This window comes from Trichosurus vulpecula, chromosome 7 (assembly GCF_011100635.1).
Source record: "Trichosurus vulpecula isolate mTriVul1 chromosome 7, mTriVul1.pri, whole genome shotgun sequence".
Classification (NCBI taxonomy): Eukaryota; Metazoa; Chordata; class Mammalia; order Diprotodontia; family Phalangeridae; genus Trichosurus; species Trichosurus vulpecula.
The window spans coordinates 30903778-31025673 of NC_050579.1; the positions used below are offsets into that span (position 1 = coordinate 30903778).

General features: G+C 43.8%; 3 protein-coding genes and 1 pseudogene across 3 annotated transcripts; 2 read left to right on the forward strand and 2 right to left on the reverse strand.

Moving 5' to 3' along the window:
- Window positions 1-20331: 20331 nt before the first annotated feature.
- On the reverse strand, window positions 20332-20987 carry LOC118857465 (annotated as a pseudogene).
- A 7304-nt stretch (window positions 20988-28291) lies between these two features.
- On the reverse strand, window positions 28292-80752 carry AKAP10 (A-kinase anchoring protein 10). The gene is made up of 15 exons (XM_036768741.1): window positions 80521-80752; window positions 69133-69180; window positions 62345-62527; window positions 60548-61102; window positions 55535-55633; window positions 53651-53735; window positions 52925-53048; window positions 51516-51652; window positions 45405-45549; window positions 45156-45314; window positions 40178-40287; window positions 38580-38662; window positions 34252-34304; window positions 33393-33488; window positions 28292-29793 (listed from the first exon to the last, which is right to left on the reverse strand). The coding sequence occupies exons 1-15, from the start codon at window positions 80606-80608 to the stop codon at window positions 29788-29790; spliced, it is 1971 nt and encodes a 656-aa protein (XP_036624636.1). The 5' UTR covers window positions 80609-80752; the 3' UTR covers window positions 28292-29787.
- Window positions 80753-85841: 5089 nt separating this feature from the next.
- EXO5 (exonuclease 5) lies at window positions 85842-106228 on the forward strand. The gene is made up of 6 exons (XM_036768540.1): window positions 85842-85933; window positions 91599-91867; window positions 94819-94923; window positions 97170-97342; window positions 102585-102875; window positions 105647-106228. The coding sequence occupies exons 1-6, from the start codon at window positions 85842-85844 to the stop codon at window positions 105827-105829; spliced, it is 1113 nt and encodes a 370-aa protein (XP_036624435.1). The 3' UTR covers window positions 105830-106228.
- A 2073-nt stretch (window positions 106229-108301) lies between these two features.
- On the forward strand, window positions 108302-118697 carry LOC118858555 (tapasin-related protein-like). The gene is made up of 8 exons (XM_036769119.1): window positions 108302-108403; window positions 110171-110383; window positions 111244-111483; window positions 111719-112063; window positions 113036-113368; window positions 117037-117129; window positions 118341-118357; window positions 118450-118697. Exons 1-8 carry the CDS (start codon window positions 108361-108363, stop codon window positions 118462-118464), a joined length of 1299 nt encoding a protein of 432 aa, XP_036625014.1. The 5' UTR covers window positions 108302-108360; the 3' UTR covers window positions 118465-118697.
- Window positions 118698-121896: the final 3199 nt, after the last annotated feature.

The following is a 121896-nucleotide window of genomic DNA, read 5'->3' on the forward strand; positions in this document are numbered from 1 at the left end:
TTTTTTTTCTATTTGTTTAAAGGTGGTATAATTGTTTTTAAACCCATCTTTCTATATGATATCACAGCTTCTGATTGGTTTTTAAGGCTTCCAAAGTCATGGTCCCCAGAGACCCCAACAAATTCCCTTCTCAGTAAAATTAGGAGATGGGACTAGATGGCCTCTGGTATCCTTTCCAGGCCCAATTTGGTGGCTTTTAATCCTTCACCAAGTCCAAGGGAACTCAGAGGTCAGAGGGGCAAAAAACTAGGTGGGAGGAAGTCCAATATACAATGTACCTGCCTGTAAGACCTTCAACTCTGAACTTGTTTCCCTATCTAATCAACAAGAGGATTGGCCAGATGACCTCTGGAGGCCCTCCTCACTCTAAATCTCTGTTCCTAGGATTCTATTTTAAAGTTTTAACTAAGGCTAGCCCTGGGCCCAGAAAACATCCTCTTCTTCTTCCTCCTTCCTCTTTCTTCCCCTCTTCTTTCTCCTCCCTGCTCTTTGAGAATTCTCTCGTTCACCATTCCCTGATTCTTCACCTTCACCCCTCTTCTGCCTCTTCCTTCCTTACGTGCCCCTGACTCCCTGAACTCTGAATTTTGGGTGGCACCATTCAGAACACTAGATCACAGGCAGCAAACAACTGCGGAGAACATCTGGTCTAGACCCCTCATCTGACAAATGATAAAACTGTCTTGGATAGGTTAAGGTCACAGTGACCTTACCCAATGAAGGGACCTGCCCAAGGTCACATAAGGAATAAACAATGGAGGTGGGATATGAACCCAAATCTTTAGCACTCTTCCCACTGGGCCACCCTCTATTCTAGGGTAAAGCTTGAGCTAAAGTCTTCCTTAGATGCTTCACTGTGGCATGGAGGTGGCCCTGGATTCTCTTGGGCTATCCCTAGACCACCAACTCCAGTAGGTCTGTATATTTGCCATGTGAGGACCAGCCCAACTAAGCTGATGGAGGATCAAGGAGGGAGGGATTCTTTCAACCACAGCAACCCACGAAGACTTTCCATGAAGGCGTGGAAACGTCACCATCTGTATCACCGGCAGCACCCAAAGGGATGAAATCACAGATCCTTGAATTACTGAAGTAAATATGGACTAAATAGGATTTGTGGGCAGACTTGGAAACCCAACTCCTTTTTAGAATAGGAAAATGCCTTCTATGTTTCAGAGAATAGACTCATGTGTACTTAAATTGAAGGCTGGACTACAGTAGATGGTGCTGAAGACCATTGGGTTTCCTTTTTACCACAATGGGGTTAGTTGACTTGGTTGGTCCCTGTGTCTCTTGACGCAACTTCCTGGTCACCTGAAGGGCACAAGAAGTTCCTCTCCCCCCAACCATGAGCAGGGGGAAAAGATGGATTTTTGAAGACTAGGCGAGTCACCATCTCTCTCACCATCTCCCCACTCTGCTGGCCAGTCCACCATTCAACTAGTGTTTGTTGCTGTGTTGTGTCCAACTCTTCGTGACTCCATTTGGGGTTTTCTTGGCCAAGATACTGGAATGGTTTGTCATTTCTTTCTCCAGCTCATTTTACAGATGAGTACTAAGGCTTGAATAGGTTAAGGTCACAGTGACCTTACCCAATGAAGTGACCTACCAAAGTCACACAAGGAATAAGCATTGAGGCAAACAAGTGGTCAAGTGACTATCCCAGGGTCATACAGCTAGTAAGTGTCTGAGGGCAGAATTGAACTCAGGAAGATGTCTTCCTGGTATCAGGCACAGCGCTCTGTGTACTATGGAGCCACCCAGCTGCCCCATGTATATTCGCTGTGCCACCTAGCTGCCCTCTTCAAGGCTGCCCCTGCACAATATCTGGCCCACCAAAGGATTCTGGGCAGCCCACAAAAAACATAATGGATGTTGTGCAGGACTTTCCTAAGCAATCAAGAGGATACTTTCTGACCTTTGCAGTGCTGGACAGGTTCATGAGTGCCAGCTGCCTAACTGGCATTTATTAAGTACCTACTATGTATCAGGCACTGTCCTAAACATAAAGAAACCAAAAGACAGTCCCTACTCTCAAGGAGTTCAAAGTCTAATGGGGAAGATACCATGCCAACAACCATGAACAAATAAAATACACATGAGATAATTTAGGGGTGGGGGGGTAGTCTCAAAGGGAAGACCCTAAGATTAAGGGGGGGCTGTGAAAGACTTCTTGCAGAGGTGGGACTTTAGCTGAAGCTTGAAGGAAGCCAGGAGAGTCAGGAGGTGGAGATGAGCAGGGAGAGAATTCCAAGCCTGGGGAGATGGCCAGTGGGAGTGTTCAAGGAACAGCAAGGAAGCCCATGTCACTGGGTGTCAGTGTAAGAAGGAGAGAAGGAAAACTGGAAAAAAGCACGAAGGAGCCAGGCTACAAAAGGCTTTAAAAGCCACTGCTGTCTATCTGTGCTGTGTTAGAGCAAAGCAAACCCATCTTTCATCCATTGTTTGATGGCCTCTTGTCCCAACATTGAATCTGAACAGGTGCCTGCCCCTAACCGATGGCCACTGAAGTTCCTTCTAGATTGAGCATCAGGCTGCGACTGGCCTGGCATCCAGGCACACCATGTAGAAGGTCTAGGAGAGGTGGTCAGGAGGATTGGAGTTTCCCCATAAGGGCTGATGCTATGCAGCTAGGCAGGACTCTAACGCCTTTGCCTATAGCTTCTACTCCTCCCAGGACAGATGAAGATAAACAGGAGCCAGGGAGAGAAAAACCAGGGGCAGCAGCTTGGAGGAGGCTGGGTTTGGAGCCAGGGAACCCAGGTTAGAATCCTGGAGCTGCTTACTACCTGCAGGGCATGAGGGAGTTGACTAGTCTCTCACAAAATGAGGGGGTTGAACTGGACAGACTTCAAAGGGTTCTGGGACTCCATAAATTGTCTGGTCTCCAGCCTCCTCTTTTCCTACTCTGTTTTTCCTGCTGCTCCAGGCACTGGCTTCCTCCATGGCCATCCTCCCCCCACCACAGGACAAGTGCAGAGATTGCATTCCCAGTTGGAGGTGGATTCACTGACCCCAATGTTTTTGCTCCTGCTGTATCTCTCCTTCTGGAATTCCTCCATGAGGAATTTCTAATAATAGCACATGGATGAATGAGGTATAGAGAAATCTATGTGGCCCTGGAGCCTCCTCCTGGCAGCTCGAGGTATGCTTCCTCTAGGGTTGGCCTTGAACCGAAGATACTTCACTTATTTTAGGGCACTGTGGGGGTCAAGAAAGTATGGAAGCGGGGCTGTGTCTAACAGCCTTGCTCAATCCCAACCCTGAATCCCAGAAACATAAGATCCTGTGCCCAGAACTGGAACGGACTCAGAGGCTCAGAGATGTAGAGCTGGAAGGGACCTTGGAAGTCAATGAGTCCCTTTTTACAAATGAGGAAACTGAGGCCCAAAGAAATCAAGTGACTTGCTCAAGGTCACACAGAGAGTAAGTTGAAAACAGGTCTCCTGGGACCAAATCTAGCAGGCTTTTCACTGCTACTTCCCCAAAGCTCTCCTTTTGTTTGTTTGTTTTTTCCCATATTTTAAAAAAATTAATTAATTAAATTTATTTTTTTTAGTTTACAACACTCAATTCCACAAGTTTTTGAATTCCAAATTTTTCTCCCTCTCCCTCTCCTCCCCCTCCCCCCAAGATGGCATATAATCCGATATAGGTTCTACATATACCTTCACATTAAACTTCTTTTCCCAATAATCAAGTTGTAAAAAATTATAACGAATGAAATGAACCATGAGAAAGATGGAACAAAGCCAAAAACAAAATTAAAAAAAGAGAGAGCAAATAGTTTGCTTCAATCTGCATTCAGATTCCATAATTCTTTCTCTGGGTGTGGATAGCCTTTTCCATCATGAGTCTTTTGGAGCTGTCTTAGAACCTTGCATTGTTTAGAGGAGCCGAGTCTAAGTTAGTCATCACAGAAGCAATGTGTCTGAGGTTATGTACAACGTTCTCCTGATTCTGCTCCCTTCATTCATCATCAGATCATATAAGACTCTCCAGGATCCTATGAAGTCCATCTCAAAGCTCTCCTTTTGTAGAGATGAGGGAACTGAGGATTGGGATGGTTCAAGAAACTTGCCCAAGGTCAAACACAAGTAAGCCTCAGAGGCAGGATCTGAATCCCAGAACTGCAAGAGACCCCCATCCCCACAGGAAATCCCACTACAGTACATCTCAACCCTCCCATCCCTCTGTCCCCAAAAGTCCATATTGCACCCCCCACCCTTAGCAGAATATAAGCTCTTGAGGGCAGGGACTGATTTTTATTTTTTGTCTTTGTATGCCCAGTGCATAGCTCAGTGACTTGTATATAGTTGGTGCTTAATAAATGCTTGTTGCTTTTTTTTGGTTGAACTGTGGTACCTACTTCACTAGGCTGTAATAAAGATAAATGAAATAATGTATAAAAAAGCCTTTGCTAAACAGTAGAACCCTTCGAAAAATGTTAATTATCATTATCATCATTATTATTCCCCCTTCCCCCCATCCCCTCTACCTCCTTGACCACCGACAGTGATCAGACTGGTCCTCTGGAAGTCTCATGCCTAGGCCCAGGTTTCTGCTGCCTTGGGCAGATGCCAGGTCCTCTAACCAGGGAGCAGAAAGCCCAGGTGCCTAAGGTGCTCCTGCGGGGAGAGTGGTGTGGTGGAACAGGGTTGGCCCGATGGGAGCATGGAGTTGGTACACAAGGGAACTCTAGACTTTTAGGACACAGAAGGAGGGGGATCCACACGAAACAATGGGGAAAAAACCCATAGACAATGCTTTTGATGATCAGTTTGAGTATTTATTAAGCACCTATTATATACCAGGCACGATGCTAAGCACTTGGGATAAAAAGGCAGAAATAAAAATACTTCCTGCCCTCAAGAAACTAACATGGGTGGGAGGGAGCAGCGGAGGAAAAACATGTATACAGGTAAGTAAATACCAAATAGTCAGTAAGTCCATAATCATCTATTAAATGCCTACTGTGTGCCAGCCAGGCACTGTGCTAATGGATGGGGATGCAAAGAAAGGTAACAGACAGTCCCTGCTTTCAAGCAGCTCATAGACTAACAGCGAGACAATCTGCAAACAACTATGTGTAAAAAAACTGTAGACAGAATAAATTTTAAATAATCAACGTAAAGAATATGCCAAATGATTGCACAGGTGAGAAAGGAGAAGCACAAACTTCTGGGAGGGGCAGGGAAGCAGGAAGGGCTCCATGTAACACTTGAATTAAGCCTTGAAGGTAGCTAGGGATTCCAAGAGATGGACTTGGAGTGTGGAGCCCTGGGTTCAAATTCTGAGCATGCCAACTGTGTAACCCTGAGCAAGGCCTGTCCCTCTTGGAGTCTCGGTTTTGACATCTATAAAGTGGGAATGATAACATTTCCTTTACCCACCTCCTTATCGGGAGTGGGGGGTGTGTGAGGGATGAGGAAGCAGTCGGTAAATCTTAAACCACTAGACAAATATTACTGCATATTACAGTTATTGTTATGAGGACACCTGGCCTCTGAGGCACCTGCTAATTTTACTGTACACAGAGTTTTCTGTTGTAAACCCCATTCCAGTGACAAGATTCTGGGAAAGTAATTTGGTACCAAGAGGGTGAGGGAGAGGGGAAGCATTTACAGGAATCCAAGACAACCTAGGGAAGAAGGTGGAGCTGGTAACCTGAGACAGCAAAGGTTGAGAAGAGAAAACTGCTATCCATCCACCAGAGACACCAGTCAGTCAATAAACATCTCAATGCCTCCTATGTGTCAGTCTCTGTGCTAAGCCCTGGGGATACAAAGAAAGGCAAAAGACAGGAGCTCACAGGAGTCTAATGGGGGAGGCAATATGCAAACGGTTTTATACAGATGAGACGCTGCTGGATAACGTGGAGATAATCAATAGAGAGAAAGCGCCAGAGCTGAGGGCATCGCCAGAAACAGTAGCAACAATGTAGGAAGAAGAGCTATGGAGACACCGAGAGAGTTCCAGGAGACAAAATTGAAGAAACGAGCTGGTGATGTTCTGGCCCCCCCCTCCCCCCGTTGAGACACAGATGAACTCAAAGTGTATGCAGGTCAAGAGAAAGCCCACTCAGAGCCAGGAAGGAGGCAGGCATGCCTGGCTCCGCAGGGGGTGGCACAGATACTTTGGGGACCCTTGCTGAAGGGCTTTTGTGACACAGAAACTAATTGGTCTCTCTGTGCCCAGTGTCTGTTGGAGACTTGGCTTCACAGCCAGAAGGAGCCAGATGTGGGCAGAATTTAAGAAGAAAAGATGGGTTTTCCTTCTTTCTCTCTTCTCTCTTCTCTTGTTGGCAATGGGAACAGGGGAAGGGCGATAGGATTTCTCTCTCTCCCCTGCCCTTCCTCTAGAAGCCATGGCAGTTGTGAGTCCAAGGCAGTGAGAAACATGTGCTGGCCTCTTGGGAACTTTTCTTTGTATCCTCAGCACTCAGGGCAGTGCCTGGCACATAGCAAACACGTACTAAATGTTTTGAGATTGATAGATGGCCTGGAAGAGGCTCAGGCTGGAATCTCAAGTCCCTGCAGAAGCTGCCCCTTGTGTTGGGTTTCTCTTCCCTTAGCACAGGTCAGGGAACAGAGAGCAGGGGAGTTCCTGGGTTCCTGAGTCAGTATTGGTTGCCCAGTGGGAGGTGCTTTCTGAATCTCTGCTGCTTCCTACGGGAGAAAACATACCTACCGCTACCTGGAGAAACCACCCGGAGGATTCTGCTGCCCAAAGGACTAAGAAAGCCCAAGCCATGCCACCCAGGTAGGGCAAACACCAACAGTGAGAAGAAAGCCAAGTGCCAAACTTGGTGCTGAGGGCTGGGGGCTCTGTGGAGTCTCCTTCCCAAGGCAAGAAGGGTGGCATGATCTGGGGAAGCCTGGGACTGTGGGGGCAGCAGCAGGAAAGCCACAACCAACTGGAGAAGCTGAGAACAATGTTTGCAGATGGGTTACAACGTTTTCTAAAGAAAAGGGGAGAGCTGCAGTCTCAGGTAACTCCTTCCCTACGAAGCCTGATGGAGGGGAGACCACTGGACTCAGTTAGGAAGACCCGAGTTGAAGTCCCACTTTCAGATATTTATTAGTTGTGTGACCTTGGCCAAGTCACTTATTTTTCTCCTGTGCAAAAGGAGGTGGCTGGACTCTATGGCCTGCCTCTAAGGGCACTTTCAGCTCTGGATCTATGAGTGCAAGGTCTTAGGCTCCTTCTCTGATTAACACCCGGGATGACTTCAATGATCTTTTCCTTCTAGGAATCATACTATCAGCCAATCACCTACTGGGTGCCAGTCACATCATCACATGAACACCAAACAATCTAGTGCCCAATTAATGTACTGGTCTAGCATCAGAGTTTGTTATTTCACACAGGCATAGCTTGTGTACCTCACTTGGATCAAAAGTGCCTGAAATCATTATTCAATTATAAAGTATTATTATTATACAACCATTATATAATTAAATATTATTAATTATCATATTAAGAAGAGAAAGGTCTATACCCTCAAATACTGAAGAGAAGTCAATAAAAGTTGATAATAATATTAATGACAACAATAATTAAAATAACTGATTTCTAAAATTCATTACAGTGTGCAGAATGCTTTCCTCACAACCCACAGGTAAGAGAAACACTGGGGAGTTTTATTACTAATTACTGATATTAATAATTAACAAATATTAATGGCCATCATTAATAATCAAACCCTTTTTCTTGTTCTGAATTTGACAAAAACATTTCTGTATATAAAGAAGAGACAAAGAGGATTATATGCAACCATGAGCCTCCATTACATAAATTTTGCTTTTTTAAAAAAGTATATGCTGAATTCATGCCATTAATTCCATCTCATTTGTCTGTTTCCCTCTGAATTTTCTTCTATTCTCTTTCATACTTTTTTTTTTAAATGCTTCACTGACACTCTGTATGTGGGGTTTTTTTGGCGTGGTCATCCTCAACCCCCAAATCGCCCCATCCCTCACAAAATTAAATAAAAAACCACCAAAACCCTCTCTTGTAACAGCATAGCCAAGCAAAAGAAATCCACACATTGACCACATCTGAAAAGGTCTATCCTATTCTTTACCTCTAGTCCACCACTTCTTTGTCAGATGGCATCCTTCATCATTGGCCTTGTGGAGTCTTGGGAAAGTCATCACGTTGATCAGAGTTAATAATAATAGCTAGCTTTTTAATGTTTACGAATTACATTCACTCATTTGATCCTCACAACCCCGGGAGGTGGGCGCTGTTGTTGTCTCTGTCTTATAGGTGAGGAATCTGAGGCAAATAGCAGTTAAGTGACTTTCCCAGGGTCATACAGCTAGTAAGTGTCTGAGAGGAAGGATTCAAACTCAAGGCTTTCTGACTCTCAGCCATTCATCCTGCAGGGCTGATAGAGCTGAGGCTTTGAGAGGGAATACAGTCAGTGGCCCTACAGCCTCCTTCCAAACACAAAACCCCCTTACTGAGAGCTGAACCACCCTCTACTCTTCCTTGGGCTCCTGCGGCTGATGGGAAGTGCTAGGTCACAGGAGGGTGTCCAGGTGGAGGTCGGGGCAGAAGCTGGCTGGCTGGCTGGCCATGTGGCCAGAGTATCCCGCCAGAGCTAGGTTTTCCCTTATGGCATTTCCCACATGTGCTCAGATTGAATTGAGGGGTGTGTGTGTGTGTGTGTGTGTGTGTGTGGGCGCGCGCCAACTAAATTGACCTTTTCTTTGTTCCGTACAAAGGACCCTCCATCTCTATCTCCAAGTCTGGAATGCATTCCCTCCTCATTTCCACCTCTTAGAATACCTCACTTTTTTAACGGTTAATGAAAATGCCACCTTCCACACAAGGCATTTCCGTATACCCCAGCAGCTAGTGCCCTCTGTGCCTGCCCATTTCTTGGTATAGAATTTGTATCTACTCACAGGTATATATCTGGTCTCCCTCGATGGACTGTAACCTACCAGGAGGAGAGGCTATTTAATTTTTGTCTTTGTATTCCCACCGCAGATCAGAGTGCCTAGTTCATAGTTGGTGCTTAATAACAATGGCTTGATAATAAATGCTTGTTGATTTCTTGGTGCAATGGAAAGCCGGCAGGATTTAGAGACTGAAGACCCGGGTTTGATTCCTGGTTCCTGTGTGACCTTAAGCAAGTCACTTAACCTCCGTGGGCCTCAGTTGCCTTTTCTGTAAAGTGAGGGGGCTGGGATCAGGCAGCCTCTGAGGTCCCTTCCACTTCTAAATCTGTGACCCTAAGAGCACAGAGAGATAAAGGGAGAGGATTTCTGCTGGCTCTTTTTCTTCTCCCTTGCAGAAGGCGCCGGCAGGCCAGTGTCCAGCCTGAGTCTGGACTTCTGCCAATCAACAATGCCCCTTGAGGATATCTGTGTGCAGGGCTGACCTACTGGTCTACATCAGGATTGCTGACTCCATGGCCCCACGAGAGAGGAAATGGGTGGTGGGACAGGAGGTTCACTTCCTGCTAACTTTGGGGAAGATATCAGTTCCTCTCTACAGCAAGAGACAATGGAAAAAGGAACACTGATTTCTCAGTGTGGGCAATTTACATAAATTCAGTCAAACCTCATCAATAAAGGCTTCACTAATGAGAAATTTATGTTTTTTGAGGGAAAAAACCCCTTAAAACACAAACTTTTTTAGAAGCTTAAAAACATGCCCTTAAAAAAAGACCAACTCAACTCAAACTTGTTCTGTTTGATTATTCTGATTTATCATAAAGACAGGCTTTTCTTTGGAGATGGTAATGAGGGAAAAAAAGGAAAACAGAAAAGAGCATCAGTGAAATATTTTAAAAATACACAGAGACGCAGACTAGCAGGGAAATGTCTGCCATGCTATATGCAACATATATTTAAAAACAATCTGTGTGTTTCATACAGAAGCCTCTTTTTTCTAGCTATATAAATAACTAGTATTTCCATAACACTTTAAGGTTTGTAGAGGGCTTTGCATAAGTTATCTCGTGTGAGCCTTACAACAACCCTAGGAGGCAGATGCTTTATGATTCATGTTTTGCAAAAAACTGAGGCTGAAAGAGTTTCAGTGATTTGCAGACAGCTAAGTATCTGAGGCAGGATTTGAACTCTGGCCCTCCTGACTCAAAGTCCCAAGTGCTACCTAGTTGTCTATATATGGAAATATTCATGTTTATGATTTTTTAGTTCATACCAAAACAAATTTTAAGAAATTAAAAGCTGTATATAAATGCAAGTCCAGTCAACAAGCAATTATCATGCCCCTACTGACGGCCAGGCAAAAAAAAAATCCTGTCAATCAGCAAGCATTTATTAGGCACTTAATGAGTGCAAGGTGTAAGAAACGGGGAGGGGTGGGGGGAAGGGAGTTTTGTTTCCACAGGATTGAAGGTGTAACTTTCCCCCTCCCCCACCCCAGCTTTAGCAGAAACCAGGCCTCACATTGGTCAGGTGAAAGGTCAGAGGCATGTACGCATGATTAAATGAGCCATTTGAGGAGGGCATGATGTAGGCAGTCGGGGGTTGTATATGGCCAATGAAGAGCCTGGTGGGAGATTTGAGGTGAGGGTCTATTAAAGGACTGGTGTCCATCTGAGTCCTTTGTACTTTCTCCTGTACTTTGTTCAGGGGAGGTACCCATTTATTCAGGGGGAATAAATGTAAATTATAATTAAAACGTTCCTGAATTCCCAAAGAGTCTTGCTTATTCCTAGACAATGTGAGTATGTTTCTAACAAAGGTATTTGTGCTAACTACTGTGGATACCAGGAAAGGTAAAAAACAAACCAACCCAGTTCATGTCAAGCAATAAGCATTTATTAAGTGCCTACTGTATTCCAGGCCCTGTGCTAGGCACAACAAAAATAAGACTGCTGTCCAGGAGTTTGCGGTCTCAATAAGGCTGCAAACCAGCTGGCTATGCAAATGAAGATCCGCAGGGGTGGGGGAGGGGCACTGGGCTGCTCCTTCTGAAGAGAACCAAATGGGGTTTATTAAGTCATTCAAACAGGCTCAGCAGGGCCCCTATTTGGAAATATGCACTAGAACTTAGTTGGCAATCACAGCTTGTACTAGGAGATCACAGACTGCCTTTCTTCAAAAATGTTCCTGGCCCTGGCTGGTTGGTAAGAAGCATGAGATTGGGTGGGGCATGTTGTACAAGGAGATGCAGATTTATCTGTGCCCAGCATTCCTGGACACTCCCACTGCCTCTGGAACTGGGATCTGAGCTTCCCTCCATCTCCCAAAGCCCCAGCCCAGCAGCAGACGGCAGAGCTCAAGTGCATTCCTCTGCTGGTCAGCTGGGGGAGGATCTGGTCGTCCCGTCCAAATCTGGGTGACCATGGAGTCAATGCTCAGGCTGCCCCTGGGACAGAAGAATCCTTCACCCTGGTGGTGGCAAAATGAGTAACCAGAAGGGGCGAGAGAAAGGGAGGTCAATGGGGACAACATCAGCCCCGCTCAGAGGGGCCCAAGCCTCAGAATATGTGGGCTTCTCTAAGGACCCTGAGTAGGCCAGCCATCCAGCCCAGAAGGGGCCGCCCTGAGCAGAAGGAAGGGAGATAGCCACAGAGGACAACCAAGGCTTGGTGATATAGAGAAACCTTGGAGCAGCCCACCTCCATGCCCCAGATACCAACCAGCTTCCTCCTGCCCCTGTGACATGACAACCCCAGAAATGACCCAGAAGAACTGCCTGAGACCAGTGGGCCAGCAGGATGAAGAAAGCCAAGAAGGAGGAAGAGAATGGAGGAGAGGGGCGGGAAGAGGCAGTGAAGCAGAGGATAACAACAACTAACACTTACGTGATGTTTACAGAGAAACCCTGTGAGCTAATAATGACTGTTATTGTCCACATGTTACAGATGAGGAAACTGAGTCGTAAAGCAGTGAAGCAATTGGCCCACAGTCACATAGTGTCAGATGTTGAACTCAGGTCCCTCCTTTGTCTAAGCCCAGTTCTTTTCATTACAACATGCCCACACAGGAGGTTATGACCCTTCGGTGAAGCCTGGAAGCAGTAGGTAAGGAATGGGTCCATGCCGGGATGGGGAAATTGGCAGGGTGAGTCAGTCGTGGATCGGGAGTCTGAGTGCCTGGGTTCAAATCCCTGCTTTTCGAATCTGGGTAATCTGGGGCAAGACCTCTGTCCTCAGCACCCACCTCTGAAAATAAGGGAGTTGGAGCAGATGGCCTCTAAAGTCCTTTTCCTGCTCTAAATCTGATGCTATGAATCCCCTCAGAGGGAGAAGGCTCCCATGGAAAGGTGGATCTCTCTTCTAAAATAAATCAGTCTAGCCAGATTCCCAAGTGGACCAGCTGACAGAGGCTTGTACAGATAGATCCAAGGCAGAGGATTGGACAGGATGACCAGGACAGACCAAGGGGGCCTCTGCAGGTGCTAATTTGCATCCTCAGCCCAAAGCGGCAGAGAGCCCTTGTTGGCAGAGCCTCCCACCTCTACCCCTAACCCTGTCTGCTGTTCTCTCCAAGCCTTCCAGCCCTTCCAGACTTCACCTTTGTTTGACTCTGCCGGGCTAAGCTCCCAAAGCACTAGCTGGAAGACAGGATCTTTCTTAACCATGTATCCAAGGAACGGGCCAGGAGCCACCAAGGGCAGAGGGGACTAGTGGGGAGAGACCAGTAGGGAGAGAGAGGCTGATGTCAAGCCGTTATCTGCCCCCAACCTGGCGTCCCAACATTCTCCTCCAGCCTCTGATGCTCCCTGGCTTCCATCAAGGCTCAGGTCTGGTGCCACCTCCTCCAGGAAGCCCTTTCTGGTCCTTCTAGTGAATAGGACTCTCTCTTTCCTCAGATACTTTCATGGGGGGGCACAGTGGAGTCACGTCTCTATGGAGGGGTTAGGTTCTAAAGTCAAGATAGAATAATTTTACCTGATGGAAGCTGGGAGTTTCCATGGGGAGCTGATGGACCAGAGCTGATTACTATGGAAACAACTGAATGTAAATTTTATTATTCAATACACAAAGCTCAACTGTAGGTGAGGAGGGTGGGAGTGGGAGAAAGAGAAAATAGATCTGTTCATTGCATTTTTTTTAAAGAAAGAAAAGAAAGATGGAAACCAAGATTTCAGATAGAAGAAAATAGAAACAAGTAAAGACTTAGCTGGCAGAAAAACTGATGATTACAGTTTAAAAAAAAACCAGCTCTTAAAAAGGCTTCACACATAAGCATGATTATATTAGAGGGATGATCTCACCACCACAGAACAGTTTCTTGCTTCAGCATGAGGCAAGAGAGGAGACAAAGAAGTCAAAGGGAACACAAGACAGCAGGGGCCTGTTGCGCAACTATCGATGTTAGGCAGGCCAACTAAAGGTCTCCCTCTCATTACTTCTACCAGCCTAAGCAAAAGAGGGTATGTTGTTGTTCAGTCGTGTCTGACCTTGTGACCCTAACTGGGGTTTAACAGGCAAAGATACTAGAATGGGATGCCATTTCCTTCTCCAGCTAATTTTACAGATGAGGAAACTGAGGCAAACAGGGTTAAGTGACTTGTCCAGGGTCATACGGCTAGTAAGTGCCTGAGGAATCAGGTCTTCCTCCTGACTCCAAGCCCAGGGCTCTATCAACTGCTCCACCTGGCTGTCCGTGTGAGTATGAGGAAGAGATTATATTTAGTGTGTTGGGATACCCACACTCTGGGAGGCACTAGGGACCTGAGTCCTTCCTGGCTGAGGAAATAACAGATTCCTACCTCCCATTTCATACCTAGCCTGGGGCAACCACTTAAGGAAATCAGCATGCTACCCAGGAGAGATCCCTGCCTCTGGACACAAAGGACCTGCATTCAAATCCCACCATGGATGCTTACTATCTTCTAGACCTTGGGTAGGTCAATGACTCTCCCTGGGTGTCAGTTTCCCTGCTGTCTTGTTGTTCCCTCAGTAAAATGAGAGGATTGGAAGAGATCAGTAGAGCGAAACTCAAGCAGAAATGAGGCCACTAAACTGCACATAAACTGGAAAAATTTTTATCTCTCAGATATATAGAAAACCAAGTTAAATTTATAAGAGTATGAGTCATTCCCCTGTTGACAAATGGTGAAAGGATATGAACAGGCAGTTTTCAGACAAAACAAATCAAAGCTATCTATAGTTGTATGAAAAAAATGCTCTAAATCACTATTGATTAGAGAAATGCAAATTACAACAACTTTGAGGTACCCCCCCCCACACACATCTATCAGATTGGTTAATATGACAGAAAAGGAAAACAATAAATGTTGGAGGGGATGTGGGAAAACGGGGATACTAATGCACTTATTGGTGGAGTTGTGAACTGATCCAGCCATGCTGGAGAGCCATTTGGAACTATGCTCAAAGGGCTATCAAACTGTGCATACCCTTTGACCCAGCAATATTACTACTAAGTCTGTATCCCAAAGACATTAAAAAAAAAAAAAAGGAAAGGGACCTATATGTCCAAAAGTATTTACAGCAGCTCTTTTTGTGGTGGCAAAGAACTGGAAATTGAGGGGATGCCCATCCATCGGGGAATGGCTGAACAAGCTGTGGTACATGATTGTAATGGAATACTATTGTGCTATAAGAAATGACAAGATGATCTTAGAACAACCTGGAAAGACTTACATGAACGGATGCGAAATGAAGTAAGCAGAAACAGAACACTGAATGAATGCAGACAACAATGTGGTATGATGACCAGCTGAGAATGACTTAGCTCTTCTCAGCAATACAATGATTTGAGACAATTCCAAAGGACTCATGAAAAATGCTGTCCACTCCCAGAAAAAGAACCAATGGAGTCTGAATGAGGATTGAAGCATACCGTTTTTTACTTTTATTTTTTCACGTGGGTTTTTTTGGGGGGGTGGGCGTTGTCTGTGTTTTCTTTCACAATATGACTAATATGGAAATATGTTTTGCATGGCTGCACATGTGGAACCTGGATCAAATTGCTTGCTGTCTTAGGGAATGGGGAGGAGTAGGAGAGAAGGAAAGAATTTGGAACTCAAAATTTTTAAAAAATGTTAAAAATGGTTTTTACATGTAATTAGAAAAAATATTATTTTAAACTACACATAACAATCATACTGACTTACAAAGCCACATATTGACATTATCTGTGTTCTATTGTATTTTTATTTATTTTGCTGAATACTTCTCAATTACATTTTAATCTGGTTTGTGCTAGGGAGTGTTGGAGGTGCTGGGCAGGTGTCTGATACCTCAAAACTAGCTGGCCTCTGAACTCCCTTCCAACGCTAGATCAGGGATCATAGATTTGGTGTCTGTGACGTTTTTGAAAAAAATATTTTGATAGCTGTTTTTCAATATAATAGCTAGGTGGATAGAACTCTGGGCCTGAAGTCAAGGAGGACCTGAGTTCGAATTCAGTCTCAGATGATTACTAGCTGTGTGATGCTGGACAAATCACTTAACTACTCTCTGCCTCAGTTTTATTCACTATAACATGGGTATAATAATGGCACCTGCCTCCCAGGGTTGTTGTGAGGGTCAAAGCAGATATCTGTAAAGTGCTTTGCAAACTTTGAAGCGCTCTATAAATATTAGTCATCATCATTATTGATTTTCTTTGTGATCCTATGTACTTAATTCTGTGCATTTACACACATGGTTCTGAGAAGAGGTTTCACCAGACTCAAAGAGGAAGAACCCCCCAGCTCTAGAGTCATGATCCCAAGGCATTTAACCTCCCTGCTCCTTCTGTGAGCCGGGCTGCTCGGTTCCTTCAACGGCCTCCACCCTTAACCTTGATCATCACCTCACGGCCCCATCCCCACCCTCGCTGACACCAATCTACCATGGCCTTAATACGAAGTCCATATTTTCTTCCATAGATTCTAGCCAATGGGGCTGATCTTAACCCATAACCTGCCTGTGCTCAAACTCTCCTTTCCTGCTCTTCCTGGCTACAGGAATCCTCTTTCCTACCCATCCTTCAAAGCCTAACTCAATTTGACTTAGTGGGAGCTCACTAAAAGCAGAAGCTGGGTCCATCACAGAAGTAGAAGAGATTCTGGCATAGAGTAGAAGGTTGGAGGTGACTTCTAACCCTTTCCTCACCTCTCTCCATGGTCCCCTAAGGAGTTTGGTTCATGAAAGTGGAGCCACAAAGCCATCTAGTCTACCCTCCTCATTTCCCAGATGAGGGAAGTGAAGCCCAGACAAAGTGATCTATTCAAGGTCTCTCTTGTTCTCACTCTCCTTCCTCAAATTACCTTGTGTTTACTTACTTGTGTACAATTCATAGCTTAGCACAGTGCCTGGCACATAATAGGTACTTAATAAATGTTGATTTATCATCTTTGATAAGTAGCTGATCACAGCCCAAGAATACTTACAAGAAGGTCAGCTCCTTGAGAGCAAGAACTAGTTTATGGGGTCTAGCACAGAGTCCTACATACAGTGAGTGTTTAATAAATGTTTGTGCAACTGTTGAATTGAGATTATGAAGTTGCACAGGACAGTGATGTATGAATTACTTGGTACAAAGTAAAATAACTAACCTTACTGACATACAATAAATCTTACTTTTTAAAAAAAAACACAATATGCCTAAGGGTCTCATTTTGCTGCAATAACTTCTTTTTTCAATTTTTAAAAATTAATTAATTTTTAGTTTTCAACATTCACTTTCATGATTTTTAATTTTCTCTGCCTCCCTCCCCTTCCCCCCTTCCCTAGATGGCATGCAATCTGATATAGGCTCCACTTATACATTCTTATTAAACATATTTTCACATTAGTCAAGTTGTAAAGAAGAATTAGAACAAATAGGAGGAACCACGAGAAAGAAGAAACAAAACAACAAAAAAAGGAGAAAGAAAATAGTGTGCTTTGATCTGCACTGAGACTCCATGGTTCTTTCTCTGGATGTGGATGGTATTTTCCATCATGAGTCTTTTGGAATTGTCTTAGATCCTTGCATTGCTGAGAAGAGCTAAGTCTATCAAAGTCAGTCATCACACAGTGTGGCTGTTAACTGTGTACAGTGTTCTCCTGGTTCTGCTCACTTCACTCAGCATCAGTTCATATATGTCTTTCCAGGTTTTTCTGAAATCTGCCTGCTCACCATTACTTATAGCACAATAGTATTCCATTACATTCATAACCACAATTTGTTCAGCCATTCCCCAATTGATGGGCATCCCCTTGATTTCCAATTCTTTGCCACCACAAAGAGAGCTGCTATAAATATTTTTGGACATGTGGGTCCTTTTCCCATTTGTGTGATCTCTTTGGGATATAGCCCTAGAAGTGGTATTGCTGGGTAAAAGGTATGCATATTTTTATAGCCCTTTGGGCAGAGTTCCAAATTGCTCTCCAGAATGGCTGGATCTGTTCACAACTCCACCAATTGCAATAGTTTGTTTTAGATGCTTTCGCATTGAGTTTCTAAGATTTTGACATGTATTCATCATGAAACCACACTTTCATCCCACTGGATATTAATTGTTCTTTTGATGAGCTGACCATTTTCCCAAATCTGGCCTTGATTATAGCCCATGGGCTTTCTTTTTTTTTGTTCTTGATTTTGGGTAACTTTATTGGCATTATGTGATATATATCATACAGAGGAGCTAGGTGATGCAATGGTTAGAGTGCCAGGCTTAGAGTTAGGAAGTCTTGAGCTCAAATCCAGACACAGACATTTATTAGCTGTGTGACCCTGGGCAAGTCACTTAACTGTTTGCCTCAGTTTCCTGATGTGTAAAATGGGGGTCGTAATAACGTCTACTGCCCAGGGTTGTTGTAAGGATCAAATAAGATAATTGAAAAGTACTTAGCACCAGACTTGGCACTTAGTGGCATACAAATGTTAGCTGGTAATATAATTATTATACACATGTTGCCAAAATTACTGTTGCTGGTCTTGCTTCTCATTTCCTCTTCGAAATGAGGCAATTTCAGTAGACTGAACTGGTTAGCATGCCACAGAAGAAAGAGTGCTTGATTTGGAGTTCAAATCCCACTCTGCCATCTTGGGCAAGCTAATTCTCCTCTCTAGGCCTCAGTTTCCTCATCCGTAGGATGAGGGGGAGGGGACTGACTAACATGACCTCTGTGAAGTCCCTTCAGCACTAAATCTGTGATTCTTTCAGCTACAGCTTTACCTCCTAAATCCTTCCTCCAATTGGCCTGGGTTAACCATGGTGGCATCTACCTTCTGCAATCAGGGGAGGGGCTGAGGTGGAGCCACAGCGGCCTCTGCTGGCCAAGAACTAGAAGGACACTGGTTAAAGGCAAAGACTATTTAGCGAGCTGCCCCTCCCACCAGCCCAGTGGAGATGCTCATTTAGAGGGGTCATATTCCCTTTCCCGTTCTCTCTACAACATACCTGACAAGACGTCATCCAGCCTCCTTTGGAAGACCACTGATGAAGCCAGGAACCCACTCCCTCCTGAGACAGCCCACTGCATTTGCAGTTTAATTGTTGGGAAGGTCTTCCTTACATCAAAGCAAAATATGCCTCTATAATTTCCACGCATTTCTGCAGGGCAGGGGTTCTTTCCCTTGTTTATGTTATGGACTCCTTCTCAGAAAAAGGTTCTTAAACGCATATAGAAAATACACAGGATTACAAAGTAAACCAATTATACTGAAATATAGTAATCACATAAGTTTAGTGACAGCAACATTGTGTGATCACAGACTTTGTTGGACTTAGCTCTTCTCAGCAATGCAATGATCTAAGACAATTCCACATCCAGAGAAAGAACTATGGAGTCTGAATGTAGGCTGAAGTGCACTATTTTCTTTGTTTGTTTTTTGCTTTTTCTTTCTCATGGTTTTCCCTTTCTGTTCTGGATTCTTCTTACACAACATGACTAATGTGGAAATATGTTCAATATGACTGTGCATATATGGATTACATCAGATTTCATGCCATCTTGGCGAGGGGGGGGAAATTTAGGATTCAAAATCTTTTAAAAGTGAAATTAATTAAAAAAATAAGTTTGCTGACTCCCCAGCTTAAGGACCGATGCTGAAAAGCCAAGCAGAGTCCTCCAGAAACTTGAAGCGAGCTACCATGTTCCCTGAATCTTCTCTTCTCCAATCTGAATAGTCCCCATAAAGCATTCCCTCCTATGCCCCTGAGCATCCTTGTCACCTTCATCTGGACCCTCACCAGCTTATCAACGTCTTTCCTAAAATATGGTGCCCAGAACTGAACCCATGAGGGTCCTGTGTGTTTGAGGACGGCAGAGAGATGGGAGACCTGGGTTAGAGACCCACCTCTTGGCAACCCTGGGTAAGTCAAAGACTAAGATGCAGAACAGGTGCTGACCTGCATTATTAGTAGAGGGGGTTTTCTCACTGGGAGGAAGGGAGTTTCCTACAGGACAGGTAAAAATAAATTACCTTTGTTCTATAAATAACATACTTATTTAACACAAACCAGACCAACTCCGTGGAGCCTCATAAAAGGTACAAGCGCTGCTCTTAGGGAATGTTGGATTTGCTCAAGAGGAGGCAGTGGCATGCATGGTCTGTGAAGTGGCAAGGACTACTATAAGGAATTTGTGGCTTAAACTTAATCACTTTCTGCAAGATGCACGCAACAATGGACACGGAATTCCAGGGCAGGAAGAGCCCACCAGAACCGGGCTGGAAGAGGGGAGGGCCTACAGTTGGCTCCTAAGTAGAGGCTTTTTGTTGATCAGGTCATCATTAAACTAGGGGTTCTTCATCTTTTTTTTCCCATGCTATGGACCCCTTTGGCAGCCTGGTGAAGCTTCTTAGAATCATGGCTTTTAAAAAATGCATAAGATTTCAAAGGAAACCAATTAAGCTGAAATAATTATCAAAATTTTTTTTAAAAAATTTATGGATCCCAGGTTATGTAACTCCTGGTTTGAGATGTATGAAACTACATTTTTTCCCATATCTCAATCTCCTTGTCAAGCCTTCCCTGACCACATCAGGTTGGAGTGACCTCTCTCCCTCTTCTCCACTTGATCCTACTGGATCAAAGTAGAGAACAAGCTAGCTTTAGCATAGGAGTCCCAGAATGTCTGAGCTGGAAGGGCCTTCAGGGCTCTAGTCATCCATCAGTTTACAGAGGAGGAAACTAGAGGCCAAGAGAGGTTAACTAATTCAGCCAAGTCCCCATAGGGAACCAAGTGGAGAAGCGAGGATTCTCAGGTCCTTAGACCAAGTCTAAAGCTCTCCTCAAAATTAGTCACTGCTGGACCTCTGGAGGATTAGAAGCCAGAAGAAAAAGTTTATTTAAAAAAAAAACCCAAACCTATTAAACTGCATTGTCTATTGTAGGCTTCCAATAAAATTATAAGTTCCCAATAAAATTTAAGCAGTTTAATAGGTTTTTTTGTTTTTAAACAGCTTATTAATACAGTATTTATTTGTCTTCCTTCTGTCAAACCCTGAGCCCATGGCTTTCCCCAGGGTAGCCTGGTAAAAAGGAGGGGGAGGTATACATAGGCTGGAAGAGACATGGAAGGACCAGGAGGACAAGGAGGAACATTCAGAAACGTTGGGGGATAGAAATGGCTCCATCACATGGCGAAGAGAATGAGAAAGGCCACCATCAGGCAAAAGAGCCCCATGGCCTCAGACAGGGCAAAGCCCAGGATGGTGTAGGAAAAGAGCTGCTGCTTCTGGGAGGGGTTCCTGGCATAACTAATGATGAGACTTCCAAACGCAGTCCCAATCCCTGCTCCAGAGCCAGCTACCCCCACAGTGGCAGCTCCAGCCCTAATGAACTTGGCTGCTGTGTCAATGTCCCTTGAGACAGCACTAGTTTGGAATCCACATCTGGGGACAAGTGAAGTCAAGGGACCTGATGCCGCCCAAACGCAGAGGTCCTCATCTGGCCGTTTAGCACCACTGCAGATATAGGTCTACTCAGCAGCTGCTCCTCACAAGGGCAGGGGTAGAGATGAACTTGGCGCAGGCATACGTTCTCAGGGGGTGAGGGGCAAAGCCGAAGAGCTGCCAGCAAAGCAGAGGAGACAGAGAGAGGGTTTTTTTTTTTTATTAAACTTTTTCTTCTGGCTTCTAATCTCCTCCCACCATCCCTGCAGAAGGTGGTTTCATTGGGTTTCCCTACCACAGAAAACATCCCACAATTTACCATGCATTCTTGCCATGCTTCCTCCAATGACATAACAGTGCTTTGGGGAAGGACAAGGCCTCAGAATGATATGTTCATCCAGGGCAGGGGCCTCTCTCTACCTGCAGTCATGACCCTGGTTCCGGCCTTCACCACCTCCTGCCAGGCCTCCTCTCATCGATCCTCCACACAGCTGCCAAAGTGACATGATGAGGCATGGGCCTCATCATCCCACGAGAAATCCTCACTGGTTCCCTGCCTCTAGGATAGTCCTCTATAATATGGCTTCAGCTCTCCTTTCCATGCTCATTTCATATAGTTCCCCCTTCACACACTTTCCACTCCACTGAAATGGAGCTGAACTAACTTTGAACCATTCTGGTTTTAACAGGACTGTACTTTGCTGAGAAAACAGAAAAAATAACAATATTTACCCACAAAAAAACTTTCCTATATTCCATAAAACATGTTTCTTAACTAAACTGCCTATATCATTTATACCTTAAATAAAGTCCAGTGGCTCCCCATCACCTCCAGGATCAAATATAAAATGCTGTTTGGCATTCAAAGCCCACCCCTCTCCTACCTTTCCAGTCTTCTCACGCCTCATCCCCCCCCCACCCCCACCAGGTACTCTTGGGTCCAGTGACACTGGCTAACTATCCCACTGTGCTGTGCACAGGTGTTTACAGATCTAGCTAGTGATTTAATTCAACAAGCATTTATTAGGCACTTACTGTTTTCAGGCACTGGAAGTAGATAAAATAAGAAAATGAGCATAGTTCCTCCCCTAAAAAGCTTACATTCTACATTATAAGATGCTCATCACATTAGAATCTTATAGGAAACCCACTGATTGAACTGAGCTAGGGTGGGATGTAGGACAACTTTACCATGTTAACTCTCATCTGGGAGAACACTGAAGTGTCCTTGAGGTGGGGGGTGGAGGGGTCATGCAGCTTTATCAATAGAAATACTAGTGAGAGAATGACACGTCCAGAGGGTGCTCAGAAACTGGCACCCACATGTTCAGGAGGAGCCCTCCAGATAACCTGGGTTGTGCTGGCCTCTTGGAGCATTTGTCCCAGAGTTTTCAGTGATCTGAATGAAGGGGTATCAGAGGTTCTGTCCACCTCATGCCTGAACCAGAATCTCCTCTAGGATAACACCAACTTCTGCCCAAAGCAGCCCATTTCACAGCTCTAATCATTGAGGACATTTTTTTTCCTTACACAAAGCCTAAACTGGCCTCTCATCAATGCTCTTAGTTCTGGGATCTTCCCCCTACTTTCTCTACTCCTATGTACCTACTTATTTATGTTGTTTCTTCTATTAGAACATGAGTTGCTTGAGGGCAGGGACTATTTTACCTTTCTTTGTAGTTCCAGCATTTACCACAGTGCCTGGCCCATGGTAGGTACATAGTCAATGCTTGCCGACTGCCTCAGACCCAGCAGAACAATGCTGATGCTTCCCTCCCGAATTATAATCCTTTGAATACTCAAAGATTCTTATCATGTCCTCAAGTTCTTTTTCTGCCTCTACTCCTTCACCCAGTCCTGCTACAACATCATCTAGTCCCTTCACAGTCTCCATTACCCAGCCCATGGCCCTTCCTAAATGCACGTCCTACACAGTACTTTGTTGAAACACGATTCACTCATGTAACAAAAGCCAAGCCAACTTCTATTAACAATGGGGCTGCTCCTTCTGGGGAGGAAGGTGGTGTTTCTGTGGAGGAGCAGTGGCACTAGGAATCATCTCTGGCCTACATGTGTGATCCTTGGGTTTATAAAACCAGCTGAGGTCAGACTTGGCTGAAAAGCTTAACAAACATTCTCAGTAAGAGATGCTGAACATCAGACACTCAATTTCAGTGCTGCTAAGCATGGAAGACTACACAGAGTAGCCTGGTGAGTCTTAGCTCACACTAGTGAGCACAGGGCCTTTATGAAACACGTCACAAAGGCTTATGAAATAAAGATACCTTCTGGAACTCCAGATATTCTACCTCTATGCACTGCCATGGCACTTGTCAAATGCTTAAGGTGAGGCAGGGAATCAATCTCTGTCTCCACAAGTTGTAAGCCCTGTAGGGCAGGGACTATGTCCAAACTCCACTGTATGTCTGGGGCAATACTTAATGCCTTATGCACATAATAGGCCTCATGGCAGTCCTGATCTGAATAGGACATCATATTTTACCCACAGATAGGGAATAGAATAATCTGTCTCTTTGAAGAACTAATTTTTCATTAATCAGAAAGTCTTTTCTCCAATTATAGGAAATTAGCATGGTTTAACTACATACATACATGCCTAACCAAATACAAAATGTCTTTATGACTGAACCTTGAGTGGATTCAGTTCTAACGACCAATTCTGCCACTTTTCACATACCCTAAGTCTAAACATCATAGACACAAAGGCATGCAGGTGCATCTTGCTTTGTTTTGTGAAAGACAGGTTCTTGAAAACTTGACTCTATCCTGTATCACTGAAGGAGCTGTGAATTACTTTGTAAGTAGCAGTAAGACCCACAAAGAAATCTAAGGTTTGCCAAGTCCTTAGCAGACAATCTTCTCCACTACCCTTGCAAGGAGTGACACTGATGACAGGTATTATCACAGTTTTACAGATGAGAAAGCCAAAGCAAAGGAAAGTGAAGTCTTTTACCACCAGGTGGTCACATAGCTCATGTCCTCTGACACCAAGCCCAACACTCTACCCCAAATATGATCCTGAAAACAAGAAAGTTGCTATAAAACAAAGTCACCTCCCACTTTATTTTGCAAACCAGATGAAAAACAAATGACAGGTTTTCCTTAAGTGTGGGTGTATGAGTACTTTTGGTTGGTTTGATTTCTTCTGCAGTTCTAAATTTACAGAAATATCTCCAGGAAATAACATTTGTGCCCAAACTGCCCCCTCTCTCCCCCAGACTATTCTATTACTTCATTGGTTTCTACATTAGTCAGTAGCTGCGGGCTTATGCTTTGGACATGAGACCTCCATCTGAATTAGTTCTGAAACGTTTCCTAAAGGTTGCAGTGAAGATGGTTTAGGGTGGGGGTAGAGTCATGGCATAAATGGAAATAATCATTTTCATATGCTGAAAGAAATAACTACCAATCTTACTTTACCTGTACTCTACCATCATGTTTTTAAGTGGGTCCTATAGCACCAGTTTAAGTTGTGTGGGAATCCTGACAGGAATTGTGAAGTTAATCTTTCCACTATCCTAAGGGGAGGTGTTGGGGAGGGGGTGCTTCCTTCCTTCATAACCTCGGTGTAGAAATTCATTAAGGCAATTTGGAATTCTGCTGGTGTGTGTGTGTGTGTGTGTACAAGACAGAGGTATAGAAGGAAGCAGTGTAGCTCAACCCTTATCCATAACACCTCCAAACAGATGTATAAAATGCACCAGACTAAATCCTGATGGAGAAGATGACACACTGCGTCTTTCGTCTGGCCTGAGTCAGCAGACCCAGGGGCGGGCAGGAGCATGGGGTGCTCCAGCACCCAAAGAGATGCTGCACCAGTACAAGAGGAGGTCCCAGACTCACACTGGAGCACCCCTAGACCCACACCAGGGCACTGCCATGGGCATAGGTGCCAACTTGCAGTTTCATCACCCATTACCCAATCCCGAGTCAAAGGTGCAGGGTAGTGTGAGAAGGGGATCTGCAGACAGGAGCCCTGGGTGATATCCTGCAAAAGGGAGAAGATCAGAAGCCAGAAGCAGCAGTGGCAGTGTGGCTCAGATCCCAAGCTCAGAGCAGTGGTCTCACTTCCAACATCTAGCTCAGCCTGGAGAGGAATAACCAAAGCAGGAAACACAGAGTGAAGGGAAGCTGACAATTCTGCCACTTTGAACCCAAAAGAGCCTTCTAACTGGCTAAGAGGGGTGGGAGTCTAGCACAACTCTACACTTTGTACAGACCCAAACCCGCAGAGCTCAGACCAGGGGGCCAGCAATCAGACTTTGCTTGGATCAGACCCTTTAGGGAGCACTGAAAGCTTGCAAGCATTCAGCCCATCCCTGAGATCCCTGAATAACACAACACTCAATACCCCAAGAAAGCAGGACCAGCCCAGGCTTTCCCTCCAGAAGTGCTGCAGGTCCTGACCCTAACACTGAATCTGAAGTCAGGAAGTATGATGGAAGAATGAGCAAAAAAAAAAAGGGGCGGGGGCAGGCCACACCATAATGAACTATCATAGTGGTAGGGATACACAAGAGACAAATTCAAAGGAAGAAAACGACTCCAAAACATCTACAAGCAAAGCCTTGGAGAAAACACAGTTTGGGCACAAACCCAATTAGAATTCCTGGAAGAAATGAAGAATTAAAAAATCTTTTTAGAAATGGAATGAGAGAGCTTGAAGAATAAACTGGAAAAGAAATGAGAGCTATGGCAGAAAGAACTAGAAAGGGAATTAACAGCTCATCATGGGATATTTAAAACTTTGCCCAAGCAACAAACTCCTTGACAATTCGAATGGACCTAACAGAAGTCAAAGACTTCATGAGGCAACAAGAAATATTAAAATTAAGTCAAAACGGTGGAAAAAAACCCAGAAGAAAATGTAAAGTCTCTCATAGCCAAACCAAGTGACTAGAAAAGAGATAATCTAAGAATCACTCAACTGCCTAAAAGCCATGACCAAAAAAAGAGCCTAGACATCCTATTTCAAGATCTTAAAAGAAAACTGCCAAGATCTTAGAACAAGAGGACAAAGTAGAAATAGAAAGAATCCACCATCCCCTCCTGAAAGTAACTCCAAAATGAAAACTCCTAGGAACACAGTAGCTACAATCCAGAGCTTCCAGGTCAAATCAAAAATAATGCAAGCAGCCAAAAAGAAAGAATTCAAGACCTCAGCAGCCACATTCTGCATCATCCATGATTCAGCAGCCATCACTATAAAGGGGCAGGGAACTTGGAATATGATATTTCAGAAGGCAAGACTTAGAGCCAAGAATAAGCAAATCTGAATGTAAGCCTATATAGGAGAAAAAATGGGCATTTAATGAAATGGAGGATTTCCAAGCATTCCTGATGAAAAAACCAGAGCTGCTTAGAACCTTAAAAGTTCAACACAGATGTGAAGAGAAGCATAAAAAATAAACATGAATGAACAATGATAAAAGGACCAAACAAGGATAAATTGCTTTCATTCCAACATGGGGAGATGACATGTGTTTCATCTCTGAATCCATCGTCATCAGGGTTCATAGAGGGGGTCCAATCAGATGACGCCTGAGAGTGGTTTTGTCATGTCTCAATGATCTTAAGAAAAGAATGGAAAGAAAGGGGAAGAGGAACATACTAAGAGGAAAGGGAAAATTGTCCCACAGAATCAGGGTGTAAAAGTAAACATTTATACTAATAACAAAAAGGGAGAGGGGGAAAGCAGCTAACACTTAAGCCTTACTCTCATCTAAACTGGTCAAAGACAGACACACAGGTAGGTAAAAAAAAAATCCATTTCACTCTACAGGAAAATAGGAGGGAGAAGGGGGAAAGAGAATTAAAGGGAAGGTAGATTAAGAGAGAGATGAATCCTAAGTAAAACATACTATTAGGATTTACAAAAATATTTATAGCTATTTTGAGATGGCAAAGGATCAGAATCTGAAGGAATATGCATAAACTGGGTAGTGGAGGAATAAGTGATGGTACATACATGTGATGGAATACCATTGTGCTGAATCCTTATCAGCAATGAAGAATGAGATAGATATTTTTTAGAACATGGCCAATGTAGAAAATTGCTTTGATTATATACATGTTTACAATAGGTTGGAGTTTTTTTCTTCTCATGTTCTTAACTGGGTGTAGGAGGATGAGGTGACTCTTGGCTGGTTAAAATAAATTTTAAAAAATAACTGTGAATGAAAAGAATTTCCCCTTGGAGAAAGTTTGCTTAAGCAAACCAACTTTTCAAAGCAAAACAGGGAAATGATCTGGATCATCAGGAAACAAGTGTTTTAATCTTGGTTTTTATAGAACAAGCTGTGTAGCCTTGGGTGAGCTGATGCCCCTTTTTGGGCCTCTATTCTTCCACTCTAAATGAAGGAAGTGCTCCAATCATTGCTCCAAGGTCCACTGGGCTAGGATTCTGTGACTCACTCAAGCAGGAAGATTTACATATAAATATACTAATTATAAATTATCTTTATTTCTTAAAGCGGGTCTGACAAAGCCCCAGGTGCATCACTGTTGACCACTGGTTTGCATTACTCTATGTATCTGAAAATAAGACAATGTATTTCTTTAAAGTGGACTATTCAAATTTCCCACTGATGTAGGTTCCTTCAATAATTAATCCAAATGAGTTTAATACCATAAGAGTGTCTATTATGAAAGATAAACAAGATCCTCCCACAAATCATCAACAACAAATCTTCTTCAATAACTTGATCTTTATTCATGAGATCTGAATTCCACGCTATTTCCAGAACTGGCCAGCCTAAACTGTTTACTACGCAGAAGGGCTGGCAGAGACTCTACAGTGAAGGGATTTGTCTAAAGTCCTGCAACCAGTTAGAGGCAGAGCCAAGATCCTAACCCTAACTTCCAAAGTCCCACTCTGGCACTCTTGCAACTAACTAGCCTTCTGTTGGATGGACATCTCTTGGTAGACATGAAGAAAAATGGACTCAACTTTTTTTTTTTGCAGGGGGGAAGGCAGGGCAATTGGGATTAAGTAACTTGCCCAAGGTCACACAGCTTGTAAATGTGCCAAGTGTCTGAGGCCACATTTGAACTCAGGTACTCCTGACTCCAAGGCCTGGTGCTTTATTCACTGTGCCACCTAGCTTCCTTGACTCAACTTTTAAAAAGTTGAAATAACCAGAATCTTCTCATGCGAGTAATCATTCCAAAATACGCAGGGGCATGAGGGTCACCCAAACCATATCTAATTCTATATTCTTTACATAGTTTTTCTACGAAGACTAAAGAAATCTCAAATGGGCTAAAAATAAAAAAGGCGACATCTACCAAACCAAAACAGCTTAAACTTGTACCTAGCAGCCAAGAGTGCCGTCAGAGTGGCCAAGAGTTCACACAACAGTCATGGTCAAGAATGACTCATATTCATACCTGTATCCTACTTCTATTGTCTGTTGTGGAAAATGAAAACATTCAGAAATTTAATCAGATAAACCGAAAAGGCCATAAAACCCCTCAAAGCAGAAAACAGACACATCTTTTAATATATTTTATAGATATTTATATATATTTTAAATCAAACACAATTAAATAGAATATGGTTTAGGTACATGAATACTTGGGCATCAGAGGAGTAATAGAGGTGGTACATAGTACCAAAAACCTATCCACAGCCTTTCTGTTTCTTCTTGTTGACAATACACAGTGTGCCTTTATACAATCAAATATTGCAATGGAATAACATTCTGTATTCATTCAGACTCTCAAGAACGGAGATGATTGATAATCTTTATAAAGTGATTTTTTTCCAAGTCCTTCAACAAAAAGCAGTAACAGGAAAAAAAAAACCCTCCCTACCCCATCAAAAGAGAAACATCTCACAAGAAAATATGGGCAAGAACATAATGGAGTGATACCCAAATGCTGAACTGCTTCCTGGGTCCGAGCAGAAACACGGCACAGTCTGCTTATTGTCTTAATGACAGTGAAAGGAACAAAGGTCACAAAAGGCAAAATCCAAACTACCAGCAGAAGCAGGAGATGGGGTAACTGCCAAACAGAATTGATTGATTTAAAAAAAAAAGGTCCTATCTGGGAACAGACATTCTAGTTCGAGGACAGCACAAGATGAAAAACTGGAGTGAATCATTATGATATAATCAATAAACCAATTGGTATTTTTAAATATGCTGCTTCTTCCAAATGTATTTTGGACAAGGAATAGTAACTGGAGAGCAGAGTCCAGGGAGAGCAGGGAGACTGATGCTCACACATGGCATTCTTAATTGCACCTTCGGCCTTGTGTTAGCAACACAGAGTTATACCAGTGAAACACTGGTTTTTAAATATTCTGCATCTCAGAAGCTAGTAAAACCACAAAATTATATACCTCTACCAAAGGCAAGGAGAGTGTAGTCACTTCACTCATGGCCTGTTACTTTCCTTCAAAAGTAATGCGTCTGCAAAGGAAGGAAATACATTTAGTCTGTAATTAATACTCACCTAGTTTTGATAAGGAAAGGAAACCAACAGAGCTCCTAGCCCGCATGCCTTCCCAAGGAATATTTTAAGGGTAGGGCAGAATCTTTTTAGACACTTGTTCTGCAGTCTTCAGAATGTGTGATTATTACTATAAGTAACATTAGCAACAGAACTAGTGCTAAGCTTTCTCTCACACCTCTTAGCGTGAGTGGCCCAAGAGTATTTCCGAGAGTTTAACAATCTCTCAAAAATGGCTTCTCGCTGTTGTGAAGTCCATCAATCACATTCTTCTGGCAACAACATACAGAGCCCCCTCTGTCTCTTAAAAATCTTCCCTTTGTGTGCTACACGTGCAGTGACAGGCAGATTTCTGTATGTGATTCTGCACTCGGTGTGGGAGGCCTTGGATGGCTGCCAATCCTTCCTTAGATGGCAATCTCAGTGATAAAAGTACAGTGCTTATTTTCATTGGCTGTGTTAAAGAAGAATCCAACCAAAGGAAAAAAGGTTCACTTATCTTCAAAAGCAGATTTCCTTGATCTCCTGTCTAAAATCATAGCTGAAAAAAGAACAGAAAGACTGAGTCAAACGTAGCCTGGCTGATGCTCATTCATTAATATTTATTGATCGTGTGGCTAGGTGAAATACCAAGCTCTGGTGGAGCTATGGCGGCCCCTGCTGTCGATGAGATAACATTCTGGCTGGGAGGAAGAGAAAGGAGAGTGAAGGAAGAACCCAGCACTGCTCTGCAACAGCCAGCCAGCCACGGTTTCATTGAAAGGGGCTGGACTTCCCAGAATCAAACCGTTCAAACTGCTTGTCCACTGAAGGAGAAACTTGCCCAAGGTCACAGAGCCAAGGCAAGACTCAGAAGTAACAAATTTTCCTGGTCCTCTGTCTAGGTCTCCTTTGCATCGCGCCGATGCTGGGCCCTGCAAGATAACTAGACACCTTGCCGAGCAAGCTAAAACAGAAGGCTGGGCTCTGAAGAGAGGGATACGAGGTGACAAGATATATGGGTATGTCCTAAAATAAAAGTATAAGACCATTTGGACATACTGAATGCAAATCTTCTTTTAAAAGGTCTGATCTCCAAATCTACCTTTTCTGTATGACCTTTACATTTCTCTCCATTAAATATATTATTGTCAGTATAATACAAGGCAGTCACCACAAAAAGTAGGCCTCTATTTTTATCTCATGACTATCTCACTTCCACACCGTGGCCTGAATAACTAGAGAAGCACAGATAAAAACCAACCCAACAAAGACTGCCCTCCGAGCAGAGAAGCCCATTCTGTACACAGAACAGAGGATGTTTCTGGTGGCAATACACCCCCACTGTCATTTAAAGATGCTCAGAAGCAGCTCCAAACAAAGGCTTGATGCAGAAAACCCCAAAGCTTAAAGCAGTGAGGCAGAAAGATGAGGCAGAGGCCAGATCTGGATCCCAAATCCCCAAACTCATTGGATAGATTCCTTTCTCTTTCTAGCTACTGCTTATGTGAAGCATCTGGGGGAACCAATTTATGTCCTTTCAAAGTATCTCAGCAGGGCCTATCTTGTCATAGCTAATTCCCAACTCTGAAATTTTGACTTCTGGGGGTGTCTGACATATTCACTGTTTTGGCCAGAATAATGCTCCTGTGTTGTGGGAGACTTGGCTTCAGGGTCAGCACACTATCCTCCGTTCAGAGAGTCCTTACTTATACTCTTTGCTTAGGTGGATGTCTAAGGTTGAATCTGGGTTTGAACTTTCCCAAATATCTCAGAGGACTTTATTTAGAAACAGATTTCAACAGAAAGCAGATTCTGTCCAGTCATGTGAAGTGGCTGAGGAGCAATGAAAGAGCATCAGGTGGGTGGCTGGGTGGCCACTTGTTCCCAAACTAAGCCAAACTAGCTAAGTTCCTTAGACGTGTCTGTGAATTCACTGTGCTGCTTTTGCCCCTCTTTATGCCTTCCTCTGTGTTATTTTTGTCCTTGTCTTTCAATAGATGCTCAACAAAGAGCCCCCACATTGGCAGCCTCCTCTGAAGTGGGGAGTCAATGGAGGGCTCCAGCTGCCTCCTGTTACCATCACTCTCACCACACAACTGGCCCACCTCATCCTGCAGTCAGAGATCCCTGATGTCTCTGATGCCACTTTGGCCCCATAAGGTGTTGCTGCAGACAGGCTAGGGCAGCTTATGCTCACTATGCATCTTTTCATTGCTCTCTGGGCCACTTCTGATGTCACAGTATTTCTTGATTTGCAGACACATTAAATAAAAATCAATAAACCAATTGGCATTTTTAAAGCCCCTACTATGTATAGGCACCGAGAATCACAAAGACAAAAATGAAATAGTCCTAAGGCACCTCTCTGGAGTATAAGAGAGATCTACTGATGGCCTAATTCAACAGACTACTCCTCAGGATGCGTGTCTGTGACTGGGCTGGATGTATTTTTCATGTGCTTCATTTTTGTAGTGTGGCTGGTTAGTCCAATCTCCATTCCAATACTATGGATTTTCAATGAAGCTCTGGTTTGGAAAGTAGTACAATTTAAATTGTTATCATCTATATATTATCTACCAATAAGAACATTTAAAGAATATCACCATCAACAAGTTAACTCTTTCGTTTGGACCCAGATCCCTAAACAAAATTATTTTTGGTCACCCCTCTTCCCTCCACCGCCCCACTGCTCTGTTTATTTTGCACATAACTCATAAATACTGATGTGTGAACATGCTGCCTCCCCCTGTAGGTGAAAACTCCATGTGGGCAAGGATTATTCTTTTATCTTTATATATCCAGCATTTAGAACAGGGTTTGCCACATAGCTGAAAAATAAATAAGTGAAAGCAAACATACATATGTTTGTGTCTGTATTCTTATTCTCTACAAATGTCCTTCAGCTATGGAAAGATCTGGCTGGTTGTACAAAGTCATCCTAGAATGCCTATCCTGTGTTTCTGCCTTGATGTATGCATGAATACTTGTCAAGATTTTACAGGCCTAACAAAGCAGGCCTCTTCTTCTCTGAAGGGCAGAAGGAACAGCTGTGCTCTTTTCCATCCTTTGTACAAGTACTACTTGCTAAACACAGTGTTGGGGGCAGTGATGTGAAAGATGACAACTGTGGCCGTCCCACTGGCATCACCAAAGATATCGGGTCACAAAGAAGCAAGTGCAGATGCTTCATTTCCTATTTAGTTGTTCTACTAGTTTCATCCACAAGTTTTCTTGGGAAGGTTTGGCTGAGTTTGATTTCACATGCAATCACCTGCTACTCTGTGGGGTGACAGAATCCACAGCTTTCACCCGCTTCCTCCATAATGTTTTGTAAATGTACTTGTTTTCTAAACCAGTAGAGCCCCGGCTGCTAAAGAAGCCCTCTTTGTTTGGCAAAAGGAGCCCAAATCTGCTGGCTAGGGTGGCTTCTATGACCATGCAATATTTTGCAATTTTAATTCTTTTAACTTTTATATTATATTTTCTTATTTGGGGCACTTAATTGAATTCATTATCTTTCAACTCAAACTCTTCCTAAATTCCCTGTTTTTGCCTACAGTACCATCTTTCCATTCACCCAAGTTTTACAATATCAGAATCATCCTCAATTCTTAGCTCTCCTTCATCCCCCCATCATATCCATCAGTTACTAAGTCCTATAGATTCTACGTCCACCTCTCTCTCCTCCATTCCCTTTCTGTCCACCCATCCACACTACCACTAACACTACCTTGGTCTATTGCAATTCAATATCATTTTAAAAAATGTATTAAGCAACTAGTATGTCTCTATTAGGGACTCTGAGAGGCAGAAGTGAGAAGGGAAAGTATTGAATAGCAGAAAGGGATAAGGGCCTGAAGAAGGATGGTAGCCAAGTGAGTGGAAAGAAGGCAATGGAAGGAGGCGTGACAGAAAAGCAAAACATGGCAAGTGACAGGGGGTGGTGGGAGTGGGAAGTGTTGCCTTATATCACTCATATTCAAATGGACACTACCTAAGGATGGAGACTGTTTCCTTCTTGGTATTGGTATCCACAATGCCTGGCACACAGTAGGAACTTAATAAATGCTGGTTGATTAATGGCCTGAACAAGATCTTCTTGTGGCAGGCTGAATGTGACCAGTTTTACACGAGTCTGGTTTGAATGTGAGTCTTTACCTTGGTTGACTTCTCTAACGGTGAGTCATCCTGTGCTTGCTGCATCACATCATTAACTATCATCTTCGCTATCTTCCAAGCCATCTCCTCCTGGGCCTAAAACAAAGCATTCAGCAACTGGCTCAAAGGCAATTAATACAAGACTCCAGTTACACATTTGCTGGTTCTCTAACAAAAGCCCACTTGGTGCAGATGGCCTCTATATAAACCAAGGGCCTCCGCTGCCTCCAGCTTTCAGTCTTAGAGGCCTTTTGCATATTTCATGGGATTCTCCCAGGCATCTTGTGACACAGGCAGTGGTACAAGGCTTCTAGCCCCTGGGTTACATGAGGAACCCAAAGTCCAGAGTTCAGTGCCTGATGACTGAACCCAAGTTCTCTGGCACATTGGCCTGTACACTTTCCATTAATCAGTTAGGCTGCTACTCTGGCCCTAGCAGGTTAAAATGCCACTTAGAAATAACTAATCAGCACTGAACATTAGGAACAATTTTGTGGTGCTTGGTCAAGACAAAAAAATGCTCCTTCTGAGCGCTTTTATTTACCAGATAGGCAAGACCATTTCTTACAGTTGTAGAATAAGATATATAGTAGGTGACAGAATATTAACACCTACCCTTTGGTCACCAAATCATCTTCAGCTAGACTAAATATAGCAATTAGAAAGGAGACCAGGGGGCCACAAAGGTTCTACTCTTCCTAACAGGGTCCTGGGCAAGGGGAGCTCTTTGATTTCACTGGATGGCTGAAATCCTGGTGGTCTCATTTAAAGGGAGCCACAGTAAGAGGGGAATGGCACCCTACTCAGAGGGAATGATATTTATAACCAGGTATCTATTCCTACGTGGAAAAAAAATTACCTCATCAGTGTTTCCCTGCACCCATTTCTTCATAGCTTGTGAGAACATGGATCCTATTTAAAAAAACAAACAACAAAAACCAAAAATTGATTATAACTTTCCAGGTCTGATTTCACATAGTCATGAAGTGCTTGAACCTCTCTTTAAATAAACCCCACATCCAGGATTAGGCACAATAGGGTGGTTTAATTTTTAACTTCTTCCTAAGACCAGAGAATCAGCACACGACCACCAATAAAATACTTTTCTTCAGGAAAATCTACATTTGTCTTGCAGAGACAGAAGACAGAACATAAAATTCATTGGCTGGGTCTTATGCAGAAGTGCTTTAGGCTTGGGGCCCTGCTCTTTTCCCTCTATATTCTTTCTTGCTAAGCATTTTATGACAAATATAGAAGGAAGCCCTAGCAAGTGGTCCCAGTAACCCTGAGTCCACTCTGCTCCTGGGGCACCCTCTCTTATTAGTAGAGAGATAAAAAGGCATCATCCCAAGTCATGACTAGACAGCAACAACAAAAGTAGTTGCTGCCTAAATTTGTGAGCTTCCTTTAGTCTGTGCCAGAAGTACTCAGCTAGATCCATGAAGCTAGTAGAGAAGCTCTCCAGAACTCCATGCAGCACTGTACCCAGCCCCCAAACCCAGCTGACTTCTCAGAGAGCAACCAGCTCCTTCAGAAAATTCAACCCTCTCCACCACCTCAATGAATTAGACAGGTAAGCCCCTGCTCACCATATCCCATTGTTACACCACTCCTCCAACTTCCCTACTGAGCCATCCTCAATGAAAAGCTGCAATCACTATTTAAAACCAAAACGAAACTGTACCAGCTGGATGTCTGTCTCTTGTACTGGAACAAATCTGAAGCCAAAGACAGTAAGTAACCTTATCAGCCGCCATGGTTTAACTATCATCTCCATAAAGATGACATCTATCTGTATATGGGTTATCTATAGTTACAGATAAAGATAGATCACTCTCCCCTCAACTTCCATTATGTACCACCAATGGCCTATTGGATGTTTTAATCCAGATGTCCCATGCATCATGTACAAAACCAAATCCGTCTCTCTTCCAAAATTCCTTAAGCCTGTCAAAAGCATAACCACCTTTCCTGGCTCCTAGGTTCCTACCCTTGGCATTACCCTCTCCTCCTCATTCTCCTCAGCCCGCACATCCACTGGTAGCCAAATCTTGCCCAACTTCACAACATCTCTCACCTTTGACCTTTCCACTCACACAGCTACCCCTTAGTTCACCTCAGCACCAGCTGCTTAACTGGCCTCCCAGGCTCAAGTCTCTCAACACTAGTCTATCCTACACACTACTGCCAAAGGAATTTTCCTTATGTGCAGACCTAACCACGTGACTCTCCTACTCAATCAACTTTAGGGATTCCCTATTGCCTCTTGGACCAAGTACAAACTATTCTGCTTAGATTTGGAAGACCTCTGCAATCTGGCCCCAGTCTACATTTCTGAGCTTCACTGGACAGCACTTCTTTTTGGTACTCTGAGATCTGGCTGAATTGCCCTTTCCTCTGCTCTTCACATTTCCTGCCTCCACGCCTTTGGCTTGGTTGCTAGACATGCCACCTCCCCTCACCGCCCCCCCACCAGAATCCTCCTTTTCCTTCAGGACTCAACTCGAGCCCCACCTTCTACAAGAAGGCTTTCCCAATCCTCCCCATTACCAGTGCTCTCCCTCCCACACCACACTATGCTGTACTTCATGCATTTGCACTGATTCAGTATACACAAGTATGCACTTGTCTCCCCCAAAAGAATGGAACCTTGTGAGCAGGGGCTGTTTCCTTCTTGGTATCTAGACCTCAAGTGCCTGGCTGGTGCTCCTCCTCTTAAACTATCTCGTATTATCTAGCTTCTGTACACCCACAGTTCTGTACGTATTATTTTATCTGTTGATGCACTTTGTATTTATATTCTATACACCGTTAAGTACACCTGTTATCTCCACCATTAGACTGAGTTCACTGCAAGTAGGAATTTCATCATTTTGTGTGCCTGTATCCCCAGTGCCTAGTACAGTACCAAGCATATAACAGGTGCTTAATAAATACTTTGTTGAGAGATTATTAATTTTAATAGGTTAAAGGCTATATGAAATCTTTAGCTTTTGCAAAAATGAACTTACTTGCCTTTATTCTTCAGTCCACATAAATTAATTTCTTTATCTAAAGCAATTCAGTCAATCAAGTTACAACTCAGAGTTTCTAATTATCCTCTTAATGGCTGCACACTGGCTTCTGAAATCTTTACTTATCAGTGGAAACCAAATACTGTGAAACTCAAGTCAGTTTCTAAGATGTGTAGGAAGCAAAAAGCACTCTACATTCAATTCTTGAATAAAATCAGAGTGATATTTACCCAACTCAGCTTTTATTGACTGAACAAAGTGAGGTCTGTTTCCACTTAACCGTCCTGACAGTTCCCATTTGTTCACTGAACGTTTTTATGTGATTGTGGTACAGCATCTCAAGACACCTCGTAAGTCCAACTTTGATTTAGAGCAGAGGTTCCCAAACTAACTTATTTGGCCTACTTCCCTCTTTAAAAAAAAAAGTTACTCAGCGCCTCCCCACCCCCCAATCTATTTTCTTTAACTCATCAGCAATTTTTTTTTGAAATTTGTGTCATTTCAAAACAACATAAATTGTTTTTTAAAAATGACATCTTAAGTTCAGTAATTTATTGCAAATTTGTGGGGTTTTTTTCTGCACTAAAATTTTAATGATGCAATATCATGTCATGCAACCAAATTCACATTGTAAACAAGTCGTTACACACACATATTCCTGACAATACATGCTGGACTTCCTGATAATGCTTGGCAAGCACCTGTCGGAGGACCTAACCACTGATCACTTATAGCTTGCATTTTGTGTGTTTATTTGGAAAATAATATAATCACCATGACTTTAACTGTTATACAACACATAAAACATGTACAAACAGTTTTTCAAAATTTTCTTATCTTGTCTTCTTTCCTTATGCTTCCAGTGCCCCCTTATTTTCACTCAATGCCCTCCAATTGCACCCGAGGCTACTATGGCCTCCCTGGATTGTTCCAGCGCCCCCCAGGGGGTGGTATCATCCAGTGTAGGAACCTCTGATTTAGAGTGCCATCCTGAAACAAAATATTACCATATCTCAAATATTTTTTAAGAGATTTCAATTAAATTTGGTTCATGGGCAGGAGTGACAAAGATGACTGCACTAAGTAAGTTTAGACTTCCTAGAACTAGTTTAACTTTCACGACCACCAGCATTTGCGTGATTTTTATTGGTAACCTCATTTTTACTTTCACGTTGGCATCTGTGCACATTTGCAACTACACAGAGTAGAGAAAGAAATGAGAGGTGCTATGTTCCAGTTTGCGGAGTAGCTGGTATCGGAGCTTCACTATTCTTGTTCACCCTACCTCTGTAAAGAGTAGCCCCACCCCTGACCCCCACCCTGTGCATTCATGACGTATTTTCATCATCTGCCCTTAAAAATCAACTTTTGTAGTGCAATTATGCCCTCAAAGTGTAGAGCAAGTCCTTTGGGCTCTAAGCCCAAGCATGCAAAGGCAGCGATGCAGCTTAGTGAGAAAATAAAAGTGTTAGATAAACTCCACGTGGGAATGTCTACTGCTGCCGGCTGCTTGGTGTTAATAAGTTGGTAATTTGTCATATACACAAAAGGAGGAACATATTTATAGTACTGTAGATTCCATGTGTTATGAAAAGTAAATATCACAAGAAATCAATGTTGTTGGGTTTTTTTTAATAGAGATGTTAGCACAAAAGGTCACAGAATTCTAGAGAATTATTAGTGAGAAAAAATGTTTTGCAAGTTACCAATTTTATTTTGTACTGCATTTTATGAGTAATTTCATAGTTACTGTTAGGAAAAGTACATATTATCAGAATTAATGTTTTATTGTAAAGAATTGTATGTAGAAAAGTATACTATTTCAGAAATCTCTAGTGAAAGGTTACAGTTTTTGGTGGGTGCAGGAATGTAACCCCCTATTTCCCACAGGTTCAATGTATCAACATTTTGCGTTTTTTTTACTTTTGTGCTTTTTTTTTAAAGGAATATTACCCTTAAAGAAGTTAAAGACTGACTGTACTGCTTTTAAGTATATAACTCAATGGCCTAGAAGCCAGTTTTGTAAAGTACATGCCAGGCACGAGATGAATAAGGAAATAAGAATTTACTTCATAAAATCTACTCGAGCCTTTGTACCTGAAGTTACCTTAATGACTGTCATTGTACCAATATAAAGGAAGACTCAGTCTTAAGGGTCAAGAATACCACAAACCTCTGGATTTCTTTACATCAGGCTCAGGCTCAGATTCCCGGATGAACTGCCCTAGGTCACTGACTCTTCCAAAGGTCATCTTCCTGAAAGGAAGGGAAAAAGGAAATGACAAACTGCCAGAGTCAGCGCTAATTTTTGTGGGGAAAACTTTATTATTTCTCATCTCTACCCAGCTGTCTAGAAAAATGGCACGTACTGTGTGGCTCACCTGGAGCACCCTGATTTCATTTAAAGTGGGCTTGTTTAACCAGAACACACATAAGAGAAGTTGGGAAGACTTGGACTAAGTTGGGATTCATAAACTGTGCAACCAATCAAAATTTCAAACAATGGAAATGATCTTTTCCACAGACTTTCAGGAGGGCATTAGAATCACTGAGTTGCAAAGCACTTTAGAAATCCCTGTATTTTGACCCCATTATTTTATATCTAAGGAACATCAAAACCTCCCTATGTCTAATCCTATATTTTATAAAACAAAATATGTGGACATGAAGCTTTAGGTGAGTGGATTTATTCCTAAAAAACCCAAGTCACATCTCTAGTGCAGTATTAATTCTTTTGGACCCCAGGGATATTATTTGCTAAATGACTAATACAAAAAACTAAAAAAGTACCTGAGAGCTTCTAAAAAATGGACAGACTCAAAGTTCCTAACTTCTTCCATTTGGCTCAATCCACCATGAATTCTTATTGCCCAAATGCTGTCCATTTAAAACCACAGAAAGGCCAGGTGTGGTGGTGCACACCTGTAAGCCCTTCTCTCATAGACAGCTAGTGGCTCACCTGGAGCTGCAGTGGGCTAAGGTGACTGAGTGTCAACACTGATGAGCCCCAAGAGCAGGGGGCCACCAGGTTACCTTGGGAGAAGTGGACCAGCCCAGGTCAGAGAGGGAGCAGATCAAATACAAATGCTGATGGGCAATGGGATTAGGTCCTTAAGTGGTCTCTGTACTTCCAGCTTGGGCTAGATAGGGTAACTTCCTATCAATCAAATCAGTAAAATGTTTTGTTCCAATCCGTTTAATTTTTAAGGATTTTCATTCTTCCAAATAATTGCACTCATCTGATAAAACTGAAACTAACCACAAAGGAATCTCTTTTTTAGGCTGTGTGGAATGCTGGCAAGTCAGAAGAGAGAATAACCTCCTCCTTAGAGGCTGCAGGCTACATTGGATTCATATAGTTATTTTGGGTGGGACATGATAGACCTGTGAATATTATTTCACAAAAGGAAAAAAATGAATGTCTAATATTTGGCCATATTACAGGGGGATTCTAGTGTTCAAATGACAGCTGTTTTTTAAGGATAAAATTATGCAACCAATTTCCTAAGCAGAGAAGAATGATGTGGCAAGTTTTAGTTCTTCAACTTATAATGCTGATACTAGCTTTCTGCCTTTTAAAAAATATATATATCTTATATATCTGGATCAATGATGATCAAAGACCTGCTCTAATACATGATTTTACTAAAAAGTAAAATCTGCTAAGCACTTCACGTATAGTTGGGATTTCTCAATCTAAGAAAATTGAATAGGTATAAAGTAGATGTAAACCCACAACAGTGGCAAAAATCTGCCACTAGCTCACTTTACCCTGCGTATGTCCGCTGATATAAAGATTCAGGATCCAGACTTGCAGCATCTACAATTATTGCTTCATCAAAATTTTTCAGGATTTTAACACTGGCCTTCTTCGCACTGAACTACAACAGAAATTCCACATGTTAGTGCCAAATGCAAGAAACAAATCCACCCAGGGTTTTCTGAGTCATTTAGGTTACAGTACTAATAACTGCTGCCTCTACTGTCAGAGCTATTAAGCTGAAATCACAGGGGTAAAGTTACACATCCGTGCAAGAAATGATCCACCGATAGTATCCCACGGCAACTTAATGTTTGCAAAGTATTACAAAGCAATAAACCCAAAATAAAAAGAATCCAAAAAGAAAAATGTAGGGCAACTTTTTTTTGGTCTAAGAACATTCTGACAAAAAATTGGATATCCAAAATCTACAACCTGATGCAAATTTGTAAGATCAAGATCCATGCCCAATGGCTAAGTGGTCAACACTGATACTCAATAACTGCTTGAAAAATCATTCACACTACCCAGTAATCTAGGAAATGAAAATTTGTTTAAAAAGTCAGACACATTATACCCATTATGTTGGCAAAGATAATTAAACAGTTAAAGCTCAGTGTTGCGTGGGCTATGGAAAAATAGGTCCATTCTACTGCTGGAGCTAGTTGAAAAATGGAACAATCTTTCTGGGAAAGCAATATGGCTATATGGAATAAGAACAATCAAACTCTTCACATTTTTGACCCGGTGGTCCCAAACTACTAGGATTACACACTAAAGATGCCACTATAAGAACAAAAAGACCTATTTGTACAAATATATTCCAACATTATTTGTAATAACAAAAAATAAAAACAAAACCTGCCCAGTGTATGTACATGAAGTAGTAATACTGTATCATAAGAAATGACAAATATAAAGCATACAAAGATACATGGTTAAGACTTATATTAAAAAATGTATTATGAAGATAGAATCTGAATATAAATTCTTATATGAAAATATAATTGCATCAAGAAAATAAAATACATTGAAATTAAAGACCAGAAAAGGGAAGCAAAAGGAAACAGGGCATGCCTTACTAGTCTGTTAAAGCTAAAATACACTTATTAATTATAAGTAATGGAGTGCATTGTTTTATGTATAATCCTTTTGTTTTTAGTGTTACCAACTTTAAATTAAAAAAAAAAAACACATCTTAAAACATACAACAACGGAAAGGCAGCATACAGATTCAAATATACAATACATAACACTAATATGCTAAAATAGTTTCAATTCTTTTAATACCCTGGTACATTAGCCAATAGGACAGATGTTATCTAGTTGTTCAGTCTTGTTGGACTCTCTGTGACCCCACGGCCATGTTTTCTTGGCAAAGATGTTAGAGTAGTTTGCTGTTTCCTTCTCCGATTCATTTTACAGATGAGGAACTGAGGCAAACAGGGGTTAAGTGACTTGCCCAGGGTCACACAACTAGTAAGTGTTTGAGGCTGGATTTGAACTCAGGTCTTCCTGATTCCAGGGCAGTGCAAATCAACTGCAGCGCCATCTAGCTGCCTCACAGGATGGATCACGTAATTCTAATTTCCTTTGAACCTACTCAAATAACTGCTTTAGCTTAATATCTGCAATCTCCTTGGTACTTATATGGAAGAACAGTTCTTTCCCCCTATTTTGGGGGTCTTTTAGCCAATAAATGTAGAAAACAATTCCTACTGGAAAAGACAATGTTGTGCACGCCTCAATCAGTCTTATCACTGTCTGCACACCCTTTTCCCAAATAATAAGTTTCCTCCAAAGCAATTCATTAAGACCCCAAATAAAAAGCTAAGATTTTTCTAATATGTAAAGCCTACAGAAGGATACAGAGAAGAAATGAATCTCACACTTCAGGCAATTTCAGCTTTATGCATGAGCACCAGCTTCAGAGCTCCTGCTGTTGCTACCTCCTCTGCTCAATTAACATCCAGGCTTGAAACAAGCCAGGGCTTCCAGCCTTACCCCACCAAGCCCTTCAGCCCCAGACTGGTTTGAATCCCACTTCTACTAAGTGTCAAAGCACTAAACCTCTGAGTCAATGGAGCAAGATTAAAAGATCTATTTTTTTTTTCTAGAGACCACAGTGACTTTTAAAAGCAGCCTTTTGCTTCAAAGAGATTCCACAAGGCACACAGTCTAGTATCTCTCAAGCTGGAAACAGCCTACTGAGATGAAATGCCCAAGAAATAAGTCCTGGAAACAAAGGAACATCAGTGCTGTACATTTACTTAGGAGATGGAAAAGAAGCCATCAGGGAAAAGAGGAAACTGATCCTAGGGTTGGTCCCACATAAAACTGAACTGTCTCCTGACTGAAATGGAAACACTGGCTCCGATGACCTCCTACAGCCAGAAGATAATGAGAGCAAATTTGACTTGAGCTGTGCTCTGTAATTCTTTCAAGATAATAGCTGGAAAGTACTCCAGGGAAAGATTATTCACTTTCACTGTTTAACCTCAAAGCCCAAGGCAGACAGCCATTTGCAATATTTGATAGCCCAGAAAGCTTTGGAGGACCCAAGTGCATCTAACAGGCCACACCAATATAAGCCCTGCTGACAGCACTTCTCATCTCTGCAGAGCTCGACTAAAAAGATCAGCTTGACAAGGTGAAGACTAAGAAATGAGAGTAACTCAGCCCAAAAGGTTAAAGCTGGGGACACTGGGTACATTCCTATTTTTTAAAAAAACAGCATCTTCTCCGGGTCTCTTTTATACTCAGAAAACAAAGTGCCCAGGTTCCAAAGTTCCAAGGGCTGGGCTGGAGCTCCTCAACTCAGCAGAGGTGGAGGGGGGCGGGGAGGGAAGGGGTGGACGACTGGCTTTGAAGTAGGAAGGTGCAGGAGGAGAGGGGAGGAGTCAGTTCTGTTACCTATTGGCTGGCTAACCTTGGACAAACCATTAACCTAAATGTGAGCTCACTATCCATCTTACCAACTGCATCCAGACCGTCACTACTCTCCCTATGCCATTTCCACTGGTCTGGCTGTCTTCAGATTCTCCCCTCCCTAATTCACCCTATGTTAGTATGATGGTATCTTTCTACATCACAAATCTAATCATATCACTTTGGGCTAAAAAACTCATGCTTCCATATCTCTCACTAAATAAAATCCAATTTCCTTCTCTTAGCTTAACAGACCTCCGGCCTTGGTCCCAGCCTTTGGCCTACCTTTCCAGCTTAATAGTCAACCACTGTCTACGGGCGGCCAGTGCTCCTGCCAACATGGCCTGGTCACTGGCCCCCGAGCAGTCTCTGTGCAGTCCCACCTTCCTGCCTTTATTCATGCTCTTTCATCCACCAAGAACTGCCTCCAGCCCCTAATTCCAACACCTACCATGCCTCCAGCCCAAGCTCAACTGCTACCCCCTTCCACATGTCTTCTCTGATCTGCACCTCACCCCCCCAGAAGCCATCTCTTCTTCTCCTCTTTGCCCTCCAATAGCAAAGTGCCCTCTTGTCATATTCTGCCTTGTGCTAAATTATTTAGGTATATGTCTCACCTCCCTCACTACAAGACAGATGCTTTTTATTCATCTCTATTCCCCTGCCCCAAAGAAAGCACTTAGTAGATGCTTGATAAACGCTTTCTGACTAGATAAATAACACATGTGAAAGCAGTTCTAAAACCACAAAGTACTCTCTCTATATAAAGTATTACTACAAGTCAAAATTATATAAAAGCTATAAAGTTTCTTGCGTAGCAAAATTAAAAATTAAAAAGACACAATGTTTCAGGTCACCACAGCATTTCTTTTCCTTTATTCTATAAAGAAAGCATCTTAACAATTATTGCATATGTGTAACCTATATCAGATTGCTTGCCGTCTTGAGAAGCGGGGAGGAGAGGGAGAAAAATTTGGAATTCAAAATCTTTCAAAAAATGAATGTTGAAAATTGTCTTTACTTACAATTGTCAAAAACAAAACTTTAAAAAAAATTTTAAAAATAGTCATTTAAGTGCCTATGTATAGCCTACATAAAACTGCTTGTCTTCTCAATGAGGGAGTAGGAAGAGAGGGAGAGAATTTGGAACTCAAAATTTTAAAAAATGAATGCTAAAAATTGTTTTTACATATAATTAGAAAAAAATGAAATATCATAAAAATAGTCATTTAAATTTTTAGATTACCCCAAGCAAAGCTACCTGTATCAAAACCTTCCACAAAACACAGCTATAGTGCCAGAGAACAATGGACTAGACCAGGGCTGTCCAAAATGCCGCCCGCAGTGAGATTTTATGCGGCCCACCTGTGGGTTTTAATTTTCACAAGCGAAAAAACAATAACTTGCATGGAATGCATATTAGATTTTTTAATTCCATCACTAATAAATAATCTCATTGATGTTAATTCTCTTTGCCGTTTGCAGTATTACAGACAGAACATATCACATGGAATTTTCAATCAATCTGTGGGATGTGTTCCACCTGTACGATGCAGACTAGTCAGTGTGCACCTACCTTTATACTGCTGTGTTGTCGCTTTGTTGTTTTGTGTTTGCTTTTGGGCTTCGCGCCTTCGCCTGTCTTATTGATGAGACACATGTTCCCCCACTTTCTATTAGCGTACTGTATTTTTTATTCTGGGTGCGGTCCTCGAATAATTATTTTATTTGAATGCAGCCCTAAGATAACCTAAGATTGGACAGCCCTGGACTAGACTGACCCCTGGTCTGACCCAACGTGGGATTCCTTATGATTTTAATGGTGTCACAAAAAAAGCTAAACATAAGAAATGAGAAAGACCCCTTCTGCAGTCACCAATGTGTCACTGTGCTGATACCCTTGAATACTCAGTTTAAAATATATGTAGACCATAAGGTGGATACATTTCATTTCCCTATTCACCTCTAACTCAAAGGTGAGCTCCTTAGCAGCCTCTGATCCAAAGGTCTGGGGATTTTTAATGTATAAACTCTTAGTTCCAGAAGATGATCAGTTTGTACCTGAGTGGAGCCATCAGAGCTACTCGAATGAGGGCCCCCAGAGCCAGCAATGGTCAGTGCCATATTTCCTCCTGGAAATTCGTCTCCTCGTACTGAATGGATAAGGTCATTCAAGTATTTGTAATAAAGACTGCTGGACAGGAAGCCAGGTAAAAAGACCTACAACAAAGCACAAGCATCCTTTTTTAATGAAGGATCAGAGGTGGGACAGCACTTGAGCTGGAGACCACTCCCGAGATCCTCGGTTACCTTCTCCATCGTTGTCCAGGCCTGACGCAACGGAGTGGTGAAACAGCTCGGGAGGGGCCCTCCTTCCCTGCAGATGTTGGATTCAATTTCTAATCTTACAAAGTCATCAAATCCAAGAGGATGGGTAGCTTGAAGGGAGAAGTACCTGCGGCAAGAAAAGAGAAAGGTTACAAAAGCACAAATAGACTCAATTCCAAACAAGGAACTGGCCAACGTCAGCCCGCAGGCCAGAAACGGCCAAACAACACCTCCCTTCTGCCCGGCAGAGATGCTGATGCTGACACCGCCACTCCCTCCCCACCGCCGTCTGATTACTCAGCTTTTAACAAACCCAGGTCCCCTGGTGCCGAGCATCTAACTGAGACTCGGGAAGGACACACATCGCTCATCCTGAGTCAGAAGTTCCGGCCTTGACAGGTAGGACCAAAGAAGTCATTCAGCTGCTCTGACCCTCAATCTCCTCCGCTGTACAAAATGGAAGATAACATGTGCACAAACCACAACCTCCGCTTGTGGTGAGGAAAATGCTTTATAAACCACGAAGCATTTCAAAAATCTAAGTTCTTCTCATCCTCATCAACACGATAACTTAGAATGAAGTCCTCCACACCAAAGAGAGGCATGCAGCCCCAAGTAGAATGAAGACATATCCCTTGGGCTTCTCAGATGAAGGCCTTGCTGCCGCTATATTCCCTGCATGCACTTATGGGGGGAAGAAAGGAATGATGAGGCAGGAGCGGCTGGCCAGGTCTATGGCCGATGAGTGCCTTCCAAAGAATCCTTCTAGAGTCTTCTGGAAGCTCCAAATGACTAATCTGGGAATCGATTCCCTATGGCAACTGTGTTTCAAGGACCCAATTAAGCTGGTGTGGGCACTTTCTCCACCAACAAAGACTAAAATTTCTCCCGCTTATCTCTTACCCAATAGACAATGAGAAACAATGGAAAGTTTCTCAATAAGGAAGTGATAAGATCAGACGAGTGCTTTGGAAATACCGTAGTGGAAGCTGAATTGGAAAGGGGAGCAACGACAAAGGCCGAACTAGGGCAGCAGTGGCTGGAGAAGGGATGTTTGCAAGAGAGGACATAGATGCAGAACCAACAAGCTGTAAGTGACTGGATATGGGAAGCAAGGGACCTGGGAGAGTCAAAGGCCATCTTGAAACGAAAAGCCTAGGTGACTGGGGATGTGGTGGCACAGAAAAAGAAGCTGTAAGAAGGGGCAGGTTACAGGAGAAAGATAGTGACTTGCACTTGGAATGTGGTAGGTTGAGATATTAATGAGACATACAGGAGGAGAGGCCTAACATGTAACTAGAGGTGGGCACACTGCCAGGCACATAACAGACATTTAAGAATGAATGCTGATCGACTGCTTCAGGAGACACATTAATAGTGGATTTACAAATCTGGGAGTCATCTGAATAGAAATGGTCATTGAATCAAAGAGATCCAAGATGGTGAGGGAAAACAGAGCCCCAGACAATATCCTAAAGCACTCAGGATACAAGCATACATCAAGGAGAATCAAAAGCATAGCATCATGAAAGCTAAAGAAGTCATCAACATCAAAGGCTTCAGTAAAATCAAGTGAGGAAAGAAAAATCACTGGATTTATCAACTAAGAGATCCCTAATAACTTTGAAGAGCACAGTGTCATCGAGTGAGAAGGCACGAACAAGGAAGGGGCAGCGAGGAAGTAAAGGCACTCCGTGCACACAACCATCTTCTAGGAATCTGGCAGCAAAAGGGAAGCAGGACTATTAACTAAATGGGAGGTCAAAGTCAAGTGACAGTTTTTAAAGAAAAGAGTTGAGCTGAGCATGTCTGTAAGTGGTAGGAAAGGCAAGCAATGGGAGCGAAGATGAGTAAGTGGGAATGATGGCTAATCAGGGGAGGAAGGAGAAGGTCCTGGAAGGTACAGTGAAGAGGACCTGGGAAGTGGAGGTTAGCCTTCCCAAGGAGAAGAGCTGCCTACTTCTCAAAGATGGGAATAAAGGAGGCCAGGAAGATGTGTTTAGGACATGAGAAATCATCACTGATTCTTAAGCAAAGTGACTGTCTTAGGAAGACTAATCCTGCAGACCTGTACAAAATATGTCCTAGAAGAGAATAAAGCAAGACCATCATATGCTCAGCCCTGTGATCTTGCAGCCTCTACAAAGTCAAAGTCAGAAACACAAAATGGCCAATGATTTATGAATACAATTTTCCAGATACAAAGAGCTGTCAAAAGCCAGATTCTATATATGAAATCACCTCTACTCCTTTGTTAAAATGAGAGATTTGTTTCAGCAGGGTGTCAGAAAGCATCAGCCTTTTGCATCTACCCAATTGTGCCCCGTCTGGACACCCCCAGGCCAGAGCACCATCTGCTCCTGCCGGCTATAAGGTGGGCTTCTGGAGCCTCGCACAGGATACATCATCCAGGCCTTGCACCATTGAACCTCCCATCTCCCTCAACAGACTTTGCTCCAATCACTAGCATTTTGCCTGGACTCATTCCTCAATAGTCAGCATCCTTCCACTCCCATCCACCCTCTGTCCCTGTGCTCCCTAACCCTCATCCTCTCTCAACCCCTGGCTGCCACTGTCCAAACTTGATTTGCTGCTGTCTGCTCCTCCATCACTCCTTTATTCCTATTCCCCTCAAACCTACCCCCTCCCAACAACGTCCCACATCAGACTTGCCAACCCCTTCTGTTATGCTCTCCAGAATGCTTTCTCCATAATTAGCAAACTCTGCTTTCATCTTAAAACTTTTCCTTTCTCATTCCCTCCATCGTCTGGCTCCTGCTATGGCCCGGTTCCCCGCTGCTGACACTGCCTCCTTGGCCTCACTCTCCAGACTGACCATTTCACAATAGCCCAAGCTGGAATACTCTGAGCTTCCCATTGTTCCTTCCAGACTCTCCCTTGACCATCATCACTCAGGAGCTTTCCTCATTTGAAGTTCATTCAATCCAAATCCATCACCCAGTCAAGATTCTGGTATTTGTTATTTACCCAGCCCTAGGACATTCTCCTTCAATGACTTCAGTGCTTGGCTCACTGGCTTTCTCTCCACCACTCCAACTTCTGCCCTCATCCTAGGGGACTCCAGCATACACACCGATGTTCCCTCAAATATATTAACTTTCCTGTTCCTCAGTCACCTCAATTTCCACAACTTGCTCCTCCACCAAACCTCAGCAACACAAAGAGATGACCATCCCTTGGCTCTTGCCATCAGCCACAACGTGTTCCACTCTGCTATTCAGGATCTTCTAAATTTCTGTATCTGATCACAAGTTGTGATCATTCTATGGTTCCCAATGCCTTCAGACGCCTCACTTTGTCCCTCACCCTCCCTGTCACCTCTAATCCTCGTGCCCCTCCATTCTTTCCCAGCCCATCTTCCCTGAGCTGGCTCCACTCTCCTCCCTTCCATGTCTTGCTCTCTTGGTCAATCAGTCCAATCCTCACTAGAAGCCCTAGTCCCATCTTCCAGAGCCGATCACACCTGGCCAGGCCCCACACTCATTTACTCCCACTATCCTTTGCCTCTCCTCCTAGTCACCTGCTACTGAGCACAGCTGGAGAAAATCACAAGCCAGTGCTGAGCATGCCACAAATGCATCACATGATCTCCCCCGGGCCTTCCCTGCAGCAAAGAAATGATGCCTCCCTAACTGATTCATTATCCTACTTAGCACAGCAGCTAGTCCAAACCTTTCCATCCCTCCTCTAGCCTTACATAGCAGCCCCCTCTCCCATCCGCTCGACCAGAACCTCACTGAAAAAGACAAGGTTTCACCTACCTTGTCTCCCCTCCTCTATTCATGTCTCACACAGATCAGGTCTCTGCCTTTTTATGTATCATCAGTACTTAGCACTGTGCTGGCATACAGTAAGTGCATAATAAATGTCTGCTGACAGGAAGAGGTGGCCATTCTCCTCGCTAAGGCAAACCCTATATATTCATCTCTAATCAAGCTCTATCTGTGCTGATCTTTCCTCTTTATTGTGGCTATCCTCCTTGAGAAAGCTGTTTCCACAGGTGCCTTCATTTGCTTTCTTCTCATCCTCTTCACTCTTTACAGTCTGGCTTCCCACCTCATCATTCAACCCAAACTGCTCTCTCCAAAGCTACCAGTAATTGCCCAGTCTAACAGCCTTGTCTCAGTTCTCATCCTTCTTGGCCTCTCTTCAGCCTCTGACGCTGTCAATAACTCTCTTCTCCTTTAAAAGGTTTTGGTGACACTGCTCTCTCCTGCTTTTCCTCTAAGTGTTCCCACTTAGGCTCCTTTGCTGTATCTTCAACAAGGCCATGGCCACTCCCCAAGATGCCATTTTGGGGCCCTCTTCTCTCTCTTGACTATCTTGCTCCCTTGGTTCTATCTTCTTATCTACACAAATGGTTCCCTGATGTATAGATCCAGCCCTAACCTTCTTCCTGGGTTCCAGTGCTCTTTGTATCACCAACTACCTCACAGACACCTCAAACTAGCTGTCCCACAGATATTCCAAACACAACACATCCAAAAGAAAACTTGTCCTCTGAAATTCTGCCCTCTTCCCAACTTTCCTATTATTACCAAAGGTACACCAGTCTCCCAGTCACCCAGGCTCACAATTCATTTCATTCTCAACTCCTCACAGTTCCAACTCACCCCAATATCCAAGGGGTTGCCAGGTCTCATCCTTTCTACCTTTGCAGTAGCTCTTATCTATATCCCCTTCTCTCCTCTGGCACTGCTACCACCCTGGTACAGTTCCTAGTCATCTCACACCTGGACTATTTCAATAGCCTGCTGTGGCTCTGCCTGCCTCACGTCCCCTTCTCCACTCCAATTCAACCTCCCAAGTTAAACATAAAACCCTTTGTTTGGCTTTTAAAGCCTTTCACAACCTGGCCCTTCCTGCCTCCTTTCTAATCTTATACTTGACTCCTCTGCCATGTACTCTAGAAGCCAGTGAGGCTTGTCTCCACTGGCTTCCTCTGTACCCTCTCTGCACTCCTGGCCTTTTCACTGGTTCTCCCTCCTGTGCCTCTGTCTCCCTGGCTCCCTCCAAGTCTCATCTCAAACACCCCCTTCAAAAAGATGTCTTTCTTGGTACCTCTGAAATTAGTGCTTTCCTTCCGAGATATTTTCCATTTACACTGTTCAAAAAGTTTATTTTTTCCAATTATGTGTAAAAACAAATTTTAACATTCACTTTTTAAAAATTCTGAGTCCCAAATTCTCTCCTTCCCTTTCTCCCCTCTCCACTCATTGAGAAGGCAAGCAACTTGCTACAGGTTACACATGATATGCAAAAGTTTTTGCGCATCCTCTCTCCATTAGAAGGTGAGCTCCTTGAGAGCAGAGAAAATGTTTATGCCTTTATTTGTATCCCCAGAGTTTAGTAGTACCTGGAACACAGAATGCACATAAACACTTGTTCAATGACTGAATGACTACCTTTTAAATAGTGACCCAGAGGGAAAATGAGGCATCTTACTGTGTGTTTGCCATGGAAGGAAACAGCTTGGATTCAGCAAGGCCCAAAGCCTCCAGCACTGCTGAAACCACTGTTTGGATCAGTCAGGTGGGAATGAAAGGGGGAAGACAGACCTCTAGCTCCTGCAGATAATTCAGAGGCACTGCATCCCTGAAGACAGCTGAAACAGGTGGATCTTGTTCTAATTCATCTACTAATTATGCTCTAATTTATCAATCCTGTGATGATGAATGTCTGCTATTTGCAGCATTTCTGCCTGAGATCTCCACATATTTCCAAAGGGTGCCATTCCACCACACACTAGCACTCTAAGGAATGCTGTCACAAGGTGGCGCTACATCCATACAATTTATTACAAAACTGGGAAAAAGTCCCAGAAGTAATAAAGGAAAACTGGGCAATTCTGCTGATAAGGGCAAGAGCACCCTGCATTCGGTGGGACTGGGCACGCCCTGAACATCTCCCTTACTAAAAGCTACCAACTCTTGACTCAAGACTTTTTCTGTGGGAATAAGCCTCCCAGTTGGATGGACACCAATGAAATCAGGCTTGGCTTCACTAGAAGTCCACTCTTCTCAACACATCTACCCATAAGGTCAGGCAGAATTGTGAAACGATCCAACTCACTTGTCATATAAGATCATGGCATCATTCTGCGCTTCCTGACCATCATACTGGCCTTTTTTGGCTGCAAGTTGGGACTGGAAGTTATCAGCTGCCAACCAAAACTGTAAAATATTCACTGCATCTTCCTTCTCCATGTACTGGAAAAGAAAAAGAAAAGAAAAGAAAGAAAGTTAAGGGGCAAAGGCCTCTCTGAGCACTGCTAGGCCCCCCACCCCCCGTACACATTCATTATATTACACGCTCTTGCAGTCAACAAACAAAATACATTCAGTGCAGTTATAGCCAGACAGCATCTCAGGCTGAAAATTATCATATTCTCATCACCAAGGATCTACACCCACTACACTAAAAGCAAGATTAAATCTGCTGGTTCTACTTTCATTACATTAACAAAATTAAACATTCCAATTCTTTACTAGCAAACACATAAAGAAGACGACAGAAAGAACTCTTTCACACACGACCATTTTCATTATCATACATTGCCATAAAAGTCTGAATAAACGCTCCAGGCTTAAACTTGCAGCAGGTGAAGTAATAAAGAAAACAGCCCGCTAGCCTAGCACCGCAGACAGTGTACATCACCAATGCAGCTGAAGACAGAACCAAAGTTTGGTCTCTGAAAGCCGCCGCTTTAGAAGATGCGCTATCTCAGTTTGCAGTACTTGTTAGACGTGGATGCCCAGTAAAAGCGCCCCAACAAGGTTCACTTACTCACTGCTTCAGAGGGCACTGAAATTGCTCAATAAGCTAAAATTAAAAGAATGGTAGCATGAAAGGGTATTTACTAACAAGCATCCTCCTCTGTTGTTTAGTCTGCATATACTATTTCATGAGACCTAGCGATGAGACAGCATGTTTACAAGGCACCTCTAAAACAACAATCATAACCAAACGTGTTCCATCATTTTACTGATGGGGAAGAAGACTCAGCCACGCCCATGGGTCACCCAACTCTTAGTAGAGCTGGGCCTCTGTCTCCAAATGAATAGCAACACAATCAGGTTTGATGAGGAAGCTAAAAATTTGGTTCAGAATATCCCCCGATATTCTACAATGGTCATTTTAATTAATTTACATTTAACTTTTTGTTTTATCTTTCATTTAGCCATGAAACCAGGCCTGGACAATATTCCACCTGCCAAAGAAGGCGGTATATTGTGCAGGCCTGTTTTACATCCTCTACATTTTTCAAGAGCCACAAGAGGTGTGCAGCCCAAATGTTGTGCAGGCCTGCATTAAATTATTCGAATATTCACGCCATTAAGTAGAATGTATATCTGGAAGAGAAAATATTTTCACTTAATTGATGCTACCTTTCAAATTCTCTTCTGTAGGGAATACTTTAATATTTATGGACTTAGGGGCACAAATGCTATTACAGGATAGAAGGAAATGGAGATTTTTACCTCTGAGAAATAAAACAGGGCTGATTCACAGAAGAGAATGTCAGCCAGGTAAACAGTTCCACTGGTCAGCACTTCAATCTGGTATTTACAAAAATGGTGACTTCGCAAAAACTCACTAAAGTGCCTGCACACAGACAAAATGGGAAAGATCTGAAGGAACCACAACCAAGTACAGTTTAAGCAGGAATAGCCTATACTCTCTCCATCACTGATCATGGTGCATGCAGGCTCTGTCAGTCTAAGAACTCCAACTCAGTAGACAATTCTCCCAAAACTGTGGGGTTTGTCTGTTGTTGTCTTAAACAACATGATAGACACTAAGAAGGAGATTAGATAAGCACAGACTAAACGATAATGGAAAACTGAGGAATCTATTCTTAGACTTTTATCATTCAATGAAGAAGCCAGTGACTATTCTAGTCACATACTCACCTGAGCCTTTAGAATTGAAAATTAGTATTTTAAACTCAGATAGAAAAAAAGATATCAAGCAAATTGTAACTTAAAAATGACCATTCAAATGCTATTTAATAAATATTTACATGTTTCTCTTTTACAGGAACCAAAAGCAAGAGTCATTCTCAAGCTACATGGACCTACAACTGGTTTTCTTGTAGGACTTCTGCATCAGCATCATCTATTGCAAGCACTACCCTTAGCAACAACACATAATGAGGAACCAACCCCCAAGTATCCCAAATGTGGAAAAGCTTCAAGTCAACTTACTCTTGTTCCATTGCGTTGAATACTATGGACTGTGCCATAATAAAGCAGTTGGGATCCACCTGGCCGTCCTCCCCGCAAATCTTTGCTGTACAAGAGATAGTAAACAAGTGAACTTCAGGGAAGCCCAGGCTATACATAAGCACAGTGCCTGGCACACAGGGGGCACTTGATAAATGCTTATTGTTTGACTCAGTCATCTTAAATGAAAAAGTGCAACTAAGGTATAAAATTAGATGGTTCCTTTTTAACGACCCTTTTTCCAATACCATACCACTATATAAACTGCTCATATGAGCCAACACCTATTAATTGGTAAATTCTAATCTGCTAGGATGATGACATCTGGTGTGGCTGGGTGGGGCTCAAGCTATCGCTCTAGGGGGCCAGAAGGTTCTGGGCCATCTCCTGTGACCAAGGTCACTATCTAAGGCAAGAGGAGCAACCCCCAGCCCCATCCTGTACAGTTCAAGTTCGCTTCTTAGAAGAGAGGCATCCATTACAACAGCTTCTATTTTTTGAAGCAGGCATCAACTTTTCCTATTTTTAGCAGCTGGGCTGAATATATTCTCTCTCCTTAAGATCCAATCCTGACTTGAAGATCAAGGGAGTAAAAGGGAGGAGGAGAAAACCTTGGCTACCAAATCGTTAGAGGAAGAAGAAAGTTCAAAATAAAGTTTTTAAAATGAGAAGTACTCCATGGAGGAAACACAAGCCCTGATATAGTGTCCAATGCTTGAGCTGATGGATGCACATTCCAAATTTAATATAAAGTATTTTTATGAACACATTTATAAAATAAGAGGCAAAGTTCATTACTATCAGGGCAATGTATTTATTCCCGGGGTGATCAATTAGCGGGGCACCTTTCACTGGGTCAGGCATCTTTCTGTATATTCTGTATGGGTAAAATCTGGTCAAAATGAAGATGGAGGAGAGCATTGAGGCTATGTGTGAATGAGGAGAGAAGCATGGGCTCGGTGCTCGGAGATGTGGGAGAGGCATCTTTGGAGGGAGTGGATGTGAGGGAGCACCTCAGTTCTTCCCTTTTAAAGTCTCTGCTGGTAGCACCCTTCTGTCTCCGAGTTACTCCCCTCATGTGTGAAACCTGTAGCAGACCAAGACTCCCGACCTGACTTACCACAGCTAGGGTACCTCTTGGTAGCACCTTGCTTCCTCCTTCCCAATTATTGGGGCCCTCCCCTGCTCTCATGGGAAATGTCCAGCTAGCACACACCATCCCCCACCACCTCTGCCAGGGACCAGAAGGCTCAAGGGAGTTTAGAGCTACTAGTAATAATAGGGCACATACCAGAGTAGGCAAGCTTTTACACGGTAACTTGGAAACTTGTTTCATTTGTAATATTTCTATGGGACAAGGCCTTCTGTGTTCAAATCTTCCCTAAAGCTGGAGACTGCCCACCCCCAGCTTCACCAAGGCGGCCATTTTCCTGATGCTGATGGCATGGACATCTCAGACCATCACCTAGACCTATGGAAGACTGGCCATGCTTGCAGCCCAGTCAGACCCTCAGGACACCTTGAGCAAGTGCCTCTGACCTTGTGAGCTGCAAGGAGAACTGTGCCAATAATTTGTGTATCCTGACTACAAGTTCAAAGTTCTTTCCACTACACCTTGCACAGCTTTTAGAGACTTACTTTTCAAAATAACAATACTTGTGATCACCACAGCTCAGAACACGTGGAGGGGGAATGGAAGGACATCTTTTGGATGCAGGTTAAGAAAGCTGGGTCCAATACATGCAATAGGTATTTCAAATGTGAAAGGAGAACATGCCAAGCAGAGATGATATAGCCTAAATTCTTTAGCAATTCCGGTAGTTAAAATCAGCACTTTGTAGATTGAGAACACTGAAATGGGCTTACCTACTATGTCATTTCTCATTGCCTCTGTTACAGGTATTGGTTTAGCAGCATCTGGAGATATATATTTGGTAAAAGTGTTCACTGCATCCCGTTCTATACCTGAGGAGAAAAACAAGATGGCGGCTTTAGGAAGTCTTGCACTGGTTGGACTTTAATGACTCCTGACCTTGTGCACAATCCCCTCCTTACTCCTGCACTGTTCTCTCTGGAGTGTGCTGGTTCATCACTCTTCCCAGATTCTAGGTGATAGATGGTCTGTCTTTTAGATTCATATAAATCTTGTCTACCCTATTTTCAACCCTTTCCTTGACACCTGTCAATGCCCCCACTAAGTGCCTAGCACAAATGTTCAGACTCACTAAAAAAGTTCAGAAAGCTCTGCTGAGGGGGAGGAGGCAGCAGAGGTCTGCATCCTGTCACCTGAGACCTCCTCCTATGGACTTGGGTATTCACCTGCTAAATGAGCACTGGAGACCATGCCAGTCTGCCACCAGTGCTGGGGAAAGCTGCAGCCAGAAGAGGATCCTGCTGACTACTCTCTCAAAGCAACCAAGAACTTGTCCCCAGGAACAAGAGCAAAGGAGACAATTCTCATTGGCACAAATAGTTCCTGGGAAATCCTCTTTGACAAAGCTTTGTGGGCAGAGTGTAAGCACACTGACCAATGACCTCCCAAAGAGAACCTGAAGGGGACCTGTGGAAAATGTTGTTGTAAGCAGTTTCTGACACAGGACTTCAAAGGAAAAGCCAACCAAACACCAACAATAGAGAAAAGTCTATTCAACATAATAATAGGAACCAGGGAGTTCATAACCTTACTGGAGATTAACAGCAGATAGCCCCTGACTCTTTGGGGCAGAGGCCACCAAGGGCCGAGTAGAGCTGGGGTTATAAGCAGCACATTTCAGTGACATATAGATCCAAAAAAGCTCAATTTTTCACCTGTTCTATTTGGTGACTTAAGAATAAAATAAAATGTGCTTTTTCACTATTACAAACAAAAAACTCAAGCAAAAAAATACTTTGGTGCAACTTTGTAAAAAAAAAAAAAAAAGGAACAAGAAAATGCTTCAACATCATTTTTTTTTACTTTAACTATAAAAGCTGCCCTCTGGGAAGTTGCTAGAAAGGGAAGTTCACTGCAAGCATCTGAGCATGTGGTCTGGGTTCCTGCATTGTAACTCTCAGCTCCTCTTCCTTCCTCTTTAAGTACAAAAAACCTCAATGCAAAAAACTTGTATGATCACACAAGCCTGCTCAAAAAAATGTTTCGTTTATTTAATGTTTAGTTCAAACTAAACTTATTTCCACTAAAATGAACACAAAAAACCAAGCATATCGACCTGAAGCCTTGCTTGCTTTTCCGAAGTTTTCATCCTATTTTATCTATTCCAATATATACACCTGATTTAAAACTCCTTAAACCTTAAGAAATGTAGCTGTCTTGTGTCATCAAGCTATGACACTTCATTACAAATGGATCTATTTTAGATTGCTTCAGAAAAGCTCGAAGCATTCGATCCTTATTAGAATATCAAAGTGCAAGCCAAATGGAAAGGCTCCGCTTTGAGTATCATGTTATACAGAGGCAGTGCAGCAGAGTGGATACAGATGGCCTCAAAAAAAGTCCCACTTCTTATACGTACTGGCTGTGTGACTCTGGCCAAGTCACTTTACCTTTTAGCCAGTGCCCTAGGCCAGAAATGTCAAACTCACTGCCCTCAAGCTGCAAGCTTGTCAGGCAAATCCAGATTAAAATGTAACTGGGAAATGTTTAAAAAAAAAAGAGCATAGATAATATTCATTTGTGGTTTTCTAAGTCCATATGCAGCCTATAGGGTCCCTTCCTATTTGACTCTGACACCACTGTCCCAGGCAACTCTCTAAGACAGGATCTCCAAGTTGCCAAGAAGGCGCTAACTTGTCTTAGTGGAAGGTATTTCCTCACCTGGGAGTTTTCCATTATCAGTGAACCCACAGGTCCAGTCCACATCTCTGACATGTTACAGCTTACATCTTCTCTTATTGGATGTTTGCAACATCTTTATTTTATAACAAATCATTTAAAAAGTTCTTTTTAGCTCCTATAGTTGAGGAAAAGGTCCTTAAACATGAACCTGGCTTCCTCAATAAGCAAATTTCAGATGTATTAATGTACATATGAGGGATTCTGTAAAGGTGCAAACCAAGAGGTATGTAGATGGAGGAGGGAGTGGGGTTGAGAGAGAAACATGGTCAGAGAAAGTTGGGTTCAGCCTCTCTAAGAAGAGTGGTGAGCAGGCAGTACACTAGTCAAAAAACCTGGACTTTCAAGTGCTTCTGTAAGACTTACTAGCTATGTAACACTGAGCAAATCACTTGAGCCTCAATTTTCTTATCTGTAAAATGGGGACAGTTACATTTGCACTGGGTTGTGGTGAGGAAAGCTGGCTAGAAACTATATAAATGTGAGCTGTTTTTATTTATTCCAGTCATTTTTAACTACTCTAATATATAGATACCTTCCTTGGAGGGACACTGAGTACATACACCAGTTCTTATTTCTATTAGCCCTTGACTATCTTCTTCACTGAAAAAGAGGGCTAAGAGGGTATCTTAAGCTTTCTTCTTTAATGGGAACAAATACAATCATTTGTATTCCCACACAGAGTGGATCAGTCAGAGATAAAATGATGATTATGATGATAGCTCACAATGACATAGTGCCTTTTGTTGTTCAGTGGTTTCACTCATGTCCTACTCTGTCATCTCATTCAGGGTTTTCTTTGCAAACATATTGGAGTGGTTTGCCATTGCTTTCTCCAGCTCATTTGACAGATGAAGAACCAAGGCAAACAGGGGTAAGTGATTTGCCCAAGGTCACACAGGCTAGTGAGTGTCTGAGGCTAGATTTGAACTTGGGTCTTTCTGACTCTAGGCCCAGCACTCTAGCCATTGTGCCACCTCACTGCTCCAACAGAGTGCCTTAAGGTTTTTAAAACACCTAATAAACAATATTGCAGAGTGACCTCACAACCCTGCACAGCAGGTCCTACCAGTATCATCAGATGCGTCTTCCAAATGAAGAAATCGAGGCTCAGAAGTCCTGTGCTTTTCCCCACATCATTCCATAAGTGTGGGAGGTGGGACTGAAGCCCAGGTCTCTCCTGACTCATGGCTTTTCATAACTACACTACACTCTCCTGCCTCAGAAACTATCTGCTCTGTCTGAGCTACATCCAAAATTATCAAAGGATATTGACTTTTGGCAATTCTTCGTCTGCTCCACTACTTCCACAAAATGAGATTCCAGCTGAAAATAAAAACGCAAAGCTTCGAGTTGGCCACTAACACATTGGGAGTTAGGGATTCTTTTTTAAAGGAAGTTGTAGAAAAGGCATTGTACCACTATGAGCTCTCACAGTCAGACTTCCCTGGAACTCTCCTTTCCCAATAGCCATTTTTAGTTAACTAATGAAGCAGCTGAACAGACCCTCCTGACCCTCAAACACTCCCTCTGACAGCATCCTGCAGGTGATGATTAAGAATTACAGACACAAGAGAACTGGTACCCCATGAGAGGCACCAAAACAAACGGAACAATGAAATACTCCTCTAGTTGGTCCAAAGAGACTTTGTGTTCTTCCTCCACAACAGAACCTAAGTTGGGGAGGTCAAATGGGACTTAGGGGTAAAAAGAATTTTCCTTTGTGTTCCAGTGGGACATTTGTGGTCGATACAAAAGGATTTTATGGGGCAGGCCAGCAGGTTTACAGGACAGACATTCAGAGAGTATTAATGAACATTTCTATGCCACTTAATGTTTTAGGCTTCCCAATGAAGATTCTATCAGAGTAACTGTCATAAGCAAGCAAATATTAAAATAAAATCTCTCCAATGTTCCTAGAATCAAAGAATTTTAGATATGGAAGAGATGCTAAGAATCATTTAGTTTCACACTTTCATTACCAAGGAACAGAAACTGAATGACTTGTCCAAGGGCACACAACTAGGACCAACAATCAAAAGCAGCCTGCCTTAAGGCAGGTCTGGGTTCAAATCTTACCTCAGATACCGACCATGTGACTCTGGACAAGTCACTTAATTTCTATATGACTACCTCCACTTTCTCAATTGTAGACTCAGTGACTTCTACTCCCACTCTAAACTGATGCTCCTGTGACTCTCAAGGCTATATTCTCACTATCAGACAATGTGCTTAATCTAATCCAATCATCCACTCATTTATATCTCTTTTTGAAGAAAAAGACAGACTCCAACCAAAAAAACTTATGTCTTTTTCTGATTTAAAATCTTAAGTGGTGCAGCCTTTAACCACTCAGTAAAACTCAAAACTGCTGTTGCCACATTACATTAAGAGACCAAAGTACGTAAACCTTCCTTCTTAAAAAGATTAATTAGATCCACCAAGTGCTGTGAAGATAATAAAAGAGACACATTCGTTTACCTTACCCCACCCTCAATCCCGGAAAGGGGTAAGATAATTGCTGGAAAAAGGGGAGGCAGATGAGGTTTGGTGGAAAGAGCAGTGAAGGTGAAGCCAGAGGTCCTGGGTTCGAGTCCCAGTGCTTCCACTTAACTAGCTGTGTGACCCTGGTCAAGTCATAACTTCTTTGAGCCTCAGTTTCCTCCACAATAAAGGGAGAATCCCCTGCATTGCCTCCCTCACAAAGTTGTTGTGAAGATTAAATAAGACCATGTAAATCAAGTGCTTTAGAGTAAAGCCACACATAAATTTATTCAACTCTTATTTTCCAATTATTGAAGTCAAGAAAAGAGTTACATTTCTTTATGTGTAGGCTTCCATTCTCTTGCTCTGCTTCTCAGGTGATACAAACCACTCTGAAGACATTCTTGTTTCTTCCCATACCCTTCCAGAAGGATGGAAGTAGTACTAGGCCTCATCTGGGATAAGGAAGAGAACCATTCCAGTCTTCCTCTTCCTCTAGCCTGAATTCTGATTTGGGTTAAAAATAAAGCCAGTAAAAGAATACCAAGACATTACCTACTTACTTCTCATTAGTTTTCCTGATAGTTCCTTTAGTGTGGAAGAAGGACTATTTCTATTTGATACTGAAAGTCTGGAAGAGTCTTGGTGTTCCACAGAAACTTGAGTCCCTTCCTTGGACATTTCAAGATGGAGAGAATGGACATCATCTCTATCCTGGGAAGGCAGCGAGTGATTGGGAGCATTGCTAGTTCTATCATTCATCTCTGTTCCTTTTGACTTGGTCATGAGCAGCTGGACTGTGCTAGAACTCTCCAACCTCTGGTCAAGAAACTCAGATGGAAAAGAGACTGTGGTTTCATGCCTTTTAGATGAAGGAGAAAGAGGTTCAGCCAATGAGCTCTGTTTAACTGTATTCAGACTGTGTGCTCTTATGCGGGACCAGGTTGTGGAACGAAAACTTTCAGCCTCTAACCAGAATTTAACCAAATGTTCCATTCTCCGAAGTTCCATAAACTGAATAAAATAAGGAAGGGCAATACTGTCCTGCAGGACTTGTTCAAGGGTCTTCGAAAGACTTGATTTGGTCTCTTGAGTCTGATAGTCCAAACAAGATCTGCCTAAAAGACAAAGAGCAGCAAAGGAATTAGCAGGAAAAAAACTGGATATTTAAGATTCAGAGAGCAGGCACTTTTTAACAACAGAATAAAAATACATGGGAACAGTTTTTTAATCATCAGAGAGGAAAGAAAAGAACAAATGTTGTGAGTGCATTCAATGCTCTCATCTGAATGGCTCCTCTTTAGCTGGCAAATCCTCATGACTCTCTACTGGAAAGTGAGCTCACATGATACACAACCGAGAGAAAAAGCCTCAAGATCAGCTAAACAGACATTGGCTAAATCTCCAATACAGTCAATTCTCAAACACTGACAGTGTGTTGGCCTTTCCATGTCCCTGGGGATCAAGGGTAATTCTTACTTTCAAATTTTCTGCTCCCTTTCCTCCTCTGTGGCCATCATTACTCCTTAGGTGTATCCGTACTGCCAGCAAAATGTGAGGAGGGGATGTGGAATAACTGAAGAACTCTCCAGTTCCCCATGAGTTGAACAAATGAAGACAGAAAGAATGCAACAATGTGATGAGAGGTGAACTTCAGAAGTGCCAGATGGAGCCACACAGAAATGAGGGCTCACAAAGGCATTCTGCAAGGTGACCTCAGAGTGATGGCCTGACTAGTCAAAGGTCCTGAAGAAGAAAGAACAAAACAGACCCCCTCCTCCTCCTTGCTTATGGTAGACAAATGCAGGCCTACTAGGACACACCAGAGTACACCTGTCAGATGAGCTCAGTGTCAGATGTTTTTGCTTAATTGTTTTCTTTGTCACAAGGAAAGCTTCAATAGGAGTGGGGGTACAGAGTGGGAAATAACTATGATTTGAATACAAAAGATTTCAATAAAGGTGCCAACAGCAGACATTTCTTCCTGATACTCTCAAAAACTGGATGTCCCATCTTAACAAACTAAGCTGCTAGAGAATTCTATTTGCTAGGCCTCACCTGACTGTGGCTGCAGCAAAGAAATATAGGCGAGTCTGTGATTCATCTTTTTATTTAAAACAGACGGTCACAAACATCTGCCTGCTCATTAGGGTACCTGAAAGACTAGAAAAGCAGCATTTTTTACTTAACTCGGCTGACATCCTGTTAACACCATCTATGATACAGAATCAATACACTGTCATACCCATCACATTGAGAGATGCTTCTTTGGCATAGAGATTTCCAATTATTTTTTCTAAGGGCCATGAAGCATCATAGCACTCTAAGAAAATCCAGTATCAACAATGGAACTCACTTACCGAGGTCACCAAAATGAGCAGCTTCCATGTGACTGGGCTGTTTTTTAAGAGCAGCTGTCCTGCTGCTGGAAAAAGAGTCCATGTTGGCAGAAATGGCATTGATTGCCACATGGCTTGGTCCAGCAGCCTCCAGTAAGGCATGATTTCTAGGGCTCTTTTGTGGGGAATGTACTGGTATTGCAGCTGTAATTTAAAAAAAAGAAAAGTTTACCAGAAAACCCTCGATTTGCACATCTAGAACCCTAACACCTCTCTTAAGAGAGTATAGCCATTTTACTAATTAAAAAATAAGAACACAACTCTTTTTTATCAGGTAAAATTACATTTAAATATTTTAAACACTGATTTTTAAGAATAAAAGGCCACACAGAGCTGACCTCTGGGTTAGGGAGACCTGGTTCAACCTGAACATATCTGACCCACTCTGGCTGTGTGACCCTGGGCCTGGCAGCTTATCACTATGGCACCTAGTGACTCTGATAACTAAACTGCTAGTCCATAAACTGCTACCCAAGAATAAGAGAAACTTATCAGTTAGCTGACAGCCTAAAAACTGGGGCTAAATAACACAGGGTGGGCCCAGATTTTCTGTGCATTCACCACAGGTAATTTTCAAGGTACCAACTTTACTAAATTCACTTTCCTCCCTGAAGCTAAAGCAAATGAGAATTAAAAAATCTTTAACATCCTTTTGAGATTCACTGATGTCTATGCAGAAGAATAGGCAAAGAAGAATGAACACACCTCTGAATGAGGAAGAATGAGAAAGTTTTCTATTTAGATGCAGGACAAGTGATAATGAATATTAAAAAGCAAAAGGCCTTTTCACAGTCTCTCTCCTCAATCTCCCACTCCGACCTTCATGGCCTGCCCAATCCTTCTGCTCCTGCTCTCTGGCCCTGGATGGTTCCTGGCACACCCAAACACTCACTCCTCTCTTGTTCTGTCAGCAGTCTTTTCCTTGGGGAATGTGTCCATTCTTGTGGCTTCAACCATCACCTTGAGAACAATGACTCCCCAATGTCTATTTTTGGTCCTGTCCCCAGGCACCTTCTCAAGCCCCTGGTACCAGCCCAAGCCACTCCCCAACTCGGAGGACCTTGCCTTGTTGTTGTTGTTCATCCTTTGTACTTGAAGAAGACCAATGACATGACTATGTCAGAGTCAAGGTACAGTGGTATTCCACTGTGGCTGATCAGTGCAATATGACTCTACCCCAGCGTGGGCACAAACAGCTGATCTGAACATCTGGAATGGAGATGTCTCTAGATCTGTATCTCTCTCATTTCCTTTGTGCCACTGTGATTCTGCTTTGCTCATACCAAATGCGCCGAATGGTCCTGTGCCAGCATCTCCCATGTCTCACAACTGATACTAAAGTTTTTCAGAAAGAGCTAGAGTGCTCTTGTACTGCTTCTCCTGACCTCCACATTAGAGCTTGCCTTGTGTGAATGAATTCTCCATAAAATAATCTTTTAGGCAAATGTACATTTGGCATTTGAAAAACATGGCCAGCCCATCTGAGTTGTGTTCTCTGAAGCAGAGTTTGAATGCTTGGCAGTTCAGCTCTAGAAATGACCTCAATTTCCTGATGACCTCAGTTGCCAGATGATCTTCAGAATTTTCCTAAGACAATTCAAATGGAAGGCCTTCAATTTTCTGGCATAACACTGATATACTGTCCAGGTTTCACAGGCATACAAAAGGTCAGCACAACAGCTCTGTAGACCTTCAGTTTTTTGGGCAGCCTAAAATCTCTTTGCTCCCACACTTTCCTTCAGAGACTCCCAAACACTGAGCTAGCTCTGGCAATGAGCACATCAACCTTATCATTTACATGGACATCCCTGGTAAGTATACTTTCAAGGTTAAGGGAGCTTATTCACAGCATTCAAAATTTTTCCATCTACTGTGACTAACAGTTCAATGTATGGATGGTGTGGTGCTAGCTGGTGAAGAACCTGTTTTGTTTTGGGTTTTTTTTTTTTGGTGTTGACTGTCAGGCCAAAATTAGCATAAATGGCAGAGAATCAATCCATATTCCGTTACATCTCAGCCTCAGAGGCTGCATGGAGTACACAATTGTCTATCTTGCCTCCTACTTTACTGAGAAAACAGAGTGTAGTTGCTAGATTTGTATTGTAATTCTCTGTGGTTTCCTAAGAAAATTATCATGCCATCTGCAAAAATGAATACTTTTGTGTCCTCTGCCAATGCTTGTGCCTTTATTTCCCTTGCCTAGAACTAAGTCAAATTAGTTGGGGTTTGGGGGGGAGGTTGAAGGGAGGGTGAGAATCTTTGCTTTACCTGCGTCTGTCAGGAAGAATCTAGTACTTCTCCACTGCAAAAATGCTAATTTTGGTTATCAATCAATAAGCATTTATTACCTACCATGTGCCAGGCATTCAGCTTGACCCTGGGAATACAGACACAAAAAAATTAAACAATCCTTTCTCTCATGGAGCTTACATCTTATCAAAGGAGATAATAAGTACATGTGTAGATACGGAAAAAATTAAAATAAAGGGAATTGAGAAAGGGGGGAGAATATAAGCTGTTGTGGGGAGGGAAAACTCAAGAAGGGTTTTGTATATAAGATACTGCTTGAGCTGCATCTTGAAAGGAGGATCTTTACGAAGCCAAAGTGAAGAGTAAGTACACCCCAAACATGAGCGGGCCAGTGTGAAAGCACAAAGATGGGCGATGGAGTGTGTGAAGAACGGAGAGAAGGCCAGCTTGGCTGGAAGGGAGTTTAGGAAGGAGAGTCGGAAGGCCCTCCTCCAACTCCTTTGCTGGCTCTTCATCCATGTCACAAGCTCTGTCCTTGTTCCTCTTCACTTTTCACTTGCACTTGGCATCATCAGCTCCCCACTGTTCCATCATCATCTCTGTAAAGATGATTCCCGTGTACATGTACGTGTGCACACACGTGCATGTGTACGTCCAGGCTTAGTCTTATGAGGCTAGTCCCTCATCACCAACTATCCATCATTTCTCATCCTAAACCCTCTCCCCACTCTTCCAAAATTCCCTACTGCTGTTGAAGACACCCCCACCCAACCAGCATCTCAGGACCGCATCTTCTTGTCACTGGGCTCTAATGACTCTGGACAAGAAAGTGACGACTCAGTACAACTCTGCCCCACTTAAATCCAATTTGGTCTCTGAGTACGAAGGACGAACAACAACTACAATGTTGGCATTACCCTGGACTCCTCATTCTCCTTCACCTCAGTGATCCAGCTAGCTATCCAATCGTGCCCTTCTGCCCTCACCTCACATCCAAGTTCTTCTCTCTACTCACACAGCTACTGACCCAGAAGGCTCCTCTCCTCCTTTAAGATGCAGTTTAAGTGCCATTCGTGATCCCTCAATCCCTCCCCAGCACTCTCCTTTCCAAACTACTTTGAATCTATTTGTATCTATTAACTTTATATTTATGCTGTATATCTTTTTATAACTATTGTTATCTCCCCCATTAGAATGTAAGCTAATGTGAGTGGGGATGGTTTTATTCTTTATACTTGTATGCCCAGCCCCTAACACAGCACCTGGTACACAACAGGTACCTTTTTGCCTGTATATTTGTTTGAGGTTTTTTTTGTTTTAAAAAAGTTTCTCTTTCTTTTTAAATATCATCATAATTTACCTCAGTATCCTTCCCCTTCCCAGGGAGCCATCCCATATAACAAATGACCGGTCAGTCAACAAGAATTTAGTAAGCACCTACTATGTGCTAGATACTGTGCTAAGAGCTTTGATACAAAGAAAGGTAAAAAAAAAAAGACCTTTCTCTCAAGGAGCTTACAGTCTAATGAGAGATAATATGCAAATAACAATGCATAGACAAGCTTTATACAGGATAAATTAGAAATAATCTAAGTTAGTTGAACTCGATTAGTTTTAAATTAAATGTACTGTTTATTTTTTTACTTTTTCCAATTAAAAATTTTTAACATTCGTTTTTTTTAAATTTTGAGTTCCAAATTTGCTTCCTCCCTCCCCCTTCCTTAAGAAGGCAAGTAATGTGATATAGATTATACATGTGCAATCATGCAAAATATTTCCATATTAGCCATGGGGCAAAAGGAAACATAGACAAAAACACCCCAAGAAAAATAAAGTTAAAAAAAAAGTATGCTTCAATTTGCATTCAGACTCCATCAGTTCTTTCTCTGGAGGCAGATAGCATATTTCATCACAAGTCCTTCAGAACTGTCTTGAATCACTGTATTGATGAGAATAGCTAAGTCATTCACAGTTGATCATCATATGATACTGCTGTTACTGTGTACAATGTTTTCCTGACTCTACTCACTTCACTTTGCATCAGCTCGTGTAAGTCTTTCCAGGTTTTTCTGACAGTATCCTACTCATCATTTCTTATAGTACAATAGTATTCCATCACAATCATATACCACAACTTGTTCAGGCAATTCCCCAACAGATGGGCATTTCATTAACTTCCAATTCTTTGCCACCACCAAAAGAGTTGCTATAAATTTTTTGTACGTACAGGTCCTTTTCCTTTGATCTCTTTGGGAGTACTAGTAGTAGTATTGGTGGGTCAATGGGCATGCACGGTTTTATAGCCCTTTAGCTATAGTTCCAAATTGGCCTCCAGAATAGTTAGACCAGTTCACAATGCATTAGTGTCCCTGATTTTCCACATCCCTTCCAGCATTCATCATTTTCCTCATCTGTCATGTTAGCCAATCTGATGGGTGTAAGATTTCTCCTTAGAGTTGCTTTAATTTGCATTTCTTTAATCAATAGTGATTTACAGCATTTTTCATATGACTCTAGATAGTTTTGATTTCTTCTGAAAACTAGCTGTTCATATCCTTTGACAATTTATCAACTGGTGAATGACTCATATTCTTATAGATTTGACTCAGTTCTCTATATATTTGAGAATGAGGCCTTTATCAGAGAAACTTACTGTAAAATCCCACCCCACACCCCACACCCCCTGCTCCCGTTTTCTGCTTTGCTTCTAATCTTGGCTGTATGGGATTTGTTTGTGCAAAATTTTAATCGATTTTTTTCCCCCTGGAGGCAATCGAGGTTAAGTGGCTTGCCCTTGGTCACATAGCTACTAGTAAGTGTCTGAGGCTGAATTTGAAGTCAGGTCCTCCTGACTCCAGGACCAGTACTCTATCCACTGTGCCACACCTAGTTGCCCCTATCTTTTTAATTTAATGTAATCAAAATTATCCTTTTTACTTCCTGTAATGCTCTCTGTTTCTTGTTTTGTCATAAATTCTTCCTTTATCCATATATCTGACTGGTAAAATATTCCATGTTCCCCTACTTTGCTTATGCTATCACCCTTTATGTCTAAATTATGTACTCATTTTGACTTTATCTTGGTATATGGTGTGAGATGTTGGTCTATACCTACTGTTATTCAGTTGTTTCAGTCCCCTCTTTGTGACTCCATTTGGGGTTTTCTTGGCAAAAACACTGAATAGTGTGCCATTTCCTTCTCCAGCTCATTTTACAGATGAGGAAACCAAGGCCATTAGGGTTAAGTGGCTTGCCCAGGGTCACATAGCTATTAAGTATCTGAGGCCAGATGTGAACTCAGGTCTTCTTGACTCTAGGCCTCACTGCCCTAGGTATAAATACTGTTCTCTACTAGTTTCTGCCAAACTGTTTTCCAGTTTTTCCAGAAATCTTTGTCAAACAGTGAGTTCTAAATATATTTCTCAACACTTTTTTAAATTTAAAATAATAAAGGTTAAATACAATATTCCATCATAAAAGTCCCACTCAGATTCTTCAGCTTCCTATGGAAATAATCTTGTTTTCTCCAAGGCAATACAGTGTAGCCTACTCTCTGGGAGGCCCACATCCAAAAGTAAAGAGTAAGGTCTGTCATCTAAAGACCAGCCTAGCTATACTCAAAGGAAATTGTACTCAGAAGAATGGTTATCTAAGGTTTTTTGGCCACAGAAAATAAGCAATCATTATTTAAGGTCATGAGGGTTTCTATTGGCATCATCTGTAAGTATGCATAGTAACAAAAATCAGAGCTCTTTGCAAAGTGAAACTTTTTCAAGCTAACAATTAAAACAGCTCTAAAATTTCACCTCAAGTCCAGTAAATTAGGAAGGATGACAAAAGATGGGAATAATCAATATTGGAAGGAATATAGGCACACCAAAACACTGTTGGTGGAACAGTGAATTGGTCCGACCATTCTGGAAAGCAAACTGGAATTATGTTAAGAGTGATTAAAACATCCATGGCCTTTGAATCAGAGATCCTATTGCTAAGCATATTATTGTCAGCAATCCCCCTCCCCCAAACAGGTGATCAGAGACAGAAAGATTCCATATATGCCAAAATATTCATAGCAACACCTTTTGTGTTAATAAAGAACAGACAACAAAGTAGATGCATGTCCATTGGGAAATGGCTAAACAAACTGCAGCAAATTGTAATGGAATATTATTGCACCACATGAAATGATGACTATGAAAACTTCAGAGGCACGGGGAGACTTGAATGAACTGCCAGAATGAAGTAATCAGAATGACAACTCCAGAACAGTCAATTTCCTTCTCCTTTGGTGTTCTTTGTTACAAGGGATGGTTCTCTGGAGAGGGGGATGGGAGGGACATATTTGGAAATCAAAGTGATGTATAAATAAAAGATAGCAATATACTTTCTTAAAAAGACAAACTGACTTGTATGGAGCAATTAAACAAGGTGGAAAATGTTCTATATGGCCAATGTATTACACACAATTTTTTAATACAGTGAAACTTCACTGAACTTACCTTTAATTGCCTTTACATCTGTGGCCTTGTCTTGCTCTTTGCCTTTCACTATTGAAAAAAAAAAAGTCATTACCAAAAGCTGAAGTAAAACAGAGAATTCAAATACTGTACTTTGACAACTAAATGGACGACCAGTCTATCTGCCATTTCAAATAAATGGAACCTTTAATTTTCAAAGACAAAGAGATATGCATAACTACTTCAGGGGTGCAAGTGCCCTCCTCTGCTATAAAGTTTCAAGTTTTATAAAGTTACCTCGTGTATGAGAGAGAGAGAGAGAGAGAAGGCTGGACTAGAGACCAAGTTTCCCTCTGGCCCTTTATTCTAAGATCACATGAGCCGTCCACATTTCTTATCTGGCTTCACTACTCTGGGACTTGGATGACTTTTTCCACTTTGCCTAATACCTGGCTAGCCCATCCCCACACCCCTGTTCACGTGTGGTCTTCCTCTATTAGAATGTAAGTTCCTTGAGGGCAAAAGATTCTTTAAAATTATATCCCTGGCATTTAGCAGGCACTTAATAAAACTAGTGACTGAGAAAGGAAAAAAAAAATGAGAGTGAAAGAGAGTGAGAAAGAAAGTGTGAGTGCAAAAGAGAGTGAGAAAGAAAAAAAATGAGAGTGAGAGAGAGAGAAAGAAAAGAGAGAAGAGAAAGAAAGCAAGGAGGGGGAAAAAGAGGGAAGGGAAGGAGGGGGAGAAAGAAGGAAGGAAAGGATTTGATCCTCATGTGTTCATTCATATCATAGAAGAGTAGTACAGAATCCCAAGAGCTGGCAGAGACCTAAGAGGGCAGCTAATCTAATGCAACCTATCCAAGAACCACGAATCCCCTTAACAATATTCTTGACTATGTCTAGCAGCAAGGACCACATCAACTCCAGAGTCAGGTCTTTCTACTCTGGGAGAGCCCAGCCTTGACATTCCCCTCTCCCTATAAAATCACTTTATATAAAATCCCTATTTCTATCCTTATTGTTTGAGAGAAACTGTTGTATAGTTTACTAGGGGAACAGCAATACAGATTTAATGCAATGACTCAAATATTTGAAGATCAAGTCATTAAAGTTCGATAGCATGAATCTATGCTTTCCATGACTTTACCAGCAAGGTTCAGTAGAACAGAGAAATTGGACAATGCTTCAAACATCATCTAAAAATAAAACCCTATGTTCCTAGGGTGGTAAGAAAATAATATAAAACACATATGTAATGGCCCTCCGATGAGCAAAACGAGCTCTGGAAAGGAAAACATCACTCCTGGGCAGGTATATGGATCTGATTAAAGCTGAAAGTATTAAACCAGAAATGCCCCTAACTCAAAAATAAGAATCTCTACATCCCCACTCCTCCTAGCCCCAATCTTCCTTTCCAGCTTTTCAATAAAGTGCTGAGATTCCTTCCTACAATGGGAACAGTTTCTGACCCCCCAGCTCTCCCAGACTGTGAGTGGCTGCCTGCTGCTGAGAGCAGGTCAGGTAAGGCAGGAATTGTGACCAGTAATATAGGAAGGAGCTGGGCAAGCTGGGTTCAAAGGATAAGACAGTTGCGCTGAAGGAGTGTTATTGAGAAGGAAAAGTAAAGTGTCTGGAAATGGGCACTGAGTGCCCAAATGACCACAGCCAGATAAACCAGCTTGGGTAACTCTAGGTAAAGCACTAACAGAAAGAAGGGAAGACCACAGCCTGAGCTCCCTGAAAAACCACCCCGCATCCATTATTTATACCAGAACTCAATTTCTGAGAATGAATACTACAAGAGATTTGTGATCTCACCAATGTGGGTATTTCCTCCAACAATGTAGATCTATCCATGCCTATCCATGTCCTTCCATAGTTTCAACATATGGAGTTCATCCAAAAAGCTAGACAGAAATCTCTCTCATGTTCCTCTGACATCACAAGGATACCAACAGAATTACATAAGCAATCCAAGTTAAATGTTTATACTGTCTAAAGGCTGGGTGTTCTTAGCACCCTCTGTCCACTTTTTTGTCCCTCTTCTGATCCCTGCAGAACCCAAACTCCACCCTCTACCTTACCAGGGTTGAGGGTCACTTTTTAGTTGTGTCTTTTGGTGGGTTGCCATGACTAAAAATTTATCACCAAGTAGTCAGCCCCTCTGTGTTTTGCAGGTACAATCTGTTTTATGGACCATACCTAAAGCCTTTTCAGCATAACAGATTTGGAGCTAGAGAACCTTAAATGTCATCTAGTTCAGATAGCTTCTGGGAGCATCAAGGTAGCACAGACACTAGCAGCCTCAGCCACTTATGAGCTGTGTGACCCTGGGCAAGTCACTTAACCCCGTTTGCCTCAGTTTCCTCATCTGAAAAATGAACTGGAGAAGAAAATAGCAAATCACTTTTGCCAAGAAAACCCCAAATGGGGTTATGAGGAGTTGGACATGGCTGAAACAACTAAACAACAAAGTCCAACATACTGAGGACTGACAAATATGCATATTAAAGAAATGAAATATATACACAGAAATATTAGCTCCCGCCACATGCTAGATGGCATAAAAAAAATTCCCCATAGCAGCACGCAAATCTTACATACGATCTCTGAAAAGAAAAACTGTTCGGCCAAAATTCATCAAAAGTACATACTTCTTGATGGCCTGCATGTTTGCTGTGAAGGAACCAGCCTAAATTAAGAGAGGCTCATAGTCATGTTAGCCACGGTGACAAATTTTGGGGCCTTAACAATTCTCAAAGACCACCAAAGTCGTAGAGGAGCTGCAATCTGCATAAGTGAAAAGACCATTCACACCAATGAAATCAGACAACATGAAGTAGTGAAATATCAAAACATGTTTATCTTCATTCCTCAAACTGCAAAGCCAGATCAATGCTATCACATCTTCCCCAGTGGAGGTGGATTGAATGGCCTTTTTGTCTAAAGACACACCAAAATGAAGCATAAAGCATCACAGAACTCCACTGGCATCTTTGGTTTCAAACTTTTTGAAAACCAATGTTATAAAAACATCACTTTCCACTCCAGTTTGAGGCACACTAGGTGGGATGAATCCTAAAAGGAATGTTTTAACATCCTAAGCAGAAGACATGCTATTATAGGATTCCCATATAAAAGACTGAAAGGTTACCATTTAAATGAAGCTCATGAATACATGGGATCTACTACAATGAAGTTAAATAGGCAAACACTTAATTGGCCTGAATCTCTCTGGGAAAGGGTAAAGTTAATTTTCATTCCCGTGTACACAAAATGCATAAATACACAGGGCAACTAGAAAACGGTGTAGTTTGAGCTGGAAGGAACCTTAGAAGTCCTCCAGTACAACCTCCAATTTTATGGAAAAGAAAACTATGGCTCAGACCTTCCAAAATTAAACACATAAGAAGTAGGGGAGCCAGGACCATCAGACAAATTTAACCCTCTTCCTTCCATACCCTACTGCACATGCCATGTCCTGTCAAAAGAATATAAGGTCCTTGAGAACTGGACATTGTCATTTTTTAAAAATCTTGTACCCCTAATGCCCAGGCCAATACTTTGAACACAGTAGGCACTTAATAGATGTCGAGTAGATAAAATGAAAATACTGGAAGTCTGGGGAAGAAGCCTGCAGCCAAAAAAAAAAATGACACAGATCAACCAATAAGCATTTATTAAACACCTGTGTACAAGGCATTAGGAAAAACAAAGACATTTCATGCCCTCAAAAAGCTTATACTCTACTTAGGGTGTGGAGGAAGGTGGACAATATGTACATATATAAATGAGATCTACATACTCAGAAGATGAAATATGTGTATGTAGAGAAGATTTTCTTTCTAATTACTATGTTAATTACTTTTAAGGTTCAAAAGATGAACTATTTAAATATAGGTTAAATTGGCTAAGGGAGTGAATAGCTCAAACCTTTCCATTAATAGTAAGAGTACTTAAAAATAAATCCTGTGATCACAGTTTTGCTATGGTTTCTTTCTGAATATTTTAATGAGGGGGAGGGAAGTGGGAAGATGTCAAAGCTTGTTGACAAATCCATCATAGGATTCAGGACCTCAACAGAGGGTAACATCCCCTGAACACAACACTGTCACTTCAGAGAGGGTTAAGATCCAGATTTTATCTGCAGTCACACTCTCCAAATCACTACAGTATTTAAAGGCATATATATTTCCCCAATTCACCCATGCCTACCCATTTCTATAACCAATGTCCTAGTCCTCATTACACAGTGCCTGGATATCTATAGCACTTTCCTAGTTTCTCTGCCTCTTCATTCACTCAACAAATACTGCGTATAGTCACTTCTGCTTTCATACATTTCCAAAATAAAAGTGAATTTGTTCCATTGTGATTGATCAGGGAATATTCGGGGCATAACTTGAATTTCAAGTTTGCTTCTTTGCAATTTCTTCTTTGTAGGTAACTGCCCTACTTCACAGGGAATCCTGAGGCTCCAACCCTTCCCAAGCCCAGCTGCACAAGCAAACTTCAGGTCTTTGTTAAAGTGCCACATTTATTGTATATATTCTGGGGCAGTAGGAGCTGTGACTGGAGAAGGGCTAGTATGAACCTAGGCTGCCCCCATTCCCTTCCAGTAGGTGTGCCCAGCTTGTTTTTGAAGCCCAGTGTGGGGAGGGAGGAACCCCACCATTTATTGTATTTTTATGTATTTAAAAAGATGTCACTGTTTTTACGTGTCACTGATGAAGTTTTTCAGTGTTAGGTTTCTCACTCCACTTTCCCCTTAAGTGCTGAGGTTTTTACTGCTTGATATGCTTTTGGAGATACCTATGTCGGGTTATAGCTAAACTAACTGTACCTATCTGTGTAGGGCAGATAGAACACTCCAGGAGTCACATGACAAAGTAAGACATGTTCTCTGTCCTCATGGAGCTGAAAGCCTGACTCTGAAACTTTTCCTATACCAACACCAGCTATTTTAAGCAGTATTTTCATGACATCATTCCTCTGTACAACAAGGGACAAGGGCTTCCTACAGCCTATCAAGTCCAATCCCAATTCCTCTGCTAACTTTTGGGTCCTCTATCCCAGGTAACAACTCAACCACAAACTTTCTTATTTTCTAACATTTCTTCTCTCAGCTTCAGCCAAAATAATTTGCTTATCATCCCCCAGGAATAATGAACTTGCTCAGAAGATATCCACGCCTTTGCATCGGCCACTCTTCCCCCAAAACCCTTTCTAATCTTGGTCCATGTACAAACTTCACTTTCTCCTAAGAGCCACCTCTAAATTCACACCCCCAAGGTGAATTCTGCCTGGTTCATTCCACCAGCCTTTGGTCATTCCAATACTCAGAAGCCACCTAAGCGCTTTGTAATTCCCTCCTATATTGCAAAATAGCGATTAACTTTTGGTGATAGGCTGTCTTGTCCTTAGGCTCTCCCACTCTTTCCTGTGAGGGGGCCATCTCTTCACAAATCTGAATCCCTCTGTATCCCCTCTTGTACATTCAGTACAATGCTTAGAACATAAGAGACCCTCAAATACTTATGGGCTAGGAGACAAAATAGAGACTACTTTAGTAGTATAATCTTAATTCCATCACTGCACTCTGTTACAGAGAAGCTAAAAGTAGGACATCCTAAACAGGAATTTCACAAGATGGTAGTTTGATTAGAAGGCATTCTAACCCTAAATGCCTACTGGGGATATGACAGGACATAATAAATCCTCCTCCTTCAGCCTCCAGCCAAAACTCACCACCTCACAATCATACTCCAAAACTTTTAAAAGGGCCAGGACTCATCAGGAAAAGAGTTGTCATTTGGAACACTCTGTGTTTAAGTATTAAACAACAACAACAAAACCCCAACACCCCAAAACCCACACTCTCAGCTAAGAGTCACAGAGATAAGCAATAGTACCAGGACTGTAAAAGAGATGCCTCCACATTACTTCCCCCACAGTAGAGATATCAAGTGTCCCTACAGTGCTTCTCCATACAGCCTCCTATTCTCACAACCACCTCATGAGAAAGTCAAGGCAGGGATTATCAGTCCCATTTTACAACCAGAGAAACAGGCTCAAAGATTTTAACCACCATCCAAATCTACGTGGTTGGGAAATAGTGGAGCCAGAAGGAGCAGGCCTGAGAACCTCAGCCATCCTCCTCTTCTTCCATACCACACTGCACCTTTCAAGGAGAGGGACTGGAACTCCCCTTCACCTCATGCTGATGACGATGTCACCACAGTGGTAGAAAAACAAACTCAAGGCAGAGAAGCTTGACAGCACTGATATCCACACCCTTGGATTCAAGGATGGCAGAAGATCTGGATCCCAGAAGGATATAATTCCACACACATCCTTAGCAACCCCTCTTTGTGCTGCTTGGCTTGCTTTCAGGGTTTTAAAAATTTTTTGTTTGGTTTGATTGCACCTCCTTTCTTGGTTCTTATTCATGAATCTTGCTTTTATGTGATGGAATTTTTTAAAAAGCTATGGTAAACCTTGTTTTAAAAGTCATCACCAAGTCATTACCAACACAAGACCTTGGATGGAACATTCCTATGCCAAAATATTAAAAGCTGCCAGAATCCGTGACCAACAGAGGACCAAAGATGAAAAACCTATAACATGTTATCCCTCCTGCCTGCTCAGGATTGCAGCACCAAAAATCAGTACAGCAGCAGGGATGAGGAGGACTATCAATCACTGTTTCCTCAAGGATTCCTTTGTTACATAGTGTCCCAAAGATGAGTGAACTCTAATGTCCCTATCTGGGCTATATTCTTGTATTAAAGGTAAAGTAAAAGCCAGTATAATTCTAATAGCACTGGGCAGGGCCATCCATTGAAACCTTTCCCAGGTTTAAGTGAATTATGGCATCCAAACCAAACTGCCTCATCTGATTTAAAGTATTAAAACATGTTAAAAGATTCAATAATACCACAAGCGTCAACTCTACCTTATTCTCATTTTGCTTTGGCATTTAAAGTTTGTTTGTAATCACAACTACATTCCTTAGTAGCCGGATCCAAGGTTGGAAGAATGCACACTGTGACTAAATGGGTCGTCAAACAATTGGTATGATTTTTGAAACTGAGGAAAATGTATTTACAGATTTTATAGGAAGAGTTCAATTGTCATAATATAAGTGTTTCGAGTACACAAGAAGTGAACGTTTATACATCTATTAAAGCGCCACAATCACAAACCAACCTCAGAAAGCAGCTTGAGTGTGTCTCTTTAGATGAATGATCTACTTGTAGCACAACTGCTGAAGGAGCAACAATTCAGACAAATCCAAAGCTGCAGTTTCAACTCTGGCCAATATTAAATTTAAACCATTTCCTAAATTTAGCTATAGACCAGGGGTGAGGAACCTACGACCTCAAGGCCACATGAGGCCTTCTAGTTCCTTGGGTGCAGCCTTTTGACTGAGTCCAAATTTGACAGAACAAATCCCTTTATTAAGGGGATTTGTTCTGTGAAGTTTAGATTCAGTCAAAGGGCTGCACTTGAGGGCCTAGAGGGCCACATGTGGCCTTGAGGCTGTAGATTCCCCACCCCTGATACAGACAAACTTTCTAGCCTCCTTGTATACATACTACTACTACTCACAGAACAGAAAATAAATTTCGTGTATAATGTTCTTTCATTTCCTTTACACAGTACCGTACTTCCATCTTATCTGGTGACTCAACATAAAACAGACTTAATTCTGCTTAGTAGAAAAATTATATTAACTCTACATTTCGATAACCTCTTTGAAGACACACACAAAATCTCACATAAAGGGAATTAAAAATAGAGGATAAAAAATATAGGATTTTTTAAAAAAGTTTTCCATTACTTGGTCCCTTGGCTTTTCCTATCACCAACAAAATGTAAAATGCATCCAGTGCAATTATCATTGACTTAATTCAAAATACTACAAGCAGGTCATTCATGAACCACTGGCCTGGGAAATGTTCCAAAACCTATCAATAAAACAAGACCAGTCCTTAGAATGAAATCTTTACACTGCAAAGCAAGAAAACATATTTTAAATCTTTAACAACTATCTAACAGGTATGCAGGCCTGCACATTTATACAACTAACATAACACTGTCCAAAATACCAGTCTGTCAGCTATTTCCAACAAGAAGCAAAAATGGAAAAAACAATCAGAATGAGCAACTCAGCTTTTTGTACTTAGGCAATGGTTTGCATTTGGTTTTAAATCATGCTATATATAGCCTGGCAGGGCAATTTCCTGAGCCAGATACCCTTTAAAACTTGAAAATTTAGTTTGTAAACTAAAACAAGTACCATTTAGGATACAAAGGCCTTCCTTCCAAACACAAGATGAGACTCTCTCTCCAAAAAAGGAAGGGTAAGAAGAGAAATGTACAAAGAAATTGGGACTGTTCAGTTATTTTCCAAGTGGAGAAAAAAAAAAGATACTCATTCACTTCCCTTTGGTTTTGTTACTACAGAAATATTAATAACAGTAGACTACAACCATTCGGTCTTTCAAGTGATAGTGGTCTGTCAGTTTCTTCCAAAGCTTGGTTCCCTGCTTCCATTTGTTCCTCATACCACTAAGAAAGGTGTTAAACTTTTCTAAGGGGAGTTTTTGATTAAAAGAGAAGTATGAACCCTGCTCACTTTGCCATTACCCACATTCACCTGCAACTAACATCTTTATCCGTAGATAATACCCAAAGCAGCTTAATAATAGCAAAAACTAAAAATGACCTAACTCGTCTAGGAATGGCTGAGTAACTTGTAGTGGGATATAATTGTAATAGGGCACCATTACAAATAAAAAACGAATAAAAAACAACTAAAAATGCAGAAAGCCCTGTAACCAAGTGAAGTGATAACAGCAGAACTAGAACACACATACCATACTAAGACCACATTTTTTAAGATCCTTCTAAAAATAATAAAATGTTATAAGTCTATAGATGGAGAACTGAAAGACAATGCAAATAAATTATTTTGTTAAAAAAATACAGTCCTAAGTCCCAAGAGTATACTGGCTTCATCATGAGTAAAAAAAGAAAAAAACTGAATTCAATTTTAACTAATAAAACAAATTTTAAACATTTTAACTGCTTCATATTAATTCTAGGCAACAGTAAAAGACCACACAAGAGACCTTGGTATTTGCATCTTTTCACTTGTCTGCCTATTTTTTATGACATGAAACAAGGCTTGAGAGAAAAAAAAAAAAACCAGCTCCAGAGAACTTTCCTCTTTGATCACATTTTGTCATCTTTGCTTCAGTTACAGACAATTAATATGTTTAAGTATGCTGACTTGACTTCTTTTCAAAATATACATTTAATATGGCTTTGCCTAAAAAAGGCATTAAACAATAAAATTTGCTGACATTTTGAATAGAAAGATGGCTAAATTAAAAGTCATCTGGATTCTAATTTCTGATCTGCCACTGTGCAGGTCTGGTACCTCAGTTTTCATAACTGTTAAATGCCATCTTGGACACCTTCCTCACAAGGTGGGCTGGCAAGGATCAAAGGAAATAAGTGAAAGCATTTTGAAAAAGGATAAAACCCTATACAAACATAAGGCATTGAGACTGCTGCTAATAAAGGCAGCAAGAGGAATTGGCACATATTGAAGATTTTTGGTAAAAAGGATATTTCCACTAATAAGTGAGACTACCCAGCGCACAGTTCACCAAAGTTGTATCTTATTTTTACTACTACTATGTTTATTTAGTCTATACTATTAAACTATACTATGTTTATTTAGCCACATCTCCAACAAAGCACTCTGCTAGGTACTAGGGATATAGGAACAAAATAACAAATAGGCATAGCCAATGGTTTCCCATCAAAGGCAGCAAGTGAATGCTGCCCTCCAATCCTGTGCTTTTGGGGAGTGGGGGATAACTAGTGTAAAAGCAGGAGGAAGAAGAAGGAATGCTGAATTCAAGGAACAGTAAGTTGGCCAGTGGCTGGAACTTAGCTTGAGAAGGGGATAATGTAAAACAATTCTGGAAAAGTAGGCTGGGGCCAAATGGTGATGGGTTGTAAATGCCAAGCTAATGAGTCTGAGCTTTATCCTTGAGGTAACAGGAAACCACTGGAAGTTTTCAAATAGGGGAGTTATATGGCCAGACCTGCATTTTTAGGAAAATTACTTTAGCAGCTGTGCAGAGTGTGGATCGGAGGAAAGAAAATAGGAGTCAGAGTCCAATCTGGAGCCTGTTGCAATAGTTCAGGTGAGAGATAAAGAGGGTCTTAACCAAGATGATAGCTCTAGAGACAAGAGGACAGAAGTGAGACAGGCTATGGCGATAGAACTGATAAGACCTTGTAACTCACTGGATATGGAAGATGACAAAGAAACTGGGTTATGTGAACATTTTTAATGGATTACCTAGCTTCCTTATTACATTTAAATGGCTCGCTGGTGGGTTCACCCCCAAGTGCTCTCCAAACCAGCCTGTTTGCTCATCCGTAAAAGACTAACTACCTACCTCACAGGACTGGAAGGCAGAGGGGCTTAGTCACTCACACCACCACGGTATCCACCAACACTGTTATCAAAAGGCTTGAACTTACTTTATGAGATTTGGAGGAATCCTTTATTTCTGGGTAATAACAAGGCTGATAGAAAAGTGCTACCAAAGGGGGTGGTGGGTCTCTAGCAGTTCATTTTAGTTGTTTTGTCTTTTTAACTGACCCGATTAAGGGTAAAACATGCAGACCGAACGCGGGTCAAAAGTGGAGCTGAAAAGCCACTAAAATGTTCCCGGGCATGAGGACGGGACCTGGGTTCTCACTGGTCCGTGGAAGGAAGAGCCACCCCCCCCCCATCTCCTCCCTGGCAGGTGTCCAGCCCGGACCTTGTAGGGTCCCAGACCCCTGAGCCGTGCTTCAGCTAAAGTGGTTTATAACAAAGTTCAATATACAGAAGCTTCGTAAAGGGAGGCTTGGCTTCCCTGGGCACCGGGCGGCAGACGTTCCTCCGGGGGAGGCGCATCTTCTTCTACAGACTGAGCCGGGGCCAAGAAGCACTCAGGAGGCGCCTACTACGTGCCGGGCGCTGAGCGAAGGTCACTAGTGGTCTCTCTCCGAGCGCACCCACGGCCAAACGCCACGGACTCCCAAACCGCGAGCCGAGCGCCCCGGGGCGACCTTGGGCGGGCGGCCTGCCCTCAGTTTCCTCCCCAGGAGAAGGAAGGGCCGGTTGGCCGCCAGCGCCGCTAGCTGCCCGGGCTCCCCCTCCGGGAGCCCTCCAAGTTCTAGGGGCCCAGGCGGCTCCAGGGGTGAAGTGCAAGGCCGGGGTCAGCGCGGCTGGGGGCCCGCGCGCGCTCCCGAGCCCGGCCCGGCCCGGTGTAGAACCGCGCGGTGGTCTAGCCCCGCTCCCGGAGCCGGGAGCCCGGAGCCCGGCCCCGCTCCCCGCCCCGGCCCCGTCGCCTACCTTTCCGCCGGAAGAAGGCCATGGCGGGGCCCGGGTCGGGGCGGAGGGCGCGGGGGGACTCGCGCGGGGCAGCCCCGGCTCCCCTCATTCAGTGACCGGTCCCCCCGCCGGAGCGAGCGCCGGCGGCTCCCGCAGCGGCCTGCCCAACTAACCCGAGAGAGGCTCCTTCCTCCCCGCACCGCCGGCGCCACCAGCGCCTCCCGCCGCCCGGGCGGCCCCCACAGCCGCCACCGCAGCCGCCATGTTGTCAACAAGCCGCCCGCCCCGGAGTTCCGGCCCCTTCCCGGCGCGGGGCATCACGGGAGGCTGCCGCTTCCCCCCGCCCCCTACCCCCCGCCAGGGCTCCGCCCCCTCGGACTCCGCAGCCCTCTCTGCACACGTGACCCGCCGTGAAGCCGCAGGCGCCGTGGTCGAGGGCGGGGCATTTCCTCCTTCTCTTCCCCGTCCCGCCCCGTGGGCGGGGCTCTTCTGCTTTGACCTGGTTCTCGCAGACAGAGCCTCTCTTCTTGGCAGCATTTCTCCAACGTCAGGGATTATTCACCGTTCTTTTAAAAAATATTTTGACAACTGTATTTGAAGATAATAGGTCCCCTTTGTAATCCTATGTATTTTATTTAATGCATTTTAAAAGATTCCTCTGATTGCCCAAGGGGTCTGGAACACCCCAAAAAGTCAAGAACCCCTGGTTCACGTGCTGCTCCTACCCTCTAGGAGCTTGTGTCTAAAGCTCCCAAAGAGGATACAGTATAGTTAATTAATTAATAGTTAACACTATAGTTAAAAAAATCCTGAAAAGCAAAAGTCACCAGCTAACAAGGAGCGGGCAACCTCATTGGTTCAAAAGGCATCCCACTGGGTGCCAGGCACTGGTGTGAAGGTCAAGGATGCGATTTCTGTGGACTATGCAGCACTCCATTGTTACTGGAGCTGGGAACATTAAAACAAGTTGGAATTACACCAAAAATAATTCAGTGAATTGTAGGCGCCTTTGGAACCAGTGATACCACTACTAGACATTCCTCAATCAATCAACCAATATTTATTAAGTGCCAATTACATACAGGCACCGTGCTAAGCGCTGGGAATACAAGTATGAAAAAAAAGAAAGACAGCCCCTGTACCTCAAGGAGCTTACTATCGAATAGGGGAAGACAATACACAGTTGAAAAGGGGGAAGGGGAGGAAGAGAATGTACCAGATGGTACCAGAAGGCATAGAAGTCCCCAAATAGAACTGCCATGTGAGAAATGAGATCTCTATTCTCTCTTTAAAAGCATGTTGCACTGCCTTGGAGTCCGGAGGACCTGAGTTCAAATCCAACCTAGATACTTACTAGCTGTGTCACCCTGAGCAAGTCATTTAATCCTGATTGCCTCTTAAAAAAAAAAGAAAGGAAGGAAGGAAGAAAGAAAGAAAGAAAAGGAAGGAAGAAGGAAGGAAGGAGAGAAAAAGAAAGAAAGATAGAAAGAAAGAAAAAGAAAGAAGGAAAGGAAAGAAAGAAAGAAAGAAGGAAAGAAAGTGAAGCTTGGAGTTCATGACCCCACCCTTCAGTCAGTGATGAGATGAAATGCTAAGTAAACTGGATGAGATCTTAAAGGATGATGAGGTGATCCCGATATTGAGGTTCCAGGGGCCTGGTGCAGCCAGGTGAAAAATGAGATCAAAGTCATAGGGAAAATCTTAGCTGTATAAAACTAAAAGGTGTCCCAAAAGTCTTAATGTGGAAATGGCACCATCTTTATATCATCATTTTGAAAATGACTATTATGGAAATCTGTTTTTACATCACCTACATTTTCCAATGTATTCCTCTCCTTTAACCCTCCTAGAGCCTTTATAAGGCTTTTTAAGAAGAAAAAAACAGTTTAGTAAACTTAACCAACATATACAAAAGGTCTGATATAAGAAGCAGTATTCTACATTCAACTCGTTCCCCCATGTCTTTGAAGAAGGATAAGTGCTTTTTCCTGTCTCTTTTGGAGTTGGTGGTTCTGATTTTACAAAATGACCTAGGTGGATGGCCAAAGCATGGTCTGGCAGATAGAGTCAGCCGATAGATATAGTGGGCTAAGTTTGCAGTCACACAACTGGGTTGGGAGCTCCCAAAATAAGTATCCATAGTCATTGACTGACTGACCGACCTCCCCAGGATCTGGTGCCTAGATTCTGGAACACTTAGTGTATAAATACAGATATCAGGCCTGGTGTAGAGGATGCTGCAGGAGGTGGGGAGGAGGAGGTCAGTATCTCTGACAGCAGATGAAATAGTCTGCCTGGATGGCTGGATGGAGTGTGGAGCTGAAGCATAAAATCTTGCTGTTTTCCTGGTTGTACTAAGTTGACTGTAAAAGGTGGGGGTGGGGTGGGGGAGAGAAAAGAGGAGAGACAGAGAGAGAGGAAAGGAAGGAGAGAGAGAGAGAGAAAGAGAGAGAGAGACAGAAAGAAAAAGAGAGGGAGACAGAAAGAAAAAGAGACGGAAAGATATAGGAGAGACAAACAGAAAGAGACAGAGAGATAGGTGAGAGACAGAAAGAAGAAGAGAAGGAAGGAAGGAGAGAGGGATAGAGAGATATAGATGATAGAGAGAAGGGGAAGGGGGAAAGGAGAGAGGTTGGGGAGAAAGGGAGGAGGAAGAGAGAGAGGGTTGGAGAGTAGGGGGTAATAGAGAGAGAAGGGACAAAGATAGAAAAGACAGAGAAGGGGGAGAGGGTAAGGAGGGGAGGAATACAGACAGATCCAAATGGATAGAGTTCCTCTCTTCCCTATCTCTCATTTATTTAGAATTTTTCTTTCCAAGACATTTTGACTTCCATTTTTGTAACAAGAGTGAAAAAAGGCAAAATTTCACAAAGAGATAAAATGAAGATACAAAGGTCAATTTGTTGTTTTTTGATTTGCTTAAATGGAATAGTATATGTTGAGAAAATAATTTTCCTGAAACCATTTAAACAATGCAACACCAGAGAACTTCTGTTGATTGGATAAATCAAAAAATATTCATGCTCCTAAACAAGGATTATTTATTAAGTGTCAAATGGGTGCCGGGCACTGTGCTAAGAACTGGGGATACACAGAGAAGCAAAAGACAGTGTCTGCCCTCATGGAGTTCCCAGTCTAATGGAGGAGGCCACATGTGAACAACTCTGTAAAAGCTACATATATGCCCAGTAAATTGAGGGGAAGGCATAAAATCAGGCAGAAAGCACTCAGATTAAGAAGAACTAGGAAAGACTTCCTACATCAGGTGGGACTTGAGAGCTGAGAGGGAGATGAGAAGGAGAATTCCAGGCACTGGGGAATCTATTTTTGGCAATTCCAGGTTCTTCCCTGAATTTGGATTAGGTTGCCCTTTAGAAACTGGTCAGGCCTTTGTTAAGGGTGAACCCAGAGAATTTCAGGGCAGGCTATTGCCCTTGTGGAATTTAAGTACTGATAAGGCTGTTTCAATCAGGTGAACCTGAAGGGACTTTAGACTGAAATTGTCTTATTTCTCAGTATTTCCTTTAAGAAAAGGAGGCCAGCCTTAAGGGTGTGTTTCCACACTATTAACTTGGCTCTGCTTTTTATTATTTGGGTTGCCTCGACTAAGTCAAGAGCACACTTACACAAGTATCTGGGATCCAGTTCCTTCCTCTCTCAAACTTCTCTGTATCATCCATATCTATGTTCGTGGGAGCCCTCATGGGAGCCCTCCAGTATGGGTAGGTCTTCTTCTGGAGATTTACTGGAAGATATGGAGAAGAACGTCACAAGATGAGAAGGAATACATGGGCTGTGAGCTGCACCTCTGAGGGAGAGACGAGCTCACTGATCAGACTCCAGATTCATAGAAGAATGTCCACTGTACACTTTTTCCTGGAATGTGAGCTCCTTGAGGGCTTGGTATCCTATGAGACCTAGTGTGGTATCTTATCTCTAGATTCAATGATCTTGAGTTGGAAGAGAACCATCACCCCCTTTTTACAGATGAGGAAACCGAGAGTGGGAGAAGTTAAGTGATTTACCCAAGATTACATAGGTAGTAAGTAAATAAGGTTTTCTTTGTCCACATCAGGAGGGTCACAAATTTTCTGGAGGTACTTAATATCTTTCATGTGCCCAGATAATCCTACAGGCCCAAGATCAGGAAGGTATGACCCTTGTGGTTTTGGTCTTTTGTTTTGGAGTTTTTATTTTATTTTTAAAATTAAGTTTTTTTTCTCTGTATCTCAGATTTGTATTGAGTGCCAACTATTCACAGGATCATAGACCCAGAGCTTGGTTGAAGAGACCTCAGGGGTTACCTAGACCATCCTCTGCTCCTATTTTACAGCAGAGGAAGCTGAAGGTCAAGGGCTTAATTGATTTGCCCAAGGTAATAGGGCAAATGGTCAGTGGTCAGAGTATACAGCTCACATATATTACAACTTTGGAAAGGTCTTTTCCAAGGATGGAGGAAGGGAGGGAGGAAAGGGCAAACACACTGAATCCTATGCAGGCACATAACACTGCAGTTCCAGGACTTCACCAAGACACACATGAAGCAATTTGCCCCCAGGTTCCTGAGTGGCTCTGGGGCATTGAGGAAAGTCACAAATCCTGGCCCTCAGTTTCCTTCTCTGTAAAATGAGAGGGTTGGAAGCCAGGACTGGTTTATAAGGTCCCCCTTCCAGTTCTTTCATTCTATGAATTGACAGCAGGGGTTGGGGGAGGAATTTCAAGAAGGAGGCAAGTGCTGGGGTTGGGGAGTTGAGATCCTTCAGCTTTCCCTACCCGGGCGGGGGCGGGGGCGGTGTGGCGCGGCGGGGAAGAGCCTCTCTGCTCTTGGTCACTAAATACCTCAAGGAGCCTCCCCTTGGAGCTGAAGTCCTAGTCTACGGACAGGTGGGAAGGGACAATGAGGCACTCTCCAAAACAGAGCTGGGGTAGGCAAGGGCAGGCCAGGACCTCAGGGGTCCTGAAGCTGATACAAATTCAGGAGGAGGCAGGCCCTGGGAGCTTTCCAGAGCGGAGGGGACTAGGCTCTGGGGCTGGGAGAAACTGGGCTGTACAAGGAGGAGGAAGTCCTGGAGGAATGTGGAAGGGGAGGGGGAGAGAGGAGAAGCGGGCAGATGGGGTGCAGTGGAGTGCTGGGGAAATTTAGCCCCGGAGGTGGGAGATGGTACCGAGGTGTGGGAGAAGGCGGCTTGGCAGATCCTAGCTGACATTTACATAGTGCCATAAGAGCAGGGATGGGAGGGGATGGATGATTCAGGAGGAGGGGCTCCACGGCGGTGACGGGAGGACCAGGGGGCGGGGACCGTGCTCTAGAACCTGCCCCTTCCGCAACTCTGGGCAGGGCCATGGCTGGGACTGGACGGGAGTCCGGTGCAACGGAGAACGCGGGTTTTGGAGATTTGAGCGACTCGGAGTTCCCCGACTTTTCGGAGCTAGGGTGAGAGGTGATCTGCCCGTGGCGGGGGGGAAGGTAAAGGGACAGGGATCATAGTCTAGAACCCCCGGGGCCTGGGAGAGATGAGCGCAGGCTTCACCTGGAGGGAGCGGAACCCCCGCCAGCTCACCTCCGAAACCCTGGGACGCAGGATGCGCTTAGAGAGAAAGGCGAGAGTCGCGCTAAAACCAGAGAGTGGACTTGATGCTATGTTAGCTTTTTCTCTCCCCATCTCTCTGTCTCTGTCTGTCCGTCCATGCGTCCGTCCGTCTGTCTGTCTGTTTGTCTCTCTCCTTTCTCTTTGTCTCTATCTCTCTCTCCATCCCTCACCTCTCTATCCCCCCCCATCGCTCTCCCCCTTCCCCCATATCTATGTCTGTCTCTCCCCCTCATATCTCTCTCTTTGTCTCTCCTTCTCTATCATGTCTGTCTCCGTCTCTTTTTCTTTCTCGATCTTTCTATCTCTGTCTCTCCTCAGCCCTGTCTGTCTTTGTTGTTTTCTCCTCTCTTTCTCTCTCTGTACGTCTGTCCTCAGTCTGTCTTTCCTCCCTCCCTCCTCCTCCTCCTCTCTGGCTCTTGCTCTCTTCATATGTTATCATTTCCCCGGTGTCATGGTCCCCTTAGAGAATGAAGGACAAACACAACAACAGCCTATGGACTCTTGCTCTCTTCATAGACATGGGAGGTGAGGGAGTAGGGTTTACTCTGACCCTCAGTGGCTTCAAGTCATCAGGCTCCTGAAAGAATTGGAAAGTATACACGCTGAACCACTGGCTTAAAAGTAGTGGGGACTCCTTTCCTGTAAGAGGTGGGAAGCTACAGGTGTGGAATGTTACCTACTCTGTCAGGCACCATGAATGCTTTGGTGGATTTTGCTGGTTTCTTGGATTTGGAGTCAGAGGACTCTAGGTTCAAACTGAAATTCTGCTGCTTGGCACTGCCTGTGTGACCTTGAGCAAGTCACTTTAATTTCTCCTGACCTCAGTTTCTTCATATGTAAAATGATAGGGGTGAACTAACTAATCCTTGAGGTTCCTTCCTCTTCAACGAACTGGTGCGTGTTTAATCTTTGTTCCTGGGTAAGACAACCTAGCAAGAGAAGGCAGACAAGATAGATTTGAAAATGAATGTGATGCAAAAGCAAAAAAGCAATAGCAAAACTTTTTTTAAAGGAGTGGTTCTACTAAGCCTATACCTCCAAAAGTTCAAAGACAGAGGAAGAGGACCCATATATACAAAAATATTTATAGCAGCTCTTTTTGTGGTGGCAGAGAATTGGAAATTGAGGGGATGCCCCATCAACCCGGGAGTTGTTTGTTGGTTATAGTATATGATTGCCATGGCATGTTATTGTGCTATAAGAAATGATGAGGAGAGGGGTTTTGGAAAGACCTAGGGAAACTTGTATGAACTGATGCAAAGTAAAGTGAGCAGAACCAGGAGAACAATTTACACAGTTAACAGCAACATTGTAAAGACAATCAACTTCAAAAGATTTAGGAATTCCAGTTGTCACAAAAAGCAGCCACAATTCCAGACTCAAGATGAAACAGGCTATCTACCTCCTGATGGACTCAGTGCAGATGGAGATAGTTTTTGGACATGGCCAATATGAGAATTTGTTTTGCCTGAGTCCGCATGTTTGTAATAGGGGTTTTGTTTTTCTTGCTTTCTCAATTTGGGGGCAGAGGAGAGGTTGGAGAGAGAAAAGGCAGATCTCTATTTTAAAAGTTAATTTGAATATAAAACAAAACAACAACAAAAGTGGTGGAAGATGGAAGAATTGTTGTTTCAGGACAAGAGATAGGCAGATGTCCAAGTTTTGAAAATACAGAAGGTAATTGTCCAAACTATAGTCCAATGAATTTGGCTTGAACAGTCTTGACATAAGTATGTGATTTTTGAGCCTTTAAGACACAGAACTCGTTCTCAGGAAGCTCTAACATGGCTTCATCAACAACAAACAGAGTGTGCCCCACTAACCTAGTTTTCTAAAGTGGTAGACAAAGGGAATTCTGTAAAGTCTGGACCAGAGTTAGTTAGTAACCTGAGAGCTGTGAACTTGTTTTTAAAATACTTTGGTAACTGAATTTCAATAGAATGGTTTTCCTTTGTCATCCTGTATATTTTATTTTATGCATTGAAAAACATAATTCTGAGAAGGGGCCCATGGGCTTACCCAGACTGCCAAGGGTGGGAAGTGGTGTCCATGACACAGAAAAGGTTCAGGATATGACCATTGTTTAGAGATATTTGAAGGGCTATCATGGAAAAGAGAGATTAGAATTAATTCATTTGGACCCAGAGAAGAGAACTAGCCACATTGGATGAAAGTTGCAGAAAGTCAGATTTCAGATTCATTACCTGAAAAACTTCCCAATGGTGTTTCCACAATCCAGCTAGCAGCTTCTGTGGGGGTGTAGGATCCACCCACAGCCAGCACCCAGAAAGCTGCCGGCATGCTGGGAAAGCACAGGTTCTTTTGATCTGCTTTAATAAGGAAAGCAAGTGAAGGGGGTTGACAAGTTTACTTTAATCCAGCATACCAACAGCATTCACTTAGTTCAGGGGAAAAATCCAGCACCCTGAACTTCAGAACAAAATACAAACAAATTACAAATATCAACAGACAGACTCAATACAATTCATAGTTACCAACATCTAGGTTCAGCTCGGGAGCTCAGAACAAGGGCTGGCCCAGAGTCACATGCCACCACTAAGGAGGAGCTCCAAAGAACAGACAGCCAATCCCTGGTTTTTATATCTTTTTCAGCGTTGGGGGTGAGTCACACATGTAACTCACCCACGTGACCTAGAATCGTCACAAAGAGGTGGACTTATACCCGAGTGGTCTAAAAGCCTCTTCTCTCCCAGATGTGTAAACTAGACCCTCCCTGGAGTTAGCCCCACCTTGGGCCCCACCTTAGTTGCCAATCCACACCCACTAAGGTTTTACACCTAATAGGGGTTTGGACCTGGGGCTCAAAGGGAACAAAAGCCAAACTATTCAAGGGCACTTGTTGAACTAAGTACTAAGGAGCCCATTTTTGGTTACCAACACAAATGGTGAGAACTATTCCAAGTGCAATGAATTGCCATGAGGGGTAGTGAGTTCCCTGTCCCTGGAAGTCTTCAAATAGATTTTGGATGACCACCTGTTAGGGATATTGTAATGGGACTTGGTCTTGGAAGTCCCTTCTGATTCTGAGAGACAATCTCCTTCCTCCGAATTTCCCTATTGTTGTTGAGGGCACAACTATCCTTCTAGTCATGAAGGTTCACACCCTCAACAGCATCCTCAACTCTCCTCTGTCAATCACCATATAGCCAATCAGTTGCCAAACCTTCTCATTTTCTCCGCAGCATTTCTGACATGTGCCCCTTCCTCTTATCGTACAGCTGTCATCTTAGCACAGGCCCCCATTGTTCATTATCCTTCAATTAGATAACTGCAGTCATTTTTACATAACTTTTATTTTATTTTTTCAGTTAACAAACTTTTTTTTCTATTTTTGCATCTCCCATTTGAAAAAAAAAAAGAAAACCCTTGTCACAAATATTCATAATCAAGGAAAACAGATTCCTACACTAGCCATGTCTAAAAATATATGTCTCATTCTTCATCGTGAGTCCATCAACTCTTTATTAAGGGATGGGTAGCATGTTTCTTCATTGGCCCTCTGGCATCATGGTTAGCCATTAACATCTGTCAAAATTCCCAAGATTTTAAAATCATTTGTCTTTACAATGCTGTCATTATACAAATTGTTCTATGGATTCTATTCACTTCACTCTGCTTCAGTTCATACAGATCTTCCCAGGTTTCTCTGCAGTAGTCCCTTTTGTTATTGCTTATGGCACAGTTATATTCTGTTACATTCCTCTATCATGATTTGATCAGCCATCCCCCAATTGATGAGTATCCTCTAAATTTCTAGTTCTTTTGCCACTACAAAAAATACTATAAATATCTTTGCCACTAAAACCTAATACTATAAATTTTTTGTGCATATGGCTCCCTTTTCTCATTCTTTGATTTCTCTAAGGTATAGGTTGAGTCAAAGGGTAGAGTTGAGTGACTTTTGGGGTGTAGTAGATTGAAATTGCTTTCCAGAATGGCTAGACCAATAATTCACAGCTCTACCAACAGTATACTAATGTACCTGTTTGCCCACAGCCCTTCCAGCATTTGCCTTTTTCTTTTTGTATTGTCTTTGTAAATCTAATAATGCTGTGGTGTACTCAAATCTCTGGACCCTCCAATCTATCTTTCAGTCAACTGCCATTGTGTTGTTCCTAATACCTGGCATGTTTGACCATATCACTCCTATACTCAGTGGCTCCATATTATCTCCAAGATCAAATGTATAGCCTTTTTTTTTTGGTGGTGGTGGTAGTGGGGTACATTTAACATTTTTCACAACTTGGCCCCTTCCTACTTCTCCAGTTTTCTTACACTTTACTTCCCTTCCCACAGAATCCAGCCCTTTTGGCCAACTGCTTTTTCTGGAACATGACACCCCTCCTATCTCTGACCCTTTTCTACAGCTGCCTGTCTCCTGTGCCTAGAATGCACTCTATCCCAATCTACACCTTCTAGAATCTCTGGCTGTCTTTAAGATTCAGCTTAAGCACCACCTCCTCCAAGAGGTCCTCTCAGCTGCTGTTATTGTGCCTTCTAAGGGTACCTTCCATCTGTTCTGCATTTATCTTGTATATTCTGATTTATACATTTGGTCTCCCCATTTAGACTGTAAGCTCTTTGAGGGCAGGTGCTGTTGTTTGCTTTTTTTCTGTATCCCTGCATCTTACACAGTGCTTGGCACATAGTAATCGATTAATAGTAAATGCTTGTTGATTGATTGATGACATTTCTTTTGTGCCTTATCGTCCTGAAGTGAGGTGGGTATCGAGTAGGTACTGAAGACAGACAGGTGTATTCACTTATTCATCTAATCCGGCATCCATGTACACAGTCAGGTACACCCAAAAATACAGACATTCCCAGGCTCTCCCATATGGTACAGGCCCATACCAAGCCTTTCCCAGAAAGAATTTCCTCTCCCTCCTTGAGCTCTCCCCCATCCCCCAAGGGCAAGGACACTGAGGGTGTTGGATTTCAGGTCAGAAGTCAACAAATGATTGACCTCCAACACTCACTTTTATCTGGTGTCTTAACAAAGTGCTTTTCTCACAACAACCCCTTGAGGTAAATAGTGCGAGTGTTTCTATTACCATTTTACAAAAAAGAGAAACTGAGGCTCAGTTAAGTGGCTTGTCTGTGGTCATATCACTAATAAATGTCAGAGTCAGCATTGGAGCCCATGTTTTCCAGACTCAGCCTAGCACTGCATATTTCAGTTATGCCATGCTGCAAAGCTGGGGGTGGGAGTAAGAAGCTTGGATGTGTGGGAAAGGAATGAGCATTTATTAAACACCTACTGTGTGCTAAGCACTTTATAGATATTATCTCCTTTGATCCTTACAACAGCTTTGAGAGACAGGTGAAGAAACTGAGACATAAAAGCTAAGTGACATACCCAAGGTGATACAGCTAAGTTTCTGAGGCCAAATTTGAACTAAGGTCTTCCTGACTCTAGGCCCAGCACTGTATTCAGTGTGTCACCCAGCTATATCTGGCTGGAACCTCAATGTTGTCTATTTTCAGAGACATTGAAGAACTTGGGAGCCAACCTGGCTCCTCTTCAGGAAACCCCAGAAAGGAAGTGGACCCAGAGGGGCCATGGAAACGGAAGCGAGAGGCAGATGCCCTGACGCCCATGGAGAGGTTCCACCTCAGGTGCTTGTGGATCTCCGACCTGGCCACACAGAGCTGGTGTGAGCAGCAGATGGTGTACGGGAAGGAGCTTCCAGACTTCCAGTCGGCGGAGAAGGCTGCGGTGCTGAGTGCTGGAGCCAGTATCCACCTTGCCAGAGGTACGGAAGAGAGAGGAAGAGCAGGCCCGCAGCGTGGGGCCCGTGGCCCCCATCCACCAAGAAAAGCTGCATGTGGCCCTAAATGTGGATCATGGGTCTGGAGCCGGAAGGATCCTCAGGGCCGTCAAATCCAACCTCTAACTTTAGAGATCATGATAATGATAAAAGCAAGCATTTATATCATGCTTTAAGGTTTAACTCCTTTACATCAATTATATCTATTGGTCCTTACAACAACCTTGTGGGGTAGATGCTGTCAGGATCCCCATTTTACAGGTAAGGAAGCTGAGGGAGAGAGGGAGAGAGGTGAAATGGTTTGCCCAGGGTGGCACAGCTGGTCTTCTTCTATTACATTCTCTCTACCCCTAGCTGTCTACAGATGGGATTCTGAGGTCCAGAGAGGTTTTAAGCAACTTGTCCAAGGTCCCACAAGTGGTAAACAAGTCAGCAATGGGACTTGAATTCAGGTCCTCTTTCCCATGTTGAAGGAACATCTCACTTTTCTTTCTTTTGGGGGGGGTGGGAAGGCAGGGCAATTGGGGTTAAGTGACTTGCCCAAGGTCACACAGCTAGTAAGGGTGTCAAGTGTCTGAGGCCGAATTTGAACTCAGGTTCTCCTGACTCCAGGGCCGGTGCTCCACTCACTGCACCACCCAGCTGCTCTGACATCTCACTTTTTACAATTCATTTCTGTTGATGCTGAATCTGGGGATCTTGTGTTTCTCTCAGCCAGCACAGTACTGTGGTTACTGCTTATAAAACTGATCTTGGCCCCGGGAGATCTTCAGCTACCTTCCAAATCATAATAGTTCAGGAGATCTCTATGTTACCATATATATTATGTTCTATTGGCAATGTATTCGCATAAGGAGATTATGGACTGAGAGCTGGAAGGGACCTCACAGGCCACCTTGTCCTGCCCCTTCATTGTACAGAGGCCCGGGGAGATTGAGTCCATCACCAAAGATTACCAAAGTAGTAGACGTCAGGAGGAGGATTTGAACCCAGAGCCTCAAACTCCTTCCACAGTTCCAGGATGCTTCTTTTGTCCCAGTTAACATTGCAGCTGTTTTTGAGAGTCAGAGGTTTTTTAAAGAAAAGGTAGACCGGCCAGTGATATTAGAAGAGAGAGATTTGTATTACAGGAGGGTGCTAGACTTGGGGGGCGGGGGTGAGCAGGACCAATAAGAGGTGGCCAGAAGCAGGAGGCCCCAAGGATGGGGTTGGTATGGTGTGAGGACCCTCAGGCCATGACAGGAGGAGGGAGGAGTTCAGTGATGGCCCATGAGAGGCTGCCTCCGATGGATGGCTTGATGACCTGTGCACCAAGCTCTGAGCTTACTCTGAGCTCCATGCATGTTTCCAGGGTTGGTGGCTAGGACGCTCAGGTACCTTCAAGGTCAGAACGGCTCAGAGATGCAAATGAGGGCTGGGATTTTTGTGGGGGTGGGGTAGAGTCCGTGTCAGGTGTTTCTGATTGGTTACCCCACATATGATGTCATAGGCAGGGAAATGCTAGCAGCCTCCCTTAGGTACCACATGGCACTGGAAGATGTCAGCCTAGGGAAGATTCCAGATAATAGAGGGACCTAGAAAAGGGTCAAGGCAGAGGTCTCGGGCAAGAGGAGTGGACAGGCCTGTTTTAAGGCAGGCTAAACCCAGGGAATCATAGAGCTTAACAGGAATCCTCTTCTCTGGCCATTTTGGGTGTCTCCATATCACTGAGGACAACTTTCAAGGTCCAGATCCCTTGTCAAGAAACCCACTTATCTTTAAGAAAGTAGAAAATGGCCAGAGACATTTATCCCTTCTTTGAACCATGTCACAAGGCTCTTTATCTGCTTTATAATACAAGGTGCCCCAAAAGTCTTAGGGCAGTTTTAAGCTTTTGAACTTCCCTAAGACTTTTGGGATACCCTGTATTAATTATTATATAATATAACTAGAATATATCTGGTTCTTTAAGGTTTGCAAAACACTTTGCAAATATTATCTCATTTGATCCTCACAAGCCCCTCGGAGGAAGGTGCTATCATTATCCCTATTTTGCAGAAGCAGAAACTGAGGCAGACAGATGTTCAGTGACTTGCCCAGGATCACACAGCTAGTAACTGTTTGAGGCTGGATTTGAACTCAGGTCTTTCTGACCCCAGGTCCAGCGCTTTATCCATTGAACCACCTAGCTGCCAGAATTCCAAACCACTTGTTTCCTGAATTATGACGTATGTTCAGTGTACATCTCAGGCAGAACATCTCAGTTTCTGTTCACAGCAGAAATGAGTGATGATGCTTTGAGGTATGAAATGTGAAGGGCAAGGCTAACAGAAAGGGTCTTCTGGGCCCTGGCAAAGATAGATAAGCATGTCCTCTTCCTGAGGCAGCTAGGTGGCTCCATAGTGCACAGAGCACCAGGCCCGGAGTCAGGAATCTTCCTGAGTTCAAATCTAGCCTCAGATATTTATTAGCTGTGTGGCCCTGGGAAAGTCACTTCACCCTGTTTGCCTCAGTTTCCTCATCTGTAAAATGAACTAGAGAAGAAAATGGCAAACCACTCCAGCATCTCTGCCAAGAAAACCCAGAATGGGGTCACATAGAGTTGGACACAACTGGAAAATGACTGTCCTCATCCCATCTGTACGCTGGATGGCCCTAATTGGGTAAACTCTCTCTGCTGGATAGTTGGGCCCTGACTAGGACTACATAGACCCTGGGGGAATTTCTGTTGAGACCTTCTGTGTCCCCTCCAGCCCCATCTTCCTCAAGCCTATTCAGAGGCTCCTGCACCTTCTCCCATTCTCAAGTCTAGGAAACTCATTTATGCTGAGAAAGAGGGACAGAGACAAAGAGAGAGACAGAGAGGTCTTTGAGATGAGGGATGGAGGTCTGGATTCTCCCTAGTGTGAGGAGAGAGGAACAGAAAGTGCCCAACACTAACCTCTTCCTTCCTTCAGAGCTGGAACTCCATGACCTTGTGAACATCCACACCTCCACTAAGGAAGATGTCTGGGCAGTGAAGCTGCTGAATATTCTATGTATGATACCCATCTTACAGTCAGGTAAGGGGACTTAGTAATACAGATCCAGAGCTGGAAGGAGTGTCAGGGGCAAGTAAGTCTGACCCTTCTCATTGTAGATGGAGGAAGGGATGGGCAGCAGCCTTCCCTTGAGTGGGCTACATTGGTTTCAGCTGTTAAAGTTCTATGAGCTAGATTGAAAAAAGACAGCATCAATGTGAAGAATTCAGAGACAAATAGAAAGACCTATGTGAACTGATGCAGAGCAAAGTAAGCAGAACCAGGAAAGGAATTTACATGACAACTACAACATTGTAAATGGAAAGAGCAAAAAAAAAAAAAAATGAAACTGAGTGCCTTGTAGTTGTAGTGACGAAGCTTGGCCCCCAAGAAGAGTGATAAGATGCTGCCTTCTCCCTCCCTTGCAGAAATGGTACCATAACTGTGGAACATGGCTGTTCTGGGCCAAGCCTGACTCAGACCAGTCCAGTTGTTCAGGCTTGGGGTGGGGACTATGCTAGACACTTGAAGAATCTAACATTTAATAGAAAAGACGTTTACTCAACAACTATATGATAAAACTCTTCAGTAATAATAATGATGATGATGTTGGTAGTAGTTAACATTTATATAGTGCCTATGACATGCCAAGCCCTTTATAAATATTACCTCAACAGCCTTAGGATGTATTTTGCATTTTACAGATGAGGAAACTGGGGTAGACAGAGATTAAATGACTTGCCTAGTGTCGAACAATTAGTGTCTGAGGCTAGATTTGAACTCAGGTCTCCCTGACTTCAGGCAGAGTGCTCTATCCACTGTGTCACCTAGCTTGCTACAACAAGCAAGGAATTTATTTAGTTGGGCACAGCTACCCTGCCTCCAAATTTGCCAAGGTGGACACTAGTTTTGAGCATATATGAAACCCAAGATGTCACTGACTCCTCATGCTCTGGGCTTTTGTACCTAAGTTCAGGAAGTCTAACAGTTATACATAGAAAAGGAAATTATCTTTCCCATTTATGGATAGGGAAGGAGTATATAACCAAACAAGAGATAGAGAAGATCACAGAAGATGAAATGGACAATTTTGATTACATAAAATTAAGTTTTGCACAGTTAAAAGCAATGCAGCTAAAATGAGAAAAGAAGCAGGTAACTGGGAAAAAAATCTTTGCAATAAGTTTCTCTGAAGGTCATAGATATACAAATATATACACATACACCCATTCCTATATATGTGTGTATCTGTGTGTATATATGTGTGTGTGCGTGTGTGTGTGTGTGTGTGTGTACACACAAATAATGCTGCTAGGAATATTTTGGTATGAATGAGTCCTTTCTGTCATTGAACTCATTGAGAGTATTAGCCAGGAGTGGGACCCCTAGGGCAGATAAATCAAAGGGAATAAACAATTTAGTTTTTTCTCAATTTATTCATTATTTTCTCCAATAATGAGGAACGAATTTCTTAATGAAGATGCTAAGTCCTTTAGACTGTTACTTGTGATTCGAAGGCACCTGCCAAGGTCCCTGTCTGCTTTTTCTCTCTTTTTTATTAAAATTGTATTGATTGGAGTGGGGGCGGGGTGGGGTCTATCACTTTCATTTCCAGAAATATTCCTCTGCTTTCCCTATCCTGAAAGCCATCCCATGAAACAAATAATAACAAAGAGGGGTATAAAAGGCAATTGAGCAAAACTGACTAATACCTTGACCCAGTCTGATAGTATGTGCAGTGTTCCACACCTGTAGTCCCCTCTACCTCTGCAAAGAAGGGAAGTAGATGCATTTTCTCATTTTAGTTGCCAGGCCTGCTCATTATAATCACACAACAGTCAGTTTCAATATTTTTTCATAGTTGTTCTTTCTATTTACATGATCATATCATTTGCATATTGCTTTCCTGGTTCTCCCTGTTTAGTTTGCATCAGTTCATATAAGTCTTCCCTATGCTTTTCTGTATTCTTCCTATTTGTCATTCCATTATTTTGCTCCCCAATTTGTTTGACCGTTCCTCAGGTGATGGCTACCTACTTACCTTTTCACTATAGAAACTCCCCAAAGAACCATTCCTACTTTTGTCCCACGTTTCCAAGCTATCATTTAGAAGGAAACAGAGGAGATGCTATTTACATGAAGAGGCATAGGGCTCTGAAGACACCTCCCTGTGTCGGGGTTTGTTTGTTTTTTCCTTTGTGACCACTGTGAGGAATCAGAGAAGCCCCAGGCCAGGGGGAGAATAAATGGATTGCCTGGGAGTGATGTCACTTTCTGTTCTCTGACAGGTGGGACAATCCGGGAGTTCCCAGTCTTTGGGGAAGTAGAAGGGGTGTTCTTGGTTGGGGTAATTGATGAGCTGCACTACACTTCAAAGGGGGAGCTAGAACTGGCTGAGCTGAAAACTCGCAAGCGACCCATGATGCCATTGGAGGCTCAGAAGGAAAAGGACCGTTTCCAGGTGTGTGCGTGTGGCAGAATCATAGATATTAGAGTTATAGATTCAGAGGAGGAAGGGACCCCAGGGGACATGGGATTATAGCACCCTTGATCTAGAGCTAGATTGAACCTGAGGCCATCCTGTCCAACCCCCTCATTTTTAGAGGAGGAAAGTGAGGCATGGGGTAATTTTTGCCCAATCCTCTAATTTTACAGATGACAAAACTGGGGCCCATATAGGTCATAGGATCACAGATGTAGAACTGGAAGGAGTCTAATCCAATCACCTTCTTTTACTGCAAAGGAGACTGAGATCCAGAGGTGAATTAACTTGCCCAAGGTCATCCAGAAGTTAAGTGGCACAACTAGTGTGCCAACTTCACATTCAGCCCTGTCTTCTCTACTCCATCATACCTGAGAATCCTGGGGTGAGAAGGAATTCATCAAGTCCAGGTCACTTGTTTTACAGGCAAGGAAGCCAAGGCCCCAAGAGGAAGATACGCCTTGCCTTTGGTCACGTAGACAATTAGGAGCAGAGCTGGGACTAGAACCCAGGCCTCTTGAGAGCCAGGTCACATCTATTTCTACTATCTTAGACCCTCAGGGGGTCTTCTTTGAGGGTAAATTCTTGGTGACTGACTCAGCCAGCTGAATTCCTAGAGCTAACTATAGGGTCATAAGGCTCCCAGAATATGACTGATCAAAAAACCTGAATACCATTCTATAGGAAATGGTACAAGAAAACAGCCCAGAACTTTTTTTTTTTAGATTTTTAAATTTTTAGTTTACAACACTCAGTCCCACAAGTTTTTGAGTTACAAATTTTCTTCCCCTCCCTTCCCCTTCCCCCTCCCCCCAAGACGGCGTGGAATCCGATATATGTTCTACATATACCTTCACATTAAACATATTTACACAATAGTCAAGGCCTAATGCCCAGAACTTTTGAATGCAGATAAGAAGGTATTGATTAACTAATCCACAGATCATCACCAGAGAAAAACTCCACTCTTGAAACTCCAAAGCATGTATAGCTCTACACACACACACACACACACACACACACACACACACACACACCAGACATATATACATACATATATTTCGTTAATTTTAGTTATACATACATATGCATGTATTATATTATACATCATTAAATATATAGATATTTATGTATAAATATCTATATATAATATACAACTATATAGTATGTATACTGTATATGTAAATATACTATATATTTCATGATGTCTAATATAATCATGTATAATTATATATGACCTACAATGTACACATATAGAGTATATATTTAACTATATTGTAGAATATTAGAATATATACATATAATATATATCTAGTGTGTGTTAACATAAGTGCATCTATAATACATTGTAGGTATATAGACTTGTATAGCACATATATTTAACTCTATGTAATCTAATCCACGTATATATACTCTAGATACAAACTATCCATATGTGGTAGTTAAGTGTCATAGTTCCAGCGCCCAGCTGTTTCCAAACCATATTGCCTGCACTCTGGCCCTGCTCTTCCTACCCCTCCTTTGGAACCTAGACTCTGCCCCTGGGACCGTGGGCTCTGAGAAGTAAGCCCAGAACCAGGCCTCCATGTCAGTGCTCAGCCATTGCCAAACCATCCACTTGAGTATGTTCTCCCCTTCCTCCCTTTCTGGTTGCCCTTCTTGCGTTGTTTTCTCCCATTAGAATGTAAGCTTCTTGAGGGCAGGAACCATCTTGTTTGATTATATTTGTGTCTTCAAGTCTTCGTACTGCACCAGGTACATAATAAAGGGCTTTATAAATGCTTTTTCATCATCATTCACTCAAAAACAACACGTTGCAAAAAGGCAGGATGAAGGGCTGGAGCTGTGAAGGAACTCGGATTTGAATCATGCAGGTTTATTTTGGAGTCATGGAGAAATTCTCAAAGCAAAGGAACTCAAGCTGCAAACCAAAATAACTTCTGCAAAGCTGAAAATAATCACCAACACAGAGAAATGGATGTTCAGCAGAAGAGGGATGGTTGAGGCATTCTCGAAAAAACCAGAAAAACCCACCCACTAAAGTGAACTGAATATTTGGTTTGCAAACGGTCCAAAAAGGCAAATGCTAGAAAGATAGATGGGCAGTGAAGTGGCACCGTCGTGCACAGAGCGCCAGGCCCAGAGTAAGAAGAGTAGGTTCAAATCTGTCCTCAGACACTTACTAGCTGTGTGACCCTGGGCAAGTCACTCAACCCTATTTGCCTCAGTTTCTTCATCTGTAAAATGAGCAGGAGAAGGAAATAGCAAAGCACTCCAGTATCTCTGCCAAGAAAACCCCAAATGGGGTCCCCATAAAACTGTCCAACAACTGAAAGATAGATAAGAACCATTATCAAGAAAAGGCAAAATTACCAAGTCTTCTGTCTTATCTATATATAGACTATTGAAACAGCTTATTGAGCTGTAAGTTAAAAGGAAGAGCAAAGAGCGGTCATCAAAGACAAAGGGGAACCAAGGAAAGCTTAAAGAATCAGGAGAAGATAAGGAGGAAAAACTGAATTATTCTTCTGTGGACTACACCTCATGACTCTCATATGTTTAGATCTGTATCTCTAGGGAGGGATAATTGGGAGGAATGGTTGGATAGGGGAGTGGGAAGGTAGGAGATAAGGTTGGGGGATGGTGTTGGAGATGCACCCCCACCCAGTCCAGAGTCTAGCAGAAGAGGGAAAGTCATTTCTTTAAACTCCGCAAGAATGAAGGCTGTGGGAGAATAGGTAAAAATCAATGGGGACAAATAACTGCCTCAAAAGAAGGAAGGAGGTTAAAAACCAATCCATAAGACAATACTGCATAAAACCTAATACATGAGAAGGAAATGGAGGGAAACAAACCTCTGCTAAAACTTTGAATATAGATGGATTAAACAATCCAGGAAGACCAAGAAAATGACAATGGATAAGAAAATAAAACCCAACATTTCACCTCAGGTAAGAAACAAGTCTAATGAAATGAAGAAACATGCTTTTTTCGAGTTTCCTGTTGACTCCAGGGCAGGCACTCTATCTACTGTGCCACCTAGCTGCACCAAGAAACATAATGAAAATGAGAAGAAAATTTACTGTGAATGAATGAATGATTGGATAGAAGAAAAAGTATTTTCTAAGTGTTTACTGTGTGCAGGACACTGTGCTGGGTGTTGGCGACACAAAGAGAAAAAGGGAGGTTTACTCTTTTGTCCATGATTTCATCCTGTCATTGAGGGAGATGATACAGAAAAGTAGAGTCAGCTGCAGAACTTATAGAAAACCCTAATGATACAGTGGTAGAGCTGGTGGGGATACCAATAAGGAAGCAGTCCCTGCCCCTCAGGAAGCTTACATTCTAATGGGAGAAAGCACACATCCGGAGGAGGGCAGTTTCAGTTTAGAAAGTCACAGGGATGGTAAACTGAGTCTTACTTTCTACTAGCAATGGCACCATTCATTTGGCCATTGTTCTGGAGCTGGACAGGGGAAGCAGCCAGGGGATTATTAAGCCTGCCTCGGCAGGGCTAATGGCAAGAAGAGGACCTGGGTATAAAAAGAAGGATGACGGGGGTCAGACAGATATCGTGGGCCAAGGGAAACATTCATCAATCAAGACAGCATGGGTTGGGTGGGAGTTCCAGAGCTGCCCAGGTTAAGTACCCCGGGCCTGGTCTGTAGAACCGATGGAGCAGCCAGAGCGTGTCAGGCCAGAGGATGGCCAAGACGTAGCTCGACAAGATGCATTTGTCAGATTAGTCCAGATAGGGAAGCCAGCTAGAGCCGGCAGGAATCCGATGATCAGTCTAGTCGTTAAGGGTTTTCTACGTGCCAGACACTGACTGTACTAAGCACACTGTGAGTTAATGATGACCTAGATTAGGGTGGCAGCAATAGGAGCCCAAAGGAAAGGACAGAAGAAAGACTTTTCAAAGCTGTCTTTGGTCATTCCGCCCTGACACCCTCCTGGAGGGGAAAATAGGCTTTTAGAGTCCAGAGTCTTTGTTAATGATAACGACTCACATTCATGGACTCACTGCTTTACTGCTCCCAAAATAATCTTCCGAAAGATCACTGTCTTGCTGAAGAATCTCTAGTCTGTCTCTGGAGTAAAATACAAACTCCTCTGTTTTAATATTTAAAGTCCCTTAAGGTCTGACTCTAGCCTGCCTTCCCAGATTTATTTCAATTGTTGTTATTCAGTCATTTCAGTCATGGTGACCCCATTTGGGTTTTCTTGGCGCAGATAGTAGTTTTACAGATGAGGAAACTAGGTACATAGGGTTAAGTGACTTGTTCAGGGTCATACAGCTAATGTCTGAGGCTGGAGTTGAATTTAGATCTTCCTGACTCCAGGCCCGCTCTTTCCATTGAACCACCTAGCTATCCCTTATTTCACATTACTCTCCCTCATATTCTCTTCTCCAGACCAGCAGCCCCCTTGCTATTCTGGGTGTGGAAAATTCCATCTTCCTATGCCTTTGAACAGACTGCTCCCCCATATCTGGAATGCCCTCCCCCATCTTTGCCCCTTAGAATCTCTACCTTCCATTCAAGGCCCAACTTATGGGTTGAGGTACCATCTTCTACAGACATTTTCTTAGATCCTTTCTGTGCCACCCCTACCCACCCCCATCCCCCAACTGTTAGATTTTTTCCTCCTCTGGAGAGAGGACTTTACATTTACTTGGGATTTATAGTATATTTCCTTATCTGTGTACATGTTTTATCAGCCTAATAGGCTATAAAGTCCTTGAGGGCAGGGACTGTTTTACTTTTTTTTGGGGGGGGGGGTGTATTGGGAGTTAAGTGACTTGCCCAAGGTCACACATCTAGTAAGCATCAAGTATCTGAGATCACATTTGAACTCAGGTCCTCCTGACTTCAGGGCTGGTGTTCTATCCACTGTGCCATCTAGCTGCCCCAAACTGTTTTACTTTTGACTTTGAATCCCCAACTCTATACGCTTAGTGGGTGCTTAAATAAATGCTCAGTTTGAACTGAATTGACAAAGTTCTCTCCCTACAACAACCTTGTTAGGTAGGGTATATATTATACCCATTTTACAGGAAACTGAGGCTCAAAAAAATTTTCATTCATGGTAAGTGATTCATCTAGGAGCAAACAGATTTTCCATTATCAGCCTGGCTCCGTGCAGGTCTGATAATTGCCCAACTGTGTTTTTTGGGTTGAGGCTGGTTCTGTTTGCCCTCACAACCTCCTCTCTTCCCTAGGTCAGCCTCTACAAATGTATCTTTGATGCCATGGTGCGGGGACAGGTGACATCTGCCAGCCTGGTTCACCACATGAAGCTTTCCCCAGAGCTATTGCTGGGGCCCCAAGTGCAGAGTCACGCCCGACAGGGGGGCTTCACTGCAAAGTCCTTTGGAGATCTCCTGGAGCTGACTTTCTTGTCCCTGACGCTGTCTGACCTCCCAGTTATTGACTCTCTGAAGATAGAGTATAGCCACCAGGAGACAGACACTGTGCTGGGCACAGAGATGGTGGTCTTTGAGGAGAAACAGGTGAGCTGAAGTGGAATCAGGTAGGGGAGCAGCTGCCCTGGCATAGCCCAAGTAGAGACATACAGCCCATTCCTTATCCTCCACATCTGCCTCAGCTGCAGTCACCATAGGGACCTGAACCCTCTGAACTGAGGGGGGCTAATTCAAAGTCCATTGAGGTTAGACAGGGAGGCAGAGGGGAAAGGGAGAGTCCAAAGATTGGGGATATATGAGGAATCAGGAAGGGGATAACACCTTTACTAGCCCATGGCACTCCATCTCCCACCTGGCTGGATCTCCCATGCATGGAGTACCCTCCCTCTTCCCCTCTTCCTCTTTACTTCCTCAGCTCAAGCACCACCCTTTACAGGAAGCCTTCCTTGATTTCCCCAATTGCTGGCCTAACTACCTTGCATTTATTTCATATTTATTCTGTACATTCTTGTATGTTTTTGCTTTTTTTTGGTACCCCAAGCATTTAGCACAGTACCTGGCATATACTAGGTGCTTAATAAATGCTAGTTGATTTATTTATTTGATTGATTTTATTTATTTATTGGTTGATTGATTTATTTAGTTGATTGACATATATGTTGCCTCCCCTAATGGAATAGAAGCTTCTTGAGAGTAGGGGTTGTTTCATTCTTTGTATCCTCACTGCCTTGGAGAGTGCCAGGCACACAGTAGGTGCTTAATAGCTGACTGATTAAGCATTTGATTGATATACATGTTGCCTCCCCTGATGGAATAGAAGCTTCTCTCCCTAGGAGAGTGCCTAACACACAGTAGGTGCTTAATAAATGCTTGTTGATTTATCGATTGATTGATATACATGTTGCCTCTCCTGATGAAATAGAAGCTCCTTGAGAGATGTTTCATTCTTTGTATTGATATCCCCAGCACTTAGTACAGTGCATGGAACACAGTAGGTACTTTATAAATGCTTGTTGATTTATCGATTGATTGATATACATGTTGCCTCCCCTGATGGAATAGAAGCTTCTTGAGAGTAGAGTTGTTTCATTCTTTGTAGTTGTATCCCTGTTGCTTAAGAGAGTGCCTAACACACACAGTAGGTGCTTAATAAATGCTTGTTGATTAATTGTAGCAGTGCTAAGCTCAATCTAAGCTAAGAAATATTTTTAAATGATTGTTATCTTTTGTTTTTACATCATCTTTATTTCCAAATAAATTCCTCCCTCTTCCCCTCCCCACTGAACATGCCTTGTAACAAAGAAGAAAGAAGGAATAAAGGCAGGTCAGCCAGACTAACATGGCAACTGAGTCTGACTGCACATACAGTATTCCACACCTCTAGGCCCCCATGTTTGCTAAGAAGGGAGAGAGATGCTTTTTCTCCTCAGTTCTTCAGGCCTAAGCTTCCACAAGCATTTATTAAGTACCTACTGTATGCAGAGAACTGTACTAGGCTTTATGAGAGATACAAGACAAAGTGAAAAATTGTGCCTGCCCTCTACATGTTTACATTCTATTAAGGTGGATATAACATGTCTCACCCACTTCTGTGTTGGATACTGGCAAGGGGGAAGAGGGGGAAACAAAGGGAAGAGGATAAGGTTTGTAAAGCCCTTGTCTCTCTAGTGTATCACCATCCCTGTTTTACAGATGGGGGAACTGAGGCTCAGAGAGCCAAAGTTACTCACCCAAAGTCACACAGCCAGTAAGCATCTGAGAATTCAAACGGAGGTCTTCCGGAATCCAATTTTCCACTCAACCACCTGGCCCTCAAGCTCCTCGTTAATTGTTTGGGGAGACAAGGTCCATGCCCGCAGAATGGCACGTGACATATAATCTAGTAACCAATTGTGCAATCCGGTCTCTGTGCTTTCGGAATTAGAAGAAAGTAGAGGCGTTTCCAAGGCCACTCTAGCCCATGCCCCTCTTCCTTCCCCTTCTTTTTCTAAAAAACAAGCTTTATGGATCCCTTTTGTTTTTACGTTCTTTTTCCTGGATAAAGCACCCCTCCCTCCCCCCCAAAATAAGCCGTCTTTTTTAACAAAGAAACATAGTTAAAACCAACTGATGTTGTGACTGTTTCTGACTGTACATGCAACATTCTGTACCTGTAATGCCCCTTCTCTTCCAAAAGGAGAAAATAGTTGATGGGGCAGGTTCAGACTTGCGATTATATATTATATATGTTGGGCATTTCCGGTGAGGAAGATTCCCTCCGCGGATGCCTATTCAGAACTTGCCTAGAACATGTAGTTTTAGAGGGTTGTCTGGGGCACTGACAGGCTAAATGAGGCTTCCTTTGTCCCTCAGATGCTTCTGTGTCAGTCCTGACTTGAACTCGGGTCTTCCTGATTCTGAAGCCAGCCCTCTGTCCTCTGTGCTCCCCCTCATCCTCCTGTCTCTCTGTCTCTATCTCTATTTCTGTCTGTCTCTGTCTCTCTTTGTATATCTCCTTTTTTATCTGTCTCTGTTTTTATTTCAGTCTGTTTCTCTCTCTCTCTCTCCTTCTTTGTTTGTCTCTCTGTCTCTCATTTCAGAAGGGGAGGTTTCCCCTTCACCAGCCATTCTGGGATGGTCATTACATAATGTACCATGTAAAGAGGCCTGGCTTCAAATCTTGCCTTTAATGCTTACTGCCTGTGTGACGTTGGCCAAGTTATTTAATGTCTCTGGGACTCAGTTTTCTAAAGAGCCTCAGTGGCACCTTCCCACTCTGTATTCAGGATCCTGGGGTCTGAATGGACTGACAAGTAGTTGAGAAAAGAGCCAGACTGGAGCAGGCTTACCTCTAGTTTTCCTTGGTTTTGTCCCTGCAGGTGAGGGACAAGCTTCGACACCAGCTCAAGTACTGGACAGGACTCAGGGAGCCCCAGGGAGTGGACGTGAAGGAGGCTTGGAAGTGCCGGATGTGTGACTACGCTGCCATCTGTGAATGGAGGCAGAGCGGAGGGACTAAGACGTTGACCCAGGAGCAGCATGCCAAGAAGATGACCAAATGAAGGGACCAGGCCAAGCCAGAGGGCTGGAAAGACCCACCGAAGCCTGCTCCCTCTAGTCTGAGAGGAGTCTTTGGCCGTCCCTGACCAAGAGCCCCACGGGAGGGGTTGTTGGCTGGGGAGAAATTGTGGGCCTGACTTTGGGGGCACGTTCATTTTTGCCCCACAGCACTGCTTGATTTTTTGGGCTCTGGCTCCTTGCAGATTCACAGCAGGGGCCTCAGGGATTATGGGAAACCAGATTCTCCCTTTTCTCAGGGATGAGTGTGGAGGAAGGGTCTGGCTCCTCTACCAGAGTTCTGCTGCCCTCATCGTGGACACATCCTGGAAGGGGCTGCTCAGTGACTGCCCAAGAGGCCTTTTGTGACGGCAGGGGCAGAGGAGGCCACGCACTGGGAGGAGTTGGAGCTTTTTTTTTTTCCTTAAAGAAAATTCTGCTTTCCTGTTCTTCCCCAATAAAGACTTTTTGATTTTTTCCAAAGCAGAAGGGCTGGTGGCTCCCCAGTAACCAACTTCCCCAAAGTCACATGCCAAGTCAGCATAGGGTTGTGGCCATGAGCCAGGTCTCCCAAATGTGATGCTGTAAATGAGGGATGTCCTTGGGGCAATGGCAGCAGCCAGCCTGGCCCTTCTACGTCAGCGTCTGCTTTTCTTTCATAAAAACTTACTGCTGTCCTTTGGATTTATGTCACTTGCATTTCCCAATCTGCTTTTCTCCCTTCCCCAAGAGAATGACCCTTTATAACAAAGAATAAAAAAGAAAGGAGAGGGATGTGAACACATCAACCAAGTATGATGAGACATTCAGTATATCCACCCTCAGCCCCTTTCCTAAGGAAGGGACTACATTTTCTCCTCTTCTTTGGGATGAAGTTTCAGCATTACAATTATATAGCCTTCAGTTTGGGCTTTTTACCTTCTTGCTTACTCCCTCCCTTCCTTCCTTCCTGTCTCCCTCCTTTTCTTCTTTCCTTGACCCTTGCCTTCCTACTTCAGCACTCATGGACCTGATCCCTAGGCCGGTTCTCCCCTCCCTAAGCAGCCTGGTGGTTCCCCCACCCAGGGGCCCACTATAATGAATGAAATTCTTCACCATGCCCCAGAAGTTTTTTATTTTCCACACCCATCTGAATCAGTACCTTTCATTCTAGGAAGGAGGTGCGACAGGAGTTACTTTTCCCATCTGATAGAGGTAGAAATAGAGGGGAGGAAATAAACATTTATTAAGTATGTGCCACTGAGCTAAACACTTTTCAAATATGAATTGATTTGATCCTCAAAAAATTATAGAATTATCATAATAATAGCCAAGACTTTATATATTGCTTTTAAAGTTCATAGAGCACTTTAAAGAAATTATCTCATTTGATCCTCACAACCACTCTGGAAGGTAGGTGCTTTTATTAGCCCATTTTACAGGTGAGGAAGCTGAGGCAGAGGTGAAGTGACTTGCCCAGGATCACACAGCTAGTCAGAGTCAGAGGTGGGATTTGAACTCAGGTCTTCCGACTCCAAGGCCAGCACTCTTATTCATAGAGCTGCCTACGTGTGGCAATATACATAAAGTGCTTTGCAAACCTTAAAGTGTTCTATAAATGGTATCGTCACCATCCCATTTGATACCTGGGAGGTAGGTGCTTTGGGGGATTAGAAAGGTTGGAGACTTGCCCTGGGTTACACAGCCAAGTCTTCCTGCCTCCAAATCTGTCCCATCTCATTTCACAACTTTATTCTTGTTATCCCAGCCTGGGCCTCCACGGGACCTTCCAGACAGGGACTGGATGGGACTCCTCACTAGGGGCATGCTGGGTGTCCTGCAGTTACAGGAGGCTGGTGGGCTGGTTTTCAATGATTCACAGGCTGAGGTTGATGCCTTTGGGACACGACAGTTTGCAACAAGCTCATTGTTTTCCCTTCCTCCCCTGCCCTAGCCCATCTCCCTAAAACAAGGATTCTTTATAATTTTTTTGTTGTGTGTCCTGGATTCCTTCAGCAGTCTAGAAAGTCTTCTCAGAATAATGGCCCCAAATAATTGAAGAAAATGCTAAATTTTGATTAGAAGTCAGTGAAAATAAAGATATGTATATACATCTATCTATCTATCTATCTATCTATCTATCTATCTATCTATCTATCTATCTGCCTCTCTATCTGCCTATCTATCTGCCTGCCTGCCTGCCAGTCTATCTATCTATCTATCTATCTATCTATCTATCTATCTATCTATCGACTCCAGGCAAAGGATTCCTGATCTAAATAAAGACCTGGTTCTTAGCTCCTTCCTCACCTTGTGTATGCCCCCCTGCCCCCAGCCTCAGCCCTCACCCCCAGCCCAGAGCCCTTCAGTTTCACGGCAAGGATAGGGGAGTGGGGAGGCAGAGAGAGAGAGATAACAGCTCTGAGCTGTCCTGCCTTGCCCTGTGCTGACTCAGAAGTAAATGAAACTGAAAGTGAATGTGAGAGAGAGAAGGAAAGCGAACCTCAGAGGTGCCTGGCGTCTGGGAGAACCAAGAGCACTAGGAGGATCCTGGGGAATGGTGGGAAGAGAAATGCTGGCCCTGTACCTGCTCAGCCCTGGTGAGTTCTGACCCTGAGGAGCCGCCACACTCGCCTTGCCTTGGGACATATTTGGGGCAGCCTGGGCAGGTGCTGGGGCTGCCAGACCTCCTGGTTTCTGTCTGGAGGCAAACAGCCCTCCCCCGTTCCACTTGTAGCCCACAATGGCCAGGGAACACGGAAGGGGCTCTGAGAATACCGCTCAAGGTGCTCCCTCAGGGAGGGGACTGCCCAGGGTGCTCCCTTGGAGAGGAGAATGTCCTAGTGCGCTCCCTGTCCTCCTCCCACAGCTGGAGGGGTGGCCCTGGCTCTGCCATCAGGATTACCAGGCCTCTGAGGGGAGGATTGGGGCTGAGAGTTACTGACTTTTGCGGGGCTGTTCGCCCCCCACCCCCCAGCTTCCAAAGACCCTCCAATAAGGAGAGGGTGGAGCACCCTGCCCACCTGGCCACAGACAGACTCCAAAGGACCTCAGGACTTTGATTTCTTTCCACTTCCTTCTTCTGGAAGGCTGTCGCTTGTTTGTTGCTGTTTGTCCTTCGTTCTCAAAGAGGACCAAGTCATCATGCCATGACATGCAAGCGAATTGGATTTAAGTGAGGCAGGGCTGTGCAGAGTCACCAGCCTCACTTTCACCTCTAGAGCCACCTGGGTTCAGTGGCCAGATATAGATCAGGACGGCTGGAGAGCAGAAGAAAGAAGGACAGAAGGAAGGAGGAAGAAGAGGGCAAGCTTAGAGTCATTTACACACTCTTCAATCCAGCCAAATGCTTTCTTGCTGTTCTCCTCTGTCCCCCATACCTGTGATGCCCTCTTTCCTCACCACTGCCTCTTAGAACTCCTAGCTTCCGACAATGCTAAGCCAAAACCCTGTCACCTACATGAGACCTTTTCTGATGCCCCTTGGAGCTGCTAGTGCCACCCCCAAATATTTTTTAACTAAATTGTATATGTTATAGACAATTTTATTTTGTGTATGTTCTACATATGAGAAGTGGCATGGTACTGCACATAGAAAACTGGCCTGAGAGTGGGGAAGGCCTGGGTTTGAGCCCCTCTCCCACTTTGAGGAATACTGACTGTGTGACCCTGGCCTAGTCACTTAAACTCCCAGTGCCCTAAGCAGCTCTAAGGTGGGAGGTCATCTATCTGCACAGGTGTAGGGAATTTCCTCCTAGGGGAGGTCACCATCCCAAAAAAGTACAGATCAGGACAATTTTTTTTTCTTACCTACACTTGTATGTGTCCATGTTTTTCCCCAGGAGAACATAAGCTCCTTGAGGGCAGGGACTCACAGTCTGGCATATTTGTTGTTGTTTGGTCATTTCAGTCCTGTCCGACTCTCCGTGACCCCATTTGGGGTTCTCTTGGCAAAGATACTGGACTGGTTTGCCTTTTCCTTCTCCAGCTTATTTTACAGACAAGGAAACTGAGGCAAACAGGGTGAAGTGACGCCAAGGGTCACACAGCTAGTGTCTGAGGCTAGATTTGAACTCATGAAGCCTATAAGACTGGCACATAGTAGATACTAAATACGTGCTTACTGATTGATTGATTGAGGTGGGACTGACCCCAAGACCCTGAGCTCATTGGCAGGGTCACCTTGGCAACAGTGAAACTGGGCCCTCCTTGGGCTTACAGTGTGTTAGCATCATAGAATCTCAGCATTGGAAGGGGTCACCGCTCCAATCCATAATTGATCCAAAGACCCAAGGGCTCATACACTTCCAAGCAGAGGGTCTCAGGGGCAGAAGGGTCACTCTCTCCTTTCCTCCCTTATTATTCTAGGACTGCTATGGATTTCAGGCTGGCATGTGGAGGCTGGCATGAAGCTGGGCAAGTTCGGCCAGCTGCCCTGCATCTTAGAGGTGCCCCCAGATCCCTCCAAGACCCTCGATGGAGAGCCGCGTTCTCAGTGGCAGCAGATCCAGCTGGTTCTGAGTCGTTCTGAGAGCCAGACCCTGCGCCACCAGGCTAACAGTGACACCTTCCTGTTGCGAGGTAAGCATCTCTTGATTGCCATGGGGAGAGAGAAGGAGAAGGGCTTCCAATAAGGGTTCCCTGTGTTCCTGTCATGGCAGGGTGAGTACTGAGAGAGAGAGAGAGAGAGAGAGAGAGAGAGAGAGAGAGAGCAGCTTTGTTGGTATACATAAATAATGGGTGAGTCCATTAGAATAGGAATTTCTAAAAGGTGGGGCCTGTTTAGTGCTTTGGTCTTTGTATACCCACCCTGGAAGGGAGAGAGGCATCAGCAACACTAACTAGGAAGCCAGGAAGTCCTGGGTTCAAGTTTCATCTCTAATATATCCTGACTGTGTGACCCTGGGTAAGTCACATCTCTCAGTGCTCTTCACAGCTCTCCATCTCCACTGCCGAGTTGTAGAGAAGGGGGTAGAATGGCGTTTTTTTTCATCCAGGGGTTCCCTACACAGATGAAGTCTCAGGTCTAGGCCCCACAGTGATTCCCACCCAGTAAGTGCTTGGTGATTGAGTGTGAGTGGTTTCTCCTTCTGTTCACACTTTTTTGGGAGGGGATCAGCTCAAGACAGAGAGAATCCCCTGGGTCTCAGTTCTATCCCCCACCCAGATCCACAGCTCCTCTGAAAAGTATAGTCTGAGAGAACTGTCTGGAACACATGGGGGTTAGGTGACTTGCTCAAGGTAACACAGCCAGTATGCGTCAGGAGCAGGATCTGAACCCAGGTCTTCCTGGCTCTGAGACCAGTTCTGTATTCAACATGACATATTGCCTCTACCCACAATAGGCCTTTCATAAACATTTGGAATGAAATTGGAGCAAGTGAGCATGGAGGTGAAGAGCCAGGCCAGGCCCTTCTCTGACTCCTCATGTGTATTTGCAGACGAGGCAGGGGTCCTTCTCCCTCATGTGGATGAGGATGTGGATAAGCTGGAGTGCAGAGTAAGCCACTACTTCACCGCCAACACACAGATCTTGTGGCCAGGCCTCCCTCGGCACCAGGCCCAGTTGCCCACCTGGTACAGCGTGACTATCAGCCACACAGACAACAAGTTCAAAATCACCACCTTCTGCTTCCAACCTGTCGACCCTGCCCAGGGCCCTGGGCCAGCACTCCTGTCAGGTCAGAAACCCCGTGGGAGGCCGGCTGTAGCCTGTGTCCATGCCTGTCCCCTGCCACTGGCCCCAGACACCGCTTCTGGATTAGTCCTGATCTCTGACTTGTCTCTGTGACCCTATCCCAGCCTCCTAGGACTCTGACTTCCTGGTCACTCTCCCATTGACCCTTCCCTTTGCCCCCTATTCCTTTCCCTGCTCATACTAGCCTCCCAATGTCTTTTCTGCTACTCTCCCCCCAGGAGTGTTCTCCCTTTACACGAAGGCCTCTGAAGTCCAGGTGAAGCTGCAAGGGACCATCCTCCTCACCTGTGGATTCGCCGTGGACCACACCCCAGAGGCTGCAGATGTGACATGGACGTTTCGGCAGAAGGGGGGATGGCATCGAGAGGTGCTGAAGTATGCTGGGAAACAGGGACAGGTGACCCACCTGCACGAGCAGGCTGAGGCCTTCCCCAGCGAGATCCCTCGTGGCAACGCCTCCATTCGGCTCACCAATATGTCGGTCAAGGACCAGGGCACCTACTTCTGCTCTGTGAGCATGGCTGGGCTCCTTGGGCAGCTCAGCATCGATGTGGCTGTTGTGGGTAACTCTCTCTTTGCTCTCTCTCCTAAGCCTATGAGGGGGTGATGGAGATAATTGCCTCAGAATCTCAACAGTATTTATCCTTCTGATATCCCCACAAGCCTGGTCAGGCCAGGCATTACCAAGGAAGAAACTGGGATCCAGAAGCAGCAAATGATTTACCTAGGGTCATTCAGCTCCTATATGAAGAAGTGTGGTCTTTCTCTCACCTGACCTCATAGAATTTTATACCTTTCTAATAGACTTTACTTTCTAATGTATCACAGTTATCAATGAATATGCCTTATCTGAACACCACCCCACACCCCCCCACTGCCCAACACATCCATAGCCCATGTGGGCAACCTAAGTTCTGTGGCTCCCCATGGCCTAGGGAGAATCTAATTCCATGGCTACCAGGGTGACCTTCCCAATGGTCTCAGGGTTCTGGGGGCGAGACAAATCAACCAATCAACTGACAAGCATCTATTAAGTGCCTACTGTATGCCAGATAGTTAACCAGCATTTATTAAGCACCTACTATGTGCCAGGCGCTAAGTGCTAGGAAGACAAAGAGAGAAAGAAAACAAACAGTGTCTGCTCTCAAGGAGGTCCCAGTCCCAAGCATTAGGCCCCAGGGAGGCCATGATAACAATGAAACAGGACCTGACCTCAAGAAGCTTCCATTTGAATACAAGGATTAAGAGTAGTTTTTATATGGGAGTTTGGGGGAGGGGGTTTAGAATGGAGCTTGGATTTAGTCCTGGTTGGGAACTTCCTCTACCAAGGGAGATGGCCAACTGCTCAGAATCTTAATTTTAGGGTGGTGTCCAGGGTCTCCCAGCTGGTCAGTGCCAGAGGTGACCGTCCTTACTCTGGGACTAGTTCTCTGATCCTTTCCCCTGCCCATGGTGCCCACACCAGCACCAGTCTCCAGGAACAGCCTCCTTCTCCCATTCCTGACACCCAAGGTTCCATATTACTCTTTCCCCAGAGGCTCCCAAAGTGACGCTCAGCCCCAAGACCCCAGTTCTGACCTTGGAGGAAGGGGAGGAGCAGAAGCTGGAGTGCGAGGTCAACCGCTACTTCCCACTAGAAGCCCATGTCCAATGGCTGCGCGAGCCTGTGGAAGGACGCATGATCCCAGAGGTGGTGAGAAATGTCATCTTCAGCAATCACCGTCAGAGCGGCGACGAAACCTACAGCTTCTCCAGCTACTTTCTACTGACGGCCTCACGCCTGGATGACGGTGTACGCTACACCTGCCGAGTGGAACACGCGGGCCTAAAGATCCCCATCAGGAAAAGCATCACCATCTACGTGACGGGTACTTGTGGTCAGCCCAATCCTGGGATCTCCAGGGATATCCCTTTGGGAAGGGAGGAGAGGGCATCTCACTTCAGCCACATCTACCCCAATGTTCTTGTTGTTTGTCCTTCGATCTGGAAGAGGACCCTTATGTCAGGAAGGTGATGCCATGACATGCAAGTGAATTGTACTTAAGTGAGGCAGGGCAGTGCAGAGTCACCAGCCTCACTTTCTCCCCTGGAGCCATCTGGGTCCAGTGGCCAGATATCGATCAGAACACTGCAGATGGCCCTGATGCAGTGGGAGACCTTGGCCTTTTTAAGCTAAGGTCTTTCTGAGTTCTTACCAAAGTATTCCACCATCAAACTTGGCAAACAGGACCACAGATAGACTGGGTTCAGTCTCACCTTGACATTGGGTGTTGGGAAGATGAGCACTGGGTACAGAATTGATCAAAGTAGTGAGAAATCAATCGGGGAAGGATCCCTGAAAGAAGAGATAGAAAGGAAAACTCCAGGTGAGAACAGGTCAAAGATCACAGCTGTCCTTGACAGATTCCCTTTCTACCTGCCCCAGTCCCACTGACCCTTCCCATCAACTGTGAGATGGTGGGCAAAGACCTTAATCTCTCTGTGCCTCAGTTTCTTTATCTGTTAAATGAAGAGGTTGGAGTATGTGTGGGGTGAGACCACCTGCCAACAATTAATTAAGAGTCAGAGGTCTCTCAAATTTAGAAACAGAAAACTTCTTTATTACAATCTTGCAAAAAAGGGCGGTCTCGAACTGATAGACAATCGGTAGGGAGAGTCGGGGCCCAGAGGGCAGAATTTAGCTTTATACTGTAGTAAACAACTCCCACCCTACCACCTTTTACTTTCATTGGTGGAGTCCAGGCTCACAACCTCAGGAGAAATCTAACCCAGGTGCTAGGGAGAAGGAAACGCTAATTGAGCCAATAACAATTCTTAAGAACACTTTTATCCTTATTTGGTCAGGACACAGTTCGGGTGATTTTAGTAACTCGATACTTGGGCCTAGCTGTCGGTCAGAAGCCCTGAGCCATGCCGAAAGGTCTCTACCCCATTCATCCCACTTAACTCACAGAAAGGCCAAGATCCAGATTCCATGAGAGGGCTTCACCACCCCACTCCAGGCTTCAAGATAGGTCCCTTCTCACCCTTTCATTCCAAGCTGATGGTATGTGACATTCCCATACCTGGCCTAGAGCTCAGATGGTCAAAAAAAGTAAAAGTCAAAAGTGATATCATAGGATCTTAGACACAGAGTAATAGAAAGGGACCTCGGAGGCCATGAAATACAGCCCTTCTCATTTTAAGGATAAGGAAACCAAGACCTGGGGAGATAAAGTGACATAGAAAATGGTCAACCAAGTAGGAAACCTCAGTGGTGAGATTTGAACCCAGGTCTCTGGACTCCCAAATCAGTACTGTTTCCATTAGAAAGGAGCAATTGATTTCTGTGATGGAATATCAGATAAGATGATACATTCTTGACCTAGTGACAGCCCCAACATTAGGTTATATCAACTCTCTCTTCTTTTCCTCTTCCATGTCTCCTCCTCCTCAGCCCCTTCCTCCCCCTCCTCCTCCCTCTCCTCTCCCTTCTCTTCCCCCTCCTTCCCCTCCTCCTCCCTGTCCTCTCCCTCCTCTTCCTCCTCCTTCCCCCTCCTCCTCCTCCTTCCCCCTCCTCCTCCCTCTCCTCTTCCCCCTCCTCTCTCTCCTCTTCCCCCTCCTTCCCCTCCTCTTCCCCCTCTTCCCCCTCCTCCCCCTCATCTTCTTTCCTGTGCTCCTCCCTCCTTCTCCCTTCTCCTCCCTCCCCTCCTCTTCCCTTCCCCCTCCTTCCTCTCCTCCTCCTTATCCTCTCCCTCCTCTTCCCCCTCCTCCCCCTCCTCCTGTCTCCTTTCCCTCCTCTTCCTCCTCTTCCCCCTCCTCACCCTCCTTCTCCCTCTCCTCTCCCTCCTCCCCCTCCTCCCCCTCATCCTCATTCCTCTCCTCCTCCCTCCTCCCCCCTCCTCCCTCTCCTCTCCCTCCTCTCCTTCCTCTTCCCCTTCCTCCCGCTTCTCCTCTGTCTCCTCTCCCTCCTCTTCCTCCTCCTTCCCCCTCCTCCTCCTCCTTCCCCCTCCTCCTCCCTCTCCTCTCCCCCTCCTCTCTCTCCTCTTCCCCCTCCTTCCCCTCCTCTTCCCCCTCTTCCCCCTCCTCCCCCTCATCTTCTTTCCTGTGCTCCTCCCTCCTTCTCCCTTCTCCTCCCTCCCCTCCTCTTCTCCTTCCTCCCCTTCCTCCTCCCTCTCCTCTCCCTCCTCTCCTTCCTCTTCCCCTTCCTCCCCCTCCTCCTCTGTCTCCTCTCCCTCCTCTTCCCCCTCCTCCCCCTCCTCTTTCCTCTCCTCTCCCTCCTCCCCTTCCTCCCCCTCCTCCTCTTTCCTCCCCTCCTCCCTCCTCCTCCCTCTTCTTCCTCCTCTTCCCCCTCCTCCCCCTCCTCCCCCTCCTGCTCCTTGGGTTCTCCTGGCCTGGATGTGATTCAGCTGAGTCAAGCCTGGTTTTTCAAAAAGCAGCTTTTTACTGGGGAAAGGAATGAGATAGCAGAGCACAGTGGCCAGGGAAGTCCTGGGATTTCAGATCCAGCTGGAAGGTTCCCTCAGGGAAGCCTGCCGGAGGCCTTCCATTCTCTTTCCTCTATGCACCTTCTGCCCATCCTCCTGCTACATCTGAGTTCTGCTCTTCTCTGTGGGCTGGAGGACGATGGACAGATGGTTTTAGAGCCCAGTGACCTCAGCTGAGTTGGGGCTCTCAGCTGAATGACCCTGGGCAAATCCACCGCCTCTTTCAGGGTCCTGGAGCCTCAATTTTCTCACAAGATTAGGGAGAAGGACTGGAACGGTCATTGGGTCGGTCTAAGGAATTTCCACATGAGGAAACTCCCTCCACCGATGCAGTTTGCCACCTTACAGACAACTTCGTGAGTTTCCTTTCCAGTAAAATAAAGGGTCGGATCTGATGGCCTTGAAGGTCCCTTCTGGATCTAACATTCTGTAGTCTTCTATCACTGGAACACGGATAGAGCTGGAAGGGACCTCAGAGGGCATTGGATTCAACCTTCCCATTCTACAGATCAGGAAACTGAGGCCCAGAGGGGGTGAAGTGACTGAGGTCATGTGGGCACTGCAGCACATGGGAGAAGATTGGAGCCAGGGCCTCTCCTCCAGCCCAGTGTCTCAGGAAGAGCTGGGGCAGCTTGAGATGTAACAGTAATCACAATAGCTAGCATTTGTATTGAGTCTTAAGGTTGTACGGGAAGCCTTTATGTATGCTATCTCTGAGCCCCATTTTGTAGGTAAGGAAAGAGGTAAAGTTACGTGCCCAAGGTTGCGCAGCTTGTAGGTGTCGGAGGCAGGACTTGAACTCGGACTTTCTTGACTTGAGGTCCCGGGCTCTAAGCTTGAACCACCTAGCTGCCCAAAGAAGTGAAAGGTGAAAGGAGGGAGACCCCCCCAGGCGAAGGTGTGGCCAGTGATCTCTTTGTGCCCACCCTCTTCCCCTCCAGGAGCCATTTCCTCAATACCTCTCCTCCAGGGTTCTAGTAAGCCCTTCTTAACACCAGCTGTGGGGCTGGGGGCTGGCCTGACTCAGTCTCCAGCCAGCTGCTCATAGGGTTGTCCCTGTCTCTCTGCAGAAAGGCCTGGGAATGCAGGGTGGCTTCTCCTATTCATCTTTGCAATCCTGATGACAGGTCTGCTTGCATATCTTTTGAAGTACCTGCACCAAGGTAAGGACCAGCATTCATTGGCTGGGCTGCTCTGGGAGGGAAGGGGGAGGGGAGTCAGCAATACTCACTGACCCCACTGTGGGGGTGCTGCTCTTCAATCCAATTCCACCCAGAATTGCCTGGCCTGCTGGAGGGTCCATACCCCACCCTAGTCCTACCCTTGAGCTAACAGCCTCCCAGGATGAAATATCTGAGGACCTTTGGGAAAAGTAGAGTCTAGATCCCAAGAAAACCTTGGGTCAATCAATCAGTCAGTCAACAAACATTTATCAGTTGCCCACTCTATGCCAAACACCACGGTAGGCACTGGTGATACAAGCACGCAAAAAGCAGATGGACCCTGGCTTTGAATTTACATTCTATTGGGGTATATATGTGCACAGAGAAGTAAGTAGGATATGTATAAGAGAAGTGCCCGGTGATTTGGGAAGGGGAGTGTTAACAATTTGGGGAACAGGGAAAAGCATTTCTGGAGAAGTAACCTTTGAGCTGGGCCCTGAAGGGAGCAAAGGGTCCCAAGAGTCAGAGATAAAGAGGGAGAATAGGGGAGCACAGGGAAGAGCATCATTTTGGTAGCTGTGGTAAGGATGGATTAGAGAAGGGGGATGCCAAGAACATGGACTAACATTGGGAGGACAATGCAATCGTCCAGGTGGGAGGGAATGGAGGCCTGGGTCTGCATGGTTGTGGGATCTATAGAGAGACACTGAGGAAATGGAATCTATAAGACATAGGACTTGATTGGATATGATGAGAGAGGGAGAAAGAAAAAATCAAGAATGATTCTTAGACTGAAAACTGGAAAAAAGTGATGGCACCATTCAAAGGAAGGATGTGTTTAGTGAAAAAGAAAATGAATTCTGTTTTGGACATGTTGAGATTGAGGTGCCTATAGCACATCCAAGTGGAGACATCCAGCTAGTAGTCAGAAATCCTGGGCTGGCGTTCAGCAGAGAGATGAGGATTGAATATCTAGAATTGGGAGTCATCCGTGTAGAGACGATGGCTGAATCCATGGGAACTATTGATCTCAGTTAGAAAGTGTAGAGAAAATTAGGAGAGTGTCCAAGATTGAGCCTTGTAAAGGACTGAACCTATGTAAAGGAGGCAGGACATGACTACAAAGACAAGAAAGAAACAGTCCTAGCCTCCAAGGAGGAGGAATATCCATTCAATCTAACTCTTTTGATGTCTTTCTTTTTTTCTTCCAGTGAGAAGTATGGACAAGGTAAGACCTATATCTAATTTCTATTACCTTCTTAATGGGATGTTGGGGGATGAGTGCTGGGCTCTCACATCCTTTCTTCTGTCCTGTTGCAGAGAAAGCCTTACTAGGAATTCAAAGCAGATGCCGAGAAAAGGAGAGAGACCTTTGGAAGTCAGTGGCTGAGAGCCACCCAGTGCCATATAACTAACAAGGTCTTAGAACTTGGGCTAGAGAGATCCTAAAGACAGGTTCCAGCCCCATCTCTGCTATTGTGTGACAACAGGCTAGTCACTAGACCGTTGTGAGCCAGGTTCCACATTTATAAAATGAGAATAATAAGATCTATGGTATGCATACCTCACTGGATTGCTGTGAGTAACTGAGATAATCTATGTAAAGCACTAGAGAAAGTGTTGGCTATTGCTTAGGATCATTGTTGGTAAGTTAACATTCATTCACTGAGAAAACCTTTAGTTACCAGTCTACAAAATTCTATTCCGCATCCTGCAATTGTGTTCACCTTGGGCCAATTTCAGACCTTATCTGCTCTGCTCTCTCGACCATAACATTGTCATCTGACCTATTAATTTAACTGACCATCCTCCCTGCTTCAGTGGTCTTTGGACTCCAAGGCCTTTCCATCTGCCTAGGCAGGGGACCTTTCAGTTTTTCCATTTGTATAGCCAGCACTTGGCACACAGTAAGTGCTTAACAAAAGCTTTTTCATTCATTCATTCATTCTTCATGCACAGATTGGCCTTGTGAACAAATTCATTGAATCATGCACATGTGATCAATAGATGCTTATATTGGTGTCATGAAATGTTGCTATGGTGTTGGTTACTTTGTGGGCCGCCTCAAGCCCAGTCAGTGTTCAGTGCCCATTTTGCTCAGCTCGGCCCTAGGACCTGTATCCCTCCCTCCCCCCATCTTCTAGCTTCTCAGCCCACTCTGCATCCCTTGCCAATGATCACCGAAGCTTCCATTGTCTCTAAGGCACCAACTGCTGCTTTTACGCTTGTGTCACCTAACATGGTTGTTTTCCTGGACACCTTCAGTGGGTACCCCTGTTGTAGGCGTTGTACTCTAAGACCCTTTTAACTTTTGGTAACTGAAGATTAAAGAAAGCATGCTGTGTTGTTGTCCTGAAGATTAAAGAAAGCATGCTGTGTTGTTGTCCTAAATCCACAGAGAATCCACCCACACAAAATAAGACACCTCCCCCACCAGAGCCTCTTAAAGCATGGTTTATTACCTTCCCTACAGTGTAGGGGAGCAGTAGAGAGAGCCCTGCAGGGGCAATTGAAAGACCTGCGTTCAAATTCAACCTCAGATATCAATTTACTTGCTGATCCTGAGCAAGTCACTGAATTTTTCTGAGCCTCAGTTTCCTCATCTGTAAAATGGGAATAACCCCAGTATTGTAATACCTACCTCACGGGGTTGTTGTGAGGATCAAACAAAATAGGAAAATTGTTTTAAAAAACCTCTGTCCAGCTGCCATCTGTGTTAGCACTGCTTGGGTTCCATCCCAGCTGCCTTTCCCACACCCAGTGTCCTCCTACACATTAAGGAGGGTTCCCTCTTGGTTCCTTTGCCCTGGGCACAGGGTTTGGGGCATCTAGACAGATGCTGAAAGCATCTTCTTTTCCCCTTCCAACCTCTCATTTGGGGGAACAGGGAAGGGACCCACTCTGGGAAATGCTCAGGCTGAGGCAGAGAATGTCTTTTGTCTCTTTTTGTATCCCTGGTATTAGCACAGGGCCTGGTACATAGTAGATGCCTAATAAATTAATTGGGAGTGGTAGAGAGAGCTACAATTCTTTCCCCTCCCTGGGGTAGGATGTCCACATCCCAAGCAGGAGAGGCAGCTCTATCGTTGAGCCAGGATTACCTGGTGGGTAAGTGAGGCCAGCTTCTAGGGAGAGTTGGACCCTCTGGGGTCAGACCTGGCATAAAGTGGTTTTTGCTCAGTGTGCAGAGGGAAGGGGCATGCAATCTGTGTCCTTTCTGGGCATCCTGGTCACCTCCAGACTAGGCGGGATCTCAATTTCCCAAACAGTTATTGTCTCCTACAAACATAAGAAATAGTCCTGGCCCTTGTGAAGCTCATGTTCTACTGGAGGAATGAGACATGAATAATGGAGGACCTATGGATTCTTTTCTCCTCTCTCCTGGGAGCTGGTGTAGGTAATGGGAGAGAAGAGGATGGTCTAAGACCTGAGGCTCACATACATAATTGCCCAGTGAAGTCTCCCTCTGGCACAATGGGAGAGAGGTCTTCCTTGCATATACCCCACAGGCTATATGATACCCTTCTGGGAGGGGCTACCTGCCCTAAAGGTAGTTCAAGATATTCTGTGAGTCTATACATACTTGTTCATAAGTCCCCACTGATGTGGTAGCCTTTAACACTCAGCCAGAAGACACGATTAATTTAAAGCACAAGGTATTTAATGAAATAATATAATAAGAAAAATTATAGTAAAATATTTTCCCCATAAACCTGGGACATATTCTCCCACAAATACACACATCATCACAGGGATGAATAGACATGCAGGTGTCAAGTCTGGTCAGGGAGTATGGAAGGATGGATGCACATGTAGGGAGTACTATGTTACAAGGGTATTTTTGACCTCTAGGCCTGGCCCCTGACAGTTTTTGCTGTCTATGTATTCATCCCAGTAAAGGTTGAATTTCTGCAGCTTATTTCTAATGGAAAGCAATGCATCTGGTCATACAATTTTTCTGTGTTATGCGTATCTACACATCGGGGTGGTCAGAGAGAAGAGAGCCCCGGTCAGTGCAGACATAGACAGATTGGGGCATGATGCTGAACACGTTTCTACCCAGCAGCTACTCCTGGCTGCCAGGCACAGTCCCACCCTGGGCACATGCTACCCTGTTGAACTTTTCTAGAAAAATCAAGTCCTTGCTTTAGCCATAATAACAGAAATACTCCCTCTCTTGAAGCTAACAAAAATCAGTCTTCTCAGCTTGCTCCCTTATGCAGTGAGCTCTCTCATTTCAGTCAGTCCCATCTACAAAGCTTTTCAGCCCAGCTGGAGATTTGCCCCAGGAACCGAGAACAAAGAGCAGAGACTTCCCGGACAAAACCTCTCAAACTAATCTCTTGAATCGAGCTTCCTAGTGGAGGGTCTGAGTGTCTCCTGTCAGGGACCTCTGCTTTGATTATGGTGAGCATCCCCTATGCCTCCCAGTGTTTATCTTTGAAGGCTAGAATACACCTAGCCATCATTCATGCTGGGGCTTTTCACCCAACGCTGCCAAGGGCAGCTAGGTGGTACAGTGGACAGAGCACAGGGCCTAGAGTCAGGAAGATCTGAGTTCAGATACAGCCTCAGACACTTGCTAGCTGTGTGACCCTGGGCAAGTCACTTAACTCTGTTTGCCTTAGTTTCCCCATCTGTGAACTGGGAATGATGATAGCCCCTACCTCCCAGTATTATGAGATAAATTGCAAATCAAATGAGGTCAATTGTCATCAGTTAAGTGAGTGGGGGAAGGCACAAATGCTAAACTGAAGCCGGGGGCGA

Bases quoted from the DNA above. Each gene is read 5' to 3' on its own strand.
- AKAP10 (XM_036768741.1), bottom strand. From the start codon at position 80,608: ATGAGGGGAGCCGGGGCTGCCCCGCGCGAGTCCCCCCGCGCCCTCCGC. The intron at 62,528-69,132 runs GTAAGTTCAGTG...TTTAAATTACAG, and splicing joins AGATGTAAAGGCAATTAAAG to CTGCAATACCAGTACATTCC. The intron at 45,550-51,515 runs GTGAGTTGGATC...TTCTTGCCGCAG, and splicing joins GCCATGATCTTATATGACAA to GTACTTCTCCCTTCAAGCTA.
- EXO5 (XM_036768540.1), top strand. From the start codon at position 85,842: ATGGCTGGGACTGGACGGGAGTCCGGTGCAACGGAGAACGCGGGTTTT. The intron at 91,868-94,818 runs GTACGGAAGAGA...TCCTTCCTTCAG, and splicing joins CAGTATCCACCTTGCCAGAG to AGCTGGAACTCCATGACCTT. The intron at 94,924-97,169 runs GTAAGGGGACTT...GTTCTCTGACAG, and splicing joins GATACCCATCTTACAGTCAG to GTGGGACAATCCGGGAGTTC.
- LOC118858555 (XM_036769119.1), top strand. From the start codon at position 108,361: ATGGTGGGAAGAGAAATGCTGGCCCTGTACCTGCTCAGCCCTG. The intron at 110,384-111,243 runs GTAAGCATCTCT...GTGTATTTGCAG, and splicing joins TGACACCTTCCTGTTGCGAG to ACGAGGCAGGGGTCCTTCTC. The intron at 111,484-111,718 runs GTCAGAAACCCC...CTCTCCCCCCAG, and splicing joins TGGGCCAGCACTCCTGTCAG to GAGTGTTCTCCCTTTACACG.